Source organism: Athene cunicularia (genome assembly GCF_003259725.1).
Source record: "Athene cunicularia isolate RWA chromosome 3 unlocalized genomic scaffold, athCun1 chr3_part1, whole genome shotgun sequence".
In the NCBI taxonomy this organism is placed as follows: domain Eukaryota; kingdom Metazoa; phylum Chordata; class Aves; order Strigiformes; family Strigidae; genus Athene; species Athene cunicularia.
The window spans coordinates 32,328,066-32,448,525 of record NW_020799097.1 but is presented as its reverse complement, the minus strand read 5'-3'; the positions used below and the strand labels follow the sequence as shown (position 1 = coordinate 32,448,525).

General features: G+C 39.0%; 2 protein-coding genes across 2 annotated transcripts; one reads left to right on the top strand and one right to left on the bottom strand.

Moving 5' to 3' along the window:
• Nucleotides 1-10,458: 10,458 nt before the first annotated feature.
• On the top strand, nt 10,459-17,389 carry B3GAT2 (beta-1,3-glucuronyltransferase 2). Its single transcript, XM_026845132.1, has 3 exons — nt 10,459-10,629; nt 16,285-16,433; nt 16,513-17,389. Exons 1-3 carry the CDS (start codon nt 10,485-10,487, stop codon nt 16,597-16,599), a joined length of 381 nt encoding a protein of 126 aa, XP_026700933.1. The 5' UTR covers nt 10,459-10,484; the 3' UTR covers nt 16,600-17,389.
• SMAP1 (small ArfGAP 1) lies at nt 17,109-90,916 on the bottom strand. Its single transcript, XM_026845131.1, has 10 exons — nt 90,788-90,916; nt 89,998-90,083; nt 86,547-86,622; nt 72,869-72,946; nt 69,087-69,167; nt 46,011-46,095; nt 34,403-34,530; nt 22,092-22,260; nt 21,136-21,464; nt 17,109-18,095 (listed from the first exon to the last, which is right to left on the bottom strand). Exons 2-10 carry the CDS (start codon nt 90,078-90,080, stop codon nt 17,961-17,963), a joined length of 1,164 nt encoding a protein of 387 aa, XP_026700932.1. The 5' UTR covers nt 90,081-90,083; nt 90,788-90,916; the 3' UTR covers nt 17,109-17,960.
• Nucleotides 90,917-120,460: the final 29,544 nt, after the last annotated feature.

The window sequence follows — 120,460 nt, the reverse complement described above, 5'->3', positions numbered from 1 at the left end:
TTTTTTTTTTTTTTTTTTTTTTGTTTAGGCTGAGTCCCTCTCCCTGTAGGGCAAACTCACATCAGGAGTCGCCGTCCTTCACGGTTTTTCCTTGGCGCGAATGAATTAATCCGGAGCCGGCTCCTTCACGTGGAGTTGCCCAGTCTTTTTGAAGCCTTTCACTCTCAAAAGCAGCAGATCTTTTGTGTAATGGCTAAACACCCTTTCAGGAGCCTCTTTTGTGAAGGGACCTGGTTTTGTCTTTATTGTAGCCCCTTGGTAAAGGGCTTTGCTCCTTTTCGGTGGGAATTGGCAAGCGCTCGGGAGAGAGGGTATCCAGCTTGCTTTCTGGCTTCCCCCTGACAGGAAGGAGGGGTGTTTAATGAGTGGACATAAAACAGCAGAAGAAAGATCATGTACGTCTTCTGTGACAGCTAGAAGAGTAACCTTGGCAGGGAAGCGAGGGAGGGAAACGGAAAAGTAGATTGGCAGCAGACAGGGAGCATGCAGGACTCCAGACAAACTGCGGTCCGTGTCTTCCGCTGCTGGACGGTACTGTAGTGGTGTACGCCCGTATTCCGCAGTTTGGAAGCATCGTGCTTCCTCCCATGCTTTAGTCAGGAGGTTAAAATTAACGCGATACACAGAAGCGTTAAGCACGTGAAATTCCCTAGAGCAAGTTATTTTAGAAATGCTTATGTTCGTCTGTGGTCAGATTCATAATGCATCCCTCTCCGCTCCGGGTAGGTGGGCAGGTGCGGGGTCCCCATTCAGCAGGGGTGCCCTACTTCCTTTGCCCATTTGGCATTCAGCACTGAAGCTGCTAATTTGAAGACCTTTGCCTGGAGGCTAAACCTTTGTTGTAATTGATTTTCCTAAAATCTCCCGGCTGTGCTTAGCGCATTATAATGCAGAGTAGTTCCACGTACCCATCTTCGATGTGGTGGGAGTGTCCACCTCTGTTCCGGGATATAAAAGTAATCTGATTGAATCTTAGAGACTCTGTAAACTGAGGCAGAAAATACATTTTGCCACAGTGAGTAGTGTGGGAAAAAAAAAGATATTTGTAGACGAATCTCCTTTTTGAGGGGAATGCAAGCGTTAGGGACAAGCTAAAGGAGCAACATTGGCAGGCATATCCCTTGAGTGACCCACCGCTGCTGAAAGGGAGTCAGGTCAGGTTTCTTTTACCATTTCCTGTATTATTCTTCTAATTGCTGTGAATGGTGAAACAAAAAGGTACAAAATACCTCTCTACTCAGTTAGGAAATGCCGGAAAGCAAGGGGATAAATCAGTCTGAAGGGTTAACCTTGAAACTTGCAAGCACAAGGGGCAATCTGTGTTTCCTTTTGCTGGCAAGAATGGTAACCTCGGGCATGCAGCTCCGCAGTCCTGAGGCTTCTCTTTTACCAGGGTTCAGCTTCTGGGGAAGAGGTGTTTATTCTGAGCCCTGTGTTCTCAGGCAAGCACACGTGCATGAAGGAGTTTTCTGTGTGACATGCGGTGGTTGGAAAGCTCTGTTACAGGAGCAGAGAAGGAGCTTTTGCACCGGTTATTGCGGCAAGTTCCCATGACCATTTTCTGGGGTGACTAATGAGCTGTATGCAAGGTCTCTGGGACGCCTCTGGTAGTAACTCGCGGAATGCCTTGTCAACCTGGCAAGGTTAACAGAAGTCCCTTGGCAGGCTTTGCCAACGGAATGTGCCTTTACAAGTGGGAGGTTGCGCTTGGAGAGAGACAGTAGTCTTGTTTTCAGTCGAGGCACTGCTTGAGTATTGTGGGGGTTTTTTCTTGTTAAAAAAAACTTCCCTGTCTTTATGGATTCCAGCTTGACAGCTCTGTAGTAAATCCCGATCTCTCCATCAGGAATTGATTGATTTATGAGGGTAAACCATGCTTGTCTTCTCCAAGCATGAAGAGAACAGCTTCAGAACACATCGTGTGCAGTTGAAATCCAGTAGTAATTCTTGTCATGAAAGTGGTGGTAACAATACCTGAGAGGGAGTTTTTTTCAGTTGGTTACCTGCCAGGAACAGTTCTTCAGACCTGCAGTCATGTAATCCCAAAGGAGGTTTGATAAACTGTAGTCTGCTCACTGGGGAGGGTAGTATAAATGTAGAGGGACGAGACAGGAGCTCTGAATTCTGGTCCTACCACCATCCTGTGCTGTCTGGGTGACCTTCAGCATGTCACTGACACGGGCCCGGGAACATGTCTGCCCCAAACTGCCAGCAGCAATGTCTGTTTGTATCTGCCCCCAAGCAGTTGCGTACATTTGCTGGCTTATGAAATAGTAGGTCTGTGTTCTTTGTAATGGCTTTCTTCTGAGTCAAGTGGGTTTCAGTAACAGCAATGAGTGCTTAAGCATTGACGTTAGGGGTGCATTTCACTCGGAGGTTGGAAAAGTGTTACTACAGAGCAGAAGGCGTGCCAGGGAAGTGCATGTCAGTGAAGGATTATGTTTAAGGCAGCTTCTTTGCTGTGGGTTTCCCTAGTGCCCTTACAGAAGACAGAGCCTTTTTAACAAAGCAAAATCAGCAAAGGCTTTACTGTGAGTGGACGTGTATAAACCATAAAGGCGTGATCAAAAAGTAGCATGCTTTGACGTGAAATGCCATGGGATACTTCTGAGAGCTTTTGATGAGTAAATTCTAATCTCTGTCCAAAGTAATTCTGTCTGGTACTTATAGGAATGAGTACTTATATTTGATACGGAGTGAGCTGGGCTCGATACACCTGGATGAAATGTGTTTCATGGAAATCAGGAAAAGAAAACTCCAGCTTACAGTAGCGCTTTGCTGAAAAATGTTACCATCTGTAGTAAATCTGGAACCCTCTGGTGCTGTTTATAATTGTCTTTTTACCTAAAACATACAATGGCATGGAGGTGTATAGCTTAGTTTTGGCTAGCAAAACTGTGTCCTCAAAGTCAAACTGGACAGGGTGTGAGCCAGTTAGTGAGCCAGTTTAGTTGTCCTTTGTAGACTAAGGTGGAGAGCCTGTTTTTTCCTTCTGCTGCTACAGTGCTGAGTATCAGCATTGGCTCAACTGAGCATTTTGTTAGGAAAGACTCACCTTCCATGGAAAGGCTTCGGGGAAAGGACTGATCTGTTCAGCAACTGTGAAATTCTTTAGAGTACTAAGTGGGGCTGCAGCAATGGTGAAGAAGTATTTCCAGGAGTGGAGGTGTGGCTTTTAAATTATTCTCAACTCTTTCTGCTTGAGAGTATAATTAATGGTGGTCAGGTGAAAAATCATGCTTTTGCTTTGATACCAGTGGTTCTGGCATGTTGTATTTTGTCATTTATCATTTGGGGATCCAGACCTCAAAAATAATTATACTTTTTCTGCCCAGGTATGGTCTGCTCACCTGGAGGTGTCCATCTGCATCTCTCCATCAAAACCAGTCTGCTTTCTGAAAACATATTTTATCAGTTGAACGTCAGCCTGCGTTTATAATTAAGCCACTGAGAGGCCTGAAATCCCAACTACTGTATTTGATGTGCTTTACAGATGTTTCTACATGAATCATTATAACTTCTGTTTTTTACTATAGGCTGTTCTTTTTGGAGTGACTCTGTTACCGTTTTTGTTGCATTTGTGCTTCATCTTATACCTGAATGCAAGTTATTGTAATATTGTGACTGATGCCTAGCAACTGCCAATTCCATATTTTTAGACTTCCAGAAAGAAAAACTTAGATAAAGTTGGCATTCCACCTTCACAGAGAGAGTTTAAAAATTAGATTAGCCTAAGCACTGGAAACCGAAGACAGACCTATCGAAGTTCCACTTCCCTTAACTCTACACATCATTCACATGTTTCTACATCTCAGGCGTTTTCTCTGCTCTTTCTGTATTTCGAGTAGTTGGCCAAAGGCCACCACTTCCTTGGTCCATGTTTGGATATGTGTGCAGGTTGGAGGAATTAGTGCTGGAGGTCCCCTCTGTTGATTGTGCAGACTCCCCTGAAACCTTTCAGTGTGAGGGGTGAACTGCTTAAGAAGTACAAAGAACTCCTTAAGTAAAGGTCTTCAACATGCATGAGGAAGTGAGCTTGCTCACTGCCACCCCTAGCCCTTTGGTCATCTGTGTCTAAAATTCCATCGCAAGATTTTGTTAGGCGCCTATAGCATGCCAGTACAACATATACCACTACCCTCTCAGAGTGTAGGTCAAGGATTTGCAGACTGGGGCTCCTGAGAGGAACCCACACTATAAGGTGTGGTCCAAAGACAGCCTTGCAGCATGGAGTTCAAAGTAAATCTCAGCATTAATTGTAATTTCTAAGGGAAAAATAATCAAAACTTTTATTTAATATCTTAGCAGTTAACCCTGTTGTCCACTGAGTTGGGGACCAGAATTCAATTTGTTGTAGCTGTTGCCTGCACGAGAATGCCCTGACTGTGACGGTAGAGTTGGAGCTGGAAAGAAGGTGGGAGGAAAGAGAGCTCAGCCTCTTCTGGAGTTGAGGTAGTCTTTAGAGATTACTCAAGTTTCACAGAACCACAGAGAAGGTTGAGAATATGCTAGGTGAAGAGGACAGTCAGCTGGATCGCTCTTTGCAGGAGTAAGTTAAACATCAAATTAAACAAAAATTCCCTCCTATTTTGAAGGTATGCTATTGCTTATTTAGTGGCCTATATTGCCCAGGTAGGATCATCCTCAAATCAGCTAGATGGGAACAAAGATTCATGTAAAACAGAGGAAAAAATAGGATTTTGCCTTGACTAATGGGTGTGACCTTCTAATTGAAGGCTGGGGCTGTCCAACTCTGGTAATGTTCATAGTGGCACTGTAGAGCAGAGGGCAAGTTGTACGAGCGATTCAGATTGAAAACATTATCTTATGTCCCTGCTCTTCACTCTCCCATGAGGTGTGTGTGAAGGTAGCAGATACTCTAATGGCCCTTAACAGTTTGTAGCCCCAAAACCCAAACCCCTGCTACTAAAAATAAAACAGAAATACTTGCAGGCATTGCATGTCACACAGGCTTCAGTTTTCCCGTGATAATCTTTGTAAAATATTTTGAGAGTAACTCTAAAAAGACATTACAGAAGAGGTGAATATTTACTATTTATTCCACCTTTGACTAGGGAAGGCTTAGTGCTCATTTGATAACTTTTACATAACTATCCTAATTATTATACACTGTATTAAGCTAACTTCTGTGTATTTTTAATGGATATATTTATGCAAAAGATGTAAAAGTAGTATAAGTGATTCTGTCTCTTAAAACATGAAGATCTTTTGTTGTGCCTCTTGGAGATGGTTGGAAAAATCCCATTTTTGCTATAGCCTTAAAAATAGCATTCAGTAGTCCAGACAGAATTAAATATTAGCTGGCAGTCATTAGTTATTTTCTTCATAATAAAAAAAGGATCTAAATATGAGTTAGCAGTGCATTAAATACCTTTCTAGTATATAAATGATTTAAGAATACATGACAGATTTTAAATGCACACTGACATTCCCCTCACACACAGATGTATAGTACCTGTGTTAAAGAGGCTGAATTAGAAAAGGCTGGTAGAGTAACGATGCAATATTTAAAAATGAGAGGAAAGGGTGACCAAAAAAAGCTGTTTGAAACAGACTTATCCAAGTGAGTTACTCTGGTTACAAAATACCAAACACTGTCTGTTTCTGGCTTTGACAGCAGTCTTTTTCTCACCTGTGAAACTGATACTGACTGTTACTATGAAATTAATTACGAACAGTCAGCAGCTCTTCAGAGGTTCAGTGAACACAACCTAGTAGAACAACAGAAAGTTGGATGAGAGAAAGAATTAGTAGAAGGGCTAAAAGGAAACAGGAACAGCAAATGTTTTGGAAGTCTTCCCAATCCAGAGAAACTGGCTCTTAACCGCTTTACTTAAATTTAGTACAGTCTTCTCCTGTAGGGAAACAATACTGATATTTGTGCCCAAGGATCTGGGTATAATTTAGAAGCATTAAACATTGTATCTGATATGTAAAATGTTGCTTGACAGAAGGGGAAATTAATCTATCCTCCCTCTGCAAGCTTTCTAATAGTGAGGATGGTGAAGCACTACATCAGATCACCTGTGAGGGTTGCAGAGAAAGCTAGATCAGTGACTGACAGTTTTTTGGATTTGTAGACCATTTCTACAAGTTTTCCCATGGAGGCATACCCTTTTTACAGTGAAGTTTACTGACAACAAACTTGCTTTTTGAAGTTACTCTCCTCTAAGCGTCGGAGTCCCTGAACCACAAAAGCTACTGGGACAGATTTTCTCCTTTTTTTACTTCCTTTTACCTCTACCTTTTTTTACCTCCTTTGAAGCAGTGGTAAGTAGGGGCAGAAGCTCCATTTAATTCCTAGGTAAATGGGCAGAGCATCACTGAAGCTGAGCTATCCCTGGCTTGTAGGGCAGTCGTGTAAGTTTTGCTGAAGCAGAATTTGGCTTTAAATGACCTATGAGTAATGCAGGATGCCTGTGTGAGAACTGATAGGGAACCTGGATGTGCTTGTGCTTTAGCCCCTAACATTTTCCCCTGTTGAAGAGTTGTAGTGAAGGAGCTCTAGATCCTGTCTTTGGTAATAATGAATCTGAATTTTGCATACAAATCTGCTTGAGTCTCCCTGGGATGGGGGGGTGCGAGCCTGGACGATAACCTATAGCCTGACCAGTACAGATCACAGGTTACACAGGGGTTGAAGTGACAGAGAAACAGGGGGAGGAAAAAAGCTTTATCTGTGTGGCAGCCAGGTTCGCATTTGCAGAGATCTTTGAATCCTGAATAGAAGCTCATTAACATCATGCTGCAAAAACACTAGGATGGTTGTGCCAGTCTGGAAGTCTTTTCACTGTAGCAAGTATGGCCATGTTTCCTCCTGTCTGTCATTTGCCTTCATTCCCCTTGGGCTTTTATGTTTTATTACTGGCTTGGTATCTTCCCTATCCATCAGTCCAGTGCATCCCATTAAGCAGCTTTTCTTGATTGACTAATGAGATGCTATTTTTGGCAATGCTTTTATCACTGTCTTTTATTGCTCAGCTACATTTTCTGCATTTTCACTTGTTATTCTTTAGTGGTTTCTCTATTGCTACTCTATTTACTGTTCTATACCCATCACCTCACTGAGATTTCTTTGGTCTGTTGTTACTCCTCTCTCCTGTCACTTCCTCACCCACTCCTTGCCACTTGTGTCCCCGCCATTTCATTCAGGTTTGTTCTACCATCTCACAGAATCCTTTTCTCATCTTCCCGCATCCAGTACCTCACTCTCCCCCTATGCCCAAGACTTCCTTTCAAATAATCTAAAAGTAAATAGAGGACAAAAGCATTTCCAGAGGGAGATTCATCCTACCTTAAGATAGCTGTCTAAGCCAGGCAGGATGAATCACATCAGTAGGTTCCTATTTCTGTTCATTAACTATTGAAGTCTAACTAGGATAGACCAGATGCTAACTTACAGAGAGTTAAGTGTAAGTAAGATGAATACCATTCATGTAAGCTACTAGAACTTAAAATGCTGAGTATTAAGACAGCATTTGCTACTGCACATTAAAATGACAGATAGAAGAGTAATTTAGGAGGCTGTTTGTAAGTTATAGGATTTTGGCAGTTGTTTAACCCACAGCAATAATGCTATTTAGAATGAACATGTTTTTGAATCGCCTTTTTGTGTTCCAGTGATTAGCAGCATCAAATTCCAGATGCAAGCTGGCCTTTTAATCCCCCTAATAGCTTTCTCCCCATCATGCATAATACAGCCTTAACACATCAGTATGTTAACTGCAGTAATGCTCTTCTCGGAAGATTAGAAGAATTATTCCTACTTTCATCTGCCTAGTATATCCCGAGGCTGTAAGGTATTTCAGAATTAGCATAAATACTGGTCTAGATGTGTTCCTTCAGCTTTTACTTAAAGGGATTGCTGTATTCTTGACACTTGCTTATTTCATTCTCCAAAAATGTAACCTGTGAGAATAAAGAAAGTAACACAAGGACAAAATACAGAGCTCTGTAAAGGGTTACGTACTTCCTTCTGATGCATGGTGACTTTACTGACTTAACTCATAGACACAGAGATGGACCCAAGACTGTAGTAATTAAAACTTCTTGGGTCATTTCATGCTGGTTTCCTGAGGTCAGTGAGATACTTTTCGTTGACAAGATTCTCCTGCACATTGTATAGGTAAAGGATTAATGTAAATCAGTCTGGTTCTGCTAGCATAAATGCTGACACTGCTGTTGACCCAATTCAGAAGTCTCGTGTGATCTGTCTCAGTTTGCAGTACAGCTGCCCAAATGCTTACCGTGAGGAGAAGCAAGGTCTGGGCTTACCAGGCACTAGCTACTCTCTTGTAGTTATAGTGTGCCTGCCCTTGTCTTGCAGCATTTTATGTTTACCATGGGTGCAGACAGTTGGCACAGGGTAGCTAAAATGAGGTATATCAGTACCCTAGTAATGGGTTCAGGTATCCGTACTCTCCAGTAGGTATTAATGGCAACACAAAAAAAGTTAGTGGGCATCTGTGTTCCTCCTGTGGTTAATTCTGGTGTAGTGGAGCTGGGTGTACATGGCTTGATGGTGCCCTTGGAAACCTATTGTAAATGTGCCTAAGTAGACAAGCCCAGCAGGATGATGCCCTGTGTTTGGATGTTAATAAAAAATTGTGAAATAGATGTATCATTAAAACCAGAGCTAAAAGATCTTCTTGAGGTTTGATTGTTTTCCATGTCCAAGTAGCTAGTTGCTAACTGCATTTCCTCAATGGAAGAGTGGGAGAGGTTGGAAAAATCTTAAGCAGGGAGAAGTTACAAACACATTTCACAATATAACAATAACCCGTAGAGGTTCATGGTAGTCTCTTGCTGGCAGTTCAATAGTCAGTGGTTTGGACAGAATACTTGTCATGAGAAACCCATATATTGCCAATTGTATACAAAGCCTGTCTTACCCAGTACGGGCTGCTCCTACTGAGTGAGAAGGTTTGACTTGCTGCAACAGTTATTGGGGTGGAAGTGAGAAAATTTTGCTAAACAAATGTAAAGATACACACAGGACTGGAGGGAGAGAAGGTACATGCCTCTCTTCTGTGTGTACATACATATTTGTGGATTTAAAAATATATATTTTATGCTTTCCCTATGTGAAAGTTCTCCTAAGAATCTGCTAATATTTCTAGCCTAGAATGTGAACCAGAGTGACATGACATCTTTGTTTTTTCTCGTGTGTCTTCTGGGAGTCTAGATGATATGCATGATAAATCTTTCACCTTGGCAGAAAAAGAGGGAAGTGTTTAATATTTAAACAAGGTTGTCTTTTACTTCAACATCTATCGATAGGGGACTGCAGTTACAAATATGTAAAACTGTGTTTGCTTTTGCTAACAGGAGTGCTTAGAAGCAGAAAGGGATAACCTTTCCTTAAGGAATAGGCCTCAACTACAACAGAAGGCAAGAGATTGTTTTAAAAATTGATCACATTAAGCCCACCTGACAGTGAAATAGTTTAATATTTGCTTAAATAGGACCATATTTAAGCATAGTAGTCAAAAGAGTGGCTTTTGAACCAGTGTGGTTAAGCTGTGCAAGTTGCTGTGTCCATGCACTCATCATCTTGAGTTCTCATGCCAGACTGTCAGTGATTTTCCCATGGGGAGCAGTGTGTCAGGGTTCATGTCATGTTATCTTCTGTTTACTGAAGAAAAAGGTCTACTAACCAGTGAGCGGAATTCACCGACTCACAGTCATGCGCGCTTTTTGCTAGACCTTCCTCTGGATTAGATGAGGACCATGTTTCCAGAATTGCAGTTAGTTACATTAACACCATTGGGAAAAACTCCTGTTACTGATGGCAAACTAACAGAAGCATCCTGTCTGACCCGCTTTCTTTCCTTCTCAGAAACTTAGCAATGCTTTTCAAGAGAAAAAGTAGAAGGTAGAAAGGCTTGGCCAAAACTTAAATCTTTGTGAGTCTTTAATAGATCTGAGCTGCATCTATCGTACAAACCTGCATGTTGCAGGTAGGGGAAGGGTTGTATGTCACAACTTCTTGTACTCAGTGTATTTGTTACCAGTCTCAAATTAATTGTACTTGTTTTGATGAAGTGTGTATTTGTCAATCATTATTATAATATCCTCTCTTGCTGGGCTTGTACAATACCTCAGCAATATACAAAATAAGCCCACTGCAAGAATGCTATAGTCTTGCAGATAAAAAAGATCTGCTACACCTTTGAAAACCCAAATAAACAAGAAAACACTGGTTGTTAATGGCTTTTATAATTTTTATTTTTAAAAAAACCATAAATGAATAGGATATTTTCAGTAGAATTGAGGTGCCTATGGGCTAGAGAGCTGGAGATTTCACAGAAAATGAGTGGGCATGTGCAGCTTTCAAAGACTCACTCTGTGGGACTGAAATCTGTAAGCTAGAATTGCTTTTAAATACCTAGTCTTACCAATACTTACAGAAAGAGCCTACTAGGAAAGCGTGCATGTAGTCATGCTGTGCCCGCCTCTTGCAGATGCGCACGACCCGCAAAGTGTCGGTATGGCCCGTGGGACTGGTAGGAGGACGACGGTATGAGCGCCCAGTCGTGGAAAACGGCAAAGTTGTCGGCTGGTACACTGGCTGGAGAGCTGACAGGCCCTTCGCTATTGACATGGCAGGCAAGTACCAAGTTTCATGATACATGAATGTTTCTCATAATGACTGTTCTTCCATTTTTTTAATGAGTGGGACAGAAGCATTTCTCGGCATAAGCAGCTTTTAAAACTTGTGAAGTGCAGCCACTGTATGTAGCCCTTTAGCACTAAATATCCTAGAAGTCTTAGCTTGCACATCTCATCTAATTAAGTCACTGCTTGGTGATATCTGAACTTACTTTCACTTGTTTTTAATTTTATGCGGCAACTTTTTTTTTATGTTGTATAAATTGTTTGTCTGAAACAAATTGTAAATTAATTCATCCAATTAATTTTTGCAAGGAGCCCCTGCCTTTTCTTGTGTCATCAATCTATACCAGGCAGTATAAAAGCGCAGACCCTTCTTAGACCTCATGTTGTAAAAAGCTACTTTATAATTGACTTAGTAATTTTTTTTATTGGTTATTTGGAATGACGGTGATGACTGTAGATGGCTATAGTTTGAAACACTGACATGAGGGAAAACCAGCTCCATTAGGAGCATTACCTGCTCATACTTTTACTGAAATTATGGAAGGGAGAGTTATAGGGACAAAGATACAAGTGTGGAGAGTACAGGAAGTTATTGCGGATCCACAAACAAGGAGTTACTACTTTTATTAGTCTTCAAAAAATAACTGAAGAAATGAAATTACATTTTTAATTTCAGCAAGGAGAGAAATGGATGCTGTGAAGGCTGGTAAAAAATTGTGTTAAGTTTGCATCTTCATTCCCCTCAGAAATACGATGGAAGGGGACAGGCAAAGAGTGGAACCTGTAAATCCAGAACTGCATAGGCATCTGAATAGGGGTAGTCTACAGGATGAGTGTTAATACTCAGTTTTCCACTCTTGCCCCCTGCCCGCACTCCCCAACATGCCCCTGGGGACTTGGAGGACTTGTTAGCTAACCAAAGTTCATGCTGTAGTACATCACTGGCAATCCTCCATCTGCTGGCACCAAATATACAAGCAATTTAGGTTTATACCATATACTGCATCCCCACTTTTAAGCACATAAACTTCTTATTCTGGACTCCAAAATACAGGGCCAAATTCAGATCTACTGCAAGTGGAGACAGGTCCTGCTGATTTCATTGGGATCAACTCAAAGACCCTACCTGGCCAACTTCCCTTCATTCTTCTTTGAAATGTACTCACACACAGCAATCACATTAGATCAGTTCAGTAAACATTGGTTATTTCTTTTGGGAAGTTTGTGATTGACACTGCTATTCTCCAATGCTAAATTGCATTCAGAAAGCAGAGTAGCTGTGCTTCTGCTCTGGCAACCAACTCACCATATGAATTAGTTCTGGTGTTTTTTAAGTTCCACCTCAGTTTCAACGGTAGGTGGGTTCTTAGAGTTTGACACAGACTTCTTTATCACCAGGGAAGAAAAGTAAGAGAGAATTGGGTGTTGTAAGTAAAAAGTGACATAGATTCTGAGGTAGGCAATGTGTTGTTTATTATAGGCACGATTTAAAATCTTCTATATTAAATGATGCTGTTAGTGATTTACTTTTGCCTTGTTCCCAGTGCCAGAGGTTTTGACCACCCCTGAGAACAAGTTAGATTGTGATTCTCCTAATTCCAAGCTTGTTCAAGGAACACAGATGCATGTTTACATTAGCATTCCAGGAGCTACTTCAGTCACAGAGATTAATCCATGCCTGTCAATCACTGGGCAAGCAGATTTTGGACTTGTGGTCCAGAGCTCATCCACTGTGCCCTAATTCTGCTAGGGCCTGAGGAAGCACCTTTTTTTTTTTATTTCACTATAGTTACGAGATCTTTAGTAAATCTCATATTTCTTATGGTTCTCTGAGAAAAAAAGGTAGTCTATTACTGACACTGCAAAGGATGGCATGTTTCGTCTGAAAGAGCCACTGCTGGAAATCACAAGTACAAACAAAAAAATTCTTAGTGGCTGTGGCAGATGCCACGCTCAAAGCTACCCCCCAACCACCCCTCCATCAAAGGGTAACAGCTATTTTAAATGTTGAGTTTAAAATAGAGAGCCTCTTATATGGTGAATTAACTGTCAGCAGATGCCTTTATTGTGAACTAGAAGAACTCCTGGTTGAGCATCCCTGCCTTATTGCAACCCAAATAATACATCACAGGGGGAAGATAACTTGAACAAAGCAGACCCCAAGCCATGGCATGTTCAACAAGCCAAAGGTACTACCTTGAACTGTGTGGAAACCGGCATATCTATTTCAACATTAGCACTGAGCATTAGCATTTATATGCTCTGGAAATGATAAACACTCCCAGTTTCTAGCTTGCCTTCAGCTACTCTCCTATCTAGAGCATTCAGGAAGCAAAGGCATTAATCACAGAAAAAAAATCTGTAAAGACCAGCTCAGTCTAACTGGATGAAGAAGAATGGTTCTGCCTTTTAACAGAAGCCATTGATCTAACACAAGTCAAGGTGTGAATTAACAGAAACAGCTTCTGCAGAAAGAAGCACAGATGTAATCTTTGTCACGTCTCCCAGGTATCTTGTCCTCCAACAAATTAATTCTTATCTAGGTGGCTCTTAGCCAATTAGATTTAATTTACAGCCTTTCATTAAAACACAAAAAACCCCCAAAACACCTTTTCACACCAGCTATGAAACTGTCCTGTGGCATTTCGTGTGAACTTAGGCCAGTATGACCTTGTAGAAAGAATGATCACATAAAAGAACTGTATGTGTGTAACACTGTTCAGTTATGCTATGCTGGAGACAGTAATCCCAGATTAATACCTGTTTGGGGATAGAGTTCAAAGTAACAGTGTGTTTTCATCTATTACCACAGGATTGTTATCTACTGAGTAAAATAACTAGCACTAGTCTGGTCAAAACCTGAGCCATTTCCTCTCTTTTTGATGCCAAAATGATCCATCTGTGATAAAAGTCAACTGAAAGTTGTCACTAGAAAATGTAGTCGTTCTGGTCTATCTACATAAATACAAAATGTCATACATATGAAATTAAAGCAGTTATAAAGCAGAGATGAAGAACCAGAGAGCCAGGAGATAAGTCTCCTTGAAATATTTTGCCTCTTCAAGTTGCTGCTTTATTGGATTTTTTTAAGAAGCAAAGACTGCATGGCTACTGATCAAGGACACAAACCTCATGCCACAGGCCAGTCAGTGCACAGTAGTCCCATGTCCTTGCCACGTACAACACTTAGTTTAATAGTTTGACTTCTAGTTGATACCTGAAAACACAGGGGATTTTTGATAGTGCCCTAAAATGATGATTTGCAATAGCAAGGGCACGTGTTACATGCAGCAGGCATGGCACATCCAAAGATCTGTGCGTAGGAAAAATCACCCTCAGAACTGAATCCAATTTTTTCAAAGGGGAGCAAACTTGGCAACAAGACAACGTAGGAGAAATTAACGTATGGATAAGTATGGGCTATAGGGGCTGGGGAGCCAGGCTGAGACACACAAAGATCAGCAGAAAATATGTCTGTGTTTTCTGCCTAGAATGGGATTCCTGCTCCACTCTAAAAAATAGGACACTACATTAATTTTGGTTTTCACTTCATTTTCTCCTTTATGGATGACCATCTTAAATCAAATTAGATCTTAAAATCTTTTTAAAAAGAAACAGCAGTGCACACAGCTATCAGGGCTCCAACAGCATTTTCCCTTGCAAAGCAAATATGGGGGGTGTGTGTGCAAAATATCAGCCACACTAATGCCGAATTGCACAAAAAATTTAATAGTTGGTTTTCTTTCTCAGTTAGAACAAAAACAACCCTAACCAAAAATACTTAAGCAGGTGAATTTGTTCATCAGTGATAGGTCTACGGTTATCTTTCAAGGTGCAGAAAGCTGGCTGTGTGCACCACAGCTTTCTCTTGCTGAGGGAGTTTAAACTCAACCTCAGCTCTTCACAAATGAATACACGTGGCTACGAACAGCACTGGGCTGGTGCCCACCCTGTACTCCTGCACAGCCAGGCTACAAGTCATAGGAAGCAACAAAAGCCTGTAGCCTGCTGAAGACAAACCCCTACCTGGGAAGAAAAGTCCCAGCTGCCATTCTTTTGCCTGGTACTGCTTGCCTAAACCCTGCAGCTGCAGCAGAGAACAGCTGGATCCCAGCACTGCTGTAAGCAGGTGGTGCAGTCTGCAGAGCAGGAGCTGCAGAGCTTATCCGCACAGAGCAAGGACAGGCTACAGCCAAAGCCTTGCACCTCCTGCAAGTCTTTTATTCACTGGAGTACTCAGCAAGGTGTGGATAAGCCCTTTCCATCCAGACACCTACTTTTTATCTTAGGCAGGATATAATGTGTAAAGTTAAACATGTTTTCTTCAACCATGTCTGTCAGTGAACTGGCACCTCAGTTTACATCCAACCCGTAGTCTTCATCTGCAGTGTCCAAAAATTACTTTGTGGTGTCTTCCTGTGCTTTGCTACAAGCAAAAGGACAATGGTTAAAATAAAAGTGTGTTTTCAGTGTGCCTTCTTCACGTGCAATACAGTAATTGCCTCCTTATATTTTCCCATTTAAAAGGGTCCCATAAAAGCCACAGCTACTTTCAAGGAAAATATAGTAGCAAGGTAATTCTAGTAAAAAAGGGGACAGATTTATATGCCATTAGAGAAAGTTATACTCATTTTTAAATGAGATAATTTTAATACTGGCTTTAGAATTAAATGTTCTTGTAGTTTTCCAGAACAGATGTCAAAAACGTTATTTCTGCTGTTATAAAGGGACAGCTGGAACCACTCTGAACTGACAAAAAAAGGATTCCTTTGGTAGGCTGGGCAATTAGACATAAGGAGTTACAAATGTAATTTTTCTTTACAAGTATATCAGTGGAGTTTTGAGTCATACTTAAGGAAGCATACATGCGCCTGAACCTTGCTGAATGAAAACTGGAGAGTTCTATAAATAATGGCAAACTGGAGATTCATGAGAGCTGCTTCAGAGAGGGTGGTTTGTTCAAACTAGTGATTTCTCAGTTTGCAGTCTCCCAAATGTACGTTGTTAGAGGAATGCAATGCAAAGAGGGGCATGTGCACCCACGCAGCCCTTTCAGCCGTGCTGTGCAACGCACAGATCAGCCACAGACTGTCTTGCAGATCACCGGTGATGAAATGATTCACAAGTCCACAATAAATACACTGTGTGCAAGGCAAAATATTAATATGACTTGTTTTTCATCAACAATAGTTAAAGCTCTCTAAAGACCAAGTTACATCCAAGTAATATATTTTAACCTTTTTTCTGACTTTCCCCTTTAAACCTAGAAGTTTTTGTACAGTATAAATTTTATACATTTTATTTTAAAATTCAGTTTTATTGCTTAATTAAAAGTAGAAAGGAAGGATAGTCCAAGATCCTAGCAACAGCTGACTTTTCGGGCAAAAGCTGATGTTTTCTACATGATGGGAACTTGATTAAACGTGTTGAAAATATGTTGCAATTAAAAAAACATTTTGTTTTGCACCTGCAGGGCAAAACAAAACAATGTAGAAAGTACAAACCTACCAAATACTGTCTATCCATATAATCAAATTTACACATATTTAAGAAGAACATTGGAGATTTCTAGGCTTAAGTGTAACTTGCAAAAAATGTAAAGCCTGAAGGTTTTTCTTAACACTTTTTCCCCTCCCTCTCTCCAAGGATTTGCTGTGAGCCTTCAGGTGATTCTGTCACATCCAAAAGCTGTATTCAAGCGTCGTGGTTCTCAACCAGGAATGCAAGAATCTGATTTTCTGAAACAGATAACAACAGTGGAGGAACTGGAGCCAAAAGCAAACAACTGCACAAAGGTACCGATTTCCACACTTACTAAAACACTCTCATATCATCTCTGTGGATGGCTGTACTAACACAAATGGTATTTTCTAGGTTCTTGTATGGCACACACGAACCGAAAAAGTAAATCTAGCTAATGAGCCAAAATACCATCTGGACACAGTCAATATTGAGGTATGATCTGGAGACACAGCTGCACAGGAGGCACAGTACAACGGATGTGTCAGAAGGGGTTCGAATTCAGCCAGTTAAGAGTCTACGTCTGTGTGAGACCTTGTACTAGTCATCTGACGGACTTCTGTGGAAACAAAAGGAAGCTGTCAGATACTCTGATCAGCAAATCAAGAGGCTGTGCTTTGTTCTAACTCATTTGCATGCATTTCTGAACTCTCGTCTTAATAAACTGACACTTACCTTTGTTTTAAGGCTGTTTCCACATAGTAAAAGCAATCAAAGAGAAACACGGCTGCAATGGAGTGTTTTCCAAATCATCATTTATGTATATACTTTTTGTATTTATCCAGCTTAATGGTGTAATTATAAACTGATTTAACTCACAAACTGTTAATCTAAATATTTGCATAGATGGACCTTCCACACTGAACATGTTTTCCTTCATTAAAAGTAGACTTCTTAAACAAATAGCGGTCAAATAGGTCATACAATAATGAAATAAAAACCCACAATCATTTATGGATTTATCCTTTTAATATAGGGAAATAACATTTTATCATTACGAGGCACCATAAAATGTAAACACAATCACTGTCATAAACCTGGATATCTCTGCAAGGAAAACCAGATCTCTTCACACTGATTTACCTTGTCTACATATTGTGCCGCGAGTTCTCAGCATTACTGCTGTGTGCGTGCCTCGTGAGCCAGATTGGACACTTGATCACCGGAGACTCGAATGGATCAAATGGTCATTTTTAAAAGAATAAACTATTGATTTGTAGAATTACAGTAACATCCAGGTTTATCTTTCTTTCAATAACCGTATTCCCTGTTATGCACACCATAACAACATCACAGTGAAATGTATGATGAAACAAAATTTGTTTGATACACTAGAAAACATTGCTCAGTGATACATTTACATTCTATTTATATATGATTAAACATTTGTTCATACAGTACCTTCTACAAGATTACTGGGTAATTTTGGGGGGTCAGGGTTCATATTTTTGGATATTACTAACATGATAGCTACATCCCTTATATGCAAACATTTGATCTAGAATTTTGAGGGAAAAAAATCAGTATGTGGTTGTTAAGCAGCTTCTTAAATAGATGGTCTATGAAATCATATGCATTATATGGAAACGCTGCCAATGATGTATAAATGTATTCTTGATTTGCTTTTCACTACATCAAATTTAGATCAATATAGACCACAACACGGTCAGTCAGTTATATTCTTAATCAGAACAGCTGGGGAAAAAGAAAAATAATATGTACATGGAAGGAACAGTGAAAGTAAATGCCTTTGAACAAGGAATGTTGGGTGGTTGTTCGGGGCGAGACTTCTGTTGCAACTTTCATTTCCACAGTTGTGTGCTGAGAGTCTGACCAGAGGAGCTCCCAGTCCACCCCGCCGCTGTGCTGGGGGGCTGCCCAAAGCCCATCACGTTGCTGGAACTGCTGAGATTCATTCCAGCCATCTGCTGGTTCATCTGTGAAGCACACACAGGAGCCGGGTTAGCACTGGCGCAACACCCTGCCAGCCAAGACGCAGCCAGCCCCCAGCTAGCAACCCAGTTAGAGTACGTTCCCCTAACAGGAATGCTTCTCCTTAAGTAAAAATATTGACCCGATGTAAGTTTCTAAGCATTTCTCAAGACATCATCTTTTCCAGAGCCATTCAGTCACCATCATGCATCAGCTGACCGGCTGTAGCACTTGGTCTGTACATCAATCTGTATGAACACCCTGCTAGTGAATTCACCGAGCGTGGGACAAAGGAGTCCGATGTGCCTCAGCTGTCGAGAGCTTGCTTTCAGAGCTAAGCCACAAAATTGTGGCAGCTGCCATAAAGAATCACTAAAGCAAGTAATGGAGCCTTGTCTACATCTGCAGCTCCAGGCGTTTTGTGTTCCAGCAATGTTTCTTTGGAGACCTCAAAATCTTTAATACACAAGTTTTTATAGAAATTGTCCATTGAGGTGGCATTAACAAAGGATGAGGCGGATTTATAAACTTGAGCATTATCTAAATCTAACCATTCTTGCTGAAGAATCTACTCAAGATACCATTATTTCTTAAAAACAAGTGAAATTATTCACATGAAATTAAAGAAGACTTTTAGTTAAAGGTGGGAAAGAGTTTGAAATTCAGCACATTCACTTCAGTGACCATGAAAAAATATTTCTACTTTCTACAAATCACTAATTTTCAGTGCTCAATGTAAAAACATTATTCAGGTTACTGTCCCTTGCCTCCTCAAGAATGAACACTTATTGAGAAGCCAAACACCTAGCTGTACAGAGTGAGGATGGCCCCTCTCATGAGTCTGAGAGCAAAAGAGCATTTGGAGCCATTAAATCAGAGCCGATGAATAGGGAGGGATGTTGGATAAGCAACATTAGAATCAAGTTAGAGACAGCATTAGGTAAAAATCAGAGTTTATGTACACATGAACAAAGACTGTCAGTTTGCAAAATGAAACCAAAACACTGGTGGAAAAAAAAAAATTAAAATAAATTACAAACTAGTATTTCAGGGTAAAATTCAGTACTGTGTGCTTTCACATGTGTATCCCACAAAACCAACCCATCACTGAACATGGAAATTAAAAAAAGCTGATGAAAACATGCTTTACCTAGTTGTTAATCTCTCCGGGAACAGAATTCTTAAGCAGCAGACTATATAAAGCGTGCTATTCTGGTAAGTACAGCAAGCTCTCCCCCTTTCAACTGGAGCCAGAGATTAGATCACAGTTCCCCTACAAACCGTGGAATGTCAGCATGCTGACAACATCTGATGTGCAAGGCGTACAGAAACGGGTTAAGAGCTTGCTCTGTGAGCCAACTTCTAATACAGATTTGGTAAGAAGCATGATTTTAATTTTAAAGCCGATATGGGTCTTTTTAAAGTTAGATACCTAGAAAAAGACTGTTAACAGTAAATCCACAGAATTTCTTGATTTGATATTTTGAAATTCTCACCTTTTAAAAATTACTTTTCAAAGCAGAATGACAGCCTGTATTTTCAAGTAGGGGCTGTTTTATTTTATCTATGTAAGAAATGCTGCTTACCTTCATAAACATTCATACCACAGGACTAAGCAGAACAGTAAAAGCTAATATAATCCAATTTAAATAAGTCACTAAGGTTCACTTCCTGAATTAGAGTAAGCAGCACGGAACTATTATATTGTTATAATTCAAAGAATATTATGAAAAAAAAATATTTGCTATCATCTATACTGAACTCCAAGGGGATCATTTAGGTTTTTGTGTGTGTGTGTGTGTGTGTGTGTGTGTGTGTATGTGTGTCCCCCACTAACCTCTCAAATAACCTGATTTCAAGATGTTTCATTAGCACAAAGTGTACACTAACACTTTTAGAGATCCTTTTAAACATGTTTAAGAAATTAAAAAATAGCATGAAAATGCTACATATAAATAATAGATTAGCCTACGCAAATTGTCTACAGGAAAATGTTAGAGTGCAAAACACTGCACATCCCACTGAAATTTATCCTGACGCCTGTAAATTAAAGTATTAATTGTTAATGGCTATCCTCAAGAACCCAAATTCTGCTTTTAGTTATAAGGCTGTGTTTACCTTTCAGTATTTTGTAACTCTAGCTAAACTAGCTTTTTACCTGAGTACTTCAGGTGCCAGGATGAGAGTAGCTACAGAAGCAGAGATATGAGTTGGGTCTACCCTGGCAAAACTGACTGTCTGCTTATGTATTAGTTATCTTTAATTGAATTACTGACAGAATCACAGAATCATCTAGGTTGGAAAGAACCTTGAAGATCATCTAGTCCAACCATTAACCTAACACTGACAGTTCCCAACTACACCATGTCCTTAAGTGCTAAGTCAACCCCACCCTTAAAACACCTCCAGGGATGGGGACTCCACCACCTCCCTGGGCAGCCCATTCCAACACCTAACAACCCCTTCTGGAAATAAATGCTTCCTGACATCTAGTGTAAACCTGCCCTAGTGCAACTTGATGCCGTTAACTCTTGTCCTGTCACTTACTACTAGGTTAAAGAGACTCATCCCCAGCTCTCTGCACCCTCCTTTCAGGGAGCTGTAGAGGGCGATGAGGTCTCCCCTCAGCCTCCTCTTCTCCAGACTAAACACCCCCAGTTCCCTCAGCCGCTCCCCGTACGACCTGTGCTCCAGACCCTGCACCAGCTCCGTTGCCCTTCTCTGGACACGCTCGAGTCATTCAATGTCCTTTTTGGAGTGAGAGGCCCAAAACTGAACACAGGAATCGAGGGGCGGCCTCACCAGTGCCGAGTACAGGGGTAAGATCCCTTCCCTGTCCCTGCTGGCCACGCTATTGCTGACACAAGTCAGGATGCCATTGGCCTTCTTGGCTGATTTTTTTTTAACACATGCCTCTGGGCAGTTCACAGTCCAGCAGTCTGTAACTTGGCTACACTGCAACTTTCCTCCTACAGGCAAACATTCTGTATCTGAGAAGCAGCATCTGTCCTAAAGCACTCTTGCCTGGGAATAGGAAGTCTTTACCTGAGAGAGGTTCCATTGAGCTTGTTGGCTTTGCTGCAATCCATACTTATTTTGTGGCGTGACCATCTGTCCCACCATTCCACCTTGTGGTCCAACGACATTTTGAGGAAGTCCCATCACACCAGTTTGTGTAGTACCACTAAATCCGTTGGGCATTCCCATTCCTACCATCACACCAGTGCTCTGTCCCATAACTGGCACCGATTGTCCCATCATGTTTCCCATCATCCCAGTTGCTGCAGGCACAGGAACTCCCATGGCTGGAAAGCCTTGAAAATGAGTTGATGGTTGTGTGGTAAATGGCATAGAAGACGACCCCATGAACATACCTGGTCCAGAGAAGGGAAGATTTCAGCAAAAGCGTTTTGTAATTTTCTCCCCCACCCCCATAAGTCAGAAGTACACCAAAATAATTTTGAAGGATAACTTTGTCCCGTTGTATGTCAGTCTGGTAAAAGTAAAAAATTGCTTAAAAACTCTCAAAGGAAAGGGACTCAACAACCAGAGGTTAACTGCCAAAAAGAGTCTGGCAAATCCCTGTGGTAAACTAGAATCTTTTAATCGCTGTACTGGAGGTCTTTGTTTTCATACAAACATAGCTAAGATCAAGACATGACAGCCCTGTACTGGTCCTGGCAGCCTGCACTTCGCACAGCAGAGACCTGGACCCTAAGTGATGAATTCAATTGCAGAAACTGAGTTCACAAATCTTTCAGTAAATCGTATACTTGATAATTTGAACAACTATAAGTAAATTAAAATCACATACTATCTCTTTTCATTTGTTTCTCTATTACATTTCAATAATTTTCTCATTTTTATAAATAGTAAAAATAACTATCTTCATTTGACTATAGGTAGCAGGGTACCAACCTCAGTTTAATACTTGTGGGAGATTACTATTTTAGGTAAAGCTTAAAATAGGACTGCACAGAAACCTTGACAAAATTATTTACCCGGAGCATTTTGCTGCTGCATGGTTCCTGTGCCATACAGTGATAAGATGGAGTCTTTGGAGAGTTGTTTCTTTGCCGACTCTTCAGATTTTGTTGTTTGCTCAGTGAATAGATCAAGATCCCCAGATGCCGCAGACAAGGTGGCAGCTGCTGGTTTAGTGGAAGTGCTCTGGGAAACAAAGGTCAAGACAGACTCCTGAATGAAACCAGCAAAAGATGTTAAATATTTACTGCACATCTTCACTCCTGAACCAAATAAAATCCAGTTAATTTACAGAAATTAACCTTAAGTAAATGAGGATTTAAAAAGATGTGGTATGACCAAAGACAAGAAACCAATATGTACAATATGGGAGGAAGACCAGACAGAGGTTACAAAACACACATAACTAAACCCCCCACCAGCTCCAGGGCATACACACACAGATTATTCATTCCTGTTGCTCCTACATTTTTCACCAGTGAGAAGCATAAACCATGATCTGTAGTTAGATTATGAAAAATAATTAGGAAATCAATGAGGAGATTACAATTCACATCTCATTAATCCTCTCATAGGCAGAATAGATTAGAGAAGAGCTAAAATAAAAGATTAAGTGCTTTGGAATATACTACCACAACGAACATGAACAGTACTTCTGGAGAAAAAGCAAAAGTAGAATTTCAGTTCATCTACTTAAAGTAGTAACATTTCCGAAATATGCTGTTTATAATTGGCTTAGAATTCTTTAAGTACGTTTTGTTAACTGAGAAAGCATAATTTATCTAAAGCTTACTGCAGTCTAGGGCTGAAAAAACGAAATACAGGCTGTCAGGCTTTTTGTTGCTCTTGCACCAAAATGTTTTGTGAACAAATGACATCCAGGTGTCTTTCAGTGCTGTTATTTTGCTGCTCATACACATACAGTTCCATATGGGGGCTTGCTCAGTTAACTAGTCAACACGCTGCAGTCTTGTTCTATTTCTTAAATTACACAAGTCATCCTGTTACCGGTGGGAACTTTTAATATAGATCAACTGTACATGCATTGAAAAAGAGCCAGGATTGCAATGCATACCTGAATTGTGGCCTTATTTTAGGCCAGCTAAATGATACCCAATTGCTTAGCATACACCTGCTTAATCCCACAGCACGTGCGAGTTTCAACTCTTTCCTACACAGAAGGAAAATCCTCCTTGCACTACCGCCACGAGCGGACTGGATTTGCAACCAGGTCTGTCTGTACCAAAGATTATCAGACAGGCAAGAAGTCATCGATAGTAACATACCTCTGTTGTTGCTTAAAACAACCACCTCCAAACTTTTCCTGGTTTGGCTGGCAGGCTGCTGACTAGGCCCTGAAAAATTGACTATGGTCACGCTGGATTTGTATAAACACCACAATAGAAACATTCAATATGCAGCTTCAGAAAAGATATCTGACACCAGAACTGCTAAGCAGCTCTTGAAAAGCTAAAAAGCTCTGTTGTAAATCAGAGGGGAAAGAACACTGCAAAACAATTCTGTTACCAACTAAATTGGCCAGAAACCATCAGGAGAAAGGAGTACAGATTCATATGGTTGACGGTGAAAAGTCTCCAAAACTACTGTGGAAAGGAAAGAGAAAAAGAGTAAGAAATGGGAACTTGGTGGCAACTGAACCCCCTGCATTTTTACAACAGCTGATTTGGGCCAAGGTCGTGAGACTTTAGTAAGCAACAAAAGGTAGAGTGATGGCAACTACAGAGGAAAAGCAGATAGAACAAGACCTGGAATTGTTCAACTCCTGTGACGCCTTCTCTCTGGCCAATGTACACATAAACTATAATCTTCCTTACACACATATTATAAAAGCTACTGCCTCTTGCTTATTACTGACAAAAAATTCTGATTGCAAAGCAGTAGGAAGCCCTCTCCGTTTGAGAGAACTCTGTCAGCGTGGCATAACCAGTCTGAAAATACAGGAGTTGGATTTAGTAATACATTCAGGTAGAGGCCCATCTGAAATAGCCATATTTGTTTTACCATGCATATACCCAGGCAAGCCCACTACTGAATTATTCCATAGTGACATGGTCTTCCTACCACGGCACCTGCCTGAGACAGCCTCTGTACGACAGCCGTGCTCAGCGGAGCGGAGGAGCACGCATAAGCAGTGGAAGCGAGTTCACAGAGACGGCTTCGTCTCTGCTGCTGCTTGTACTGCAGTAAGGAAGGGGTTTGCTTTTCTCTAGAAGGGAGATGAGCAGACACGTCTGGGTTTGTTATTGTGGTGGGTTTTTTTTTAATAAATAATAGCGTCAGAAAAATCTCTTCTCATCTGGGATGAACCACAGTTTGGAATGTCTCCAGATCTATGAAAAAGTGTAACTATCTAACAAACAACATATTGTTACTATACAACTACTGTTACTATATAACACAATAAAACAAATCACTGCATGTGTGCACAGAAGAGAAAGGAGAGCCAAAGACCTGGAGGACTGATCATCTATTATGTTTACATCGTGAGATTAAATGTTCATTTAACGTCTCTTTATTCAGTTGGAAGATTCTGAGAGAAGCCAAAGCACTGAACAAGCACTCCCTAAAGTGTTCATCAGCTAAATAAATGGAAGGTAATGCAAAATACATGGCAAGAAAACAGCAGGTGGCATTCAAGTGAAAAAAAAAAAAAACAAAAACAAACCAACATTGACATGATTTTCACGTATCTAACATTCTCATACTAACCAAGACCCCTGTAAAAGTATATTTTAAGCATAAATTAATATAGTTTTCCTTTAAGAAAAGCTACACTTAGTGCTCTCAGTCATTATACCAAAACTAAACACTCATCGGGTGTTCATAGGGAACATACTGCCAAGCGGTTTCATGTTATTGTAACAGAATTTTTCAGAACTACTGGAATTCATGTCCAATATGCTTCATGTTTAAACATAAATATTTTTTATCATTGATAGCTTATGTACTACCTGTAAAAATTAATACCTATCCAAAGGAAGTTTTCACTGTGAAATACTGGGCAGATGTGTCAGGACCACAAATATGGCAGCTGAATCCATCACTTCACACTTGCTGTCTGACTACACAAATAGCATGTGGCTGACAAGAAGTTTAGATTAATGCACGAGACTAAAAATCAGGGTTTTAATTTTGGCTTTAATTCCCCAAAGACTGCAAAACATCAGATAAAGATCATGACATCCTCAGCATTTTAAGTTGGTCTGACAGTTGTAGCAGTCCAGATGGCCTCTGTCCATTGTCTGCGGTCCTGTCACCGGGCTCCACGGGAAGGAGCCTGGCTCCATCCTCTTTGGGCCCTCCCATCAGGTACTTAAAAACATTGATGAGATCCCCCTGAGCCTCCAGGCTGAACAGCGCCAGCTCTCAGCCTCTCCTCATAGAAGAGATGCTCCAGTCCATCATCTTAATGGCCCTTCGTTGGACTCTCTCCAGTATGTCCATGTCTCTCTTATACTGGGGAGCCCAGAACTGGACACACAGCACCCCAGAGATCGAGGGGAGCCTGACTGGCCTATAGATCCCTGGGTCCTCCTTCTGGTCCTTATTGAAGATCAGAGTGACATTTGCTTTCCTCCAATCCTCAGGCACCTCTCCCAGTCACCACAATCACTCAAAGATTATCAAGAGTGACCTCATGAAGACCTCAGCCAGCTCCCTGTGCATCTGTGGGTGCATCCCATCAGGGTCATGATCTATATCCAGTTTGCTTAAGATCCAAATCTCTTCCACCAAGGGCACATCTTCCATGCTCCAGCCTTTCCGCCTAGTCAGTCTCTGGGGCCTGGGATTCCGGAATGCTGATCTTGCTAGTAAAGACTGAGGCGAAGGCAGCATTTAGTACCTCAGCTCTACATTTATGTGTCCTGTTGTCACCAGGATGACTACCCCTTTCAGCAATGGGGCCACATTTTCCCCACTCTTCCTTTTGTTACCTATGTACTTATAAGTCCTTCTGTTGCCTTTGATATCCTTCACCAGATTCCACTCTGGTTGGGCTTTGGCTTTCCTAAGTCCACCCCTGCATGCCTGGATAGGGTGTCTGTATTCCTTCCAGGTTACCTCTCCCTGCTTCTACCTTCTGTAGGCTTGCTTTTTGTGTTTGAGTTTGGCTGGAGCATATTTTTTATCCATGCAGGCCTCCTGGCATCTTTTGCCTGACTTCCTGCTCAGTGGGACAGATCGCTCTTGAGCCTGGAGGTGGGGATCCTTGAATATCAAACAGCTTTCTTGAGTCCCTCTTCCCTTCAGGGCCTTATCCCCTTGGATTCTTTCAAGCAGATCCCTGAAGAGGCCAAAGCCTGTTTTCCTGAAGTCCAGGGTTGTGAACTTGCTTTTTGCCTTGCTCCCTTCTCTCAGGGTCCTCAACTCCACCATCTCATGGTCACTGCAGCCAAGGCTGCCTTCAGCCTTCACATCCCCAATGAGCCCATTCTTGTTTGCAAGTATAAGGTTGAGCAGAGCACCCCTCTTCATTGGCTCCTCTGTCACCTGGGTCAGGAAGTTGTTGTTGATGCTCTCCACGAACCTCCTGGATCCCTTATGTCCTGCTGTGCTATACTGGGGTACTGGGGTGGCTGAAGTCCCCCATGAGGACCAGGGCCTGTTAGTGTGAGGCTGCTCCTAGCTGTCTGCAGAAGTCCTCATCTGCTTATTCTTCCTGGTCAGGCAGCCTACAGCAGACACCCAATGCAAGGTTACCCATACCTGTCTGCTCTGAAGTCCTTACCCATAAGCTCTCAGCTGTCTCACTGCCCATTCCCAGGCACAGCTCTGCACGTTCCAGCTATTCTCTCACATCAAGGACGACTCCACCTACTTGTCTTCCCAGTCTGTCCTTCCTAAAGAGGAAGGATCTCTTTTTGTGTGTCCCTCCACTGCAGGCTCCAGTCATTGGAGCCTTCTCACCACATCTCCATGATCCCAACGAGACCGTAGCCCTGCAACAGCACACAGACCTCCAGTTTCTCACGGTGGTTCCCCATGCTGCATGCATTAGTGTACAGACATCCCACCATGCTCATTCCCCCAAAGGGGTCTGGTAGCTTTTCCCGTAATGGTGCCTTACAGGCACTTCCTTGCTTACATGCAAATGCCTGAGGTGACATTACTTAAGACCTGTTTTGTTGATTTTTGCATTCCTTTTTGTTCATATCACTGCAGGCCCTTTGCCTGACCCTGTCCGTCACTTCCCCACAGGGCTGCTGGTAAATTCCTTACTGTCCCTAGTTTAAAGCCTGCCTTACCAGGGTGGCCATCCTGCTGGCAAACACGGCTTTGCCCTGCTTGCTGTGGTGGATCCCATTTCTCGCAAGCAGATGCTAATCCTCAATCAGGGTCCCACAGTCAGAGAAACTAAAACCCTCTTGCCATCACCAGCTCTGCAAGCAATTGCTGACATGTAGCATCAGTGCTCTCCTCTTTACGCTCTTTCCTTCCACTGGCATGATTCAGGACCACACCACCTGGGCCCCTGTGCCCCTTACTAACCACCCCCCAAGCTCTGTAGTCAACTCTTCCCTCCAGATTATCCCTGGCAGTGCCCACATGCCCACAGCAAGGGGTCACAGAGCGATGGACAAGCTTTAGCGCTCCCTTCACAACATCCCAGACCCAAGCCCCTAGCAGGTAGCAAAATTCTCTAGACAACAGGTCAAGTCAGCAGATGGGTGCTTCTGTCCCCCACAGCAGGCAGTTGCCCACGATTACCACTTGCCACTTTATCCTGGTGGCCTTATACGGCTCAGTATCGGTTGCCTCAGGTGCTTCCCTTGAAAGCACCTCTTCAGCTCTGAGCACCATGAAACAGTTCTGTAGTTGCAAGTCTTCAGCTGGAGCTGGTGCCAGAAGTCACCAACTTCCATTCTGTGCCTTCCCCAGAGCTTGCACTTACCACCCTGACAGGAACAGACTCTGCCTGTGTCTCCACTGCAGTCGGGGTCCGGGGCTCTTGAAGCTGCTGTGTCTCTGAGAAGATCCTGTCTGTCTCTCATCCTCTCTGATGCTGCACAGCCTGATTGCTTCCTGCCAGAACTCCTCCACCTGGTGACACAGCTCTTGAAGAAGAGCACACCTCCTGCAGGGAAGACGACCATCTCTTGTGGCCTCAGGGAGAGGCTCCATGCACTCCCCACAGCCTGCAGCTTGCAGGGCTGCATCCAACATCCGAAGTTCTGTCTGGGTCAAAGCCTCTGCCCTGGGAGGGACAGCTGCGCTCTGACACCTGCAAACCCAAAGAGAGGCGGCAGCAGTGGAAATGGAAGAGGGAAGTGGATGGTGGGACCCGTGCAGTTGAGCGAAGGACTGCAGAAGAGAAAATGGCATGCATGCACTTTCCTGCTACCTGCAGGTCTCTGGCACTGGCTGGTATCCTGTAAGTAAGCAGGGATGGGCTGTAGAAAAGTCAGGCCTCTGCTGTTTCTCATTTAAATGGTGATAAATAATGGTCCCACATAACATTTTCAGTTTCTCCCTGCTGACTGGAAAAGCTGTCTGCATTCCAGGGAAGCAGGGAAAATACAGCCTAGTACACCATCACTCTTATGCAAGCAAGTAAGGCAGTACACTACTAGGGTCTTAAATTCTGGGGACAATTTTTATCCTTTTTATCTTTGCACTATCAATGGACTTGCTGGTTATTTCAACTCTTTCTGGTTTTGATTTTGTGTATTTTGTTTTTAGGCATCTAGACAGTTCCACTAAAAAACATCAACTGTTATTTCCTGGTAATAACTGATAAGGAAACAGGCACTCAACTATATACAGTTCATGGAATCGAACAACACCACTAAGAAATCTCATCCGTTCTCTTGCTTTAAGGAATTACCAGCAACACCTGAAAAAGTCAGATTAAGATGTCAGATGTCTCAGGTGGTACACAATAACATAATTATCCCTACAATAAGATTAAAAATTCAAATTTATTTCTTATTGTATGTCCAGTACTTACAGCAAACAATGCAGACTTTTATTTGCAATCAACCTTCTTAGGCTTGAAGACATTTATCCCCACTGGACTCTCTTTTCTAACTCTTTCTTCAGATTTCCCTTCTCTAAAACTTAAAATATTCTTCCTCTCCTCTAGACTCTGTCCATCTGGTCCCTTCTGGTTCTGAGGTATGATGCCTGCACTTCCACTGTGCTCCACCTAAGGCATTTCCAGCTCCAAAGAGAGGATAAATCATAGACCTGTAGAATGGTTTGGGTCGGAAGGAACCTTAAAGATCATCTAGTTCCAACCCCCTGACATGGGCAGGGACACCTTCCACTAGAGCAGGTTGCTCAAAGCCCCGTCCAGCCTGGCCTTGAACACTGCCAGGGAGGGGGCAGCCACAGCTTCTCTGGGCAACCTGTGCCAGTGTCTCACCACCCTCATTGTAGAAAATTCCTTCTTTCTATTTAATCTAAATCGACCCTCTTTCAGTTATAAGGTCTCCCCAGAGCCTTCTCTTCTCCAGGCTGAACAACCCCAACTCTCTCAGCCTGTTCTTACAGGGGAGATGCTCCAGCCCCCTGATCATCTTCGTGGGCCTCCTCTGGACTCACTCAAGCAGGTCCATGTCCTTCTTGTGTTCGGGGCCCCAGAGCTGGACACAGTACTCCAGGTGGGGTCTCACAAGAGCGGAGTAGAGGGGGAGAATCCCCTCCCTTGACCTGCTGGCCACACTTCTCTTGATGCAGCCCAGGACACAGCTGGCTTTCTGGGCTGTGAGCACACATTGCTGGCTCACCGTCAGTTTTCTATCCACTAATACCCTCAAGTCCTTCTCCGCAGGGCTTCTTTCACTGCCCAGTCTGTATCCATGTTTGGGATTGCCCTGACCCAAATGAAGGAATGAAAACGTTGGCTTTCATATACTTCAAAATTTAGAGAGGGGTAAAATAAACATAAGCAGAAACTACAAACAATTCAACTGATCATATTAGAATAGGACTAAATAGTTCTCCAGTAAGACTCTGCTTAAATAACATTCACAATAAAGGAACCTTCTGACGCATCCCATTTTTTCATAAAAACTGTGGATTTGACACATTATCAGCACCACAATTTGTTAACAAGTGAAGCTTCTTTGATGATCTATGGCAACCATGCTAGGTACACACATCTGGCCTCAGGGGAAAATAAGTATTTAAGAACATCTAGTTATCTAAAACATACTACTTACATTGAAGTTTGTCAGGCATGAATCGTGAAGAACATATATCATCTCTATAAAACCGTATTTTTGTAGCCACTGAATCAATTCTTAGCTCCCAATACAATTCAAATCAGGCACACACAAAAAAATCCAAAAATGGTTGACTGGATTTCAGTATCCTGCTTGGAGAAAGACTTACATTAAATGCTTCAGTGAATTAATACTTTCAAACTTAATACATAACAATTCTCCCTTTCTCCCTCTCCCTACAATTTTCAGTGAAGAATGAAGATCACACTTTTGCTGGAAAACATATCTATACAAAATCTTAAATTAAAATCTGGCTAAAACAATTTAGGAAAATCTTTTTAAGTATAGCTAAGAATGATAGACCTTTGCTCAGTTCCTGTACAATGTCTGACAACAAAAAAACTGTTTTAATAGCTATAAATTAACTATGCTCACCTCACATGAAAAAGCATTACTACACATACAAAATGTATTTTTTTCCTTTTTTCTGTCCATAAATAACCCATAATGGGAGAATTTATAGTATATGCCTTTTACCTAACTTTACATTAAGAACTGGTTAAGTTAACTCTTCTTAAACCCCTGAGTTTGCTAAGAGGCAAAATTCTAGGAAAAATTATTCATTCAGACATTGTTCTTTACCAGTCCTTTACAAATTCAACAGCTTTCATTAGCATCCAGCTAGACAGACTAGTAGGAAGAAACAGTGGTTTTGAAAGCTATAATAAAGACACATATCTGAAAGCAGAATAAAAGTGCACATGATCCTTAACGCTCAAGTCACATTTGAAAAAGGAAAAACAAATGCTTTTGTGTTCACTTGAAAATCATGTCTTGACTATGTCAATGGTCATAAATCCTAAGTTTTGCAGACATCATGTTGTTTCAGTCTCATAATAAAACATTCAAACAGACATTTCTGTGCTCCACAGTGCCATAAAAAGGCGCATTTAGCAGTAAATGCCGTCTTTCAGGTTAAGCTGGAAAAGAAAAGCAATCCTGTGAAAAATCTACGGTCATACATTGCTTCTACAAATCAGTTTGAGGAGCACCATTGAATTCACTTCCCTGTCGATGTTCACAAATCCCACTGTGGTATCTCAGAAGCACCTACTATGCAGAACATCATGGTAAATATCTCTGAGTGAGAAAGCAAGCCACACTATCCCACACTTGATCCATTCTTCTAGTTATTTTTTTTCACTTCAATGCATTCTGTTAATAGACATTCAAACAAGAGCTACTCATTTCAACTTAAGAATTGGCCATGGATTCCTACTCTAAATTTTCCAATTCCAAACATAGGAACTGAATGTTAGGATTGCTCAGCTGCTGGAGTGAGTTCTAGCTTACGCTCACTTTTCTATTTGTAGTCTTGCAGAAAATAATTGCACATCATCACGGCACTTTTTTACTTCAAGAAATCAGACAAGAGTCCTTAAAATGTCTCCTTATGAAGCCGCCTTTCCAGTCTACAATATTCTCCTGACTCTTCTCTGAATCCCAAACAACTTTTATCTGTATTACAAGGTGGAAGTTCTTAAAAAACACTCATATCACTACCAAATGAGAGGTACCTTCAACATCATCAGTTCCCAGACTAAACACCACTGACCTGAAATGCAAGGCCTGCAAGGCCTTGTTAATTCTAAAGCAAAACAGAATATTCCCTTTGCCACAGTTTACCAAACAACCCATGTAATCAGCATCAGAAACCCATCTTCTGCTACCTGACCATGTCCCCGTCTCTTACCTGGGGAAACTATCTGATTATATTACACTTTCTTTGAGATTACTGACTGAAAATGGAAGAGCGCGAAGAATTAAATCTTGCAATATGCCATAAGGATCATGTGTTTGATAAAAGTTTTGTTTGCTACTCCTCATTAGGGCACTCAGAAAAAACAAAATGTCACTAAAAATTTGGACTGCTTTGTTAACAGCAAGTAAAATACATTCATGCTTTCTAGCATACAAACAAAGTGATACTTACCAAATACTGAGAATAGTATTATCGGTTCTACCACTTTTCAATCCATTTAGTAAGTGTCATACTCGATATAGAAACTAGAGCAAGAAAAGCTAAACTACATTTCAAAACATGTCTCACAGAAGAACCAGTAACCAAATCTTTATCATAGAAATGCACTTTAAATGATCTATGGTCTTTAATTGCTAATACATATAATTCAATATGCTTTAGCAGCTACTCCATTATTTAACCAATCACCAATCATCACCACCCAGGGGATCACCCTTCACTTTGATTTTTCTCACTTTTAAATATTTAGCCTTCTTTTGGATTTCCTGTATTCTACAGTTAAATCACTTCTTTAACCAGCAGGTTACATCACTTGTTCCCAGAACAGAAACAAGAAAAGGCTTTTCTCTTGTTTCTCAGGCTGCTCTTTTCTCCTGAGCAGACAGTAACTACATGCAGAAGTCACTTCCAGCTTCAGAAAGACAGGAAAGGGGGAAACCCAGAATTCAACCCTATCCATTACATGTGGTACTACCACTGGCCCATTTATTTTGGGGCCAAGTGGAAACTTCACTATTCTAGATTTCTCAATCTACACCCAAATCGGATACATTAAAAAACTCAGTGAAGCTGGAAAGGGGCTACTGCTTTTTACAGCTAGCTCTACAGGTAGGTTCATCTAGATCAATTTTGACATAAGGTTGTAGAATAGCAGACAACAAGCATTCCAACACTGTTCTTTCTGGTACTTTGAACAGAGACTTCCACAAGAGACAAGAAAACTACACCAACACTTTTCCTTTGCAATTTCAGCTAACACATCCAAACCTAAATGTATGTATACAGCTCATTTCCCTCACCATTTATGGGTGGCTTAAGGCATGGTGGGAAGCTTGTTCTATCTAGTTTTGTGTTTAAAAGAAATGTAGTTTCAGTCTCTAAAACCATACCTAGCATGTTGCACAAAGTCAAGCGACAAGTAGGGAAAGGGAGACTAAAGGACAAAGAATAAAAATTACAGTCAAATCTGCTGAACCACACAGATATGCTTTGAGGTGACCACATTGATCAACAGAACATTTGGAAAGAAAATTACAATATCTCAGTTCAATCAAAATTCCTTTCCATCATCATCCCTTCCATTTAGTATATTATGAAAACTACTGGATAAAGAGAAATGTACAGATCACAGGTCCCAAACCATAAATTCAAGAACACACACAGTTCTGTCTGGTTCAGCTGAATGACACAGAAAGCCTTCCATAAAAATAAGATGCTAAATTACCTTAAAATGACCCCACAGATGGGGAGATTAGCTGAGTATTCCTCCAAAGGCTCCCCCTCAGAAGCCAGTCTGTGTAAGGGAACCTGCACATGTGCATTCTGATCTGCACCAGCCACGTTCATCACCTTGTTCTTTGAGGCTGACAGCTAATTTAAGAGACCTGCAGCCTTAAGCAGTTTCTTTGTGTGTCCAAAAGCTGCCTTTCTCAGCTACAATAGGCATGGCAATGGGGTCGCTTTCAAATTATCATGGCTATAAGAAAGGGAGCGGGCCAGGTGCAGGCAGTATGTTACCCTTCCTTGAGGAAAGAGAGGCATACGAGCCCCAAGATGAAATAAAAGACAGATCAGACCAGGTAGCAGTATTATATTTTCTTGATATCCATTCTTGAGTTTGAGTATAAAGCTTGAAACCCCCAATTTATCAGCTCTTAAGACAGAAACATCTGCTGTAGCCTTTCCTAAATATCAGCATCACAAAGCAATGTGAGGTCTTAAAAAATATGACTCAAAGCCCAATAACCTGAGAAGATAAATTAAAAATATATTCAGCAATACCTACTAAAAAAAGAACAAGACAAAAGAATATAAATTGAAAGAAAACATGACTACCATGACCAGGGTAAGACAGAATCCAACTTAGCTGGATAACAAGGGGGAATCAGAAGGAAAGACCAAACTATCTCCTAATTCTATATCCAAGCAGTACAAAAGCTTGAAGAGATGAGAAAAATATAGCCATTACAGCTAAAGAGTCTCCAGCCATAAGTGCTGAGAATAAAGTATTCCTTCTGTGTGAATGAACAATTCCCTGGAGGAAAACAGGCACGCGCACACACATATTTATGCACACATATAACTAAATAAATTTTACCTGAGCAGGAGGTACAGCAGCTGCTGGTAAAGGATTAGAGATCATTGGACCGAAGATATCCAGGTCATCATTCAGCGCTGTGACGGTAGCAGTGCCTCCATTTGTAACAGATGATTCAGCTGGACCATCTTAAAAGACAACAGAATCACATTTGAAGTGAAAATTGTTAATATTTTAACAGCATGAGAATAATTAAAGCTGCCTGTTTCCTCCTACCCTGCCTCCATCAAAGATGGATTTCATTTCTGAGATAAGACGTTTTTCGGACTGTGATACTGTTCAGATTTTGTAAGGACTTCTTTTTCCCTAAAAAGATGGTATGCTACTGTGCTTCATAAAGAAAACCACCACCAAAACACTTGAAGACTTTCCTAAGGACAGGCACGCCAACTTATCAGTACACATTACTCATTTTTCAAGTGTCTTTTTCAAGCACACCAACATTTTTTGTCAGAATTTAAAAGGATGTCTTACTAAAGCAGCCCAAACTTGGTAGCTCTGTATCACACAAAATACACTGATCTGTGTTCTTGAATTAAAATTTGTATTTTAGAATCCATAAAGTTATTCTTGATATGCTAATTTACTCAATGGTATATAATTAAACTTTGCATTACGAAAAAAGTCCATTCTTCCCCCTTTTTTAAAGTACTTTGCACTGACTTTATTGTATAGCTCCACATGAGCACCCCTGCCAGGCACACTGGGCAAATTATCTGTAAAAACCTATGGCTCTTGCTCTGTACAGAGTTAACCTTCTGCAGCCTTGGTGCTTGTAACCACTTTAACACATGAATACATTTAGTGATTTAGGTGAAAGTAGGTATGTACCAGGCCAAAAAAAGGGCTCAAGAATTATGCTTTAAGGAGAATAGCAAGAAAATACTTTAAAAGATGTAGAGACAATGATATCACAAAATATTTTGAAAGAACAGAGAAACCATTTCTCATTTGATTTCAAGCTGTCCAAGAACAAGTAGAAAGAATTGGCTAATAAATGTTATTCCTAAACATATCACAAGTGGGTTGCTATTACACAGAGCTCAACAAATACAAAGGTGAGTCTAGATTTTGCTGAACACTACAATGACTGCATACTGTTAACAGCAAATTAAAGACAGCTTTTTTAGTCAAAAGAAGAAGTTAAATCTCTAAGTATCCAATACTCCCTGCAGAAGTCAGATTTCTCTGGCAGAACAAACTATCTGAATTAAATCAAAACTTTCTCTTCAAACAAAACACCGCCATGATAACTGGCATGGCTGTTTATGTATCACAGGAGGATCAGTACCCTAAAATCCCTAGATTACAGTACACTGAAAAAACTACTACTAACATCATAAAACAATTTCTACCTGATGCTTTAGCATGTTTAAAGAACAAAATTCCTTCTAGCAGCATGTGTTGTATCCACTGTTCTCACTATTCACAGTAAGTTTCTGTAAAGCAAATTTTAACTTACCTAGCATCTTAATTAAAGGATTTGGGTTAGTTTGTTTGTTTTTAAAGTCACACAATTACACATAGGTAGCTAACTTCAGATATATCCATCAGAAACTTCAGAAGTAAATTTATAAACTAACATAGCAATATATTCCAAATTTTAAACACAACAGAATAGAGACCACCACCGTTAAACTTCTAAAAGCACCAAGGACATTAAAAAATAGTTGCTATATATTTCAGAGAAACAGTCACCTCCTCCTTTTATTAAACTTTAAGAAGTTATTTTTATGTCCTACAACCACAACAGTTATCTACCTGACTGAAAAGATCCACTTCAAGAGCAAAGGACAATCATTGGAATATCAACATTAACAGTTTAGTGGTAACACATGAAACATATGTTTTACTACCCCAGAGAAACACGTAAGGCTGAAGGCAGATGTGGGGTTTAGGCTCTTTAAAGGTTCTAGAACTCTAATGTGAACAGAGAACTGGTCTGATGAGTAAAAAGCACGGCTGAGATGCAGTATTTAATTAAAATCAAATCATAGGAAGCTTCCAACACTAATTTTAAAATAATGCAACGCCATCTCCCACATAATCGCAACATTCTTTCCCATCTGCTAAAGAATAATCACAGAGGATTTTATTTTTCTAAAAAAAAAAGATGTAATAGAACAAAAGAGAAAGTTTATTACTTAGAAAGAACGTCTCTCTTTGCTCTCCTCTACTTTTTTTTTTTTATTTAAGAACAAAAAGAACTAGCAGACTATAGCAAGATTTATCTCCCTGCTTGCCAAATATTGTAATTTTTCATTACTTTGCTCTGCCACATGCAAACTCACTGCAGTTGGAGGCTACTCCTTCTGGTAGCCCAGGACATTGACAAGGTGGAACAAAATAGCAGAAACAGCAAGAAGCACCAGTCATTTCCAGCCTGGAATCATCTGACTGAGGAAACCATGAAAGAAAACCAACAAGATTTCTGGCTGTTAACTCATATGAGAAGGCACTGCATTGTGAAACATTCCATTCAGTATTTTTAACCAGCCTGAGATGCCTTCTCATTTCTGTCTGCCTCCCAACTCCAATGGTAGGTGGCCCCCCCTTTAGCTGCCTTGCATGAAAGTATTTATTTTAAAGATAAAGACTGTGACTGCTGTATATCTGAAAACTTGACACAGAAGTAATGAATGTTAAAATCCGACAATGTGGAACATGTCAGAAGCTACCACCATACATACATATCTAAACTCAGTCTTACTGTAGAGATGCTAGCCCTTACACCTTAGTACGGACAGGAAACGTGGCACAGCTATAGATGCTACAGAAACCACAACTTTGAACTGACTTCAGTACATGTAAAATCCGCATCATATTTTTCATGCACTTACTGCACCTTTTTCATACAGGGAATTATGAAACAACCAAGAGGAAGGGTGCTGGTTTGCAGTTCTTTGAAAGCCATATGCTTGCTTTTGTGACTACTTCAGATACACAAATTATTTTATACTCTAATTTAGTATCAAACATGAACAATAATAGTTTGGGATTTGCTGATTCTCAAACCTACTTCATGTCAATGGGAAACAGACCAAATTGTGCATGCTAGAAATGTCAGGAAGATACAATAACAAGGACCAAAATACCTTGAAGGCAGGGATATGAGAAGGACAAAGTGAATGGCATTCACAAGAAACTGAACCTCAAGTATATTTATTGCCCAAACTTAAGCAAAGCTTGTGAGGATAACTCTGCTGTTTGCAAGGACTAAGAAAGATCCAACAATCCCACAAAGGCAAAATGGCCACGGGAATGGATTGACAATATTAGATCTTCTATGCTGAGTAAACTGTGAGTGCCTTGAACAATGACCATCAAAGTAGCCACCTTAGCCAATTTTATTACTATGAGCCAACTTGACTTTGCTGGGATGATTGCCATTGCAACAATTCTGAAAAGCAAAGTTACAAACTCATCTATGACTATGACAAAGCTGCTTACATCTTAGTGCAAAGGCCTCCTCCTTCTCTTATTTCTGTTCTGATGAACAGAAATTGCTCTACAGAGAGACCTGGACAGGCTGGAGCCATGGGCTGAGGCCAACTGGAGGAGTTTCAATGAGGCCAAATGCCGGGGGCTGCCCTTGGGCCACAACAACCCCCAGCAGCGCTACAGGCTTGGGGAGGAGTGGCTGGAGAGCTGCCAGTCAGAGAGGGACCTGGGGGTGTTGATTGACAGCCGGCTGAACACGAGCCAGCAGTGTGCCCAGGGGGCCAAGAAGGCCAATGGCATCCTGGCTTGTGTCAGCACTAGCGTGGCCAGCAGGGACAGGGAAGGGATCTGACCCCTGTACTCGGCACTGGTGAGGCTGCCCCTCGATTCCTGTGTTCAGTTTTGGGCCCCTCACTACAAAAAGGACATTGAATGACTCGAGCGTGTCCAGAGAAGGGCAACGGAGCTGGTGCAGGGTCTGAAGCACGGGTCTTACAAGGAGCGGCTGAGGGAACTGGGGGTGTTTAGTCCGGAGAAGAGGAGGCTGAGGGGAGACCTCATCGCCCTCTACAGCTACCTGAAAGGAGGGTGCAGAGAGCTGGGGATGAGTCTCTTTAACCTAGTAGTAAGTGACAGGACAAGAGTTAATGGCATCAAGTTGCACCAGGGCAGGTTTATACTAGATGTCAGGAAGTATTTCTTTCCAGAAGGGGTTGTTAGGTGTTGGACTGGGCTGCCCAGGGCAGTGGTGGAGTCCCCATCCCTGGAGGTGCTCAAGAGTTGGGTTGACATAGCGCTGAGGGATCTGGTGTAGTTGGGAACTGTCAGTGCTAGGTTAATGGTTGGACTAGATGATCTTCAGGGTCTTTTCCTACCTAGATGATTCTATGATTCTGTGAATGGAAGTCAGAGCACAACAAAATGGCCATATGTAAAATCTTTTCCACCATTACATCCACTCCAGTGCTTTAAGATGTGTGTAAAAAAATATACTAGCCAGTTAAGTAACAAGCTTCTTTTGAGGTCATTCTGCAGACAGGCAGTTCCAAAAACATCTCCCCAAAGGTTCAGTGTTTCAGATAAATTTAGGAATGAACAGTGCATAATTTTCATGCAAAAGGGTTGTCTGGAATTAATAATTTAAAGTTCTCATTTTCTCAGTGAGGCACATGTATCAAAAAAAAAAATCTCTCTTGTCATATTCCAAAGTGGTTCAGTTTCCCTGAATGTAAAAAGTTTAACATATAAGACTGAAAATTTAAATGTAATAATTTACTAAAACAAGCATTACACATATTTAGAGCATTCATGAGAGAACACATTTGCAAGAACATAATATTTTTCAAGTATTTTAATGTGCTGCTTGTAAAATTAATACTATGAAAACCCAGGTCTTTGCTAGATCGCTTCTCTAAGAGTGTTATTTTGTAATGTACATACCTTTCATCTCTTACTGAATTTTACACTAAAAATAAATATTTCCCTGTCTGTATCAGTACAGAAACCAGACATTTTGAATCACTGTTTACAACATGCTTTTGAGCCTGTATGAATAGTATTAACAGATGATCTTGTCTTACTGATATCTCAAAAATGTAATAGCTGGAATATTTATGTCTATTAAAAAGTGACTCTGAAAACACTTCCCCCACCATGAAGCTAAAATATTCCATAAAGAACTAAATTGCAGAATATACAAGAGATCTAACAGGGTTTTCACTCCGGTTTATTACTTGTAGCAATACTGGCATTTTAATTTAAAAATATATATATATATATATATATATATATATATATGCACGCAGGCATACACAGACTTGTATTTCAACATAATAGTTCACACTTCTTATAGGGAGATTACAGGTACTCATCTTCAGTGTCCCAGGTCATGGATTAGGAGGCACTTCCTCCTTTCCCTCCTCATTTAAAAATATTTCTGTAGTGTGAGAAAGATACTTCAGCAGAGTTCTGAGTTCTAAACTATTCTAAGTATATTACTTTTCATCCAACTTGTGATGCCTACCATTAAAAACTGATTTGAAGAGGTGGCGTGTATTTGACAGAAGGAAACAGGGCTGTAGTCTTTCCAGGGAACAGGTGAAAATCAGATTCAGTTTTATAGCCTGTCTGAATATTTTGAGAAATTTTTAGCTTCAAACATCACAGAGTTACTTAGAAAGAACTAACTTTTAATCAACAGTACTTACATCATTTTTCTGGAGAATGCACCCGTAGCTAGGAATGAAGTATTAAATGTGGCAGAAGCCATTGCAATGAAAGCACAGGCAAGGCAGAGCTTCCACGCTCAGTCAGAGAAGGTAACGTGGAAAGTCATTAAATGCTGTTCTTCATTGTGGCTCCTAGCTGTGGTCCCAAAACTTTCCTTCTTACAATTTACGACAATATGACAGAAAATATCCGACTGCTGTCTGCCATACTGTGCAAGAGCAGGTGCTGCTTCTCATTTCAGATTAGGAAGTCTTGTTTAAATTTGATAGCAGAAACAAAAGCTATTTATCAGGATACATTTAGTAAGTGAAGGGTTCCAATGAGGTTTACCTTACAGCGCTCTTCTGTATATATTTTATTAATGCCTGACATGACAATTTCCAATGCCGTGCTGCCTTTTGTTCTGAAATCTTTCATATATACCATTAATCCTTGGTATATTTATCTGTACCAACAGTGAGAATGACCAGCTGAAGAGCTTCAAAGGGACAGCAAGAAAGATCTCTTAAATTTTGTATTATGTTTCTGAAACTCATTTTCTATGGGGCAAACTATTTACAAGAACTTTGTTACTAAGCTGCCATGTTTTGATATATACAATCCTTTATGACAGCCATACCAAGACTTGCAATAGAGGGAGAATCTGCGTACGATTATTTAATACACAAAATTACTAGAAAAGCAGAACAGAGAGAAATAGTTCAATACTTTAAACAAAATCTGAGGCAAAGATACAAAAGGTCTGTCTGTCTGAAATTACTGTGGAATTATTTACTGTATTAGTAAAATTTTAATTACTGCTAAAACCTTTGCAGAAGTGAAAATGCTTTCATAGGGAGACCACTTCTATATAATGCTTCTTAAAATAAAATGTGGAAAGCCAGGAAGTTAACAATGCTGTATGCCTCAAGTGGTTGTAAATGCTTTCATTGTGGGTAGACACTTTGCTTACCTAAGCATAATCTTAACATAGCTGCAACACTATAAATGTTAACATGTTTACAAGCTCAAGAAGTGGGCCCATGTGAACCTCATGAGGTTCAACAAGGCCAAACGCAAGGTCCTGCACATGGGTAGGGGCAATCCCTGCTATCAACACAGGCTGGAGGATGAAGGAATTGAGAGCAGCCCTGCAGAGAAAGACTTGTGGGTACTGGTGGATGGAAAATTGGCCATGACACAGAAATGTGCACTCACAGCCCAGAAAGTCAACTGTATGCTGGGCTGCATCAAGAGAAGTGTGGCCAGCAGGTCGAGGGAGGTGATTTGACCCCTCTACCCTGCTTTTGAGAGACCCCACCTGCAGTAGTGTGTCCAGCTCTGGAGTCCTCATTACCAGAAACGCATGGACCTGTTGGAGCGAGTCCAGAGGAAGCAACGCAGGTGATCAGAGGGCAGGAGCACCTCTCCTATAGGAACAGGCTGATAGAGTGGGGTTTGTTCAGCCTGGAGAAGAGAAGGCTCCAGGGAGACCTCATAGCTGCCTTCTAGTACCTAAAAGGGGCTTACAAGAAAGATGTGGACAAACTTTTTAGGGGGGCCTGTAGCAATAGGACAAGGGATAATCAATTTTGAACTAAAACAGTGTAGATTCAGACTAGACATAAGGAAGAAATTTTCCACTATGAGGGTGGTGAGACACTGGAAGAGGTTAGCCAGAGAGGTGGTAGATGCCCCCTCCCTGGAAGGGTTCCAAGGCCAGGTTGAACAGGGCTTTGAGCAATCTGGTCTATTGAAGATGTTCCTGCACACTTCAGGGGGGTTGGAACTAGGTGACCTTTAAAGTGCCTTCCAACCCAAACTATTCTATGAGTCTATAATCTATATATGCATGCATGATATTTATGTACTTATAAATGTATCTTTATTATTTCTTACATGTAGTTTTCCAACTTACGACCAATGACGCTGCTTTGGTACTTACCAAACAGTACCAACAAAAGTACACCTCTCAGATATGCAACATTCAGCTCCATTTCATACCATGATTAAGTTCTCAAAATTTCACAGGATTTCTTCAGAGAATATTTTCTTCATACAGCATATAAGCAGCTTTTAGCACATCTTACTTTAGCCCTCAACCATGCTGGATGAATGCCCCACACATCACATTCAGTTAGTAACAGCAACATAATAAATCTCTTTTCTTCTGGCCATTCACTGTAACTTACTACAATGGTTATTCCTGAATGTGCAATTGTCTATTTTATGTAGGGCACATCTAAACACAGGCAACGATGCAAAGTATGTAAAATGCACTTTCCTTCTTTCTGATAAATCTGTAAGGTAATACAATTTTAAAATACTAATTTTTCATTTTTTTCTGTATGTTGAAATAATTTCTAAGTGACATACCTTGACAAACAGAATGATCCAAAATTGCCTGTGTAATATTCCAAGAAGAAATTCCCACTGTTGTACATAGCTATCACACAATTCTTTACAAGTATTTCAAATAACTGTATTTACATCAATCTGGCATAAGTGGAGACATCTATCTACCTTGTAAGACAAAAACCCCCAAAAGGAGCACAGAGCTCAAGGTTAACACCAGAGAGATGAAAATACAGCACTGCCAATGACTTCAGTGCTGAAGAGCCATGGTTTACACACTGTGACATTCAAACTGAAAAATGTTTCCTATAGTACTGTTAAAAATTAATGTTATAAAATCCCATATTATTGATTTTAGCAACAATTTTAAGTTCCCACATTTTCAATAGGGCACTCTTTCAGCATGGAGCAGATCCAAATAATTGTAGAGATCACTAAAAATGCAGCTACAGTTTTAGCCTACAGAAATAGGCTGTCATTTATCACAGCTTGGGAAGAGAGGGAAGGAATCTGGGATTGCACAGCAAGAACACTAACACTATTGCTTGTGGAGAACATAATAATATTTAGTTTGCACCTGTCTATTTCTCCACCTTTCTGTGTGTGGAGTACTGAACTAAATTCTACTCAATCAAAAGGCCAAAATCCACAAATGTTATTGGATCGTCAAAAAGTAAATATCCAACCACCATCTCAGTAATAAACCCCCTAAACAGGGACTCGAGGGAACCTCATGAATGTACCTAAAAAGGCTCAAAAGAAATCTGATAGTATAGTCACTGAGGATATTATGCCTCTTCTGCTATTACAAGATTTAAAGATACAAGCCTAGGCATATTATCTTGAAAGTTTTGTAATTTGTAAAGAAATTAAAAAAATAATATTTTTTTAGAAAAATGTCTTGTCTAGCTACAATTTTCACCAGGTAAATCCTATCTCACAGGATGTTTATCTTCTGATGAGGTCAGTATTACAAACTCAGCTCAGACAAAGAGAAAAGTGATTCAAAGGTTAACACCATACCCAAAGCCAGCACTGAGCCTTACTCAGGAAAATACTTTGCAAGCAGCTGGACTTTTTTGAAAGCCAAAATTATTCCAGCATGAATTGTGATCCATTAAAATTACTTAATCTGCTATCACAAGCAATTCTGATCTGTCCTAGTAAAAGCTACTACTGTTCTTCATTTGCAGCAATGAAGTCCTAAGAGAATGAATCCTCATTAGAAACATGTCCATTCAGTAAGAAGAATGAGCTATGCAATCGTATCCATTTTAATATTGCTTGATATGACATATCAAACATTTTAATCAGCAGTGCGCTGCTGCAGCAACAAAGGCAAATGGGATTCTAGGCTGCATCCACAAGGGCATTACTAGCTGAGATAAAGACAAGATTATTCCAATCTACTTGGCGCTTCTCAAGCTGCACCTGGAGTCTGTGCCCAGTTCTGGTCCTCGCAATTCAAGAAAGATGAGGACAGACTGGAGAAGGTCCAAAGGAAGGCCACGAAGATGGTCAAAGGGCTGGCGACCCTGCCCTGTGAGGAATGACTGAGTTAGGTCTTTTTCCCTGGAGAAGACAAGGCTTGGGGGGGACCTCATCCCAGTATGCCAGTACTTAAAGGGCACCTACAAAGAGGGCAGTTTCTCCCTTCACAGAGAAGACAACGGGCAATGGGTTCAAGTTGTACCAGAACAGGTCTCATCTTGACATAGGAAGAAAGTTTTTACAGTGAGATCTATTACTGGAACAACCTCCCCACAGATGCGGTAGAGGCCCCATCACAGGAGGTTTTCATGATGCAATCAGGTGAGATGCTAGAGAATCTCATCTAGGCTCCTCTTCCCATAGGATGGACCAGATGGTCTTTCGAGGTCCCTTCCAACCTGGGTTATTCTATGCTTCTATGATATACTGGGTTAAACTGATCTTTCTTCTAGTACTATCTGAAATAGGCTAGTGTAGGCATTAATTAAAAGACAACTCTCCAAATGAAATATGCAGGTCTGCTCTCATTAACATGTCTCATTTGCAGCTCAGTGGATTCCAAGTGCTACTAGTTTATTATGCTGCTTTTCAATTTGTTATTTAAAAGATCTTTAAACACTCCCTCCTCTAAAATTATGGGGTTTTAACATACAAATTATAAACTTTGCCCTTTGTATATCTCACTGAAGAAGCACAGCTGTTAACACCAACTATAATACTCTTTCTATTGCATATTACATCTCAAGTTAGCCTATGTAATCCCATTTCATTATCATATCATAAAAGTGTTACCAAGATTGTTTTTAAATCATGACTAAAAAGATTCAGAAGCCTAGCAATCTCAAAACCACACATTGACTAAATTTTAGTTCTTAATTAGATTGTTGGTCTACTAAAGGAAAATAAAGGAGAATCAGCTTTCCATCAAGTCTAAATTACTTTTTTTTTTTTTTTTTAATAGGTTCATTGTACATCCATAATCTAACTTCTATTGTGTTAATTAAGATTTGCTTGCCTATGGTAGCAGATTATTTGGAATAAGATATGGACCACAGCATATAGAACTGGTACAAAAATAGGATTTTAGAGCTACTCTACATTCAGAGGGAAAATAACATGCATTTTGAATGACAGCAATTTCTAAAACAGAGAAGACATCTATTGCTTTGTTGCAACGTTATTCATACTGTAAAACCAAAAATTATCATTTTCCTACAAAGTCAAGTTTTTAGAATAATTACATTTAAAAGATTTATCAGCCTCTTTCAATATCCTGTAAAATCGATATAGAAATGTAAGAATAACCATTATATTGATACAAATTGAATACTCTTAATATCCACTCACAACTCTTCCAAAATTTTCCTAATACTGAACAACAAAAGGAAATAAAAATAGCTACTGCAGAATTTCATTCTTTCAGTTCCATTTTAAGATTCTGTTGAAAGGAAAAAACATACTTACAGTAACATTAGATAAATAAAAGACAGATTTTCTGAATATGGCCTTCAATAAGTACAGAAAAAGCATAAAAACACAACAGTATAGCCAGATAGTGCAAATTAAATGACTTGGGTCCAAACCAGTTTATCTACAAGACAAATACACAGTTGTCTGTCAGTCAGAAAACAAAAAGGTGTATTAGATAACAACAAGTGATGGTCACAGCCAGTACACAACAGCAAAATGCCCAATGTATTAAGTTTTACAAGATACCAGTCAGCTGAGGTCAGGCAGTTTCGTGTTAACTAATATGGGAATTTTACAGTATAAGGTATTTTACAAATACACAATTCAGATGACCTCAGTATTTTCATTAAAAAGTACACTTGTACCATAAACATTGAAACACCACAACCCACAAGCCCTTTGAAGATTACTTTGATAACTTCCCCTTCCCACAGGAGCTCATTACTTTCCTCAGCAAAACAGAAGTATTGATATACCCAGATCCCTATGGCATTTTCCTTTATAGTTTCAAATTCACAGATTCAATCTTATGGTTTTCAAATTCATCTATCAGTAAGCACAGAGAAAATAAAAGTAGATCTATTAAAATATAAAACAATGTATCTGTGTTTGATTTAAAATCAGGTAATTATGCATTGCTTACCAAGTCCTAAAAGGTCAATAGTGGGTTCTGATGACTTTTTTGGACTTGCTTTTGCTTCTGACTGCTGATCCTCTTTTTTCTGAGGCTTTAAAAGGAAAAAAATACAAACACAAGTAATCTTTCTGAAAGACACACAGTGCTTAAAAATTTCTCATTAAAGATGCTGCTCCAGTACGAAAAGTAAAAACCTTTTTCTGTATTTGTTTATTATAATGAATTTGATTGGTAATGAAATAAGTTGCAGTTATGGTCATGGGGGACGTGGCACATAAGTGTAAAAAATTATCCTTATAGCTTCACTAGTATGTAATCAATTTTTAAATAAAACTAAGTTCCAGAACAGGTTAAAAGCAAAGAGCTGTCTATAATTTGATTTATTGATTAATTTCAGCATCCAAACTATACAGGTCTGCAGCATGAAACAGAAAAATCTTCAAGTTTTTAAAAGCTTACATTTAAAAATTACAAGCAGACTAATGACATTATTCAGCCTTCCTGAAAAGAGCATCTGCAGAACATGCAGACTTAGAGATGCTAAGCACCAATGGACACAATCTGCGATGATAATCTTTCATTCTGTAAACCTGAAGGCAAATAATAGCATTCTTCTCCTTTGGAAAAAAAAAAAACAACCCACCCTCATAGTCTGTTCTTACTTAAAGACTTCAAAATGTAAGATGGTATTGACATGTAATTTGATGATGAAAATTACTTCATAAGTCTGTTTATAGTTCTTTTCATACCAATATCAGGCTGATCACCCAAATCGATCAAACCCTTAATTTTTAAAATGAGTACAAAGGGGTTTATAGTAGTGACATGACAAATGCATTCTCTTGCATGCATTTCATATGCATTTACTCCATACTTATCATAAAACCATGAAGTGGATTGGTTGATCAATGGCTACAGCCTTTAACTAGAGACTTACTGAATAATGGCAGTAGAGCAATGTCAGGATGGTCACCGGGCTGACACCAACAGAACCTGATTAACTCTCCACTTTATCAACCCCATAACATGGCTTTGACAGAGTCACTGAGGCTCCTGAAGTCATTAAATCTTAGTATTTAGTATTAGGAGAACTTTACAGTCCAACACATAGGTATAAAATTCCCCTTATCAAGGTAATCCTTTCCCTTACTCTCCTGCAAACTGAGGATAAAGAGTAACAAGGCTGGTGTCTGTAAAGAGCAGTGAGGAAACTGAAGAGTATTCAAAGATGGCCCAAGTGAACAGAAGCCTATGATACTACTGACACTTCTCTTACCTGAGCACGCCCCCACTGAAAAGCTCCAGGAAAGAGCAGCAATGAACATTTCTGCAGCTACAGGAAACAGGTACCTTCACACTCAAACTGATCCTTGCTAATCTCTCAGAGAAATACTTACATCCTCTTGCAAAAAATCCTTAGGTGACTTTACATACCTTGCTTAAGATCAAAATTGGGAAACCACCTGCTGGAAAAATATTCCATGGATTCCCTGATTCTATATTGTATTACAACTTTCATCTTTGAGTATGTGATCTGAAGAACAGCACACTGATTCTAAATGCTACTCAGTATCGTAGAGAAAAAGCCCTTATATTTGGTATGAGAAAAAAGTATGGGTTTTGGAAGTAAATTTTTGCATATCAAGAATTTTTTAAAAGTGACCATTCAAAATAAAGTTTTCTACAACTGACCATACCTCATCAAATATGCATGAAACATAAATTATTACAATTAAGAACATCAATCAGAATTAAGTGTGAGTATTTCAGAACAGAATCCTTCATAAAAATTTGCATGCTTAGTTCTTCAACTCTGTAAGGAACACCACAGGTCACAGAAGCTGTAAAAAGAAGCATTTCTGACACGTTGCTTGATTTCATGAAACTGACTTTTTTTTTTTTTGCTTAAACAGCTTAAGAATTCTGAATATAGAACAACTTCTTTAAACTGAAAAGCAAAACTGTCAGAATTATATTAAATGTGCAAATTTTCATTACTCTAGATAAGATTTATGATAACTACCTAAAAGCACAAGTTTGAAATAAATTAAAGCTTGACAGGGTTGGTTTAGGATGCAGCCTTTTCGCAGAAACCAAAACACTTTTGCATACATTACTAAGAACAAAATAGATAGAGTTCAAATAGCAGTCTCTTTTATTTAGTACTTATTACTGTAGAAAATTAATCTTACTACCTAAACAAAAAATTTAAAAATATGATAGGGATAATCTACTTACATCTTCTGCTTTGTCAAATGAACATTTTCAATAATTAAATGCATATTTCTGTTTCATCACTCTCTCAATAAGAAAGGCAACGAAGATACAAGGTATAAAAATAGGAATTTCTATAAAAATAAGATCCCTTAAGATATCCTTTTCCAATATGATTACTTTATTTCCTGATCAGCAACTTCTTTCCCACTTTGCTCCCTTGCCAGTATGTAAACTAATAGGCTTTAAGATTACTCCATAGTTAATTACTTTTAAAAAAATTACAAAATTATTTTCAAGATTTTTGATAGAGTAAATATTTCTAAACATTAATATTGCATTCATTTCCTTGATGGAGATTTTCTCCTTAAAGCACTATTCAGCTACACAGTTTTCACCAATACACTAAGCTTCAGGCTGAAAAATGACCAGTAGTTCATCTGTACAACAGTGGTCACACAAAACAATATTCAGAAGCTATCTGGAACAAAACCCCCTTCCTCTCACCCTTAATTTTAACTGCAATACTATGTTGTTCCCCCCATTCTCTCACTGTAACAAACATTAGCTGCTGGAATTTCCTATCCTCCTGTCTGAGATTTCAAACAGTTTTAAAATTTGGTATGTCTATTTCTGGTTAGGATGTTTCATGCCACATATGAGCGCTTTTGTGCAAATTCAGAAGGCACTTGTGTTTGGTGCTGAAGGTCTGCCATAATTCGGAGATGGACAGGGACTTCTCCAAAGTTACCTACACTTAGGAATAAATTAAGTAAGGCTGGCACTAATGGAATGACTTAGAAGAAGAAACTTCCATGCACGCAATTACTGTTAACACAAGAGTAAATAATCACCATGTTGCTTCCTAAGACAGTCTTGTTTTCTCTTTGACTCCATGGATCTTGGGCTGCCTGACTGTACTGTGGTCCAAATGAAGAAGATATAATGAAAAGCAATGCCTTACTAAAGCATTCATGACATATTTTTGGGTCTGGAGCAGAAGACCTCCAGAGATCCCTTCTAGCCTATATAATTCTGGCCTAAACAAGGTGCTGAAACTTTCAGAAAAGACTAAAAAGGGAAGTCACACTGGAGCCACTTGAAAATTTTATTCCAAATCATAAAGAGAATTGTGATGTTTAATATCTTTTTAGTAGTTTTGCTCCAACAGGACTCACACATGAATAAGCTTTAGGTAGAGAGTGGTCTTTTGAGATGTTAAAGCTAAATATTGCACACAGTGAGCACAGAACTGTGCAACAGGCAAAAGACTGCATAATAAGGCAGTGACATTTCTTAAACTTAATGTTTAATTTAGTGTTGTGCTTTATCTAAAAATTACTTCATTTTGTAGAGGTGTAATATAGCACGACAAATGCTTGGGAATCCTGATGCACTAAGATTCATCTCAGTTTCTATTACTAGTCTGCTTGGCTCCCACGGCAATTATTTTTAAGTATTGACACCAGTACTAGATAAACTATTCTTTGTCAAGTCCTTTGGAAAAGGGCTGCATAAAAATAGAAGACTAAGTGGTGTTAAATAAACTAAGAATAACATTAAAAATCTATCATGGGAATGTCAAGTAGAAGGGAACAGGTACACAACGTTGTGCATTTATTTTCAAGTGGAGCCTTCAAGGTTACTGGGCCTACTATTTTTTTTTTTTTTTTTACAACATCCAAGGTTGGTTTAGCAACATACATGGTTTTATTAACTGAAGTATGTGGTGACAGCAATTCCTAGATATATTTACTTTGGGTTGTATATTAAGAGCTTCTCATTCAAAATCATCTTTATGGTACTAGTACATTCTTCTGAAACACTGTCCTCACAAACAGCAGAGCATCAAAATATCTTTGATATGCAGGTCTTACATTTCCATTTTTCACAGTTGTCACTAATGGCCACTACACTGTTCTTCAAGGTTGTTCTCACTTGGAGTACCTATTGAAAGCAAGCAATGTCATCTGCCTTAAATTATTCTGAGATTACTGAAAACAGTTTATTTGCAAATATCACTGAAGGAAACTGAGGCCAGAATAAGGTTCTAGGGAGTCGATTCTTCTGCATCTTCCACATAATCAGCTGATTATCTAGCATGACTTGGAATTTTCTGCCTTAAGAAAACCTGAGCCCCTGTTTTGAAAAGAGCCACAATAACCCATTTAAGTTATCCCTTGTTCAGCAGTTATTAGGTACTTCTGCCAATTAAGGAGGCAAATAAAGAATTACACTTGCAAATTTTTACAAGTATTTTCACCTATAAAGCAAATCTCTTCAGTAGAGGATCAGGAAATATACTCATCATTCAGATTCAGTATGAGCATCATAAATTTTTGCAATCACTTAGATGAAACATAACTGGGCTACAGTAATCCTCCACTGTTTGTTTTTTTTTCCCCCAATGCTGCTTTTTAACCTTTTACTTAAGTACATTCTTTTGTCACTCTTATCTTCAGGGGCAAGAAGGAAGATCCAGGGAACTACCAGTTGCTCAACCTCACCTTGATACCTAGGGAGGTGATGGAACAACTAATCCTGGAAACCATTTCCAGGCACATGAAGGACAAGAAGGTGAGTAGGAGGAATCAGCATGCCTTCATCAAAAGGAAGTCATGCTTGACCAACCCGATAACTTTCTACAATGTGATGACTGGCTTGGTAGACAAGTAGAGAGCAGTGCATATTGTCTATCTTGATTTCAGTAAGGCTTTTGATACTTTCTCCCATAAGATTTTCATAGAGAAGCTGATGAAGTATAGGCTAGATGAACAGACAGTGAGGTGAACTGAAAACTAACTGAATGGCCATATCCAGAGGGTGGTGATTAGTCTAATTAGAAGCCAGTCACTAGTGGTGTATGCCAGGGGTCAATACTGAGTCCAGTCCAGTTCAACATCATTAATGAGCTGGACAAGGGATCAGAGTGTCCCCTCAGGAAGTTTGCAGGTGATACAAAACTGGGGGGAGTTGATGATATGTCAGATGGTTGTGCTGCCATCCAGAGGGTCCTCAGCAGGCTGGAGAAATTGGCTGAGAGGAACCTTGTGCAGTTCAGCAAGGGGAAGTACAACATCCTGTTCCTGGGTAGGAGCAACCCCAGGCACCAGTACATGCTGGCGAACCACCAGCTGGAAAGCAGCTTTGCAAAAAAGCATCTGGAGGTCCTGGTGAACACCAAGGTGACCCTGAACCAGTAACTTTTCCTTGTGGCCAAGAAGGCTAATGGTATCCCCTGGGCTGCATCAGGATGATTATTTATTGCCAGCAGGTCAAGGGAGGTGACCCCTTCCCCTCTACTCAGCACTGGTGAAGCCACACCTGGAGTGCTGTCTCCAGCTCTGGGTTCTGCAGCAGAAGAGAGACAAGAACATACTGGACCAAGCCTAGCAATGGGCTACAAAGGTAATGATGGGATTGAAGCATCTCTCATATTGGGTGAGAGATCTGGTACTGTTCAGCCTCGAGAAGGGAATGCTCAGGGCAGTTGCATCACTGTTTATAGATACATGAAGAGAGGCTGTGCAGAAGCTGGAGCCAGGCTCTTCTCAGTGGTGCCCAGTGACAAGACCAGACGCAATGGACACAAAGTGAAACACAGGAGGCCCCATCTGAACATTAGTAAACACCATCACTAAGGGTGACTAAGCACTGGCACATGTTGCCCAGGAAGGTTGTGAAGTCTCTCTCCTTGGAGCTATTCAAAACCTGTCTGGATACAGGCCTGGGCAACTTGCTTTGATGACCTCTGCTTCAGCAGGGAGTTGGACCAGATGACCTCCAGAGGTCCTCTCCCACTTCAACCATTTTGTGATTCTCTCAAGCAACAGAGCACACAGAAATTGTCAGCTAGTTTATTCACTCTTGGCAAATGTTTTTGCCAAGGCTGAAGGCCTTCCATGCCTCCTGGCATCCTTAAAATCTCTTGTTTTTCTCAGTGGAAGGGACTAAAGCAATCTTCTCTGGAATACTGTGATTTCTCAGGGGCTCATCCATCTTGGCTAGTGCAATGCCTAATGCGTAGAAAAAATGTTTCAGATTGGTTTTGTAGCAACAAGCCCTTTCCCCTACAAGTAAATATTCCTCCTCACTGGATTTTTGTCTCATCTGTATCTACAATAGCCTCTTCTTGAAGCTCCCTCTCAGAGATCATTTTTGTAGAAGTTCTTTAGATTGCTTCAGCAATTAAATGCAAGTATCTTTTGCAGGAATATTATACAATATTAATACTCTGTACTTAAAAGGAATCTGGGAAAAATAATCAAGTACTACTGCAGGAAAGTACTGCTGTTGCTATGAGGATCCTCTGGGAAGCACGCCATGCTGATGGTATGGGAAGGTGAGTACTTGACAGGAGTCATGAGAGAATGGACTAAGAACTAAGATCAAGAGTAGCTTTTTCTTCTATTGTCTGATCAGAACCTCTATTTTTTTATTCGTCTGAAAAAACTGTGTGTAATACACAGAAGAATAGTACAAATGCTACTATTTCATACAATATCTGAATTTTGGCTTAATATTTAAAAGGTAGACTAATTGTCAGAATGTTAAATAGTCACATTGATAACATTTCCCCAAGACCTGTGTTGACTGTATTTTATTAGAAGCATATCAGAAAATGTATGTGGTTGTCTGCTAAAAACTGATAAAGGTGATAAAATGGAAACAGTTCCCTCTTCAAGTTTGTGCTCTCATTCAATTCTCTGTTTAGTATCCAGTGATGACGGACTCCCAATTTTACACCCAAATCAAGTTACATCTAAATCCTGCCTGTAGTACATCTTCAATACAATAAAAACATAATGTGACAGCATGGTACTAATACCTTATCTGTAAGTAGTCCTTAGGTAACAAGATTAATCATCTTTCAGTATCTAAAGAGCAAATATTTTAAAATAGTTAGGACTTTCCCATAACTCTAACAAAATGAACAGTTTTATGTCTACAGATAAGAAGCAGCATCGCTTTCCTATTTAAAAAAAAACTTAAATACAGAAATGAGTATTTGGATCTTCACTTAATTTCCACACACTTTCACTGGAAGTCAACTGGCTTGAAATTAGGGGATAGAACTATATATGAAGGCAATCTGCATATACCTCCACATCGCACCTTCATCAACTTTAACGTTTTGTGCTATGAAATCATCACCAACAAAATTCAAAAGCAGACAACTGTGGAGACAAACAGGGTACCTGAAATTTATTACAATTTCAAAGTAAGCAAGAACATAAGCCTGCTTTAATATTTTTATGTAATTAAAGTTTCTTAGACTCACACGGAACTGATGCCTTCATTAAAAGAAGCAGCAGCAGCCAGTCTGCTTGTCATTCATACAGATACTGGCTATGATTTAATCAATCTTATTCATTTTCCTACTATTTCATCTCTAATATTTTAAAGTAATTTCCATCAGGTTTTGTCAGAAAAGTTACAAAAATTTGTACAAAGTTTTGAGTTTTATTTTGCTCATATACATCCTTAAAGATTGAGAGAACATCATTGTAGAATATGTCCAATTTACATAAAATTAGAAAGTTTTCCATTCCATCATGAAAGAAATTCTTTTAATTCAGCAACCTGCATATAATGTTGCATTGCTGTACCCCCCGATTCTTTCTTTACTCATTTTGTGCAACAATAAAAGTTATCTGAGGTTTAACTTGAAAAATAGAGTAAGAACACTAGTTTAGGCCAGGGAAAAGAAAAAAAAAATTGTCCCTACTAGGGCTCAATTTAAAAAACAAATTTCAGTTTTATACAAACCAGTATTACCTTTTCTTGAACTCTCAGAATGCACTGATCTCAGTATACCACTAGTAATGCCATTCTAGTTCAATCTAATTTATGTGAAATACTTTTCTTGAGTTAACTGAAACCAATCAGCAACTACCTTGTTAATTATTCTATTCACACATTAAGTTATAGAGTTAATTTTACAGACTTGTTTCTCTCTATGTTACTCTAAAGAAAATTTTCTAGTAAATAAGGATATCTTTGACAAGGACAAGAGAACTGATGTCTACTTCATACCATATATTTTAAAAACTAATTGCCTGTATGGGTCTGGCTGGGATGGAGTTAACTTTCTTCATAGCAACTGGTATGGTGTTGTATTTTGGATTTGTGGCTAAACTACCCTTGATAATACACCAGTGTTTTGGCTGTTGCTGAGTACTGCTTGCACAGCATCAATGCTTTTTCTTTTTCCCCACTCGCTGGGGATAAGAATTTGGGAGGAGACCTAGCCAAGACAGCTGACCTGAACTGCCCCAAGGGATATTCAATACCATATGATGTGTGTCCTCTGAACTTTGCCCCATCAACACATGCCACATTGACATAATACTTGTGATAACTGTATCATTTTAATTTTGCTAGTTTTGCTCAACCATATTCCTTGTTCCACTAATTAAAACAAGCCAACCTCTAGCACCTCATTTAAAAAATTAAAGGACTATATAGGCACACATATATACATACATACAAATAGGCAGCAACACTTCACCACTGTTGGTCTATTTTCTTTATAATCACTCTCTTTCCCCTTCTCTACTGCTCTACAGACTCTGCCAAGCAGATACAAGGAGCACATTAGTCAAGTCAATCAACCTATATATGGAACTCACACTACAAACCACAGTCAAATCCCAAGTTCTGTTTTTTTATTGAAGCTTAGCATACACAAGCCTCAAAGCCCTGAATCTGAGCATTACAGATTTGCAGTAGACTCATCCAAAGGTAAACTCCCACTCCCTGGAATGAGCAGATATGTTTTCTCACAGAGACTTACACAGCAAGTCTGCAGGAGATGGGATTGTGAAGAACATTAAGTAACACCTGAAGCATAAGTTGCATACTGTAGGAAGTCCAGTCTCTTAGGCATTTCATCACATTTTGTTCAGCCAGCTATTTCTGGAGATAACCACTAAATGAGTAATTCATTCTGCCTCAGATAAAAGAAAAATAATTAAAGCATTTCCAAGTCAATTCTCCTCCTTTCTCTGTACAAAGATTATAGTACAGCACATGTGATGTTGTCTACAAGGGATATGATTCTCTCATGGGCAGGACAAAAAGGAAGGTCAGTACCACCATGCCTGACAGACACCTATTAAATTCACATACATAACAGGATGCTATGAGGTCTGTTGCCAGTGTTACCGATACTCTCTGTGAAACAACAGCTTGTCCTTTCTCAACTCTCAGCACTGTGCCCATATGTATGTCTGGCTGCTAGGTGTATAAGATGGGTGGGGGAAGACAAGAGAGAAGTAGAAAGCTTTACACCAGCTTGCTTGGTTGAGAGAACAAGCAACATATGTGAGGTCCTCTGGTAAGTGTTGAGACTTTGAAGGAGAAAAAAGTAAGAATATTCAGATCTAGCAGCAACTACATTCCTCTGCAGTTAACCTCTTTCTCTTTTTTTAATTACTACTGTAGCAAAATAGGAAAATAATCAAAGTTTGTGAAATGATTAAGGACACTACAATCCTTTCAGAACATTTTTCAGTATGACTATACACTCCAGAACCTATGGTCAGTCTAAACTCTGCATTTATGGCCTACTCTTCTGCTCCTCCCTGTTCACCAGATTACTCTCCTCTGACAGAGGCAGCTCAGAGCATTTTACACTGGAACTGACAATGGTGAAACAAACTTGTTTGGTAAGGCCTGGTTCAAAAGTGTTAGCACACAGTGAAAATACTGTGGTTATTTTTCATCGTAAATGAGTGACTTTAGGAAGAAAGAATATTGTTAGGTAATGCAAGTTTGCATTTCCTGCTTCTGTAACCTTATGCCAATTACTTTCATATGTACAAACTTTAAGGGTTTAACAGTTCTAAAACATGTATGACACCCAATAGAAATGTAACACCCACTCAATCACTTTAAAAGCAAGTGGAACTTTTGCTGAATTCACTACACAAGATACTCATGTAAATAATTTAGCAGATTTTAACACCAGCATTTAAGATTGACATTGACCTTATTTACTTTACCTAAGAGCACTAGAAGGGGTAGCATACATGATGCAAGGCATAAACCACATGATTAATAGCTCTGAAGTGGAAAAACTCCAGTCAGAGCAGTCATAAGTTACTACTGTAAATATCTCTCCTATTCTGAAGCAAGATATTAGTCACTGTCAAAAATCTGATCCATCAGCTGCCCAGTCCACTTATCTGTGACTGCTTTCATACTTTAATATTACACAAAATAATTCTCTGCACATTTTCCTCAATTTTCTACTTCAATGAAAAATTTGTATGAATCTAGAATTCAACCTGTTTCATACACATCTGACTACCCACGAACTTCTTATTTCTATACCCTACCTTAACTACAAGAAGCCTTATGAAAGCTGAAGATCCATCAAATAATTTAGTGAAAAGCACTTCTAACTTACTTAAAAGCAATTCCTAGTTTACTCACTAGAGCTCATAGATGCTTGCTTCTATGGTTACTGAACAAAAGTTTTCCTTTGCTCTTATTAGGTAGAAATTGTACGCCTTGTGCATAAAGTAATTGGATTCCTTCCCTCTTCATTACCTGCTTGCAATAAAACTTGCAAGACAGCATAAACATTTGAGAATTCCCATATGAGAAAATAATGTTAGTAATTTACTATAAGCTTGCAATAGGTTTGTAGAGATGATTTTTCCTGACAGCTCATATACTTCTACTATTATTCCAATGAATCACTCTGAGACACTGAACTACTCACACTGATGTAGGTAAGCTAATTTAAGGCATTTATATCAGGCAAATCAACAAAAACGAATTGCTTTGTTTTGTTTAATAGAATTCTGTACACATGAAGGTCATTCAGTTGAAACAACATTCCCAAAGGAAACATTTTTTAGTGGTCCTTCATCTACATGTCCACTTTAAAAACCTGGGTATATGGATTTCACTAGATTTTCACAGTTAGGACAAGGTACTTGTACAAGATTATGGTGTGTTCTATCTTTAGTCACTTAGATTAAAAACTTCATGGCAGAACTAATAGACAGCTGCACCATAATCTTATTCCATTAATATGATTTTAACTGGGTGTAGACTAATATGCTAGTAATTTCTATGGGAAGCAGATTAAGACTATTCCTTTGTTATTACTTATTGACCACCCAGTACTACCATTTTATTTTAACCAAATTTAAAACATTAGCTCAGATCTCATTTACTTCAGTCAATGTATTCCAAGATGGCTTAAAACCTTTCATGCCTCATACCTTATCAGTTTTAGCTCCTTTGTAATGCATCACATTCTCAGAGGCCCTTTTACCTTGCCCAAAACAAGGTATGCAACAGTAGTAGCATAATTTCCTAAAATGAAGTGGTCTTTCTTCTTATACTGACTGCCGAGACCATGGCAAAATATCAAAGATTAAACTTTCTCTTTAAATTCTTATATTCATGTATTAACTCTATATAAGAACAATATTTGAAATACTAGTGGTATGCACTCATTTTCAAATATATTACATTCTTAAAGCTGACAAGTTCAGAATAGGGTCTGAAAAAAGAGGGTAAATTCCTTCTAAGTTTGGTACTTGAAGTAAAGTGTCAAATGATTGCTAGGTAACAGTCACAACAAGAAGTAGGAACCTCACAGGCACATAGTCTGAGTGCAGAGGTATCCAAATATTCTAGGGATTCTGGGGCAAGGATTTGAGCAGAGTTTGCTGCAGCTCTAAATCTCTGAAATGACTACATTTGAGCCCAGAAGCAAGGACCTGTTTACAAGGACACAAAAGGCAGAGGAAAAAGCTGTTTATCAATCCTTTTCCTATTTTGTATTATCTTGCCATGGAACTTGATTTAGATAACACACAAGCATTCTACTTGTAATCCAATAAAACCTGTTTTTTAAATGTTTTATAAGAAATCATTCTGAAGTAGAAAATCTAGACAGATCTATCTTAAAGCTGTAGCTGATCCAGTGTCCCATTACAATATCTTTAAATCGGATTAGGGTCAAAGTGTTTTAATGCATCTCAGTTTGCAAGCTGTGAAATGCAATAAACATGGTTTGTATTTTTATAAGCTGTTAGGGATACATCTTCAGTTCTACAACCACATATTATGATTATATTAACTCAGCTTACATATTTCTAGTCCATTTCTATTGAGCTCATTAGCCTGGGCAAGATTACAATAATGCAGCTGTATTAGTTCCAGTTTCTCATTAAACTGTTTTATAACTTTCCTTCTGAAAACCTTTCGAGTCATACATAACACAACATCAGTGTACCCAAGCAGAACTAAGGGGTATGTATTTGTAATTCCTTCTTCACACATGTCCAGATAAGAATGAGCTGTATCAGGCATGGCAACTGACTGAGCTCATAGTGAATAACCAGCCCAATGCAAGCATCTCTTTCCAGTCTTGTTCATGAAGGTATGCTTTGTGATGTTTCCTTAACTATAACAAAAGTGCTTTGTTGATGAAAATTGATATTTACTTGAAACTTAAGTTCATCCAATATCAAGGCCCTACACCCTTAGCCAGTCACTAGCTCAGACCTTGGATCTTTCCAGATGCTGATATCCTACTCTCTGGCTAGTCCAGTGTGAAATTGGCTAGTTGGGACACACACGTGTGTGAGCAAAGTATGGGTGTCTCCAGTACCTGGTCTTACACATGCTGCCTTTGCAGTAGTTGGTTTCTATATGCTGGTCTCTGCAGTTGCCGACCCTTAGGTTCCTCAGACCTGCAGTCTCCTTCCAGTAGCCAACACCAACCTCTTACCCTACTTGTCTGGTAGTCCAACTTGAAGTTTGCTAGTGTTCACACACACACCCAGAAGAGACAACTCACAGACAACATAGTTGTAAATAGAATTTGGCAAGAATATAGGATAGCCTGCAATGATCAAGTGCAGGGCTCAGATGAGCATACCGCCCAGCAACCTGCATATAAGTGACTGCCTCTTTTTATCCCCTTCCTTCCAGCTTCCTCATGTTTGTTCCAACCCAACCCACCTTGACTCCTCCATTCCCTGCTTTTGGTCTTTCATGCAAACATGCCATAATAAGCTTCATACAGTATTCTCTGTCCTATCCCCAAATTCTTCCCCCTCTGCCTCCCACAAATCCTATAGCCTAGTATGCAATTACTCCTTACTTACCTGGGGTTCCTGGGAGAGAATCTCTTTCCTTGACCCACCTCACCACTCTCCTTTGATGGATCTAGGAGAAGCAGATAACTGCGCTCTGTTTTCACTCATTAGATTACTCTGCTTCTCCTCCTTATCATCGCTCCTCCAGTTCTTGAAGTCTTTATGTTTTAGTCACATCTTACAGCATCACACTAAATATTGTTTCATATAAACCACCTCTGAATTAGGAGTTTTCCTACAGAGTTCTGTTTCTTAGAGTGTTGGACTGATACTCTGTACTGGCATCTTTTCTATCATGATGACAAGCAGTATGATGCAAACACTTTATGAAGTCTATGCATACTATGTCTATAGAGGTGCATTTAAAGAAAGCCCCTCAATTACCTCCATGGAAATTCAATCCTGTCTCTGACAGCTAATCAGACTGAAATAACCCCATAGGTTAATTTTTCTTACTTCTGTATCAGCTTGCTGCTTTTCTTTTGCTACTATAGAATTTAGGAGCAAATTGACGAGTAATTTATCACCCTTATACACAAGCACATAATTCTGTTTCACAAAAGCAGAACTTAGGAAGAAGGAATAATGTTTAATAAATACTTATGCATCGTTATCTGTTCATGTCTACAACCATTAGCTGTATCAGTTCCTTCTGCTAGTCAGGTTTTTTTTTCCTCAGTTTTGTTCTCATATCAAAATTAAACACTTTGAAGTAATTACTTTAGAAGCTAATTGATTTTATCCTATCACAAACAATACAACAATGGATTTCCTTTTACTTGAGTAAACTCCATTTTCTTTGTCATCCCTCTTCATATCATCGTAATCTTTAACATCAACTTGTGAAGGAAATGGAAACTTGACCATTTCCTTTAAATTGTGTTAAAAGATCCTGCTTCTACCTTACCTTGTTTTTATCTCTACCACAGCTACAGTGCAATCTTCCAAATACCTTGGACTTAATTTTGTGATGACATAATTATGTAACAGGATGAACAACAGTTTTCCATGCAACTGTTCTAGTTCCATGAACAACTATTAAGACATAATAAATTCAACAGTCCAAATAAATACTCTTATTCCTTTTAGTAAAAAGCCACTCAATCAATACCTATGTCAACTATGAATTTAAACTGGAAGAAACTGAAAGTTGCATGACAGTGTTTAGAAGCCTGTTGAAACCTCATGGCATTTTTTAAAAAAACAATAATTGAAAGCCTAAGCTACTGTTGGAGCTTTTATTATTCAGTGGCATTTAAAATTAGTTTTTTTATGGAAAACTGAGTTACTATGTTTACTCTTAAGTAAGATTTGCACATCTGACAGTGCCTCCCACTACCCACATTGCCCTATCTTGATGGTTACACATGGCAGTGAGATCCCCTGAGGAGTTTAAGCACATTCTAGCTTAAGTACAGTAAAATGAAACAGAACACAGAAACACACTTGACTGCTTCACTCATGCTCCAACACTTGCATTATTTTAGGAAAACAAAGGAAGTCTATTATTCAAAACAAAATAAGATTACTATTTTGAGCGACATTATTTAAATTATTTTCCTGTTATCAACTTTATCTAATCTAATCCTTACCCTTCTTTACATTCAGTTCCATGTATCAGTACCACTATTGTTAAAATGTCATGCTTTTTGTTCTTGCACATTTGATTGATTGTACACAATCTCTTAACTAGTACCATAATTTCTATAAAACTTTTTAGAAGAGATTGCATATTTGCACTTTCAATCATGCATGCTCCTGTGGTTTCAAATGTCTTGGAATGAATAAGCCTTGGTCATATAATTGTTTTTATCTAAAGATAGAATTCATCCATTAATAAGGCTGATTTAGCTCAAGTTTATTTGAATATGCCCACTTTTATTTTCGTTCAAAATACACATAAGTATATGTAGATGTTGCCTTCCTAACTGTCTCAAAGTCACCAAGAAAAAAGGTGAAGTTTATAACAAGCAAGCAGGAGAAACCTGAAAATGGCAACTATCAATAAGTATTATCAACCAAAAACCCAGGGCAGTTTTAGGTTTTGACCATGCATGGAATGGAAATATAAATGAGGATGAATGAAAACAAATAACACTTAACAATATATTTTTGTTAAAAATAGTTTGGCAAGTTAAACAAAGGCCAATTTAACCCAAGTTTGTTCTCATAGTTTTAAGACTCCATTTCTATAGAATTAAAAAAACCCCCAACTTTAAAATACTGTTCTACTGCAGACCAGAGTTGAGAGGATCAAACTGATACAGAGAATGTGCACAGGGCTGAGGAAAAACACAATACCCTTCCTGTAGGTTGACTCCTTTTCCAACACTAAAAAGACAAATACCCTTCTTCCTATCTGATGAAAAAAAAGGGTTTTCTTTCAGTTGTTTCTACCTGCAATATCTATTTCTTAATTTCTTTGTCTACAACTCTCAATACGTAATAAGAGACACAACAGATTAATTTCATTAAGTAAGACTATTTTTCAAGGCAATCCTCGAATATAAGGAGTCCTTTGTTACCTGCAAAAGGAATGAATTGCACAGTTTTGGGAAGAACTTAATTTGATTTGCCTTTCTCCAGATTAGCATTAGAAGCAACCAAAGAACCCAAAACAATCTGATCTCTTCCATAAGACTGAAAAGGTATAATTAGAAATGTAAAACCAGGCTGGGACAGGTCCATAAAATGCAGACTGAGAAAACAAGAAGCCTTAAAACCCTTCACCTGCTGTGGGGGTAGGAGGCAGGGAAACAGGTTGTCCTCTGTCTTATTACATAGTCCTAAATCCTGAGCTTTAACTCATATCTACTTAGTCTAAATTTGTGAAAACAAGGACTGAGTACAAATAAAACTATGAATTCAACCAGAAGGCAAAACACATTCTATTTTTTGGCTCCCGTTATAAACCCTTGATTACATATTGTACTGGGTCTGGCTGATCTGGAATTGGTTTTCCCCTCTAGCAGCCCTCACAGTGCTGTGTTTTATGTTGGGAGCTGGCAGGGTGTTGGTAGCACCCTGGTGTTGTGGCTACTGCTGAGCAGGGCTTACACAGCACCAAGGCTCTTTCCAACATTTTCCCCCCACCCCAGTGGGAAGGGGTGGGCAAGATCTTGGGAGGGGACACAGCCAGGACAATTGACCCCAACTGATCAAAGGGATATTCCGGAGCATGTGACGTCTGCTCAGTATAAAGCTGGGAGAAAGGAGGAAGGGGGTGGGGTCACCCTTGGTCCACCCAAGGCAACCGCTACGCGTATGGGAGCCCTGCTCCTGAGAAGGCCCGACATGGCCTCTTCATGGGAAGGGGAGAATAAATCTCTTTTTTTTTGCTTCCTCATGCAGACCTTTGCTTGCATTAAAACTGTTTTTGTTTTACCCACAAGGGTTGGTCTATCTTATTTTCTTTCCCTTCTTTGCCCTGTTGAGAAAACAAGGAGAAGGGGGGGAAATGACTTGGTGGGTACCTGGAATTTAGCCAACATCAAACCACCACACATATATAGCATAATTTACATTTATATTATATTTTATTTAATAATATAAAAAAAAATAAAATTAAATAACTCAGGCAAATGTTTAGAAATCTAGGGAAACATTAATAACTATTCACGTGATTTTGCAAATATATCATCAATATGGTATCAAAATAAAGAAAACATTTTGAATATTTACAATGTAATTCTGTATTTAAATTATTGCTCAGGTCAAGATTTATCAGGCAGTTTACTCCTACAACTTAAAAGTAAACACCTAACTATATCACTTCCATGAAACTGATGTTTAAGTGGACACCAAAAAGTGTGAAGCCTTTTCATTCTTCCACACATTCTCAAAATGCTACTCAGTTTTTAAAAAGTGTAGAACACTAGAGCACTATCTGCTCCAACTCATTTCTCCTTGTACAGATTGATTAGGACAATAATTTGGAATACTCTGAGTAAGTAAAACACATCCCCAGAGAACTAATGGGGACTAATAGTTCCTCTTGTTTCAATTCAGACAGGTTGATTTTTATGGGAGTTTTAGCTGGTTTGGGGGAAAAAACAAACAAACCATGAAAACCACCACCCTAATAAACTACATCAAGTTCTTCCTATTTAGGCAAATGAGTATTTGACACATTGATTTTCCTAGATGAAGGGAAAAAGTCGCTAATGTGATTTGCCCTCACTTTTATTTGAGGAGTTCTCTAGCACTTTTAAAATGCAAATAAACTTATGTCAGCACCTCTGTAATTCAAGCCATCTGGCTCTGGTTGGTACCAGCTGACTGAGAGGCAGCAGTTTACTGTTATTGCTGAGTCTAAACTGGCAATTTAGTCTCCAGTTTGGGGAAGAAAAACAGCATTTGATATACTACCACTGAAAGATAACCTCTGACCCATTCCTGTCACTTAAATCAACTCTATACACAAACAAGAGCCAATTTCAAACTCAAAATGCAATATAATAAACTAAACTCACAGTGTCAAATAGCACTTCAGTTAATCAAGTTTAACCATTGCAATCTTTCAGAAACATTCATCATCCTGATAGGTTCAGCAGAAAGAAAAAGTCTTAACTTTGAATGTCAACATTAGTTTGCAAAAGCACAAATAGTTTGTGGGGAAAAATTAGCCTGTTCTTTACCTCCTAACCGTTTAACTGTACTGTCCCAATACAACACATTCTTGTCTTAAAAGGGCTTATTTTCAATAAATTAGATGTGGTTTCACAGTAACTATGGCCATCAATATGCAGTATTTTACAATGAAACCATCACAATGTTTTTTCATGTATGACTTCAACTGATATGAAACCTCTAAAATAAACACCACAGAAAGCCACACAGTGCTGAATCCAAATAGCTACAAAGCATTCAGTGCCATGGATTTAGCTGAACATTCTAATTTTGGATATCAGAAATACTTGCCAAATTTTCCACAGACAGTTTTCCAAATCACTTCTGGCTTAATTCTGGATTGCTAGCACTGACACACATCAGGCTTTCTTCATTTAAAAATTAAACTATATAAAAAATTGAACCCTATAAAAATCTGAAAGTTTAAACATATGAATCTTCTCCCCTTTTACTTCAGGAACACTCCAAAGCCTCAAGACGTCACACCTAGTTATCCTCTTTTTGTCTGAATTTGTACTGCAGATGGACATAAAAAGATATGTCTTGAAAAAAAACAAGAATTGTCCTAGCTGCTCTGAAATTCAAAAAGTCATTCATACAGCTCAGTCCAAGTTCTCTGTTCTAAATACTGCAATGCAAGTGCCTTTACTAAATGAAGTCTTGTTCCCTATACCATCTGATCCTTCACAGAGTCTTCCTCAGTCCATTCCTTGCAGCTCTTTATTCTTGGGGCACACAATCTTCCCAGTTCACACACTGGCCATGCCTCAATCATATCCCTCATAGTCCTGATCCCTCAGCCTGAATGACCAGACTGTATCCCATCTCCTTCCTTTCTATACTTCCTCTCAGTGGAAAACAGGTACAAGGTGGATGGGGTGCACGCACACAGAGCCTGCTCCAACATGTTGCATGAAGAAACAGCATGGAGCACACCAGAATGCTTCTCTGTGCTATGAGCAGAAACTCTACCTAAAATGACTGCACAGTTTAAATTTTAGTTCAGAAAACTACTATGAATCTTTGCTAGCTCCCTCACACACCAGTAGTATATGTAGATGAAGGCTACAAATTCTTTTTAAACTCACCAAATGTCTGTAAATTGAGCACAATCAAGTATCCAAGGATGAACAAAAATCCTACTCAGTAGACATACCAGAAATAAAAAGGAGTTCAGTGTTTTAATCTGTTCTGAATGTAGAACTTGTTCAGTCAGCTTAGGCAGAAAAGACAGAAAAAAAAAAAATCACAACTGATTTGGGAAATTTTACCAACTTCAGCTGTGCAAAAGAGTAATTAATAATCAGGGAAAGATTCTTAGCAGCTGATGAAAGGGTGGGCAGGATGATGAAGTTTAAAAAACAGGTATTAAAAGCCTAGCTGTTTATTCTTACCTACAAATTAAAAATTTTCATGTGTTACCATCAAAGAAACACCTAAAATTGGTGGTCAAACTACTGACCTTCTTCCCTCCCCACTACTGAAATGGGCTCTTAAATTATCAGATTTACCGTTTTAGCCAATTTAAAAACTCTTAATCTTAATTGTGTGTACAGAACGTCTAAAATTGCTTTCACTGCGTGCCAGTCTGCCTTGTGCTATTATTTTTGCTACTGGCCTGTAAGAAGCATTAAGAAGCATGCGATTAGCTCAGTTTGATTATTTATTCTTACAGTTCAACACATTTTTATATTGCAAAAATTCACACTTCAGTTGCCTGCAAACAAGCTGGGCTTTGACTGGACATCTCAGCTCCACATAACCTGCCCTCAGTGTTCATGTCATGAAGAACTGTATAATTGCTCCAGCAGTTTTCTTGCAATATTTTCTTTTTCTCCAGAGCAACTGTAAGGATAAGGTTTTTCTAAGCATGAACACTGAGGAAACGTGAAGTCTGTAACTGTGGAAATGGCATGGGGAGAGGGGAAGGATGGACCCTGGGTAAGTTATGCAAGTTTCTCAACTTTCTTCAATTAGGCTGAAAAAATATTACACCTGCCAGTAGCTCAGCAATGTCATTTTATTTTATTAAGAATTCTGCAGATCTGATGTGGAACATCACATTATTGGCTGCTTGAATACAGTGCTAATCACTGGACTAGACTCAATCCATAGCTGACATAGTGAGATCTTGTTATATTACAAATTACCCAGTAATTTTGTCACAGAAACTGGAATGGCCCAGAAAAAAAGTCAAACAAGTACCCTTGCTACACACTGTTCTGCAGAAGATCACTCTGATCTTAAGGAAATTCTACTCTACATCTGAAATCACTGTCTCCAACTTGAGCATTCATAAAAAATGTTTCCCACAAACCCACTTTAAAGACATGATGATGCTTACAGAAAAGCAATTTCAGTAAGAAAGCCCACTATAGTTAAATCAGATAAAATACGATTTTCTGTTCTTTTTACTTATCAAAGCATGCTAATCAACAAAGTATCTTTTATGCCGTAATTACCTGACACATTAACACAATACTGGAATAATACAGTTTACTAAATCAATGCTACAAGCTTTCAGCAACATCTGAAAATGAAACAGAAATCATACTAGTCGTTCAGCTTGTTAAAGGCTAAAGAACAGTTAAGTCACTGGAGAAAGGCTCTTACGTGGATGGAGAAGCAGATTAGTCAGTTCTATGAAGCGAGATCAGAATATGAGAATTGAATGTGAACGTTATTTTTTAGGATGCATATTCTTGTTTTAAAAGCTAAGAAACTTCAACTCAATACAAGATATAGAAAAGAAGACACTAGGAACTTAAGACTTTTAGGAGTACATGACACTTGTACAGAGATCTGAAGCTTTCTGTAGCTTCAACTTTTCACCAGTTTGTCATTTTTTCCATCATTTTTGATTCTTCTATAGGATGGCTAAAACACTGCTTGAATTACCTTAATACAGAGAAGACTCAAAATTCTGGTAGAACTGCCAACTGCTTGGTCACATATTTTTAGTTAACTTCCCAAGCCTGAAATGTCTAGACTGGACATATACCATGCCAGCAACAAAAGCGACTGGTGACTTCACATATGAAGTGTCCAAAGGATTCTCATATTCTGCTTCCTTCTCCAGAAAGCTGAGAACTGGGATAAATAGCCATCTAGGGCTTGACAAAGTTGCCGAAAAAATGATACTATGGTCAAGATGCCAGTATTCTCCTACTGATTCAACATGTAATATTTAAAGTATCCTATAGACGGTCTTTAACTGAATGTGAAGTGTATTGTTATTAGTCAAACTAAGAAGAATATTAATGTTTATCAGCTCCCTGAAGCAGAATCACACTGCAAAAGCATTACATCATTCCATACATAAAAATAAAACTTTTTGGTCCTCTATCTCACCAGTACTTTCCAATGGAAATGCAAGCATTTGATATAGGCCTCTTTCCTTTGTATTCTAGAAAGTGACAGCAATTTTAAAATATGTAAGTTTACAGGCTGTGTCTAAAAATAGTTTATCTTGAATGATCCTTAAAAGACCTGAAAAGCCCGATCTTAAAGAATCTCTTAAATTAAAAAGATGACACATAGATGAGTTCCATTTGAGCAATCAGTGCTGACACATTAATAATGAAATAAAATATGCTGCAGTATTTCAAACATTTTGCAGCTGTTACAACAGCACTGTTATCTAATGCAGATATATTTACCAAATTTCACATTTTGTAGTACAAGCATTTAAAATCAAAATACTTCTTTTCACTTGCTTAATCATTAACTGGTAATCTAATGACATTTCAAATGTAAATCTAATCACTGGCATGTGAATTGGTTTTTATTTCAAGTATTAGGGTAGTCCCTCAGCTGTAACTATGCACTGTCATCTTTTCTCCTCACCCAACCAACTATTCCCAGTCATGTGAAAAGGTTCAGGCATCCTTGCAAAGGGAAGCCCTCCCTCCCGCAGACCAGAGTTTTAACAAAGTTAAGATTTTAAGATTTTTAAGATTTTAACCCGGTTTTAACAAAGTTAAGATTTCCACACCACAGCAATATTTTTAGCCTTTATAACCAAAGCATTGTGCTTTAAGTACCAGAATATAACAGTAAATTTGGCTGGACACCCTTCTAAAACTTCAATAATAAAAAAAAAAATATATATTTTTATTGTCATCCATAAATATGCTTTAATCTCCTGTCATTCAAATAAGGATATCCTTTTCCACTAGCTCAGTGAAGCTACACAAATTGCCATAATGAAGTTTGCTTCTGCAAACTTATTCCAAACTGCTTTCCAATTTCAGGAAAAAGATATTTGTATTGGGGAGGGGCTTTTTCCCCTCCAAGTGTTCACATATTTTTGTAGCTTGTTTTATTATGCAAAATAAACAATTTCTATTTGAAAACTGAACTAGAAATACATCTGCAATCATAATGTATGAATACACAACATTTTTCATAATTGTAACACAGCACTATTGGGGAATAAACTGACAGATGGAGACTCCTATGCATTCTGCAGACTACACTGAGAGGGGACATCTGTCTTAGAAAAAAATTATTGCATTTAATACTTAAATTACCCATTACATTTTTTTTAATATTAACTCTATACAGAAGTGCATATAATTTAATTGTACCTACATTGCCAAGGCTGCTCATTATGCTTTAACATAACTGCATAAAGAAGCACTTTAACTGGTTGGTTTGTCATGTTTTGTGACATTATCTAGTTGAATATTTTCAAGTTACTGAGACTAGAGTTATTAATTACATTCTATAAATTATACACTTACATTTAAAATGAATTCATTTATGAAAGACAGTATTAAGTGACCATACAGCATTCAATAAAACTGAAATTTTTCTGCACAAGATTAGAAATGGTACATCTTAAAAACCTTAATTACCTGAGCTGAAATCATAACAAATCTTAACTCACTTTCCTCTTCCCCCAAACACATGTATACCTCTGTATGCAAGTAACAGCGCATGTAAACCGTTCATGCGGATTATCCAGACTACTATTCATACGTATACACACATGCATACATATATAAATACACACATATACACACACACATTAAATTTTTCAAATCTTTGTACATGTCTAATACTATGTGTAATTTTTAAATAACTGGAGAAAATAAACTATTCTTACCTTTTCAACTGCTAACTGTTTTGATGGTTTTTCTGATTCTCTCTCTCTTTTTTTCTCTTCTTTCTTTTTTTCTTTTTCCTTCTGGAAAAAAAAAAAAGTATTTTGCTAGTACTCAATAATGTTGCATTTGCAAATATAGTGAATGTCCACGGTCATAAAGAATATAAACAGAGATCTTCAGTTACTCTCTTTCAATTCAGTTTATGCTTCTATCTGCTGTTTCCAGAAGTGACTCATTTTGCTCAAACAGCACTACTAAAAATATTGTAACTCTGAGAATTCAAGAAATTCTCAAATATAGTACTACTAAAAATATTGTAACTTTGAGAATTCAAGAAATTCACTATTTCACCTGCTCTTCTGTGTTTGTTCTTATAAGCAGAAGGAAAAAACCAACCAGTGTTTCTTCTCCTAAGCTAAGCAGATCTGAAAACAAAAAAACATCTACAAGTACTTTCTTAACTCTGATAACCTCTGTTGGTTGACAGATGCCAGTCTCTTTGACCAAAGAACTATAGTAAGGTAATTTGTATGCAGCTTTCTGCAAAGTTACTAATTTTTAAAAGCTAATCTAGTAGTTTTAAAATACTCCTGAATGTAAAAAGTTGACTTGGGCCATATGACAGATGCACTGAGTCATAAGACATTAAGTTGTTCCAGAAAAAGAAAATGCAAGAGATCCCTTTAGTATGAATGCATCATAATGACATTACAGAAGTTTTTACATTTTTGTTTGGAATGAATAATGGGGTGATATTACAGACCCAGTCTGACTGAAAAGCATAAAATAATTCCTTAAGGCATCACAACATAGAGAAGATACTAACTTTTTAGGCCAGCAATTGCTTTGACACAGTGCTAGATTTTTAGACCTAGCAAAACATCTGCATCTACCTTGTACAACTACAGCATAGTATTAGAAAGTATACTTAAACATTAAAATGGATGGAACAAGGATCTACCATATGTAATAAAGGAGAAGAGACAGGAGCTCCTAAATGTTCTTTTAGCCACTAGACTTGGATCCCTTTGTCAAAGCTTTGAAACAGCTTTGCTCCACAAGACACTGTTTTTTATTAAGTTTTCCACTATTAGGAGAACATTTGAGAGGTTAGTTAACTGTTCATGAAGCTCTAGTATTAAAAATAAAACAGATTACTGGGCTACAGGTTTCTGTCAATAAGGATGATTTTTCTTTTTACCATCCAATATATATAATATTAAAAATCTGTGTAACATAACAGTTGGTTAAAATAGTTCTAACACTAAGATGGAGGGGTGTTTTCTTGGGGTTTTTTGAGGGAGTAAATGGGCATGGTGGGACCCAAGTAACACCTTCTTCACAACTTCAAATAATCAATTTTCAAAACTTTCACCATATTTACCAGATGATTTGGGGTTACTCAACTGAGGTTACTCAAGTCCCAACTAACCCCTGTGAATTCTTTCATCAGGCATTAAACTGAACCCCCAGGTCCTAGAAAGTGAGACTATCACACCAAGCACCTGCTTAAATGTGGGTGTTACTCAAGCAATAGGAAACAATGACCACAGTCACAAAACTGCAGGAAAAGGAATTTGAAATGTCTGTTCTGAAGAAAAGAAACAGAGACCAGGTTAGATTTTAGCAAACATTAGGAACACAGAAATGAGCACAGCAGTCCAAACCAGAGGTCCAGACTACGCTGTATCTCACCTGTGGCAGTGCCAGTTTTTTAAGAAAAAGTCTGTATGTCTGAGACAAGTATAGAGCTGTTTTTTATTTTGAAGGCATCATAATAACCTAAGACTTGCAGGCTTACTGACCTAAGATTACAAATGCGTAGCCATCCCTTTCAAACAAAGCTTAGCCTTTTTTCATTACTGTGTCACCGATCCGAGTACCAACCTATATTCTAAGGATTCTCAAAATTCTGTGATCATAATCATATACTGCAAATATAATGTCAGAGCAATAACTTTTCCAAAACCTTTGCGTTCCCTGTCCCCACTCCAACTTCCCCTAGTTGAAGAATTCAAATAAACCCATTTCTTCTCCCATGGAAGCTTTTCTACATCTTAGACAACTATGATTTGTTTCCTCTCCTCCTGGGAAAGGTTGTTGGAAGTACCTTAAATTTACTTGAAGTTTAAGTGAAAGTAGAGTTAAAGTTTTTGCATATGATCATCTTCAGGATGTCCCGATTTCCAGTTTAACTTCAATGTTTTTTTAAAATATGATTTGTTAGAGAAACATTGCTTCTAGAGGAAAAAAGTATTTGTAAACCTTTATTCTTTCGGACTTCAAAAACAATGAGTGCTTGCAGTAAGTTTTGTATGGCAAACATTCGATACAGGTGACCAAATATCAATAAATGCCTCTCACTGTCCTTAACAAATCCCTGACAGCTTCATAGTGAAAATATGAGGACTTAAAATAAACTCTGCATCAGTGTTTCTGCCTCTACACCTCACAAAGTCCACAAGAAGGCTCTAAACTCCCAGTGACTTTATTTTCATTCAGTTCATTTTCACTATGGACTTGAAAACCTGTAACTCCTTCATCTTCACACTTCACAATTTCAATATGCAAGCTTTCTGCTTCAGCTCCATTAGATAAAAGTGAATTCAGACTAAATAAAAACATTTCTCAGATGCTGTATTCATGCCAGAACTTCAACTCAAGTGTTTCATTACTTGCAAAAGCAGTCAAAAAGCACTATGAAGATAATACAATGAAACTGGCTTTATACTGGTTTTAAATTCTAAGCAAAAACTATTCATTTTTTCCCCAAAGATTAACTTCTAACAACAGGGCATACTAGTTACACAGAGGAGCTTTCAAATTTGAATGCATCAAGAGGTGGGTGAGAAAGGAAAGGTGAGTTCATTCTAAGTGGCTGATGCTATTCCTGGTACAAATTAAAAAACATGTCAAATTCACCAAGGCTTGTGGTCTAGCCCATGACGCTGTCATTTAAATTTTAATTAATTTTTAAATATAGCTGAACTAAAATAATTTATAACATCTGTCTATATTTTCTGTATTTAGAAGAAAAAAAAAAACAACCAACCATGATTTATGTTTAGATCATAAGTTACTTCATATACTGCATACAGTCTCAATTTAGAGTGAAGCATCCAAGAGTCTAACACTGAGCATTCACATTCTAAAAAAGTGTATTTCATTACTGTTGCAAATTGTGACATTTACTGAAAATTCATACAAATGATGCCTCATCTACTACTTGTTTGTGTGCCGAGTTTTTCAAAGGCCCTTCTAAACAGTAAATTTAACATCACCACATGCACACATATCCCAGCTAGAAGGCACATAAAAACCAGTATGAGTTAAGAAAAGTGTCTCCAAATTAATTCTGTATTTATCTCTAAGGAGATTGAAATAAATGACTGGAACAGTACTGATATTTTAGATTCTGAAACAACCAAGTAATATACAAAAAGATACCAAAAAAATATTACTGAGGACACAGGACAATGTCACTCATGCCCATTATCTGGGAATGAAATGGTGTTTCCACAGTTTTGTGACACTAAACCACAGCAGAAACAGATTTCTGACATAACACCAAGAGGTAAAAATCACGCATGTGCTTTGTCCCACTGTTCTTTTCAGTTCTTTTCATTTATCTAGTCCAGGAAGCAAGGAGAGAAGCATTTTAAATGCCTGAAGTATTACGAGCAAGTAGAATTCTCTACTTATCTCAGAGAAATTACTCTATAGAAGCAAACATTTGCACAAAACAGTAACCTGACAAGAGTTACACCTGCAAATAAGATACCTCTGCTTTGCTCTTCTCAGCAGCAGCTTGCAGAGAAGGAGAGGATGCCAAAGGCTGAGCAGCATCAGAAGAGGATATCTGTACAAAAGAGAGGAAAGAAATGAGAAAGAAAATAAGCAAGAACAGCTGGGAAGGGAGGGAGCAGAGTCAGCTAAGAGACATGACTTTCATTCTATTTTTCCAATAATTTTAGGGGTGGGGGAAATATACAAACAACATAGAAGAAACCAAAAAAAAAAGAAGACAAAGGATTTGGTGTTTGGTTTTTTTCTTTTTATCAGTATGATTTTTAAAGGGAATCTGTCAGATAGGAATGAGTGACTTACTAAAATAGAATGTAAGAAAATGAACCTAGATAAGATCATATCACAGGCCTAAGAAAAATAATTAGGTTTCATCCATTGTTCAATTTTATCCAGTGTGACTATTGAAATATTAATGTCCTGAAGCATGAAGGCACACTGTCCCAGAGGAGGGGGAGAGAAGAGAGACCGTCTTTGTTCTTGTTCACTGTAATAGAATATTTTTATTAACAGGAATGCAAAATAACTTTCAAAGTTATATGTTAATTAAAGTTTTAATTAACTCTTCTCTAAGAGCACTCCAAATGAGTAAACATCTTATGTTTAATATAAAGCCACATCCTAGCGGTAGGATGCCAAGACCTTCCAGACAGCTGATACTTCTTTTCTAGGAATCAGTATGTAAAAATTGCTATTAGTACCCACTACACTTCCAGAATTATCTAAAAGATATAATTTATATATGCAACAGATGTGATTTGCTCAAGAAAATAGGATTTTTCTAAATGCATTTTCATACATCTTGCTATCGTATTTCTTTATGCATAGTTGATCACTTTAATGGAAACATTATCTTTCTATTCCCCTTACTACAAAAACTTAACTGAATTACATTTACCAAACATGTAGAAGACCTTCAGAGCTATAAAGCTGACACTTCTATCACCTCTACCATCTACAAGGAAAATTTAAAAACAAATGAAGCTATTATAGAGCAGGTCATTATGTTGGATCAAAATAACCAGTTTAGATGACATGTTTTTATTTAGTTTAAAAAAAACAGCTTTCACTAAAAGGAAACTGAAAGATTAAAAAAAACCCTCTACCTCATCTCTAAATACCCCATATTTCTTGCAGAAAATCCTGCCATAGCTAATATAGGTGGAATATTCATAGAATATTTATATTTAGTATTTTTAAAAGCTCAGGAATGATGCCTATCCTGGAAGGTGGTATAGAGCTTCAGGAAAGATATTTGTAAGGTTTAATTTTTAAACCAAATTTTACCTGCAGAAATATTAAACAGAATCCTAATTTTAAAATTTACCGTTTTAAAATCCTCAGATTATTAGAAGAGTGAGTTATGGATACATCTGTTGCAATGAAGCAGTTTTCAAATTGTAGCATTCTGTTGCTATAGGAACACTGGGATCCTGTTTATTCCAATTAGACCACATTGTAACCAAATAAAGATGTCACATTATTAGGTAACTACATATATTAAACTATGAGCTCTAAAGCTATGTTCCTTATTAAGATTTCAGTTAAATGTAAATGTGTGAAATTGTGATAATGGAACATCTTAGGCATACTTTCAAATTTCTAAAGTAGGGTTTTGAGTTGGTGGTTTTTGGTTTTTTTTCCCCATTCTTTTGTATGCTTCAGATTTTAAGAGAATTTAAGCTTGGTAGCTCTCAGGTAAACAGAAGGTAACAGCTACTCACAACAAAGAACCAGGCAAACAGAATTTCATTTACGGGTTGGGGGGAAATCAGCACTACAGGTGTTTGCATCACATTTCCATCCTCCCATAATAGTTATTCTCAATTAGCAGATCATCTTCATAAATTAAAGGATTATCTAATCTAGGATAAAATAATACTATGAAGGCCTGAAAGTAATTATTAGAGTTCTGCCAATCAAGTAACAGAATCACAGAACCTATGGAGAAATGCCACACGAGCTGTAAGCAGGAGACAGAGTGAAAAGCAGTTGTCATCTAGCCTGAGATATAGAACAGGATGTACAAGTTGAGAAATGTCCAAGCATAATGTTTAAAGACAAAGAGCATCACTACATTCACTTCAGGCTAAAAAACAGCACCTGAAAGCACGCTTCACACATGCAAATATTCAACTAAGCAAGAGTACAAAAGGCATATGACTAAAGCTAATCTTTAAGAGAAGACACATTACAACGTATAAAGAACTGACTGAGTTAATATAATGAAAGCGATAGCATGAGTTTGGGCTGCTGAACAGCTTTATCACCACCTCATCATGTTAAATTTATTATCTACCATGCTGCGCTGATAAGGAAATCTGAATGAAAAAATCCAATCAGGTCAAACTGAGTGGCTGGATAAAGCTAAACATAAAACAGGATTAAAAGGGAAGCTGGTGCAGTCCATTGTGGTGAGCGATTAACCGAGTATCAAGAGCCCATCAGGGTACCAGAGAAGCCTGGAAAAAACACCCGTCATTGGGACAAACTGATAGTTGACAGCTGACCAGTTAATCCGTGGCCCACACGGAGTGCAGAGGAGCTTGAGTGAGAGGCAGTGCTCTCCCGCTAGAATCGAGTCCCGGCAGTGCCAACTATTCTGCTCACTGTTTGTGCTCAGGTGTCATACTGTGTCATGTCCATATACCAGAACGAGCACCAAATAAAACCAAAAACTATAATGACACTGCAACATAAGGGTATTCTTCTATTATCTTGGGATTTTTTTCAGTTGACTGAATTTTCACTAATATCCAAGTCATTATTACAGATGCTAACACCCTCTTCAGGCGTGAAGAGAAACCAAACATCTCAGCCATCAAGTGACTAGTTTTCAGCAGATTTCAAAACACTCATTTTTAACCTGAACTAACCCCATATTTTAGCAAACCAGTAAAGTTGCTTGATATTCTGGTATGTAAATAAAACCTCACAGGTTCTTTTATCCCTTGCACTGTCCCCCAGCTCTTAGTCTGCAAGGTTGTGGTATGTTCATAGTTTCAAACTGCAGCACACTTTACAGATGTAATGTAGAGCAAAAATCTCAACAAATAATCCTTCTCAGTAGCATAAGTCAACCCAACCTTTGACGCTATTCTGATGAGTTCAGTGCCAAAACCCAGGTTAGACCATTCAAAGATAGTATTAATACCTTCTACATCCTGTTTGCAGTGCAGACATACCATTAGTTATGGGGGATATTAGTTACTGAGCAGTTCAAACACTGTTAAGGAACAGTAGTTGGCAACAAGTTATGTGCTGCTGGCTTGTATGTCCAGTAAATCTTTGTTTCTAAAAATACTGTAGTGATAAAGCAGCTCATAGAGCTGTTTCCATGTATAGTCAGGAGAGATTCATTAGCTTGTCAACAAATGGCAAAGAAGAAAGCATCTGCTCAGTGACCTACTTCTACATCTCTGGCCAGTAGTGGGACCGTTAGACGAACTCCCAGATCAAACCACTCACCCGTAACAGGTACACGCATCCAACTCTCCCAGAGTAAGTGCTGCACTCAGACCTTGTGAAACTGCCTTTAATTAGTTGAAAGTCACAAATGTACTTTAAATATTTATAGCAGAATCCTGATCACCACTCACGACTGCAAAGCAAGGTTTTAATAATAATTTTCAAACTGATTTTAGGAGACTGAGATCACTGAAAATGAGCACTATGTAATCCTACAAAGTAACATATGGGTTTTCTATTTCGTATTTATCAGCCTTTAGAAATAATGACTTGTTTCTATAAACTCGATCAGAAGCATCAGTAAAGAAAGATCTACTCCATGCTTGAGTCCAAGTCTGAGTACCTAAAATACTGTTGTTTACAAGCAGACATCCCCTTTTCAGTGTAGCAAAACCAGAAAATCTGGTTTGCAAAAAAACACTATTCCACAGCAATAATTATCTTCTGTCATCACTTTTCTAATTTGTCAGTTTTAATCCAATTGTTATATTCCAGTGGAAACAAAAAGAAAAAAGCTATAGAATCAGATTCTAGAAAGACTGGCCAATACTGACACGTATTATGAAGGCTGAAGAGCAGACAGCATGAAAAGTAGAAAATAGCTTTGTTTAATTTAAATCCAATGGAAAAAGACATTGGGGCAAGTAGGTACTAAGAGTAAGATCTACCATCACAACCACTGAACACAAGTGATCAAAGCTTCCCCCACTTTTGGGCATACGTGTAAAGCAATAAATTCACCTAAGTTTTCACATCAAAGTCCAAAAAGCAATATCCAGCCATCTTCCAGAATTCAAGTAAAGAAGCACACACTGATCTACTCTGATAATGTATGTTAGCACTATGCTCTGGAAAGCTGCCAGCTAAGATGTCCTTGATTATTGGCACTTTAAAGAACCAAAAGTGACGGCAACCTCTGCAACCAACCATACATGCTTCTGGAAAAACAATAAAGTTGATGTGCTTAAGAATGTATTGCAATCTGACAACTAGCATGTGAATATTTAATTTTCATTCTTAACTTAAGATTAGTTTAGTCTTTTGATTAAGTGAATTCAGAATTGCCTAAAAGATGGAATGAAGGCAAGGAGCTGTTTCTGAAGTTTGTACATTTATACTCCTACATCCACAAAACTTCGATCATGTTTCACACCAAAAGACTTGTCAGAAGCAATTCATGAATCTCTTTCCATTGTTTGTGTTTTGGGACTCCTTTTTAGAAAGTTGAAAGTAAAAAAAAATTTTGCATAATGAAACTCAATACTGTCTTCAAAGCATCATGTACATTCAGTGCTGAGTAAGAAAACACATACACATGAAGTAGTACTGTAAGATTTAATTTTCACCTATGCTTTGTAAGACTCTGGTTCACATAAAACTTAAGACTGGAAAAGAAAGGATCTGCAGGTTTACAATATTACTCTAGTTCCCTGTCTCTCTCATATGGCAATGTGTTACCTGTCCCCATTAAAAAAATTCTGTAGCATTTATTAAGTTATTACTTAGTAGTGGCACTATCGAGATATACGCTACATTAATAGTTAACATAAAAGCATTAATACAAACAGTATTTGGCCCAATGGCTACTATTTCAAGTGAAAAAAGTAAGCTTAGAAGCAGCATTAAATGAAGCTATCACAGAATATAACATACAAAATTTCAGAATTATTTTACTTCAGTTTGCACTAACATATTTCTGATGGCAGAACATCAGAAATGTGTTCAGTCATACAAACACTATTGGTCATTAAGGTCAATGTACTAAATGAAGTTTTCACCAACTTTTCTGTGCAGTTTTTCCAAAATCCTGCTCTTCATATGCTCTGCATATTATTATTTAGCCTTTTATTAAAAAGGATTCAAGTTAAAGCTTAGAAATCTATATTAAGCTTCCATTTAAATATGAAATTTAGTATGTTATCACTCAGAAGATTCAAGAGATAAAAAAAAATTAGTGCATTATCAACCCATGTCAATAGAGTCAGGAAATCAGCAGCTGAACCAAATACAGAGGTGCCCTCGAGTGGCCATTTTATATGCACGCAATATACAGTGAAATAACCTAAATGAAGAGGACTACTCTACACTCATTTGACAGGTTTTAAGTTCAACTACTACATATGTTTCTCTTATTTCTGCAGACTTCTGACGTTATTACTGGACATCTCCAACAAATGTTACAACACTAAAATCAGTCTTATTTTAAAGCAGTAGCAATTATAGACTGCTATTAGATGCATATAACACACAACCAATTGCTTGCCATTTTTTCAAGAGGCTTATTCTTGAAAAAATGAAAGGAGTATAAGACTACTCATGTATTATTAATAACACTTACCTATAAATTTCTGCAGAAGCTAACATTTCTCCCCTATTCAGTGCGCTAACCACTGGATACCACATAAAATTCTTGAGTGTCCCATGTTTAACAAAACACAAAATATTCCACCAATATTCTGAACACACCATTTCCCCATCCCTTCAGAGCACCCATATCTCATTACAGGAATACAGTGAAGCTTGTGCACAAGCTAGAGCTATAGGTGTTCATAAAATTCACATTGAGCAGATATGCAATAATTCAATGTTCTGGAAAATACAAACATATTTAACAGTATTAGACTTGAGTGAAAAATACTTTTTCTAGCTCTAACCAAAAGCATCCATACCTATTGTTGCCCACAACTTTTTTAGATTATTTAGCTTCTCCTTCAGATAACCACCTCTTGAGATATTATGGAGAGTCACCATAGGTTAATTAAAGGCTGACACAGGATATACAAAACAGATGCTTTTAATCTCTTACTGGAGTGTCCTCCATTTCGCCTGTCTAACCTAACCAACATTGTCTATATTTCCTCCAGTGAAAACTCTTTAGTGAGAGCTTCCCAACACTTCAGAACAATACCTTTTTTTTCTCCTAGGTGGCTTGCCTTGCTGCAATCATTTACGTTTTCATGATTCACTTTAAACTGGCAATGCAGTCACCACATATTTCAGCTTTGGCAGAAGTTTTGTTTACTTGGACATAGTAATTTGTAGCTAGGTGGTCCAGCTGTGTGAACTACTACTCTTCAAATGGAAGTACTTACAGAAGCTGGAGAAACAAGACCCTGCATGTGGGAGCTGATGGAAATGCAGTGAGCATACTGAAAATCCACACCCTGGCATCTCTAATTCATTCATTAAACCATTGCTGTGCAAAGCCCAGCTCAAGAGCAGTCACTAGTGGTATACCCAGGTCAACACTGGGGCCAACACTGTAAATTTCTTCATTAATGACCCATGCAATGAGTCAGAACACATCATTGGCAAGTTTTCAGATGATAAAATATGAGGAGTAGCAGTTGGTACACTAGATAGGTGTGCTGCCGTTCAGAGCACTGTTGACAGGATGGGCCACCAGGAACCACATGAAGTTCAAAGGAAAGTGCCAAGCACCTGAGGAGGAATAAGCCCATGCACCATTACAGGCTGGGTGTCAACTGGCAGGAAGACACATTTGCAGAAGAGGAGCTGGAGATCCTGGTGGACAAGTTGGACATGAGCTAACAACATGGCTAGTTCTGAGCTCACAAGTACAAGAGAGACAAACATAGGTAGACTGGATTAAGTCCAGCAGGGGAACACTAAGACAATTAAAGGACTGGAGCACCTTTAAGACAAGGATAGGCTTAGTGAGTTGAGACTGTTTAGCCTAGAAGAGAGAAAGCTAAAGAAGGCAGAGAGGGAGAAGTCTTACTAATGTATATAAGTACCTGGTGGCAGGGATCAAAGACCAAGAGAGACTGTTGCCTGTGGTATTCAGAAACAGGGACAAGAGGCACTGAACGTAAACTGAGACACAGTTTACTATGGGGTGGCTGAATACTGGAACAGGTCACCCAGAGAGGCTATGCAGTCTTCAGCCTGAAGATATTCAAAACCCAAATAGACACGGCTCTAAGCAACCCATTGCAGTTGACCCCACTTAGAGCAGGGAGAATTGGATGATCTCCAAGGGTCCCTTCCAGCCTGAGCTATTCTGTGATTCTGTAATTCAACCCATTCTAACAGCATGATCTGGCTAAATAATGTATCCCACTTTCACTATCCCTGCCCTCAAGTCATCATTTTTGTACAGTATTTCGGTGCTTCCTATTGATGCCTATCTTCATTAGCATATTTCAAAACTACTCGATTCACAAATTCTTCACAGACCACTAAAAAACCTGCTACGGTTCTTGCAATACTGGGAGAGGTAACTGCAAACCTCTCTCCAAGCCAATGACTGAATGCTTCTGAACTTACTGTTCATGCATGCTATCATACCCCAATTTATTCATCTTACGGTGGCTATGTGACATATTTTAGTGTGGTAAATGTTTTATGGATTTAATCTCCTTTAAGATAACTTTCTGGAAAATGTGCCATCACAATGTCTAAATTCACATCACATTTTATCCAGTTGCCTAAGTTCATACTTCTTAAATTATACACATCTTAAGAAAGAATGGAAAACAATGACCCATTATGCTTTTCCTTCAGTGAACTTAAGAGTTATATGAAACTTCTGCTCCATACATAATTCATGCCCTTTCTTAAATATAGAAACTTCGTTTACTATTCTCTAAACATTGTCAGGATGTGGTAATATATTCTTACTTCATGTAATGCAATAGATTGTTCCAGTTCATAATTTTTGAGACTGAAAGTATCTGGAATCCACTTAGTTGATTCAACATCCACCCTGAATAAGGCAACTTCCATAGGCATTCTGGGAAGTTGTGCTCTTTCTTGTCCAACATACTTATTTTTATTAAAAGCTGCAGAGATTGTTTGTGATAATACCTACAGAGCTAATCTTTATCCACACTCAACAGTGATCTCACTGCTTCTCCTCATTACTTGTATGGCATAAGGGTCACTATGTTAGATATAAAAATAAACAATAGTTTAAAAAAGACTGTATTTTTAGTTTTTATTTTACATCAAAGAGGAGGTGCTAAGTTTTTTTTTAAAAATTGCAAAATATGATTGCTTCAAACTTGGCTTCCTGAACCACTGTGCAATTTTAGTAAACTTTTCACTTAGCAGCATGTAGATACAGTCAAATTAAATGATTTGGAAGGGGTACCAGAAACCCCTTCATTAGTGCAGTCCTGTGCCTCAAAGAATCACTCCAGCAGCTGTTACTCAACAGCTCATTTTAGACAGATTTTATTCTTTCTGGAACCTCAATTCTGAAAGTCACACATTTCCTCTTGGATTACTGGTAAACTGTGTAATCATCTACTTCAAAGCTTACTTCCTCTAACCAGTAATTTTGGGAGATTATTATTAACTCCCAAAAACCTAAAACAAGCAACGTTTGCTATTTCTCTTGGCCACTGCATCATGAGCCTCATTAACCATCGCTCCACCTTAACAGTTGCATAGCTTTGATTACAAGTATTTGGGACTCAATACAGAGATCATCAGTCAAGACGAATACACTGTTCAGACATTATTTTCATAAAAACAAACATCTCAAAGGGTGTCTCCAACAAGGCTCATATTTGCTCCACTTACATTTACTGCGACAATTCTGGAAAAGTCCTTCAAGTCATTTAGTTCATACAAGTGCATACAAGTTCAGTTTCTTGGGGAAAGGTATCTAACTGCAAACTGTTCTCTTCTAAGCGTGCTCCAGGAGACAGTGAACTAAAGGAGCGTAAAGAGTTTAATGAGAACGCAAAGCAATCAAAAGTTTTAATAAGCAACTGTCTTCAGGACTAAGACTGTTAGAAGAGAAACTGCTCTGCATGCTTTACCCTTCAGTTCTAGGCTTGTTGTGTACAAAAAGCCTCTATGACAAATATAAAGGGATTTGCTTATGCTTGGAAGTGATAATCAGGTGCAAGTCTGAAGTAGAATGACATTCCTGAACAGTTTCATGTCAGCACCCACCTGAAGGACAGTTTTAAGATATAAAATAACCTCATGCCACTTGACCTATGGTAACAAGTCTGTAGTTAACTACAGAAGCGATGCAAGCTTTAGATCGCGTTGTACAAGTTTTCAGGGATAAATCAAGTCAAACAGCATAGCATAATGCACAATTGTTTGCGCTGTATCTTAGATGCACCACATCTATAAAGATGCCCTAATAATTGCACTACTATGTATAGTTTGTTTTATTGGGTTTTATTGCATCATTCAGAGCTTACGTATGCCTAAAAATCGAGAAGGTGGTTTTGCAGAAAATTAATTCTAACATGATGGTATTGTGCTGAGGATATTTAAAATAAGTTGACTTGCTAACAGCTACTGCTGCTCCTCCGTCAATTATTCAAAGGGCAAAAAATGTTCCTGCTGTTAACAATACCAAATCACGTGTTATTCAGACAAAACCTCACAATATATATCCACCCAAGTAACATCCTGTCAGTTTCAAGTGGGTTTACTTGTATTGTTTCTCTTTTTAAATTTAGGCATACATAAAAAGCATTAAAAAACATAAAGTTCTGAATGTTTCAAAATTACATCATACAGCAAAACAGGACAGCATCTGGTCAGATCAAGAGATGTGTGTTTCTTAAACAGTCAGTCTTTAGAAGTCTTGACAAATGAAGTCCTCACCACAGTATGACTATGAATTACTTTCTGAGAAAGGAAGTGTTAATCTTTCATACTGGTGTGACTCTTGTTAATGTTGGGAGAGAATTATGATAGGGGCTGGCTTGAGAAATACTACTTCTAACTCCGTCATGGGCTACGCTGCTTAAATGGAATATACTTTGAGAATAAGGACACATTTTCCTAAATATCATAAATACCATACAGTTGTCTTCACAGTTTTAGTCATAAAACCTTACAATGTATCTAAGTATTTACAGTTCATTTCAACTGTAAGAGTTTTTCAAAGAGCTGACATTCATTTGAAGATACTTCCATGAGGTACAAAAAAACCAGTTTGCCTCCCTGGGTAGGTGTCGTGGTTCAGGCTCAGAGTGCAACCGAGCACCACGCAGCCACTCACTTCTCGCTTTCCCCCCAGCACTGGGAGGGAGAAAGTAAAGCAAAAGGCTCAGGAATCAAGACAAGGACACGGAGGGATGACTTATCCATTGCAGTCATGGGCAAAAGACAGACTTGTTAGGGGAAGAGAACATAAATTTAATACAGACACTAACAACACCACTTAACAGACAGAGTAGAAGTGTTACCACATCTTGAAAACACCTTTCCCCATTTCTCCCTCCTTCCTGGGCTCAGCTTTGCTCCCGATACCTCTACCTCCTCACCTCCAGCAGTGCACGGGGCAGGGAATAGGGGGTGCAGTCAGTCCTGCCGCTTCTTCAACCACAGGGTGAGAGAATGACTTCTGGCATTCTTCCCCTGCTCCAGCACAGTGCCCCTCTCACAGGGGACAGTCATCCACAAACCAGCTCTGACACAAGTCACTCCCAAGGGCCACAGCGTTTCTCTAGCTGCTCCAGCATGGGACACTCCTGTATGTTGCAGTCCTCCCAGTGCCAAACTACAACAGTGAGACTTCTTCTTCCCACAGGGGCCTTCTTCAGGCACAGTCACCTGTCCTGGCATGAGTCCCCCATGGGCCACAAAATAGTATCTGCTCCACCACAGACCCCCATGGGTGGCAGGGGGAGGCCCTGCTCTCTCACCACAGGATACAGGGAAGCCTCTGCTCTGGCACACCTCTCCCCTTCTCCTTCTCCTTCCACTGACCTCAGTGTTCACATAGATGTTCTCCTCGAAACTTCTCACAACTCTACAACTCCTCCCAGGTTCCCCTTCTTAAATATGTTATCGCAGAGGCGCAGCTAATTGCTACAGAAAGCTTTTACTACAAGCAATTTATAACAGTGGATGAAATCTGGGAAAGCCCCTTAAATTTTTAAACCCCACCTCAGCGAAATAACCTGGTTAAGGAAAGCAGCCCTTAGGGCACAGCAAGCCTGTTTCTGCACTTCTGTATTACCTGTTCATACCCAGAAGGGATTCATTTTACCAAATGACAACATACATACACATCTCCAACTTAAACTGTTTCTAACCCAAGCAGAAGGCACTGCTATTTCAGAGGTGGTAAAAAAAAGTAAGTGTGCTAAAAAGCTCACCTCACCCCAACAATGCTCATTTTGATTAAAAACAGGACACAGGGTGCTCTCTGCAAAAGTGGGGTAAAGAAATTTTCCAGAAGAAAAGAGCTTGCCACAACATAGCACAAACACCCCACCTGAACAGTTCACAAGACTATTGCTCATGAAAGTATCATGCTAGCAAGTGCTTTGATGGTACCAAAACACTTGGTAGAGGGCTGAAGGCTACAAGTAGGAATCTCCCCCTCCTCCACAGCTGCCCCTCAGTTCCCAGGGAATCTTAGCCACCAACCAGCATGGTGGGAAGTGGGAAGGTGTCTCAGATGTCATCAGGACTGCAAAAGCAAAGCTTTAGAAACCATCACTATCCCCCGCACAGGGGTACAAATGCATGTCCCCGCAGAACTCCCTTCCTCACCCTTCTCAAACTTCCCACAGACCTCAATGTGCTGGAAGTAACTTCCCCTCTTCCCTGCCAACAGTATCCAGGAGCAGAAAAGCAGCATAGCAGACACAGAATGGAGGCTCAGCTTCACCTTTTCTTCCTCTTCCTTGTCAGTCCCAGGCCCACTTGAAAAATGATCCCTGAATACCAGTCACAGCACTAGAGGCGCATGGGAGATGGGCTGGGGACAGAGCCAAGGAGGGTAACCCAATACAAGCAGCAGACTAGGTCTATAGGTGCTACATTAGTTCAGCTAATTTACTATTGTGTGCTTTTAGGATTTTGCCCTAACTGTGATTTCAGATTGCCTACTTCAAACCTGATATTTGGTGGCCTTGAAGAAATGCAGGTGAATGTGAATCTGCATGAGTCATCTATTGCTAAGATACTTCATAATCAGATTTTGTTCCTATCTCAGAGAGATTAAGTCATTTACATTAGTCAATGAAAGAAAAACCCAGGTAGCAAGAAATAAAATGGTGTTCCCTACTCAGCAGTCTGGATTCTATCCTTGTTGCTATGACAGGTAAGTGATTCATATTAGTCTGCAACACAATAAAGCAAAATCTGATTACTCCTTCAAACATTCTAAGGCAGCAGTGGACTACTATATTAGACACCTAGTTGTCTGTTCAGAAGGATCTTGGGAGTCTTTTGAACTTTTATTAAGAAGCATAATTTTAAACAATTCTTCCTCTTTTCTATTTTGGAATAGAAGTAAAGAAGGGTAACTGACAATGTAATTCAAACCACAATTGTATTCTGCCTCTTAAGTGAAGCAATTTTCCCCCTACTTCAACAATGCTTAATGAAATACACTTCTCTAGTTTCCAGGTTTGTTTGGGTTTTTTTCCTTCTGAAATGAAACTATCACTCAAATCCACCCTTGCACCCGTTTCCCTGTTAAAGTTCACTGTCTAGTAAGATGGAGTAGTAAATTACATATTAGGCCATACTTAAATAATGTAGGTACAGAGGACTGTGTGTTCAAGCATAAATGCACCTATATAAATAAACTAGATTGTATGTCCCAGAAATAGCTGTATCCAAAAAAACCAAACAAGTCTGTGAACTCCAGCAAAGTCTGACACTCTCAAAACCGCTTGCCAGAAGAGCACTCACCAACTTACTGTACTGAACACACAGCTACATGATTAAACAGTTGGTTTGCCATACGGCTTGTGTTTGCTATTACAGTGCACCTCGCTGCAAGAACAGTCTGGCATTCAGCAGACAATAAGACCCTCAGAAGAGGGGCCCAGAACCCTAGGATTTCTCATCAAGGTATTACAGAGAATAAGGGAAGACAAAGTCACCAGAAACTGTAATCCTATCTTATCCTTGTAACACAGAAAAAGATACTCAGGAAGGACTCAAAGTACACTGTTGAACTTCCCATCACTGAAAGAAAAAAGCACAATATAAAGAGTCATAAGAAAGCTATTCGTTGGATCATAATGCTTTGCTGTTACATACATAATATACAAGGTATGTTGAACTTACAGAACCTAGAAAGAGCTTTCAGGAGATACAAAAGAAAGCATTTAGTTCTGTATCAAGAAGTTTTAAACTGTGAAAGACATTTTAATGTTTTCTACATTTTTCTTATATAGTTTTCAAAAAAGTGACAGAATTCTTGGTGAAACTTGTTTACTTACATTGAAGGCATTAACTGCATTTTTATCATAATACTTCTTCTTTTCGTACTTATCCCTGATGAAAAATTCCACAGCTCTGGAAGTAGCTACTTTAAGGAAAATACACATTCAGATAAACAGCAACATTAACCTAAAAAGCTGACAGGTTATTCTAATTAAAGAATTGCACCTGATTCTTTCTCCATCTCATTTTGTAGTTTTAGAACAACAGAACTACTACATACAGAATAACTGCAGTGTCCAAAAAGAGTTTCTTTTTACTACAGAGAATTAATCAGTTTAATGTCTTAATGAAACAGTATGAGAAAGACGGACTAAAAGTAACTCAGTGTTCCACAGCTGGGACATTTTCACTTGGTATTTATAAGCTACAATGCTGCAGTACTGCAAATACCTGAACAAAGGTAGTCATATACAGTAAATAATTATAGTTTACCATCAATACCTTCATTCTGTGCATCAAATTATACCATCAACAATCATGTTTAGTTTCAAATTTTATGCAAGTGTCACCTGAAGACATTGCTTCATAAAAGTTGTAAAACCCGAAACATTCTTTTCTATCTCTTCCCAAATATATCTACATTTTAAAGGGCATCCTGAGCACTTTGAAAGTACATCTACCTTGGTACTAATACTGTATTATTCATTACACATACCAAAGAACTGTCATTTTACCAAAAAAATCAATGTATATTATCAAATTACAAATGAATGGAAATTGTGTAATATGCAACTTCCATAATTTTTCAAATTTAGCTAAGACTAAACAGGATTCCCTCAGAAAGTTTTTTTTCAACTTGCAGTAGAAATTACTGTATTACATAATCTCAGTGGGGGGAAGAGACAGAGAGAGGGAATTTAATTTTTTTCCATGCTTTTGGGCTGTAACTGGATAACTGTATTAAAACTAATTTATAAGTAAACAGAAAAGATTTGAAACTTGATTGTTATAAAACACCTAAGAACAACCTATACTTTCTTCAAACAAAAATTCCTAAGTTATAAAATTAACATTTTCAGATGGTCCATTTATTTTGTCAAGTGCTCTAAGGTTTGGTTGCTGAGATTTTGGTGTTAAGATATTTTAGTTCTTTTGCATAAATATTTCCCTATTTTCAGCAGTTTTCCAGAATGCACACTTAATATTTCAGACAATCAGAAAGTTTTAATTTGAAAATTATTAACACAGAATTGTAAGCATTTATATTTCATACGGTTTAATTTTTCAGGATGCTATTACACTGGGGCATTAAGCTGCATATTTTGAAAAATATCCATTTTATTCAAGTTACGCCACATCAACATCCATGAATTTTTGGACCGCATCTAAGTTTCTTCAGATCAATAACCAACTGTGCTTTCGTTAACAAAAGAATTTTAAGCAAACTCAACAGATGTCAAAACTGTTTTAAAAAGTAAGCAAAATTAAGAGACAAAGAAATCATTTGCTCTACTCTTGGAAAAAAAACATTTTGAAACAAGAAGCTAAAGCTGCCATACAAAAAAACATCAAGATGATCCTCAAAGTTAACTTCCATGCCAGAGCATCCCTGCCAAGTACAAGGGAAGAATAAAAAAATGCCCAGAAAGGTCAGTCTTGTGATTAAGAAACAGAAGCAATGGGGGACTTTTAGCAGGAGATTTTGGGAAGATCCCACATATACATTCCTCCTGTGTCTCCATTCTACTACCTAAAAACCAGAAATAAGTTAAAACACTAATACAGAACATATACAAAAGTGATCATTACACACAAAGAATTTTCATAGCTCATCCAAAAGAATATTGAGAATATTGAGAATGTTCATATTCAGAATACTGATGAGATGCAATGCTGATTTTGTAGTGATAAAAAGGGCCAAGAGGGAAAGCAAAAAAAGACCATAACACAACAGCTTGTCATGAATGCCAAATAGGTAAGTAGCTGCCAAAGTTATGGGGAAATTAAGAAATAAAACAGAAAATGTTGGTTTCCTCTCTCCTGGCACTGATTTTTAATAAAGAAAAGACATGCAATGAAATATAGTTAGTTGATTAAGTCTACCACTTAGAAACTGACAACTGTTCAAAAGGCTATGTAATGATTTCAAGGTATACAGTGTCAACAAAAGAACTATTTTTAAAGTCTAAAAATGAGACTTTTGGTCTGGTCTGACAAGGAAAGCTTAGAGTAAAGCATTATTGCTTCTCCTGCAATAGCATCAGTGAATTCAAGTTAGCTGCAGTAAGAACAAAATAAACATCTTCAAGATCCACTTTTCAGTAAGTTTTAGTCAAACCCTTTCAGTCTTATGGCTGAAATAAATTCCATAATGTTACAGTTGGAATACTACAGTGCTATCTGGTTCCAGTCACTTTTTTCTTATGCGTATGTATGTTTAATTTAAAAGCTACTGAAATATGAAAAAACATATCTGTTTTGCTCAAGTGCATTTTATAACGAGGAATCTAACCCTTCCAAAAAAAGTCTTCTGCACATAGCACATCGAGCACAGTATCTAATAAGCAGAAGAAACAAAATGACTTTTGGATATAGAAAGAGAAAATTCAGATTCAGCTACAACTAAGTCCATTTATCAGCCTCCATAGCCTGTATCATCATCAGGCTGAGAGAGTTGGGGAAAGATTCAGTTTACTTAACAGTATGTGTTTAGGATCTCATTATAGTTGAAGAGTTCCAGTAAGATCAGGTGAAGCAAATCCTACCTGTGGACTAACATCACTAAATCAGGAACTAACACAAACCTAAATTAATGTCACTATACATTAGCCTAATGATTCAGTACATTTGAAAAAGGTATTTTTTGAGGAAAGCTATTTACTGGCAGTAGACAAACTTTTTCTTCAATCCTCCCCTTCCAGGTACATGGTGATAACCACACACCAACACAAGTGATGGCTGTCAGGGAGGTTTGGTTTTAGATATTCCCATGCTAGTCATCTGTGTTTGCACACTTCTCAGAATGTATACACTTCAACTCCAAAAAGTCACAGAATATTAAATCTAGAAGTTACAGAATATTTAATCTAGAGGAGGAAACCATACACCACTTGAGTAAGATCCAATGGCTTATTTTACCCTTCAGCTCATTGTTTCCTCTTCAAATGCTTCTGACTTCAGTTGTCAGTTACTCAAGATAAAGACAGAATATTCAAGAGCTCTCTAGTATTACTCTAACTTTCTACATACAGGGAATTTATGAAGTCACCTCTTTTGAAAGCAAAAATAATTGCGTCTTGCCAAATCTCATTACAAAGCAGATCTGCTATAACTGAAGTAATTTAAATCTATTCTGAACATTCCCAAATTCCATTGTCATTTCTTATACAACAATATCAAAGAAATAAATAAGGTGAGTTGTCAAATGTAGCAGTTCCTTGAGAAAGTCATAACATCTAAACTGCATTAAAAGTCATTTCAATGTGAAAGCTAAAACAAAAAGGATACTGATCTGTTTGAGGCCTTCGGAAGTTCTCTGGTAGATTAGCTTCATAGAGTAGTCTTGCTTTAGTATTTCCCATTTCCTGCATGCACTAAGGAAAAGTGGTAGGAAACAGTTAGTTCATGTCCATCAGTAATTTAAATCCTGAAACAGTCAGAATGGTATTGGTGTCTTAAATGACATGCAAGTTTTTAACTTGGAGACCTCTCTGCTGCTGTATGTCTTGGGAGATGTTCCCATGGCACAGGAAGGCTGCTGCCAAGACTTGCTGGACAAAAGCTAACAACATATATGCTGTTTACAGTGTAAACTAACCCATCCAGTGAAATATAAGCTTTCATCTCTCAGGATGGCTCTTCAGACCGGGAGGAACAGAAGTAAGAAAATTTGTTTGGCAGCAGAGAAAGGCTTCAGACTGGAACATACCTGGAAGTCAGTACTTGGTACACCAAAAAAATGCAGTCAAGAATCAGACAGATATACGAATGCTACCTTACTGTCCCCTACTGAAAAGGAAAAGGCTTACAACATATTTTCTGTAGATACCACAAAGAAACAGCTTTCCAAGTCTCCACAGCAAGGTATAGTACATTTTAAATGATACAGAAAAGATAGCTAAACAAATTTCTGAAGTGAGTTTTCAGAACTTAAATTCATTAGAGTAGAAATGTAACACATTAAGAACTGCTCTGATTGTAAAAAAATCTAAGTTGGGGTTGCATGATAAACTCTAATCCTTTCAAAAGTACTCCTTGCATTTCCTCCAAATTTAAAACATATTTTAGAATATTTTACCTGTATTTGTTCTGGTGTCCACTGGTCCAAGTTGACAGACTTGACCCTTGATATATGGACCCCAAGATTTCGATGTATTCCAGCACATCTGATGCAAATAAAAACACCGGTGTTCCAAGAGGCCCATCTTGGACCTAAGGGGAATAGGGAAATAAATCTGTTACTTTTAAAATTCCATATAATGTTAAGATTTTCTTTGGCATAATTCTATATTAACAGCAGAAATAAACAAGTCTGAATAAAGGTTCACAGCTCTTTCTCTAGGATATCTATTACTTCTAATAATCTCCATTTCTACTTCTAAGTGATGTCACATAACATTTGAGTTAGATTAAGCTAGGAAGTCATTTGCTGTGTACACTGCCCCACACACACAACAAAAAAATCAACCAACTAACAAAAAAAACACTTTAGAAAGTTGGCTTACTAGTAACAAGAAGATTTTGCTTACATTTTGAATAATCCTTACAGCTATGCATCAGATACAAGTATCAGCAGAAATGAGTAGAAGTTGCCCCCTTCTCTCCAATTAAAAGCTTCCTAAGACATGCATCTGTACTTAACTTGATATTATATGCAGGGCAATCTTATATTAATGCAACAAATCCTTTAATACCTCACATAGCGGAGACTTTACAACAGTAACATGCAACTCTTGATTATACAGAGATTTGCAAAACCAACTGATGAAAATATACATGACTAGAATGGTGGAAAACTTAACATATTCTGTACCCTTGATTCCTAAACTACACTATGAGTTGCCATTCACAGCCCAATGAATTTTCTCACAGAATCGGGTGGCTTTATAAACCTTACCAATACTTCTCAGCTGTGTTAGCATTTTGAGACAGACCTAAAGTATGCTGGCCTGAACTCCCACAGTGACATTTGGGAAATTTGACTTGAAGTTACTACACAGTCTCAAATTAAACACGTTTATATCAGTTTATTCCAGGTCAGTACACCACCACTGTTAAACATACTGCTTTAAAGTCCATCTAGTTCTGAGCTCTAAGTAACCATCAAAAGTAAGAAGGTGCTTTGAAGAGGAAGAAATCATTCTGAGCAATTATTTTCTGCCTTTGTACAACAGATGCACATCTAGGCCACTCATGCAACTGCAGCTGTTTGCATTTCAATATTAATATATTGTATGAACGCTTTCCTGGGGCCTAGAAAATCATTTTATGCCGCCTTCTCCTGATCTTTGGCTTAGGAGTGTGTTGGGTTGACCCCAGACAAACACCCACAGAGCTGCTCACTCTCCTCTTCTGCAGGACAGGGAGAAAGGAGAAGGAATGCAAGAAGACTTGTAGACTGAGATAACAACAGTTTTAATAAGTGAAGCAAAAACTGCACAAAGGAAAAAAAAAAAAAGGAGAAAAAGAGGAAAAAAAAAAAATTTCTTCATTACTTCCCAGTGGCAGGCAGGCGTCCAGCCACTTCCTAGAAAGCCAGGCCTCAGCCCACACAGCACTTGCTTTGGAAGACAACACCATAACCAAGAATGTCCCTTCTTTCTCCTCCATTCCTTGAGCATTTATTGCTGAGCACATCATTATATAGTATAGAACTGTCAATTAAGACTCAGCAGCTCTCAGCTGTGTCTGCTCCCAATTTCTTGCCCACCCACCCCTAGTCTACTCATCTGTGAGGGACAGAACAGAAAAAAAGAAAAGCCCTGATAGTGCAACAATAGCAAAAATGAGGAAGCAGAAGAAATCCTTTCAGTTAGACTCCGTTCTTTTGAATTGCTATTCAAAAATCCCAAGACGTATTCACAGCTCCCCTGATTTGTTGCAAGAAGCCTTCCTCTTACTAGTGGAAATGCTGGCTATATTTTGGATAGCCACCTTGCTTTTAATTTGTCTTGTTCAAGATCTCAAAAAGTCAGACCACCCGATGTCCACTGCTTGACCTTTAAGACCAAAATGATTAAGGTGACTGTCATTTTTTTTAAATAAGTTCTACCATCATAACATTAGATTTCAGGGGTCAAGAGATCTAACAGTTAATCTGTTAACATATCATTTCCAACATGCCACTTCTATGTTAAAACTACTACTGTCATGTAAGAATGAACAATGAAGCTGTTTGCAATGTGTGGCTTAAATAGTTTAACAGCTATCAAGCTGTTGACCTGCATTTTTATTTTCCCCTATAAAACACTACAGACACAAAATGCTCTCTCTGTCCTTACAGTCTGTAAGTATCTATTGTACAGGAAGATCCCACTTACAATTTATACCACTAAGTTTTAGTGCTTCAGGATAGAGTTTTGCTGGCCATTTGTCTCAACATATTAATCAAGTTTCAGTTAAAGTAGTACACCAGAAGAAACTTAATCAAAAAACCTCCTTAGCCACTCCACTGTGGATAAAGTACTTCAGTTTATGCAATTGCTTAATGAAGCCATGACGATTTAGAAGCAAAAAGGTAAGGCAAAGTCTTGTGTGTCCAACAGATTCTCCAGTTTTTCCCCTGAACTGTAACACAAGGATTTGCCTTCTAAACAGGAAGACAGCTTTGGTCAGGTTACTATATGGAGAAGAGGTGTTTATCTGTAGTACCTATATGATGTCCGTATTTTTATCCTACAGGGTGTTTACACAGTCACTATAAACTTTTTACCACAGCAGAGTTTGTACAACTGCACACCATATGAGATTCCTATTCTTGATGTTCTTCCTCAGCTGTAATATCCCAGATAGGCAAGTTCTACATTAATGAGGCAAGACCAGAATGAGGGCTTGATATGACTGAAGTCTCTCTTAATAAATTAAGAGAGATATCATTAACTTTGTAGTATAATATTTTAACTTGGAATTTATTAACAAAAAAACAGATCACAATACAGCTTGTGAATTAGCTGGTTTTCTCTTGGAAAATAAGTTTCATATTTCCCCAGAAGCTCAGATTTCATTAATTTGTACTTATTTCTGAAATAACAGGGAAATCAAATATATTTAAGCAATAAAGTAACAAATTAAGCAGTGGAATAACAGACAAACCTAAGGCCAGACAAAAACATTCATGCGTAATCTCTGAATTTATTTCATTCATGACAATATGGAATATTAAACATTTCAAATGAAAAATGTTTTAATTAATTCAAATCAATTACAGCCACAGTTAAGCAAAGGAAGTTACAAAATAATGTTTTCTGCGTGGGCATCAAACCAGCTGTGCTTGACTTAACCAAAGAGTCAACTAAAGCTTAGTCTGTAAACCTTCCTGTGTGACAAACGTTTAACAGTAATTTGGACTGATTTAATAAACAATTTACAGTTATCTCTATTCTGTATGAAGTCAGGAGACTTATTTCTTTACACAGGAAGGATTTTGCACTTAGAAACATTCACAGGTTTCTTCTGGTTGAGTCCTTAAAGATACATTTGTTTTTCTCCAGCAAAATTTATAAAAGTAACCTGGTTTATCTGCTTCTATGTATTCTGTTAGCCAAGAAAGAAGACAAACATTTGGCTTCAGAAATTAAGACTGGACATTAAAGGTCTTGATGACTGCTATTTTATGCTATTTCAAACACCTTTACATGTCAGTAGTAACACTATCTTACCTACCAATACCTGCATTACACAGTGCAACTCCAATCAGCCAATATTAACACGAAATATTTTAAATGTTTTAATACAATGTTAATTTTTATTCTATTGCAATCCATTTGAATACAGGCTTTCTACCAGAAGAGCTGAGCTGTACTTCAGCAGCTTGCTGCACACTATCAGTGCAGCCCTCCTATATAAAAATGCACTTCAAGTAATTTCTTCAGTCATTTAAGATACAGATAACTGCTTAAAAATATTTTCAGCCTCTTCCATTCTTTGCTAAAGTTAATTTAAGGAAAAAAGCCACAAGACATCTGCTGTCCTTTGCTTTCAGTGACCAACGTTTATCCTCGACTATATACTAGGATACTATGAAGTCCCTGAAACACTGCCTGGATGAACCAAGGGAAAAAATTCAGCAACCCAAAGACAGATTTCTGCTTCCAAAATGAGAAACTTTTTTGTTTTCAATCTTAACTTTCACTTCTTTCTTTCTTATAATGGTCTACTGATTAGACTTAAATTTCTTTTTCAATTCTTAATAGGTAGTTAAGTAAAGTCAGCTCTGAAGGTGTGTGCTATTTTCCAGAGAAATTAGCAAGACAAAATTTTGAGTGTGTTAGGTCATTCTTGTGAATGCCTGGCAACCTTCCTTAGGCTAGGGTGGACTTAGCTTTCTTCAGAGCAGTCCATATGGAGCTGGGCTTTGAATCTGTGACTAAAACAGTGACAATAACACTAATGTTTTGGCTATGGCTGGACAGTGCTTGTACAATCAAGGCTTTCTTTCCCATACCCACCCAGTAGACAGGGGATGGGCAGGAGGCCTGGAGGGGACACAGTCAGGGACAGCAGACCCCCAACTAACCCAAGGGGCATCCCAAACTATATGACATGGTGCTCAGCAACAAAAGCTGGTGGAAAGGAGGAGGAGGAAGGGGGAACATTTGTAGTAATGGCATCTGCCTTCCCAAACAACTGTTACACATGCTGAGACCCTGCTTTCCAGGACATAGCTGCCTGCTGATGGGAAGTAGTGAATGACTTCCTCTTTCACTTCAGCTGCTCTACAGGGTCAGCCCACCACACCCACTAGTATGTTAGTCTGCATTCAGGAATTGTATACCAAGTTTTGAGCAGAAACAAGAATTCAATTAGATGCACAGAAACAGCACTAATTGTGACATATTTAGACTGTTAAGGACTCCTTTATTAAATGCTATTTTGACTCTTAAGAATGAAAGAACCATGTAGTCACAAGACACAATGTTTCCTGGTATGTCTAAGGTTTTAGAATTGCTAGATAACTTGTGAATTTAAGAAACAACCCAAAGAGATTTTTCTCCACTTAGTCTTCATAGCAGTATGGTTATTGTACAGTACAAACATTCTCTCTACTTGCAGAAATATCTACAGCTACTGAAAAACTGAGAACATTTCAAAAACTGACTTCAGCTGTTTAAAACTTAAGAGCCTGAAAGAAATTTACATAATTTCAGATACCAGTCTTCACATAAGCCAATTTTTAAATTGCTGAAAGTTATCCATCTTCATACGACATTCTTTTATTCTAAAAATGCACTTCAAAGTGTGAATTTTGTGACGGCATCATTTTTACATATTCTCTGGTGAGGTGAAAGGTTTTGTCCCAACATATCTCAAAAATTTCCCCACTTTTTCCCCACACTTTCCCTTCTTCAGGATGTAATTTTTGATGAGATGTTTCTCCTCCATATTATTTAAACTGGACTAGTATCTTGCACATGCCTAATGTGTGTGCATATACTCCTTTATGTACCTTTCTTCCCTGTCCCTATAACTCATTCAGTTTGGAATATATGTTCTACTCCACTAGATTAGAAAGCTGATTGAAGAAGCTGCAATAAACACTTGCAGCATTGCTGATGCTCTGCTAATGTAATTATAGCTGAAACAACCAAATTTTTGTGGGTACAGCTGATACAGACCTTCGGGCAAGAATGACAGAAATGGTAATACTGAAGCTGGTATTTCCAAAGCAAACATAAGACAAAACACATTAGCTTTTAGAAGCCCAAGGTTTAAGTTTTACTACAAATTGGTTGAGTTTTATTTTGCATCAATGAATGCATAGTCCTGTATCACGTACAAAAGGTTCACAAGATACTGCTCATTTAAAAGGCTGAGGCAAAATTACTTTTATCTGCATTACAAAAAACATGGAAGCCTTATATACTAAAAGTATATGAATCCAGGCAGTCAATACAGTGTGAAACATTCCTTTATGTCTCCATTTGATTCGTTTGTATAAAAATCCTTTAACTGCTTTAAACATCTCAGTCAACACTCCATTCTCTACTCAGTTTCTACCTGCAGTAAGGAATTAGTGAGAAAGGTTATCCACTACTAGACAAGACTAGGGAGATAGGACTACCTGTCACACAAACAGGAAAAAAAAAGCAATGGAGACCAGAACAGACTAAAAACAGGCAAAAGAAACAAAAGTACTGAGATATGACATAACTGGGGGATGTCCACAAAGAATGAAGTATAAGATTACTGCAGATATGGGTACAAAGTAGGAGAATGATGATGGTTGCCTCCCTTAACACAGTAATTCAAAATCTCCTCCCCTCCATCAGTCCACTACCATCTGTTCAGTTTAATGGAACTGCAGGTTAATACTGAAACACTTCTTTTGCTGCAACACAGGTGCTGCCCACTCTTACTAAACATCACAATTTACAGAGAGCACCTGAGGTCAGAACTGGGGTAGAGAAAGCAAGCACACAGCCCTTCCATTTTCTATTTGCTGTCAAAGGGAAGGGTGACTGTTTTACATCTCAGCAACTAATCCGAACCCTTTACACTGTGTGCATAAAACCAGTTAGCCAGGAGACTAATAAATCTGAGACAAAGTTTTAAATTAAGAAAGCTTGTCAAGATTGAGTTTAAATAAGATTTGTATTACAGAGGCACATAAAAACAAAGTTAGTTTTCACTCTACGTGCTTGTAGTTACCAATTAGCAATTCTACACGGAAGGAAGCCAAGTATTACATATAAGAGAGAACTAACTGCTTTACATCTCAATATAGTCTGTAGCAACCTTATTTTGGGCCAACATCTTCAAGACTTCTGACAGACTACAATTCTTCCTTTCACTCAACTGCACCCTGCCTGTCCTTTGACCATAAAGCACGGTGAAGTTACTTTAGTTCTCTTCTGTGTCTTCAAATTCTGCTGATGGCTGACAGACTTCATTTGTCAAATAACTGGCTCCATCTTGTGGAACAGAGAATTAACTGCAAGAAAATCTACACATCTGACTCATCCTGAACGATCGCTAGCCAGTTCCTAAAAACTATCACTTTTTTGGCCAAAGCCTCACCAAAAAGCCTCAGTGGTTGCATCAGTGCAAGCATGCCCATGCATTGCTCACTCTCTCTCCATTAATCCCCCACGCAATTCATACTGCACAAGTGTTCTGCTACGCAAGATTTCAACCAGGTTATCAATGAATTTTTTCAAGAAACATCTTCAATTTTTGTAATTTCATGAACAGAAGACAAGCACTCATATCAGATACATAGAAAAAGAAGGAAAACAAGTAAGCAGAAGTTGTATTTTATGTAATTCAACACGAGAAGAGCTAGGTAACACAAAACAGTCCCTCCTCCAGTGGCTACCCAGGGAAGACCAAAAGAACAAAGCAGAACTATAGTGATTCCTCTGAGTTTCTCTCCTCCAAGTGTAACACACTAGAGACAGGGATTAAGCCAAGGTGATACTGAAATGCTCAAAACCAATACAATTACTATCACTCATTTTCAGTCTAATCCTGCTGCTTCACAGACCATCTCTTACTAACTTCATTGGAGGCTACTTAGTTCTCCCTCAAAAAGGTAGTATCACATCTACCATCCTCAAACATTTCTGATTCACAAACTCTGAGAGGAAGAAGAGAAAAAAAAAATCCGAGAACACCCACACACACACACCCCACAAAGAACTTAATTGCAATGTTCATCATGTCCCCTGAATCAGACTTTGTGAATTAAAGAACAAATCTTAGAAGGAATAAAAGACCTTGCAGATGTCGCATAAAGATCTTGACTCAACAGAAACTGTGCAAGAACCACAATACAAGAATTTTTATTCTCAAATAAAATGTCCTTTGAGGTCCTTGAACCTTTAGTCTTTTGAGACTGCTGATATGGGGCTATTTACCTATCACTTGATCCTAAATTAGTTTCTGATTAAGCAGAATGAATGGCCTGAAGACATTCTTGTGTCACATCTACTCCCCCATACTACGCCTGCTTTCTTTTCTTCTACAGTAGAAGGGGCTTCCTCGCTTTACTTCCATACCCAAAGACTAGGAAAACCATTCAAGTACAGTTTTTACATGCTTTTCAGATGTCATTGTCTAAGTATACAGCAAAATACTGTTTTATATAAACAGAGGCAACAAAAGACTGTATCTTAAACATACCTCTAGTCTTTAGAAGTCTCTTATAGCTAGCTTAGTAAACCTGTGTTTTGACAATCAAGGCCAGAATTTGAGAATTTAAAATTAGCCACATTAAAAAAATCATGGGGGGAGTTCAAACAAGAGGAGCTAGTTCAGTAGTTTTAAGTAAAATCAAACTCAACAGCATGAAGTTGCACTGAAGGCAGACAATTCAAGCAACTAAACACACTGTTCCAGAGCCCAGCTTGATAACAGCAGAGATTTCAGTGGCTCATGATATATTGCAAGAACAGTGGGAAAACAAGCCTTAGAAGCATCACTTGGCTATTTTTAGCCGGTGTCTGGTAAATGGTATAGAATTTCAGGGACAGAAACCCTCCAAATTTGTCGTCTTTTTTCTGGATAACCATTTTTCATGAAAGTTATCAACAAATCCATTAAATTCAATCCTATTCACAAGTCCAAAGAGTCCAAATGGAATTCTTACCCTGCATAACCTGTTCCACCTCTAGGTCAGAGAAAGATACGTATCAACCAGTTTCAATTATTCCTTCAGCTCACTGATCTATTTGCTTCAATAGCATCAGTAATTGTTAAAAATGCTTAAAAAAACTTAAGACAGCATCCTCATTTCAATGGCTGTATAAAGTAGTACAGTGACATGAATATTCTTTCAGTTCTATGTTTAAGCCACAAAATTAACTGGATGGCTTGATAACCACTTTAATTCTAGAATATATTCAAGTCATACAACATTTCAAAAATAAAAGCCTTATACAGGAAACTAAGGAACATGGAAAAATGCAGTTTGTAAATCAGAGGACTGGCCAGTTACAGCTATTGGAGATATACAGGTAATGCCAGTTTATTGTTGAGATGCACAGCCTTTTTCTTGTCTAATACCCATCTGGCACAAGCCATCTTATAAGGTGACAAAGTGAAAGAATTAAAGTTTTCTGCCCTATAAACAAACAGCCATTTATTAAAAATCTCAGTTTTGTGAGATGTGCTTTTAAAAAAAAATAAAATAAAAAATCATAATTTTACCAAACATTAGGTGATGGTATCATGTAAATGCTAAGTTGTCAAACAAATTAAAATATTTAGAGTTCACTGTGAAGTTACATACATACATAATTGACCACTCTTCATGTAAAATAGTATTAAGAAAAAAAGGTTTGGGGGGATTCATTCCCCAAAATGTCACCAAGGCCTCCTATTCATCTTATTTCTAAGATGATAGGATTTAAATAGACCACTTTCCTCACTAAAACACATATTTTTAATGCAAATATCGGTGTTTTGTTTTAAAGGCAGTTTCAGGTCAATCTTCCAAAGTTCATGCTCCTGAGTTGGCAGTATTTCCTCAACCATCCTAACACTGCCCAGGTAAGCAGGATCATAACAGGTTACTGAACTGTCAGAGAGCCGCTCCTGATCCTTGGCGGGAAGCCACACCTGCCACGCTCACATCTGGTTACTCAGAGCACATGCACATGGAGAACACATGAAGGGTACATGGGACACTTGGCACAGCACTCCCACCAGCCCTGGGGGATACCAGCCCGCTACAGCACATCCTTTGGAAAGTACAGTCACTGCCCTGAGAACCAGAAGTGACAGAGGTGCTAACCCTGGCACATTCAATAAACTAACAGCTTCAAAAATCAAATTTCAATTTGGCTAGGAGTAGTACCCTAATTTTATCCTGCCTGTTAGCTGGTAAAGAGAAAGACTGCTTGTGTCAGAGTTCAAGCTTTAAAGTAAGGTGTGTACACTGCCATCTCCTGTTAGCAGCATTTGGTACTTTCTAAAAAATACAAGGTTACATAGCATTAATACATAATATTAATAGGAAGCTTCTGGAGCTGGCCTTGACTGCAATTTTTCCCTTGTCAGAAAGGAACTGCTAAAAGACTTACTGTTTTAACTGTACAATTTATATTCCTTTTATATAGAAAATAGAAATAAAAGGATAATTGGGGAACAGTGAGCTTTTACAAAATGTTTTCATAAGTTGATTGGTAAGCATTAAGTAAAAACATTACTGATAAGAAAAAAAATAAATGTGTACATCTATGCTACTCTGTTGGGATATAGTAAGAGCCCCCCAACATAGCCAGGCACAGGTTAAAGGTTATATAAGCATCTGCTGAAAAAAAAAAAATAAAAATCTTCAAGAAACAACTGAAGTTCTTCCTTTAACAACGACAAAACCCTCAGAAATAAGGTTTGTTTGCAAGATGTGTTTATAATAATATAGCCCATTTGCCATAAACAAAAATGAAAGGTTACTTTTCTCTACCAGAGAGACATTATCTAGCAGTTGCATTCATCAGCTTCCCTTCACCATTTTTACACAAATACAACTGAAGAGACTTAGGCAAACACTCCCCAAACTATACAACCTCTGTGCAACCCTCAGTGACTCTGGAGATGCTCTCCCCTGTACATTTTGTATTACAAAGCAGGCAAATGCACCTCCATGACCTCTCCCACATGAACCTATGCCTGAAAAAGATGCAGAGAGAAACCAAAGATTCGAGTCTGTAGACAAGAAGCAAAGTGCCAAATTTCAGAATCTGGACTGTAGAAATATACTGAAACCATCTGTAAAAACTGGCCAATTAGTTTCTTGTACCAATTTTGTCGGCTGTGGTGGTTTGTGCTAGGATGAAGCTCATTTTCTTCACGGCAGCCCATATGGTGCTGTGTATGTGTGACCAAAATAGTGTTGATAACACCAATATTTTAGTCATTGCTGAGCAGTGCTTGCACAGTGTCAAGGCCCCTTCTGCTTCTCACTCCTGCCAGTGAGTGGGCGGGGGGTGGGTAAGAGGCTGGGAGGGGACACAGCTGGGACAGCTGACTCCAACTGACCAGAGGGACATCCCATACCATACAATGTTATGCTCAGCAATAAAAGCTGGGGAAAGAAGGAAGAGGGGGACATTTGGAATCACAGCATTTGTCTTCCCAATTAACCATCACATGTAACAAGAGCCCTGCCCCCCTGGAGATGGATGAACCCCTGCCTGCCTATGGGAAGTACTGAACGAATTCCTTATTTTGCTTTCCTTGCTTGTGCAGCTTCTGCTTTACCTATTAAACTGCCCACAGGCTTTCTCACTCTTACCCTTCTGATTCTCTCCCCTGGCCCACAGGCAGGGGAGGAAAGTGTCTGTGTGGTCACTTAGATGCTTACTGGGATTAACCCACATCATTTGCGTGCACTGCAGAGACTTATTCACCTACTTTCCTACCCTACATACTGCCTTTCCTTACTTCCTCTGCAGGTTAAATAGACCAGACTAAGTAGATTCTTATGTGGCACTATTCACTCCTCTCACCTAGAGAGAGCCTATCTGCCTACCTCCAAACACTAATATACTGCAGTTCTCAGGCACAGGAACAGCCTACCATGCAAATGCAGCAACTCCATTCTTGGATGATCCCTGAGTTTTACTGTAAAAATATTAATCTTCAGAGCATCACTTTCTGTGGACCTCAGGGTATTAACTTAAAAGACCATGGGAAAGAGCAGACCGAAGAGGACAGACAGAACGAGCCCTTCCCCCACTTCAGACTCCCACGGCATGGACATAAATCCTTCCCACAAATCCCCAGGACTTGCAGGCCAGGCTAACTACACCTCACTTGCTGTACTCTCCCAAAATCTCAGAAAACAGCTCAGATCTTTGAGTGCTTCAATACCCAGCCTAGACTGGGTTTGGGCCAGTCCACAAAACACAAGGCATGTGTGCTCTGTGAAATGTTTTAACACCTGCATTCTAAAAGATACAGCTACTGTATTTCCTCAGTCAGTGTATAAAAACTATAAAATAATTTAGGTGCAAATGGGCTTCCTGAGGTTATTTAGGCTAACTTGATGCTCCAATCAGATCTAATTAGACCAGGCTGCTCAGGTCTTTGTTCAGTTGTCTTGAACACCTCTAAGGGTATGTTCTACCACCCAAGGAAAACTTGGTCCAGTAGTTGATCACTGCATAGTTTAAAAAAAATAAAATAACTTCTTTATATCCAATCAAAATGCATGATGTCACACAAGGCTGGAATGTGCTTTCCATTTTTTCTAAAGGCATTTTCTTGCTTCCTAAAACTACAGTGATCTCATACTAAATTAAATATCATTCAAATTAACATTGTTAAACATTCTGGCATGACAGACAAGCATCAACACTCAGACATCATGCATCACTATCAGCTACGTGCAACTGGGAAAGGAAGAAACAAATTTACATAGTGTTCTTCACAGCTGTTTTAACTAGATTTGTGTTACAGAAAAAACCTTTGCACTCCATTTTTTTGAAAGCTATTTTTCCAAAGTGATGGCTACCTTCAGTCATCCTAAGAAAAGAAGTTGTGACTGTAAAATATTTTTCCTCAAAGTATCGTTTTCTTCAGAAGCCAGGAAGAAAAACTGAATACAATTCCAAAGTAGTCAGCTGCGTTTAACCTGGAATACAGAATTGTAAGCATTCTGAGTGGAATTAAGGTTGCTTGAGAAGTACTCAATATGTACTCCTAAAATTTTGCAGGATCCTCTAGCACATGATCTTGAATCTATTATATTTTGTAAAGTCTCATTTAAGACCAAACACTTGACAATCTTTTTGCTGTATAAACATATTTTTGGAGTAACCTTTTTAAACAGGAACTCCATGAACACCCAAACTCCATGGAAACTGCAGTGAACAAGACAAGTGTGAACAGGCATTTAGCATCACTTCCTCCAGAGTCTGCTTGCTATGGGCTGCAGAACACCCAGGAAAGTGAACCAAGGCTTCACAATCTTTACTAAAAGGCATGATAGTTACTTTTTACTTGGAACACACAAGAAACCCTCAGCAGTTGTGGTGGGTTAACCTTGGCTGGCTGTCACATTCTCACCAAGGGGGAGAAAATAAGATGAAAAAACCTCATGGGTCAAGATAAAGGCAGTTTAATAAAGAAAAGCAAAAGCCACGCGCAGAAACAAAGGAATACAAAGATTTATTCTCTACTTCATATCAGTAGGCCACATCCACTTCCTGGGAAGTAGGGCCTCAGTACACATATCAGTTGCTCTGGAAGACATCTTAACAATGAATACCCTCCTCACCCCCCATTCCCTTAGCTTTTATTGCTGAGCACAACATCATATGGTATGGAATATCTTCTTGGTCAGTTGAGATCTCCTGTCTGGGCTACATCCCCTCCCAATCTCTTGCCCACACCTAGCCTTGGGGGGCTCGGGGAAGGATAGGCAGCCCTGATACTGTGCTAGTACAGCTCAACAACAGCTAAACCTGGTGTTATCAATGCCATTCTAGCCAAAAATACAAATCACAGCACTATGAGGGCTGCTATGGGGAAGTTGAAGTTAACTCCATCCCAGCCAGACCCAATACAGTTCAATAAATTTAAAGTTGAGAATAACTCAGCTAGGTGTATCACTTGGCAATGACAACAAAGACCAAAAAGCCTACACAATGTGTTACTGGTGTGTTTTTTCTGTTTAACCACTGCTTAGAAGGGGAGCACAAATGCACAAGCACATTTTTGCTGGAGATCTAAAGGGTGAACATTAAATATGGTATTTGCCATGTTTGGAGAAAGGGATGTTTTTGCTATCATCTACAGACAACAGACAACTGAACAAATATCCCATAGGTACCTGCCCTAATGGGAAAATCAATCCATATACTTAAAAGTATGATTACTTAATGATACACTCGCTGTTTCTAGAAATTGTTGTGAATGACAAATTTAAACACAAATTACTTATGCACATTACAGAGAGCTTATTTAAAATAATCACTCAGCGCCAGTCACTGCCATGTCTTGAATACACCTGCAAGTTCAGCTGCATTCAAGAATAAAAGGCTACACACAAGGAATCACTTCCATCTTCTTTTGCAGAAATTCTTATAGGACAACTACTACTACTACCTTTAATCGTACCGATGAAGTCCTGTACTACGAAGCTTTATTCATATTTAGTAAAGCACTTCAGTAAAACTGCATTACAGATTCTTGCTCCCTCCTCCTTCAAAAGGAGGTAGCACACAAGAAGAGTACGGCAATCAATAGCCAAACATGCAATATCACATTCCTTTTCTCATCCATGCAAGAGGGACAGTTCCCTACTCCTCATCAATATAACCATATTCTTACACAACATCAGTGCCAGGCACAGCTTTGAGAAGCAGAACTGCTCTTTTACCAAATCACAGCTGCAAAGTTAGTTGCTTGTCAACACTGCCTCTAAGTATCACACATTGCTGTCCCAGCTCCACTCTCACAGGGACCAAGCTACAGTCTCTACCCCTGTTTCTTCCATGGTCTGCTGGAAGTAAATACCTTTCCCCAAGAGAAAGAGGTGGCAACTGACAGTCTAGGTTTACTGGCATAGGCAGTACATTGACCCATGCAGTCTTCACTTCTCCCATAAAACCTGTCACCATATCCAGAAGCTACAGAATCAGTGCTCTCTCTATATCCACACCTACCACAGACTTGCATCATTAGGACGTTCTCTGAACCTCCAAGTTCTTCCTCTTCTTCAGAAGGTGACCCCAGAACACAAAAGCATTTAGCTCTGCTGGTCAGAGTAACACAGATCTACTCGTAAGTATTTTGGATAAGCTGGAAACAAAGCAGGAACTCAGGTTCTCTAGATTGGGTCAAGTATACCATAACACCAAGTAGGAACTCCACGACAGTATATACTCAGACATACATTTATCACCTACTGGAAAGCAACAAGCGATCAAGACAAGAGAGTGAAAGATAAATAAGAGTTAGCATCATACCATGTACTCAAAGACTACTGTAAGCAAAGATGAATATGAAACAGTAGCCCTTCAAATCTAAGCTTGCCAAGTTCTCACAAAGAAAATGAAAGTTTTGTGTGAATGGTCTTTTGTGAAGCAATTCAAGAGAAAGATTTAAAGACTAGTATTGCTCAAGCTCTCAACAGACATCAATCAGATAAGAGGTCAGAATGGGAGAACAGGATTCTGTTGTAGTTGTCTGGTTTGCCCCAGTCTTCCAGGGGACATTTGTAGTAATAATACAGAGCTCCAACCAGCAGTTTTAAGATACAGAGATATTTCTGACACAAGAGTCTCCAGTTCTAAGCAACTTTCTGCCAGCTCTAGGAGGCAGTTTAAAGTTGTGAAGGTATTCTCCTGGCTAGATTTAAATGGTATTTCAGTCAAAGGGCATCAGTAACCTTTCTACATAGCCACTCAATTCCCACTTGCTTCAAACATCCAGATTTGGTTCTTTTAACCCGTGAATGCACAAACCACATCAAGATTCCTGTATCAGCTATTTCAAAAGAAGTCAGGACTCTACTACAGTCTGCATTTACTGCTGTTTAATCACTTCCTCATAAAGGACCTCAACTTTAAACAAAGAATCTACTTTTTATCTATATAGGCAGATGCTTGCACTGGAAAAATAGAAGCTTATCAGCAGTAGGACTCCAAAACGGCTCATAAGTGATACAATAGCTGAATTGGATCTGAAGTAGCTGAGATTAGAAGGGATCCCTGGGGATCTAGTCCAGACCCCCTGCTCAGAGCAAACTACAGCAGGTTGCTTGGGGCTGTTCCCAGTCAGGTTCTGAGTATCTCCAGGGATGGAGACACAGCCTGTCTGGGCAACCTCTTCCAGCATTCAACCTCTCCTACAGTAAAAGTTTATTTTTGTGTTTAAATTTGTATTTATTGGCTCTTAGTCCCATCACTGGATACCACAGAGAAGTCTGCCTCAGTCATTTTTGCTCCCTGACATCCAGGTATTCATACACATTGATAAAATCTCCCCAATAGCCTTCTCTCTTCCAGGCTAAACAATCCCTTGTATGTCTCTCCTTCTATGTCAGACACTATCGAAGTGTCACTTTGCTAGGCTTGCTCCAGTCTGTCCATGTTTCTCTCATACTGTGGAGCAGAGAACTGGACACAGTACTACAGGTGTGGTCTCATCGGTGCTGAAGAGAAGGATCACCTACCTCTAACAATGCTCTTCCTGAAATTTAGTCCAAGAGTGTTGTTGGCCTTCTTTGTGGCAAGGGCACACTACTGGCTCATGACCTATCTGTAATCCACAAGACCCCCAAGTAACAATTCTGCACCACTAGCACCCCCCTCCATAGGTAGGGCTTTGCATTTCCCTTTATTGAACTTCATGCAGTTTGTTGGCCCATTTCTCCAGCCTGTCAATTCTTCTGCTCTGTGTAGCAGAACATCCATCTGCTCTAGCAACTACTTCTCCCAGTTTAACAAGCTTGTCAAGGGGGCAGTTTGTCCTATCACACAAGTCATTAATGATGTTAAACAGTGCTGGCCTCAGTATCAACCCCTGAAGCATGTCACTAGTGACTGGCCTCCAGCTCAACTTTAAGCTCCCTACCACAACTCTTAGGCTGGCATTTCAGTTATTTTCAATCCACCTCACCATCTGTTGATCCAGACTGCACTTCATCAAGCTATCAGTGAGCATGTTATATGACAGAGTTTCAAAAGCCTCACAAGAGGATAGCCAATGTTCTCATCCACCAAGCCAGTCATCTGGCTTACTGGTCATTGTAGAATGCTATTAGGTTGGTCAGGCATGATAAATCCACACTAACTATTCATAAATCCACACTATTCCCAGTCATCATCTCCATTATGTTTTCAGGATTATTTGCTCTGTTACCTTCCCAGGAACTGAGGAAAGCGAACTGGCCTGTGGTTCCCTAGATGTTCCTTCTTGCCCTTTTCAGAGACGAATGACATTTGCTTTCTGTCAGTCCTCAAGACACCCCATAGTCACCATGACCTTAGAGTTATTGTGAGTGGCCTCAAAATTACACTGGCCAGCTCTGTCTGTGCTCACAGGTACATCCCATCAGAGCCCACAGACTTGGGTACACTCAGTTTCTTTACAAGCACTCTCAAACCAGACCCTCCTCTACTACCGAGAGTAAGTCCTCCTTGCTCCAGACTGTCCCACTAGCCTCAGGGACCTGGAATTCCTGAAGGCAAGTCTTACTAGTAAAGAACAAGGTGAAGAAAGCATGCAATTCTTCAGCCTTTTCCACATCCCTGAACACCAGAGCTCCTGCTACATTTAGCAGCAGGACCACATTTTCTCTTTTTTTTTTTTCTGCCAAGTATCTTTAAAAGGCTTTCTCATTGACATTCACATATCCTTTGTCAGATTCAACTCCATGTGGACATTGTCTTTTCTACCTAAATGCATCCTTGCATGCTTGGACAGTATCTCCATGTTCCCCACAGGTCATCTACTTCTGCTTCCACCTCTTATATGCCTCATTTTGATGTCTGAGTCTTGTCAGGAGCTCCTTGTTCATTTAAGCAGGCCTCTTGCTGCCTTTGTGCAATTTCCTGCTCATCAGGATATGCCACACTAGAGCTTAAAGGAGTGACTCCTGGAGAAAAAAGTAATTAATCAGCTCTCCTGGACCTCTATTCTCTAGAATCGCCTCTCAAATGATTCTTCCAAGCAGATCCCTGAACAGACCAAAGTCTTCTCTCCTGCAGATTATGGTTGTTATTCTACTCTGCTAGTTCCCTTCTCTTGAGATCCTTAACTCTTTCATCCCACAGTCACTTGCAGCCAAGACTACTCCTAAGCTTTACATCTTCAGCCTGTGCTTCCCTTCTTGTAAGTAATAGGTCTATCAGGTCCATCCTCAAGCACTTGTGCTGGTAAGTGATCATCAATGCACACCAGCAGCTTCTGAGATTGCTTGTTCCCTGCTGTGCTGTCCCTCCAGCAAGCATCAGGGTGGTCTGAGTCCCCCAAGAGCACCAGGGTCTGTGAATATTAGGCCCGAGTTGTCTGAGGAAGGCTTCAATACTACTTCTTCCTTATCAGGATTTGAAGCAGATACCCACACCATCACCCTAATCCTGACCCATAAACTCTCAGCTGGCTCACTCACCCTAATCCTGACCCATAAACTCTTAGCTGGCTCACTGGCAATCTTTACACAAAGCTGCACACGGCCCCACTACTCTAACAGAAAACAAAAACTTCTCCTTATCACCATCCCAGCCTGCCCTTCCTAAAGCACCTGTTCCCATCTACTGTAGTCCTCTAGTTGCCCAAGCTATCCCATTCTGTGATGCCAATAGCTCAAACTCACTTCTACTCTTCAGTAATATCTGAAAACCATTTGTTGTTAACAGTAGAGTGAAGATGGATTCAACTACTCATGGGTTCCACAGTGTTACTCTTCAGTGGTATCTTGCTCTCACATTGAGGTACTTGAACAACTTTACCTGTTCACAGGGCAAACTCATTAAGTCTTGGAGAATTTAGTTGTGGCCACAAGAGAACAAAAAGCATCTAAATTCCTAATGTAAAGCTGAATCATGCTGAAACAAACCTTAGTGATCCAGTCTAGGACAATGGAACACCTGAGCTAAATTAACTGTTGACTACTCCCTGAGTAATGGCTGATAACTGACTCTTTCTTAAATCCTACAGGAAGCAGGAATTAAAGAGGGAGGGAGTCACCCTCCAGGAAAAGGTACCTCCCTAAAAGTCTACTTGTCACATACATATATTTAACTGCTTCCTCCGACAAGGACTTCTCAAGGCTACAGAACAGTTGCGCTTTCTTTACAGAGTTCAGACCAAAGAGGGCAGATCCACAAGACAGCATCAGTTTCAATTCCACAAAAGGAGATTTAGGAGCAAAGATAAACAGCTTGTATCAACAGCATCCTGCAGTGGAATCTTTTTCATGTCACTAAGCAGCAGAATCACACTTAGGTACCACTAGGAGACACACATCAGTAACCCCTAACCAAAAGAGCTAGGGTGTCTTGAACTTCAAAAGGCAGAAGCATGGTCTCATCAATACTAATAATCACCTTTCAGGAACTGTCCCAGTTTTTTAGCTCACAAAGGAAACAGCTTAGATTGAGAAGTATAGGTCTTGGCAATATAGGGCAGCAAACTAAGGATGTAAGGTTTTCCACAACTCTATAATCCACCTCAGAGAACCTAAAAAAATTGCAACATAATAAAAAAAACCCAAAGTCCCACAAATATTTTTAATAGTAGTCACAGAAAAATTTAGGCTGAAAAGGACCTCCAGAGGTCATCTAGCTCAGCCTCCTGTCAAAACAATGCTAACTTCAAAGCTACATCATGCCACTTAGGGTCTCATCCAGTCATGTTTGATTCAGTCCTGAAAAATGGAGATTGCACCCACAAATACCATTTTAAGGGCTTTGGTAAAAAGACTTCAGGCCCTGCACACAATTTCAACAGCAGGAACCTGTATTTGCAGACAATCCTGATCTATTAGAAGCTAAGCAGATTTCCTTGACTTATTTCAGAATATTCTTCTGCACTGTAAGAGTTGGGATATAGGAACAAATCCTTTCCTTACAGGCAGAAAACATACCACTAGAGTCATCCAATACTGCAAGACCCTGCCCACAAGTTTTAAGCTAAAGCTGCCATGCTCCTCCCAGCAAGAGGGGTGTTCTTCTGAAGAGCTCTTTTCTTGGGTGAAACAATTGTAGCTCTCAGGGCCAAAAAGCAACTAATTCCTAACAAAGTTTCAGTCTCATGAAATAAGTGTCAGGAACTGGTAAAAGGATATAGAACAGAAACAAGAGCATTGGGGTATTTTTATTTAGTAGTAGGGAATCATGAACAAAATCCTGGCGATAGTGTCAGGAGAGACTGCGTGCAGTTTCTGGTCCCTTAAGGTCTTAGAAGGTGAGAAAAATAACCATGTAAGTACCAGATGATCACTAGGATTTATAGTTCCTTACTATTATTAGAGGTCAAGATATATCATTCAGCTGCTAAGCTTAAGCAAGGGCCACCCTGAATCAAAGTGGTTTGGCTTCATTATTCTTTGTGGAAGGATATTGCAAAGCCTCACTGGACAGCTAGAAGCCTCCAGTTGTTGTATCTGTCAATTCATATTCTAGTCTATTATGCTCATATGATCAATCAGCAGCAACATCAACCTTGCAACATAATCACACAAAAAAGTACTAATAATTTCTTGATCCAAGTAACCCGAAGTCACATCTGATATTTGCCACTACATTCACTGGTACAAGATATCCATAGAGCAGTAATCAGTTACTGATTGGTTACTACTGTGTTTGAACTTCAGTATAGGGCTAGATGTTGCACTTGAGCTGATGCATAGAAGCAACCTCCAACACAATCCAACTGTGTTCCATTTCCCCTGGTGTCCTACTTCAGCAGTTTCTCCACCTTAAGAGGAGGAACGGGAAAGTCTTCACCTGAGGAGGTAGAGCAGCTAGTGCCTTGTCCTAGAACAAGCTAATACTGTTGATAAGGTGTTCCAAGGCTTTCTTACACTTACAGTCAGAGGCAAAAGCTAAAGCCTTCCACAGACTGAAGGCAGTGGGCTATAAGAGTTATTTATTTGCTTTAGGTTATTTCCTGAGGAAGAAGTATATTTATTAAATATACAGACAAGATTAACACAGTGAGAAGACCAGCCATCAAAACAAGTAAGCAGTAAAAGCAGCTTCAGAAAGTGATGTTCATACACATTTAAGCTGGTCTCTAAGCCACATAAGTGATCATACACAAGACTTAATCATCTACAAAAAACCTGAGTCTGAACACCTATAAACATATCTGGAATATTCCACATTTGTTTCAATAGCTAGTTTTCCCATTTCAACTTAAATTAGATTTTTTTTTTTTTTTTTTTCACCCACTGCTAAGAGACTTTGTGTTTGAGATTAGCAAGTTGTTAGGGAAGTTAGGTTCACTTGAAGCCAAAACTGTAATTGGTTCTTCCTACACAAATTTCAGTACCACAGTTTTCCCTGTTCAGTCTCTCCCCATACTTCTAAAAGCCTGTACTTGCCACTCTTCAGACAGGAAAGACAAAGTGTTCAGTCATATGCAAATATCCAAAGATCATACAGTAAAACTATAAATATTGAAAAGTATTTTCATTAAGTTTATAATCAAAGTAAACCAATTTTATTCTGGTTGAACAAGCAAGAGTGTTGATGGGACTCTTTGTACTAGAATTCTGGTAAGAGATCATTTAACCAGGCTTCAAGCACTACCAGTTAAACATTTAAAAAAAAAAACAAAACAAAACAAAAAGCACACCAGAACACCTGCTCTGATACATAAGTTTATTTGCCTTTTTTGAAGGCCCAAGACATCCGCAATTATCTATACAAAGGCCTGCAAGCTTACAATTACATTATTTTAACTTTGTTACAGTGAAAATTCTAAAGCAGTTGACAACTCAGGTAATTGCCTTCTTGACAGAGGGATTAATTTACAAGCATACTTCAGTAGTCAATCCATTTGCACTAAAGCCAACATCCAAATACAAGAGTAACAAACAGAAAAGATACATTAGAGAACATTCACACTGATTTCAAACATACCTCTTTTGTTCAAACATCCTTAGGAACGGTAATCGGAGTCTTATTGTCCACATTTGGCAGAGACAGTCACACTAGACCAAGACTGATTGCCTTCAGTTTACTTCACAGGCCTGTTTGCTTTCATGGCTAGTCCTTTGATACTGCTGAATACCATGTCCCTTCTAAGAAAAAGCATCTCTGTCTGTGCTTCATCACACTCTTCAACTACCAAGTACTTCATTCAGTATTGTGTAATATCAGCACCCAAATACCACCAGCCTTGCTGCCAAGTGTAACACAAGCCTAGGAGACTTCTAGCATGTTATATGTAGATATTAAGTACGTAGAAATAGCAAATTATGGCCCCTATAGTCAAAAGGTTGCTGACTGAAATTAACAGGCTGGGGGGTTTTTTGGCTCCATTTGACAGGTCTCTAAGGGGTGCTATTACTTAAGAGATTCAAATAACAGCACTGGAACAATAAAATTGCATTTAGTCTCCCTCTACAGTGATAGGGGGAAAAGTAGTCACATGCTTTACAACAGCTTTCAATATAGTCGACACACAAGACAGGCAGATCTAGAGCTATTTGCTTCTCCTAGATCCTTCCAATTCCTGCTAGCTCTACCTAGTTATACACACAAAAGAAGCACAAAGGAACTTCAGTTGCTTATCTCTTTCCAAAATTCAGGATGACTTAAGTTACTGACAACATCTCTTACTATTTCCTGCAAATATGAGAAACAGTAGGATAACTGCTTCCCAGTAGTATAACACTGTGAAGCCATCTACTGCCTTATGTAGATGGCTGTTCAGATAGGGTTGTAAAGAACAGACAAGCACTGCCTTGTCAAATGTCATTCCAACCTCCTCACTCTTCCAAAAATCTCAATGATTGCAAAGGCAGTTCCAAAGCCTTTGATTTTTAAGCTTCTTCCCCACAGAGGTGTCATCTAGTCTTTCCAGTAGCTGTAAGACTTAAGAGTTTGAAGGTGACATATGGCAACCACAGTATGGCCCTACAGCAGGTACTTTCCAACACATTTTAGCAATGGGAGTCAGATTCATAGCTGCTATTTCAACAGTTAGAAGGCAAATACAAAATAAAAAGCACTTCCAGAAACCACTGCCAGAGTCAGCAATCCTAATTATTGCTTAATGCTTACTCTGGCAGATGTGTCCTCAGCTGTATTCTTCACCTTCCAAAAGGCTTGCTGAACAAAGCTGTCTAATGTATCTGCACACCTCACACGTGAAAAAAATTAGGCCAGATACCAAAGGATGGGTTTGTTCTTGATACAAGACCTCTAATAACAACAGCAAGATTACTTTGAGGAAAACCAAGAAGAGCTTTTTTAATTCCTACACAGAGCAAACATGTGATAATACAGGAAAGGCGCATGCTTGAAACTTCCTCAGAAGGAATGCTGATGGTGGCCATATACCAAGAGCAAGGAGAGCTAATTCACTAATTTAGGAGTGAATCAGTAGGACAACAGTAAATTCTGATGGTCACCTTTTTGATGGCAGAAATAAAAGCCAGCAGAGGAGCCTCAATGATATGAAGGAAGAGCTCAACAGTGGCATTACCGTAGATACTATCAAAGTAATGAGGGATAAATGTGCAAATAGGACCACATTAAATTTTTTAGGGTCAAGAGGATATTTATATGATTTCAAGTAATATCTAGATACCTAAGAATTCCCAGACCCTCAAAGTACAGTCTGCAAGACTTCAGTATCCCTTGGATGTGATGATCTGAACAGAAGCCTAGGGTAAACATAATACCTAAGGTTTAAGAGGGACTTTAATACCTACAGTAAGAGGAAGGAATTAGTGATGACAGCCTCTAATCTTCAGTTAAGAACCCATGCTGAATTGCCAGCTATCTGAAAGACCATGCTGAAAACAATGGTTTTAAGCATTGCCAGAATAAAATCCAAGATACAGCTGCAACTCAGCTAACACAACCAGAGTTAATCACAATGTCACCCAACAATTAGGTGAACAGGAAGAAAGAAAGAAACAGAACTCAGGGGATGCTACAGAACAACAGAAAGGAGGATAACAGACAAAAGAGCAAAGCTTACATGGAAGAGGAAAGTAACAGAAATTGAAGCAGACAGCATTTCAAAGAAAAAAAGAATCAATTACTTTAACAAAAGGAAAAACATACATTCTGAACCAGGACTGACACCAGAGAAGTCCTAAATAATTTGTCATCAACAGTTTCACATTCATGGCTTGCAGAACCCAGGATGAAGAGAATCTTTAGTAGAACTGGCAATAGGGAGCTCCCAACTAATGACAGACACAACTGGAGATTAAAGGGATGCTGTTAGTGATGCAAGAGGTGAAGGAGACTGTCACAGTCTGGGGAAAGCCACACAGACAGCTCACAGCCTCTCGGTAGTTAATAGGGCAATGTTAAAAATTGCTGTCTCGGACATCACTGCATACCAGGACTAGCAAAACTACAACTTTGGCAGACACCAACATGAGCACTCAACCACAATGGATTAAATGTGAAACATATTAGGAAAAAACAGCTGGCTGCAACTGAAAGAAGTATCCTTTGCTTTTCCTCTTCTTCTGGTCAACAAGTTTCAACAAAGGCTGATAAAACAAGGAAGACTTCAACAGGAGCATTATGTGCTCATGGCAAGCTTGATTTTCAACTAAACAACTGATATTTTTTCTTCTGAGTCACATGTCTTTTGGAAGTATACAGAAGTCTAGACTTCAGGGTATAATGGAGGCATCTCAACATTGTTCACAGAACTCTCCTTCCTAGAAGGAAACTTCCTAAACTTAAGAAATCAACAGAGTGTCCATATATGACCATCACTCAGTCAAGTGCCTCTAGAACAGTTGAAACTAGAAGTTGTTCATCATTCCACATTCTCCCCTCCAAGAAAACCATACACTTAACTACAAGAGTATAGGCAAAGGTGGATGGCACTATGAAGCTAATACAACACAAAATTTGAAACAAGAATTGCCAGAAGAGGATTAGGAAAGTGCAAATTAAACTTGAAGGGAGAAAGAGAATTTAAAGTTCCCTCAATACTGAAGCTCACATTGCATCACACAGTATTTCCATGTCAGCTTTCCTGGCGGATAGGGTGAAAGGAAGCCATGCCTCTGGCACACAGAGAGACAGCAAGGGAGAAGTGGGGTTGAGCAAAAAAGAAAACAGCCTTCAGAAGTGCAGTCAAATTTTACTAAGATAGCCAAGTAAATTAATTTACTAGAAATACAGAAACTGAACTACAGGTACAAGCAGAAGACAGCTTGGTGAAGAGATTGATAGGTCCTCCAGAACCTGAACAGAAAAAAAAAAACTCAAGATACATCAACGATTGAACTTATAAAAGAAAGAGATATGTCAGAGAGGTGTCAAGGTAAGGAACAGTGGATAAAGATGCTCAATAACACAAATAAGAAGGAGGAAAATAAAAGTGTCAGTGCTACTGAACTGAAGAGGCAAAAGATACCAAGGACTATGGAGATTTACAAATGAAAATTAGACCAGGTGATGGTTAAAGTGGGAACTCAGAAGGCAGGACAAAAATTAGTGGGAGAATTCCAGCCTCTGATCTTGAGTGACCCAGATCTGAGGCCTACGCTATGGAACAACACACATACAGAATACCATCAGCAAGCAACTCAGAGCAGCATTCAGCATGAAAATCTCAAGTGCCCATAATTCACAAAACATACAAGCATGTTTTCCAGAAAACCACTGGTTATGAGTCTTTTACACAATAACCAGAAGTCTGGGGGCAAGAACAGCTGTGCTAGAAAATGATTAAGAAGAGTTCCTTGCAAAATATAAATATCTTTGGTACAATCCATATGATATACTTCTTAGGGTTATACACTAGGAAAATAAAGTGTTCTTTCTGTGTTTCTGATGCATCAGTGTTCCGGAAGGCACTGCACAATTTATGGCCATGGCGGAAAGAGTAGCATTCATGGAATGGAATGGGAAATTACAAACATAGTGCCATTTCTGGTTGTACAACCTAGTTCACCATACTTAAATGCCAGTCGAGGTAGGGAAGGACTGAACAAGGCAGTTATGGAGTTCTGTATGATTAATACAGTGCAAACACCTGGTTGTTATTCAGGAAATATCCTTAAAACAATAACTTACTGTGCAATCATCTTATTTACGGTAACATCTTAATGAATCAACTACATGAAAGAGGAATGTGTTACATTTTTCCATTTCAAAGCCACAGAAGGCAAGGTAAATATAAATATATAGCTACTTGTGTGTCAAATAAAACTATTAGACTAAAGAGAGGTAATTTTTGACAGTAATATAATTTTTAAATTTTCATTCATCACCAAAACTGTATCTGTGACATATTTAACCCGACACATGGAAGATCAAAGAGCCTGACGTTTACATGACTGAGTCAGCACTGAAGGGCACTGTTCTGGACACTCAACATTCAACTCGCCTAGCACCTACCCCCAGCATCGCCCAGCGACTCCCTTGCAGGCCCACCGACACAGCCTCTCCTGATCAATACCTGGCAGTGCAGGAAGAGGACGCGGCAGTGAAACTTCACGAAAGGGCTGGGCCAGTCGTTGCATAAAGCCTCAGCTGGGGGGTTTCTCACTTTAGGATAACGTAGCTACGGCTGAGCTCGGTGGAGAAGCAGAGACCGGTCACGACGAAATTAAAGGTTATCTGCCTTCCATCACGGCGCTCCCCGAGACGCGCAGACCCCCGCTGCCGCCCCTGTGCCGTGCGCCTCGGGGCCCTTCTCGTAGCCCCGGGGCTCGCTGTGAGGGGCCCGTGCTGCGCCCTGGGGCCCTGCCGGCCTCAAACCTGTAAAGTCTTCGCCTCACCTCCCCCAGGGGAACCCCAGGCTGCGGGGTCGGGCTCCGCAGAGCATGGCCGGGGTAGCGCACCTGCCCTCGGTGTGGTCGGACTAGACTCAGCTCCCTGTCCGCGGGAAGGTGGGTCTGCGCCTTCTGCTGTTTAAAGCAATTACTTTACCCTTAGACTTATGGGGTATCGAGTAGTCTGTACCTCTCCAAGTGGCATCCCACTGGTGGTAAACACCCCAAAACACACAGCCAAGTGATCTGCCAGTGTCGGTGGCATTACGTAGTCTTGGGTACTTGGGGCAGGCGTCTTTCTCCAGGCCAGCGCTGGGGAAAAAAAAAAAAAAAAAAAAAAAAAAAAAAAAAAAAAAAAAAAAAAAAAAGCCATTCCAGTCTCTTCATGAATGGCCACTGCCATAGCACTAATTTCCCTCTGAACTTTCTCTGAGAGTATGTGTTTCTGTCTGTAAAAGAGCATTATGAGGAGCAGAGACCTTATGATGAGGAGACTGGTACTTTTGCACCCCTGCTGAGGTTGTGTGAGGCTCTGAGGAAGGCAAGTGGATCCCGGGGCTACTCTGTGTGTTAGACCCAAAGAACCTGCAGAAGGTGGAGCCCAGGCTGATTTTCTGTGACCAAGACTGCACAACACTACACGTTCCCCTTCTTAAGTACCATGTCTCTAGTCTCCCCTTTCTCCATTTTGTATTAGGTCCCTTTGCCTCTGCTGAGTCTGTTCACCAGTAACATCCTTTTTGTCAGCTCAATTCTAACTTTCTTTTTTTTTTCCTCTAATCCAACCCTTCTGGAAAAAAAAATGAAGCCTATATACAGTCTATAAAATACTTAAGTGAGGCAGATAGAAATTCAGGTCTTTGTCAGCCATTAAATTACTGAATCATTCTCTGTATCTTACTCAGATTCAATGGTAAACTAATTATCCCCTAAGTTTGAAAGAGTTACAACTGAAAGAACTGAGAATACTGCACATCAAGTTACCAGTTAAGCTCGCACCTAACAGGGACCACTGAGTGGATAAGGAATTGGTTGGATGGTCGCACTCCAAGAGTTGTGATCAATGGCTCAATGTCCAAGTGGAGAGCAGTGACAAGTGCCTTTCCCCAGGGGTCAGTGTTGGGACTGGTGCTATTTAACTCTGTCAGAGATATGGGCAGTGGGGTTGAGTGCACCCTCAGAACGTTTGCCAATGACACCAAGCTGTATGGTGCAGTTGACATGTTGGAGGGACCTTGACAGGCCTGAGAGGTGGGCCTGTGTGAACCTCATGAAGTTTAACAACGCCAAGTGCAAGGTCCTGCACATGGGTCAGGGCAATCCCAAGCACAAATACAGGCTGGGCAATGAGTGGATTGAGAACAGCCCTGCGGCGAAGGACTTGGGGGTGTTGGTTGACAAGAAGCTCAACATGACCCAGCAGTGTGTGTTTGCAGCCCAGAAAGCCAACTGTATCCTGGGCTGCATCAAGAGAAGTGTGGCCAACAGGTGATTCTCCCCCTCTACTCTGCTTTTGTGAGACCCCACCTGGAGTACTGAGGTGTCAAGTTCTGAGGCCCCCAACACAAGAAGAACATGGACCTGCTCAAGTGGGTCCAGATGAGGCCACGAAGATTATCAAGGAGCTGGAGCACCTCCCCTGTGAGGGCAGGCTGAGAGAGTTGGGGTTGTTCAGCCTGGAGAAGGTAGCAAAGAGCTTTGAGTGAATGGTTTAATTTAATGTACATCAGTTACTCTGATTTTAAAATGAATGCAGGGATATTTGCCATGAAAAGTGGCAACTGATGCAGATCCTGTGCTTGATAAAACCTGCACAAGTGCAAAGTGCATTGTTTGTTGTGTGCTTTGGCCCTTAGTGCCTTAAAACAAGATGTCCTAGTTACATATTTCCTGGGTCCAACTCCTGCTTTGTGTGCGTGCTTGGGTGGATTGATGTGGGATATCCTCTTCTGACTGTCGAGCATGAAGATCTGCTTGTGCTCAGCTCTGAAAATTGTCCTTTCCTTCAAAGTATTTATCCATGCTTCTGTAAAGTAGTAGAAATATGAAATCACCTGTTTCACTCTGAGGCTGAGAGGAATAGGTTATTATTATTTTAATAGATAGTGCTCTAAAAACAGCATGCTGTAAATGTGTTTTAGGTATTTCCCTGAGAGCTCAAATGAATCTAAGACAAAAATGTATCCCTTCTGTGCCTTTGTTGCTTTTTCTAGATCCTAAAGAGAAGCAGGGTGTTGTATATACAAAGTTATTGCCTGAAGCATTTTTCAGAAGGTAAAAAAAAAGAAGAAAATATGTCTTTCAGGATACAGTGTGGTTTATAGAATGAGTTAAGTTCTGCCCACACCATGTCATGAAATATGGTGCAGAGAGGCCAGAGATGTTGCCACCTAAGGCTCCTTCAGAAGAAGGTACACAATTGTACTGAGCCTGTCAGCTTGGTGCCCTTTGCTTCATCTTTTGTTAAGCCCTGCAGAGGACAGCCTATCCAATCCAGTAAGTACATACTCGTGTTTCAAGACCCATATCTTCAGCACTGAGTGAGTTTCATGTGGCTGAGTTTTCCGTAAAGAAACTTAAATACTGGAGTTCTGCAGTTTTCAATGCTAGAGATTGTGTTGTGTTCAGTAAAAGCACAGAATTACCCAGCATGGAAAAGACCCCTCCCTAGCTGTCACTGTCATCTTGGAGGCTATTCCACTGTTTTGCAGGGATAGCTATAGATAGATACCACGTTCCAGTATTTAAAGGGTGACTACTAAGAAGATGGAGACTCCATTTTTACAAAGAGTCACATGAAAAAGACAAGGGGTAATAGGTACAAGTTGGTTTCCCCAACATTGGACACTTTTAAGATTCAGCTGGACAGGGTGCTGGGCCATCTTGTCCAGACCATGCTTTCACCAAAAAGGGTTGGACCAGATGATCCTTGAGATCCCTTCCAACCTTGTATTCAATGATTCTGTGATAACTTGTGAAGTTCATGTTTTCTTATAATCTGATAGCTGAAATTCACTGGATATAATCTTTCTGGCTAAAACTCACTGATTCTAGACACCTACCTTATTCAGAAATCATCCCATAAACCAGCTTTAAATAGTATTTGCTAATCAGGACAGTATTAGCATAAATTTGACTTAATGGAGGAGAATGTATCAGGTGCAAAGTTATTAAGTGGATTGAAACCAGGTGATAAAATAGCTGTGTTTTTCTAATGCCTCATCATCAAATATCAAAGTCCAGAAATAAACAGGGTTCCAGTTCGAGTTGTTGAGTTTGAGAATTTTGGATTCATAAGAAACCTTGGTGCTTCACATGTTTTCATGCTCTTCAGAAAAAAAAAAAAAAAAAAAAAAAAAAAAAAAAAAA

Excerpts from the sequence above, each read along its gene's own strand:
- B3GAT2 (XM_026845132.1), top strand. The coding sequence starts at position 10,485 with ATGCGCACGACCCGCAAAGTGTCGGTATGGCCCGTGGGACTGGTAGGA. Across the intron at positions 10,630-16,284 it reads CTTCGCTATTGACATGGCAG|GATTTGCTGTGAGCCTTCAG; the intron begins GCAAGTACCAAG and ends CCTCTCTCCAAG. Across the intron at positions 16,434-16,512 it reads AAGCAAACAACTGCACAAAG|GTTCTTGTATGGCACACACG; the intron begins GTACCGATTTCC and ends GGTATTTTCTAG.
- SMAP1 (XM_026845131.1), bottom strand. The coding sequence starts at position 90,080 with ATGCAGGAAATGGGAAATACTAAAGCAAGACTACTCTATGAAGCTAAT. Across the intron at positions 34,531-46,010 it reads TATTGACCTTTTAGGACTTG|ATGGTCCAGCTGAATCATCT; the intron begins GTAAGCAATGCA and ends TTGTCTTTTAAG. Across the intron at positions 21,465-22,091 it reads GCAGCAGCAAAATGCTCCGG|GTATGTTCATGGGGTCGTCT; the intron begins GTAAATAATTTT and ends TCTCTGGACCAG.